Source organism: Erythrolamprus reginae, chromosome 6, assembly GCF_031021105.1.
Source record: "Erythrolamprus reginae isolate rEryReg1 chromosome 6, rEryReg1.hap1, whole genome shotgun sequence".
Taxonomy (NCBI): domain Eukaryota; kingdom Metazoa; phylum Chordata; class Lepidosauria; order Squamata; family Dipsadidae; genus Erythrolamprus; species Erythrolamprus reginae.
This window is the reverse complement of record NC_091955.1, coordinates 15724397-15825682: the sequence shown is the minus strand read 5'-3', so window position 1 is coordinate 15825682 and position 101286 is coordinate 15724397. Positions and strand designations below refer to the sequence as shown.

Genomic DNA, 101286 nt, shown 5'->3' with positions numbered 1-101286 from the left:
TTAATGTAAAGGTGCCGTGTATCCTTTTTTCCCTTGTTACCTAATGATTTTTCATCCCTTTCACCAGAAATGGGTTCGGCCTGATGCTTTATAACTGCCCGAAGTTGGTGCAGGTGTGACCTAGGGCCCTTGTCCTCTACAGCCACTCTCACCTGGGCATCAATTAGTCTCTCCGTCTTTCCTGCTAGCCTTTTCCACTGTGCCCAACACATTTCAAAATCTGTTCCGAGCTCAACATGTTTTAATGTATCCATATGAAAAAATGATGGGAGGCCATGCAGAGAAATGGGAAATCTGATTTTGCTGGGCAGCTACCCTGATATCACTGACAGGTTTGGGAAAGCAGCATAACAGTCTGAACTGGTAGAAAACGATAATTCTCCTGCATCTGAAGCTATGCTTGATTTGTCAGAGAGCAAATCTTCAGATGATCCCATACTATTTGAATAAATCCTGTTGGAAGAAGTAGGTAACACACACACACACACACAATGCAGACTGGAAAATGTGGAGAGGAAGGGATCACAAGAGTGTTGAGAATATACACTGCAATGCATTGATTCCAGAGCTGAGAGCCACAAGTACACTAGGCAGTAGTATTTTTCCTATTGTGTGCCTGCTTACTGTTCTGTAATCTCTCATCCAATTTCTCCGTTCTTGTGAAGGGGGGGGGGGAGAAATGGGTCAAACATAGCAGAGATTGGCTACCAAAATTGCTCTAAAAAAAAAAATACTTCAAAAAACAGAGAAATGACTTAATAGTATTTTATGTTATCATTTCTTTCCTTTTGATGATGAGAACAAAATATGCAACTCCGATTTTTTGTTATAGGACAAAACTTCACCTACATCTGAGTTGTTGCAATAAGATAAAGAAATGTGATGGTCGTTTTGTTTCAAAATTTTTGTATTATTCATGCTATAAGGAATTTTATGAGGCAAACTACTTTTCTAACATGAATTGCCTTGACAAGCCAGTTAGAAATGGAAGGTTTGGGTCTAACGCCCAGTTAGCAGCAGCCAGTTGCTGCTAACTACATTTTTTAGCCAGACAGGTGAATATAATTTTAAAAACTGAAACACGATTGAAGGTACTTTGGGACAGTATACTGCAGTTTTGTATTGAATTATTCAAATTAATGAATAAAATAAAATTTTGGAGAACTCATTCCTTTTTGCATACGTAGTTGTTGACTATAAAGGAAAAGTCAGACACACATTCTGTCCTGCCATAAATAGTTCTGCATTTAAGAATTTGCCATTCTTACAGATATTGAATTGTGATTGTCTTCAGAGACTCTGAATATTTTGCAGTAATTATGAAACAGTGGAATCAATATATCAACATTTCAAGTTCCCGATTTTAATGTCTTTTTTCCAGTGAACCATTTTTCACTCTTTTCCAGTGAACTATTAGTTGCTTAACTCTAGACTTTTACAAGTTTAAAAACCATTATTTAAAAATCAGAATTTCAGAAGAGGTAAATTTTCTTTATTTCCTTCAGGACTTAGTTTGATCAAAGGAGAGCTCAGATCTATTAGCTAGAAGTAGAAAATATATAATTAAAACATTGACTAAGCACAACTTTTACATTCTTGGAAATATAAAGAACCCAATCTGTTAGCAAATCTACATTAACAGTGCAGTTTTGATTACAACCAATTGCACCCAATTCAAATATTATATAGCTTATTAATGCCAGCTTTTGGCAGAATTTTGAGGTTAAATTTTCTAATATTACATGAAATATATATAACATCAGATTGGACAAAGCTTAAAATATATAGTTGAGTGCCTCTAAATGTAAAATATACGCAATTAAACTTTATCATCAACACACACTTACAAACAGTATTGAGAGTGAGATAAAAATAACCTTACCTGCCCTGTAGGTTTCAAAGGAGAGGGTTTAGTTATTTCAGGAGTGTTAAGATCAATGAGAGGTTTGTTTTCACATTCCTGGGTGGCAACTGGTGTTTTATCTGTTTCAAATTCTATCAACAAGTCCTAAAAAAGTGTTTTAATACTATCAAAAATGCAGAATGTCAGATACATATCTTGTACTCCCACCTCCCAAAATACAATACCTAAATATTTGATATTCTGCTTCTTCAAACAACCTTTAATTTTAGAGCTTGTGTGATCTAATTCAAATGTCCCCTTAAGCCATCAGTGTAAATAAGTTCCCAACCCACCTTTGCTAAAAACTGACACTCTTAACAAGAATATTTACGGTATGTCAAAGTATGGATGGCAGGCACTGATGGACTATTACTGTAACCAACATTTGAAAGAATTGCATTTATAATATTTTCAGGAGAGATGGATCTGCAAAGCACATTTAAAAGCAAAACCAATAAAACCCTTCATTTTTGAAATACCATAAAAGCCTTCCTAGTATAAAATATTACCATAATAAGTACACTAGGGGGTGATAGCATCTTTCCAATTCTGTTAAAAGCAGTACAGTAGTTGCAACATTAATTTTTACTGAAATACATGGTTTGTATTTTGACATGACAGATAAACTTACCTCCTTAGCTAGAATTACTTCTCCTGTTTCCCCCTTTTTAATAATGTCTTGTTCTATTTTGATAGAAGATTTATCTGGTGAAAATGTAAGCGCAATAGGTATAATTCTTGGTGGAGATAAGTCTCCTTCTGTTGAAGATGTGCTTGAAGACATCCGTGTCTTGTTCTTAGTCACACATTTAGAACTAGGTAGAAACAGTGAAAAAACCATCTTTATTCAGAATTCCAACCCTGCAATCATTTACAGTGGTACCTCGTCATACGAACCCCTCGTCATACGAATTTTTCGAGATACGAACCCGTGGTTTGGTATTTTTTTGCCTCTTCTTACGAACTTTTTTCACCTTATGAACCCGCCACCGCCGCTGGGATGCCTTACCTCCGGACTTCCGTTGCAAGCGAAGCGCCCGTTTTTGCAATCCTGGGATTTCCCTACAGCATCGCAAAAACATGCGCTTTGGCTTGAAAAAGGGGTAAATTTTGGGCTTGCGTGCATTAATCGGTTTTCCATTGATTCCTATGGGAAACACTGTTTCATCTTACAAATCTTTCACCTTACGAACCTCCTCCCGGAACCAATTAAGTTCGTAAGACAAGGTATCACTGTATTTCTATTCAGTACAGTGATCTCTCGGTTAGCGCGGGGGTTACGTTCCAAGACCTCCCGCGCTAACCGATTTCCGCGTTATATTGGATGCGGAAGTAAAACCACCATCTGCGCATGTGCGCCATTTTTTTCATGGCCGCACATGCGCAGATGGTGGAGTTTGCGTGTGGGCGGCGGGGAAGACCAAGGGAAGATTCCTTCAGCCGCCCAACAGCTGATCTGCTCCGCAGCGCGGAAGCAGCGAGGAGCCGAAGATGGGGTAAAGGCAAAGGGGAAACCCCATCTTCGGCTCCTCGCTGCTGCCGCGCTGCGGAGCGGATCAGGTGTTGGGCGGCTGAAGGAACCTTCCCTTGGTCTTCCCGCCAGATCACTTGCCGCTTGCCGCTTGCCAGTCCACACACGCCCCCCTGGATGAGCGGCCCCGCATGGCCCCAGCGCCGGACTCCGTTGCCGGCGGGAGGAAAGCGAATGCCACGGGGCTGGGCTCGGCTCCCCCCTCGGCTCCCCCCCCTTACCAGCCCCGCCGCGGAAGGCTCCATTCTGTTCCCTGCCGGCCCGATTGAGCGGCCGGCGGTCTCCATTCAGGGAACAAACGTCCACCCCCTCCTCGGAGTCCCCGGCACCCAGCGTCCCCACGCCGCCTCCACCTCCCGGTAATGCGCCCGACCTCTGCCTCTCTCTTTCTCTCTCATATACCACGCCTGCAACAGGGAGAGAAAGAGAGAGAGAACTAGCGTGGACTTATTTTTTATTTTTTAATATTTTATTTTTTTAATTAATATTTTTTGAAAAACCGCGTTGCAGCGTTTCGCGCTAATCGAGAACGCGCAAATCGAGGGATCACTGTATTTGCAATTGTTTCTTTACCTCAATCTCACAGGAAAACAAAATTACATGAGAAATTGACTGTCCTTAAAACTTACACTAAAATAGTTAAGATACAGTAAGATTTTTGTTTCAATAGGTAATGTATCTTTTGCAAAATCCTTAAAACTCATGGATCCATATTTTCTTTATAATACTGTACAGTAAAAAGACAGCTTCTCGTAGAAATACATTGTTGTTGTAAATAAATAGTTACATCATTTGTACAACATCAGTCACAACCAATAGAAATCATAACTGTATTGTAATACATCACAGTATACTAATTGATAAGCTGAATAATTCCAATGCATTCAGTTGATGGATACCAGTATAGCATATCATAGAAAACCCTGCACTTTTTCTGGGATGTGTTTCCTTTCCTTTTCTTTCAGAACAAGAATTGGTAAAGAGCCCAACCAAAGAATCCCTAAGACCAGGGGTAGGCAAAGTTGGCTCTATGACTTGTGGACTTCAACTCCCAGAATTCCTGAGTTGACATGACTGGTTCAGGAATTCTGGGAGTTGAAGTCCACAAGTCGTAGAAGAGCCAACTTTGCCTACCCCTGCCAAAGACCAATTGCACCCACAGAGATAGGCAAGACACCAGAATATAAACTGAGCAAACAGCACTCTTTATGACCACTGATGATGTTACCTAGATAGGGCAACGAAATATCTGCACAAAAACAGAGAAGCTCAAAAGAGCACCAAGGACCCTTCATTTCAACCCTGACCTACAAATATTCTCCTTTATTGGTACAGAGAATTCCATGCTGAAACCTTGTAGTTTTCTCTAGAAGAGCTAAACTTGCACTCAACATTCAAGTCAAGATTTGAGCCAGAATCCCCTTTGGGGGTAGATAATCAACTTTATAACTTATTTATTTTCCACCTTAATTTTTTTACAAATAAGATAGCAAACACATTCAACACATTTTTCTTCTTCTATTTTCTCCGCAACAACCCTATGAGGTGAATTGGGCTGAGAGAGGATGACTGGCTTTTATAGGCAAGACAGGATCAGAACTCATGGTGTAATTTTCTAATCTGGTCCCGCCAAGGGTATATTAATAAACAATAATTGCAAAGATAAGGAAAAATGGCAGAAGACATACCTGATTCCCGCAGTCTTTTTAAAAGATACACTGGAGACTTGTCGAAGAGCTAAACAATTAGGGGATGACATTTTTCTGGGCACTGATTTGGGGGTCAGTGTTGAAATTCCTGAGATACTTCGACCAACATAGATAGGCAATATAGAATTCCTTCTGTCAGGAGTCTGCTTCGCAGCAGAGCAGGATTTTAATACATTTCTTTCTAATTGTTTGACAGGTGTGGAAAATGGAGCATTGCTACAGAAATTAAGAAAACATAACAAATTTAGAACCCTAAAATTTCAACTAAGAGTCCTTATTTTTGGTAGCTTATTCATGTTACGTCCAAGTATTAGGAGGATAACTTATCACAATAGACATAGACAGTCCTTGTTTTATTGATAGTGATTCGGACTGGGAATTACAACAATAAATGATGCAGTTCTAAGGTATTGTGTCATGTGACCACCACGTCAACTTGTGAAGGCAGTTCCAGCATTTCCAGATGGGCAAATCCCATGCAGTCACAGTATCCCATGCTTGCCATTTGCAAACTCTTCCTGGCTTGTTTGCCTGTTAGAAACTGGCAGGAAAGTCACAAATGGTGATCAGTGATCATGGGATACTGTGACATTGTAATCATGAGCCATTTGCTGAGCGTCCAGATCACAATCATGGAGATGCTGTGATGGCCACAACTATGAGGACTAAGTAACTCTTGTTTAGCAACATTGTAAGTTTGAATGGTTGCAGCACAAAGGGTCGGTCAGCAAGGACCACCTGTATTTTATAGGGTTCCAAGTCACCTGTACTTTATAATTAAGCTTAACAATTATTTAACAGGCAAACCTAAAGCTTGCCAATTGCCTAGCCCATTTATTACCATCCTCTGAAATTTCTGACAAGCTTACAGTTCTCTCTGCAAATTGCAAGCATGGAAATTATCTAAATATATGGATATTATAACACTGCAGGATAGCTTGACAGTGTCTTCATTTGTTTTCACAGGAAATTAAACAATTTGGATTCTATGAAAGTTCACCTATTTATTATTTATTTATTGGATTTGTATGCCGCCCCTCTCCATAGACTCGGGGCGGCTAACAACAGTGGTAAAAACAACATGCGACAAACCAATACTAAAACAGCTAAAAACCCTTATTTTAAAACCAATCATACATACAAACATACCATACATAAATTGTAGAAGCCTAGGGGGAAAGAATATCTCAGTTCCCCCATGCCTGACGACAGAGGTGGGTTTTAAGAAGCTTACGAAAGGCAAGAAGGGTGGGGGCTATTCTAATCTCTGGGGGGGAGTTGGTTCCACCTATGTTATAGAACAGTTCAATGAAGACTAACAATTGAAGTGGAAAACAGTAGCTATCATCATTTAGAAATTTACCTTTTAATATTGCTACTGGATAATACTGGATTTGATTGCAATACTCTGGCGACTTCATTTTCTGAAGAAAAAAAAAATAAGCAGAAAATACAGTTGAAGTGTTCACATTAATTTTCTTCGATACATATTCAATTGCTGAATGTAATTCTAATCTCTTTTTTTGCCAGCGTGTACAATGGCATGTTAAGCGCAGAATCAACATTCTCCAAAAGTTAGCATAATTTAATGCATTAAGATTAATTTCCTTACCTCGCTTTAGGTTTGGAGCTGCTGCTTTAGAGTTAAGTTTGAAATTTGAACTTGTATTTGCATTTCCTGATATGTTTTTTGATAATACTTTCTGAAGACCAGAATCTAAACTTTTCTGCAGATTACTGCCTGCACTCTCAGATTTCAGGGTAGCTTTATATTTGGGTATATTCACAGGATTTCCTTTAGCACATTTGGTTGTGGGTTGTTTTCCAGATGCATCAGAGTGGGCAGCATTCACTGAAAATCCTCTTATAGGTTTAACTATGGAAATCTTGCTTGTTACAGAAGAGTGCCTTGTTCTGACTAGGAAATAAGACAGTACAGACTGCATTATCATAATTGTAATCAAGCTTTTTTTTTTAATATCACAAAAATAGGCACCAGTCCATTACAATAACCTTATATTCCGGATAGCAAAAAACATGTTTGTACAGTGGTACCTCTACTTACGAACTTAATTCGTTCCGTGACCAGGTTCTTAAGTAGAAAAGTTTGTAAGAAGAAGTAATTTTTCCCATAGGAATCAATGTAAAAGCAAATAATGTGTGCAATTGGGGAAACCACAGGGAGGGTGGAGGCCGTTTCCTCCCAGTTGATTCCTAGAGAGGCCCCACGGAGGCTTCTCTCCACCTTTCCCGGCCCTGTTCCCTCCCAGGCAATTCCTAGAGAGGTCCCATGGAGGCTTCTCCCTGCCTTTTCCGGTTACAGTTTCGAAGGCTCGGGTTTGTAAGTGGAAAATAGTTCTTGAGAAGAGGCAAAAAAATCCTGAACACCCAGTTCTTATCTAGAAAAGTTCGTAAATAGAGGCGTTCTTAGGTAGAGGTACCACTGTATATAAAATCACAAAAACAATGTGCGCTCCTTGTGCAAACTGTATCCCTACTAGCAGATATTTGTCATGATGCTGCATGCAAAAATGAAAAATAGATAACAGCATTCCATATGTCCCCAGACATATATTATTTTATAAGTGATCACTTTGGCTGGACTAGAGTTACTGTACCCCAATACCCTTCACCCCAACCACTGGAGCAATCCAGGAGGATGCTACTGTCACAAAGGAATCTGAAGCCATATAAGAAAATAAGATTACTTCCTTTATTTCACACGTATTATCCATCTGGGTCACCAAGTTTATTTATGTCTTAAAATAGCATCTGAACCTAGCTTTGTCTTGCTATGAACATACAAGTCATTGTTCTTACTTAATTAGAATATTAATCAACACATTTTAAAGACATCATTACCCATGAATCAAACCAGATAGGAGCAATTCAGACTCAGATCTGTATAATTCTTAGAGATATTTATTTGATAGAGCAGTACACTGGTACCTCTACTTAAGAACGCCTCTACTTAAGAACTTTTCTAGATAAGAACCGGGTGTTTAAGATTTTTTTGCCTCTTCTTAAGAACCATTTTCTACTTAAAACCCAAGGCCGGAAAAATTTCCCAGGAAACTTGAGAGCGGCACGAAGACCTGGCCAGCTTCCTGCCATTCCCCCTGGTTTTCTCTCTCTGGTGCAGTGTATGGGAGGCAGCTTTGCACCGGGTGTATGGGAGGCACGTGCTCCTCCTCGCCGCCTCAGAGTCCTTCTTTTTTTTTTAAGCCTTAAAGTTGGGATTTTTTTTATTCCCCTCACCTCACCTTCTTCCTTTGGCAGCGACTGTCCTCCTCCTCTTCTTCCTCCTCCTCCTCCCACCCAAATTCCGAGCTTTTATTTCTTTTACATTGATTCCTATGGGAAAAATTTCTTCTACTTACAAACGTTTCTACTTAAGAACCTGGTCACGGAATAAATTAGGTTCTTAAGTAGGTGTACCACTGTAATTTATTGTACTTGTCTTTTATGTTCTGATACATTTACAATCAGTTTTAACATATTTAAAAGCATTTGCTATTAAATTTCACACTTTTAAAATGCTGCTAAGATGCTTGTGCTGTTGAAGAATTTACTCAAGAGAAGCATCACTGTCATTGTACTTTAATGCAGTTTTGTCTTCTATGAATAGCTGTGGCTCCTGCCTTCCCCTTCCCCACTCAGTGTGCAACTCTGACTACTTGAACATGTTTTCATTAAGTCACAGTTCCCATTCCATGCTATGCACTAGAATCAAACTACAACTGAATAATTACCACTTCCACTTTTAGGAGAAATTGACAGACTTGAATTGAAACTTGAATTTATGCTGGAAATAGAGGAGGAAGATGAAGTATTTCTTCCCCTATGAACATTAGTAGGTTTCGGTTGTCTCGTTTTCATTTCCAACTGTAAAGACAATGATAAATTATTTGGCTGTATGCTAAAAAAATACAATCAGGTATATTATTCTGGCCATTATGCTTTGAATTTTTTTTCTCATCAAATTGCATCTCTCTACCTGAATAACTGCAATTGTAAGTACATGGCTATCTCTTCCATTCCATTATAGTAGAGGTCCCTAACCTTTGGTCTGTGACCCAGTGCCGGGTCCGTTGGGAACCAGACCAGGCAAGTAATGCATGTGCAAAACCATGCCCCTCCTTTCCCACAATGGTGGTCCACAGAGGCAGAAAGATTGGGTACTGCTTCATTAATAGCATATGGATTTTCTTCTGTTTAGTATGAAAAATAAGGTCAAATTAGACAGAACTTGCTTCTTCGCAAATTACATTTCTGTATCAATTTTCTCATCTTGATACATTGCATGGGAGAAAATCAAAACAGTTCTCAAAGATACACTAGTTAAAATGTATTTTTTAATTAACTTGTTATGTTAAAAGTTTAAATCATGGAAAAAGTACTTTCAGATAAAATACTGAAATGACATGTATTTGAACATCCAAATGGATTGATTAAAAAGTATTCACCTTGCTGGGAGTAGGGAGAGTTCTCTTGCTTGGCATGGATGAACTGGTAGAAAATGACAATTCTCCTGCATCTGAAGCTATGCTTGATTTGTCAGAGAGCAAATCTTCAGATGATCCCATACTGTTCGAGTAAATCTTGTTGGAAGAACTAGGCAATTTTCCTTGCTTGGGCTGCAAGATTTGGATTTGAAATATTTGTAAAACAAATAAATATCAGAATACAAAAATCTCATGTTATTTCTATTAAATGAAAACTATCTTGAATAGTTTTGCCATCAAACTATAATCAGCCTATTAGTTAAGGGGATCAAGTGATATGTTATTAGAATGCAAATATTAAACATTCCAATATTATGAAATCCAATTCATTTACGCTCTCCGTACTCTCCAAAGTATACAACTGTCTGAAATACAGTTGGAAGTGTAGAGTACAGTATATTGAAAAGCATTTTTCTCAAGTAATACTGAATACTTCACAATGAATCAGCATGAATTAAAACATTCATTTAAGTCTTAAGATAACGGTGTGACCTGGTCAGACTTTGGAATGACTTTGAATTTAAAAGGCAGGTCTTCTGCTTTGCAATGTCTCTTCTTATGTAGACAAAGCTCCTTTCCGCTGCTGACTCATTCAAAATGGCATACCAGTTCATAGTCATGTTTCATATCCAGGCACACCAAAAAGGTTTGAACTACAACCTTTGAAGGTCTATTTATGTTAAAGCAGAACTAACCATATTTCAAGAAATTGGGGAAACAACTGATAAACCATCTTCAAAAGCCTCAGGTTCTCTCATGTAACTCTCTTACTTGGCATCTTTAAAGTTTTGCTCTCCCCTCCTGTTCAAAGGTTCTAATTCAAATGTCAGGCTAAATGCATTTTTGCAGTAACACCATTAGCAATAACAATTAGACTTATATACCACTTCACAGTGCTTTACATCCTTCTCTAAGTGGATTAGTGTCAGCATATTGCCCCTTCCCAATCTCAGAATGATGGAAAGCTGAGTCAACCTTGAGCAGGTGAGACTCAAACTGTTGAACTGCTGGCAGCCGGCAGTCAGCAGAAGTAGCCTGCAGTACTGCATTCTATCCACTATGCTACCACGGCTCTTAAACATTAGGCACTTAAATAAGCAATAAGATTCTTAGATTAAGAGAGTTGAAAGGGATCTTGTAGGTCACCTAGTAGGCCATCACCTCCCGCCTAAGCAAACTCTACACCATTTCTTAATAAATTATCCTAGCCTCAATCTATATCTACCAATACTCATCACTTTCAACTAACATTCTGACCAATCCAGGAAATACACAAATGTTTCAGATTCAAACAATAACCTTAAAAATCAGGAGCACAGAGCTACATGCTTTCTCAAAAACAGAAACATAAAATATCAACAAACTCACAGATTTACATACCAAGTAGACAGAAAAATTCTATTCTACTTAGAATTAGATTGTAATATCATGACACAACTGAAAGCTTAGGTATAATACAAAATAAAAACCTTTACCTCGCCTGCTACTAAGTAGTTGTTATTTCTAAGTGCAGATGATGCTTTTACAGTCTGAAATTTGCTTTTTTTAAGGCTTGTGTTATTCTTTGCTTGGGGTGAGGATACAGTGTCCATTTTAGGTAACTTGTCTGTTTTAGCAGGACTTGGGGCATTTAGAGACACTTGGGGAGAACGTGGGCTGTCCATTATTGCGACAGGTTGCCGTAAACCCTTCTGAAGTTGTTTGCTTGGGCTTTCGCAAAGACAGTATGTCTCTCTTCTAGTGTTTGTTGGAATTTTATCTGCCCCTATTCCTTTTTCAAAGATTTTCAGTTTTGACTTTGATTCTTTCACAAACTTTTCAACAATCGCTGTCTTTTCCTCCTTCAGACGAATAGTAAGCTGCAGAGCTAGCAAGTGAGCTTCTTTAAATATTTCCACAAATTTATCTCCTGCAGGAGGGCTCCAAGGGAGGTCATGTGCATGTGATCGAATTTGACTTTCTCCGTGGGATTCAAGGCGCACAGCAATGCATTTTTCTTTATGGCCCACTGGTCCAATAAAAACTTCATCTTCATTTCCACTATAACGGAGAGAAATTAAGTCAGGTCCACATACTTCTCTCCATTCTTAATGCACCTTGATTTTAATGCTAATTTTACCTTGTGGGAGATAGTGAAAGGTCAAAATCAAATTTTTCTTCAGTCAGGAGGTGAAAATCTGAAATTGCAATAGTACATCATACATTACTATTGTAACATTTATAATGGTTAGTGAGATGGGTGGCATATAAATTTAATAAACAAACATACCTGGGATTCATTTTTTTTCCTACAGGAACCAAATTATTATTCAGCACCCCTTCAAATTATTGTACCATATTGCCTCAAACAGGCATTGGTTTCATGAACTTTCAGTTTACTGGATTGACTCTGCTTAACAGATATTCACAGGATAGGAACATCTCTTTATTTATTCATATTAGTCGAACGAACGCGTTACTAATTGGTGTGGAACCTATGTTAATAGCATTTATAATAGGAAAGATATTTGTTAGCAAGTCAGCTTCTTTTGAACTTATATCCTAAAAAAATTTCAATGCAGGAAGTGTCTACATATAGCAAATGGCTTGGTTAAAACATTAGCTTTAACCATAAGCAAAAGTAATGATAAGAAATAAAATTATCTTTGGTTATTTTCATTAGGGATTTTAAACATGATACTCAACTTATGACCGTAATTGAGTCCAAAATTTATGTTGTTAATTGAGAAATTTGTTGAGTTTTGCCCCATTTCAGTGTTCCCTCTAATTTTTTTTTGGGGTGGACGGAAAAGTATAGTGTCTGAGCGGCAGTCCCTTTGGGACTGGGCGGCACAGAAATAATAAATAAATAAATAAACAAACAAACAAATAAAAAACCCACCCTGTTTTGACTCAGAGAATTTCAAAATAAAATACTGTACTGTGTGTCTATAACAGTGAGCTCATAACAGGGCAACTCTATCAATATCAAAATGCCACTTAAATAGTTGAGCTAGTTTCAAACTAGATTTTTATTTTCTTTCTTTCTTCCTTACTCCCATTCTTTTTCTTTCTCTTTTCCTTCCTCTCTTTTTTCTATCTGTTTCTCTCTCTTCCTCTCTTCCTCTCTCTCTCCTTCGTCTCACTCTTTCCCTCTCGGCTTCTGGGCAGGTTTGGAAAACTCTGAGTTGATGATGATTTTTAAGTGAGCGATGGCTCACTGCTCAGCTTAGAGGGAACTATGCCCCATTTTACAATTTTTCTTGCCATATTTAAGTGAATTGTTTGTAAAATTAATATGGCTTTCCCATTGACCTTGCTTGTCAAAAGGTTGCAAAAGGTGATCACATGACCCCGGAATACTGCAACTTTCCTAAATGTGAGTCAGTTGCCAAGCATCTAAATTTTGATCATGTCACCATGGGGAAGCTGCAACAGTCATAAAGTGTGAAAAACAGTCATAGGTCACTTTCTCCAGTGTCGTTGTAACTTTTAACATGCACTAAATGAACTGTTTTAAGTCAGGGACTAGCGGACATTTTCTTTGTGTTTCTGGCAGATAGTGATGTAAGAATTTGCAAGCTGATCAATAAATGAGCTGGGGTGGTGCAGCAGGTAGAGTGCTGTACTGCAGGCCACTGAAGCTGACTGTAGATCAGCGGTTCAAATCTCATCACCGGCTCAAGGTTGACTTGGCCTTCCATCCTTCCGAAGTGGGTAAAACGAGGACCCGGATTGTGGGGGCAATATGCTGGCTCTGTTAAAAAGTGCTATTGCTAACATGTTGTAAGCTGCCCTGAGTCTAAGGAGAAGGGCGGCATAAAAATCAATCAAACAAGCAAACAAACAAACAAACAAACAAATTAATAATAGATGTAATGGGATGTCCTGGGTGCAGAAAAGGACACCCTGGAAGAAACTACCCTGTTATCATCATCATAATTATTATTATTATTAATAATAATAATAATAATTTATTATCTCCAAGGATTTGGAGCGGCTCACAGCAGCAACAAAATACAATATAATACAAATCCAATATTAAAACTAATTTAAAAACCCATTATTACTAAAAAACATTCAATTCTACACAATCACACCATTCTCAAATGCTAGGGTCAGAGAGATGGGGGAGGGGGGGAAAGAGGATTAGTCCCCCCATGCCTGGTGGCATAAATGCGTCTTTAACATCTTGCAGAAGGCAAGGAGGGTGGGGGCAATTTGAATCTCCAGGGGGGAGGTTGATTCGAGGGCCAGGGCCACCACAGAGAAGGCTCTACCCCTAGGTCCCGCCAGACGGCATTGTTTAGTCGACAGGACCTGGAGAAGGCCAACTCTGTGGGACCTAATTGGCCGCTGGGATTTATGTGGCAGAAGGCGGTAGGTATTCTGGTCCGATGCCATGTAGGATCCATGTCATGGATCTGTCAAGCTGTTTCTCTTACCTTCAAGTGGACTTAGATTGATTTTTGTATCTTTCTGTAAAGTCACAACAGAATAATTATGTCAGAAGATACCGTATGACATATTGTTTTAACACCTACCATTGGAAGGAACATCTATTGTTTTACATTCTGAATCCAATGTTTTTCTGTCTTCCATGGTATCGCTGCAAAATAGTTTCACATCTCATGTTAGATATTAAATAATTAAAACTATTACATTGTTTTTCCAAAAATTAATTGAGAGTAATAATAAAAATGGTCAAAGAGCTGTTATAATCCCAATGTTTTTCTCTATTGCACTATAAGAAACTTAAATATTCTAAACATATTATTAATGGCCCAATTGACTGAAGTTTGGTTCTTCTATTTGCCGATGACTCTAAAGTGTGCAATAGGGTTGATATTCCTGGAGGGGTCTGTAATATGGTAAATGATTTAGCGTTACTAGATAAATGGTCAAAGCAATGGAAACTGCAGTTTAATGTTTCCAAATGTAAAATAATGCACTTGGGGAAAAGGAATCCTAAATCTGAGTATTGCATTGGCAGTTCTGTGTTAGCAAAAACTTCAGAAGAGAAGGATTTAGGGGTAGTGATTTCTGACAGTCTCAAAATGGGTGAGCAGTGTGGTCGGGCGGTAGGAAAGGCAAGTAGGATGCTTGGCTGCATAGCTAGAGGTATAACAAGCAGGAAGAGGGAGATTGTGATCCCCTTATATAGCGCGCTGGTGAGACCACATTTGGAGTACTGTGTTCAGTTCTGGAGACCTCACCTACAAAAAGATATTGACAAAATTGAACGGGTCCAAAGACGGGCTACAAGAATGGTGGAAGGTCTTAAGTATAAAACGTATCAGGAAAGACTTAATGAACTCAATCTGTATAGTCTGGAAGACAGAAGGAAAAGGGGGGACATGATCGAAACATTTAAATATGTTAAAGGGTTAAATAGGGTTCAGGAGGGAAGTGTTTTTAACAGGAAAGTGAACACAAGAACAAGGGGACACAATCTGAAGTTAGTTGGGGGAAAGATCAAAGGCAACATGAGAAAGTATTATTTTACTGAAAGAGTAGTAGATCCTTGGAACAAACTTCCAGCAGACGTGGTTGGTAAATCCACAGTAACCGAATTTAAACATGCCTGGGATAAACATATATCCATTGTAAGATAAAATACAGGAAATAGTAAAAGGGCAGACTAGATGGACCATGGGGTCTTTTTCTGCCGTCAGTCTTCTATGTTTCTATGTTTCTATTTAGTATTTACATCCATCATATGTACATCCATCATCATATTTATTTCTATTGTTTAATGTGACAGCAGAGGTACAGTATAGCAAATATCCTGGTTTGATAGGAACCAGGAAACCTTTCCCTGCATTTTACAGTAGACAAACTAGAGCCTATTTATGAATTTGAAGCTTTGTATAAGTCAGATTAGAGTTAAAATTTCCTGGACGTGGTTGCAGATACTACAAGGGGGGGAAAACATCATCTCAATTTAAATCACATTAAAAGTAGTAACTTTGAAAGGAATGATAAAATAAAATGTACATGTGTTCATAAAAATTGTGAATCAGTAATTTCTCACCTCCAGAAGGAATTCTGAAAAATCCCTTTTACCAACAAAACAGAGGCCCATGCTCTAAAATAAAACACAATTGATAGTCACCCTTTAGATATTTTGAAAGTTCAAATAACAATATATTATCTCGAGCTATTCCCACCTACAAATCCACCTATCTAGAAACATGCCAGATGCACAAATAATCTTAAAGAAAATGAACTTTAAGAAAAATGAACCATAGGAAATGCTGATGGTTCAAAGAAAAATATGTGCACAGCAGCAGATTATCCTACTTTCACCTGCAATGAAAGATGGCAGAACTAATGTCTGAATTAGAAACAATCAAAACATTAAAATGGCACAATTGGTAATTTCATCTAGAAATATGATCAATGAAAAGAACAACTCTTGGTCATTCCCAGATTGCAAAGGCATCTAAACCAAGGTTTTTCAAACTTGGGTGATTGTTGGCTGGGGGGTAGGGTTGTTGTAGGCCTCACATTTTAATGGAACAGCAGCTCTTCCACATATGGACCAAGATATGAAGCATGAAGAGGGAAATGGATGTGCAAGATTGAAAAACACTGTTCTAAGTTCTGATTGTGCCCCCACCACCACATAGTGATTGAATCCTTTGAGTAGGAAATGTTACCATGCCTCTTTTTTTTTCAACACATGATAAAGCTGGTGTTCTGCAGCTATCTTCTTCACAAAGTCTTTTGTTAAGTCTCCAAGAGGAAAAATGGTTTTCTGCAAAGCTTCTTGAGAAATCTGGCTGAGAAAGAATGTTTGGTCTTTTTTGTAATCAGCTCCCTGAAGAAGTTTGACAGTTGCAAGAGGAAGAGAAAAATACAACAGATTGAATAAAGCTGATTGGCTACACTTCCTATTTCTTTCACATACTTTGTTTACCATGTTGCACTCTGAAAATTGGGCCTTCAGTGAAATTGAGGAAGATGGGATATTAGAAGGGGAAGCTATTTCCTCATTTAAAAATTGGCCATAGAGTAGGTGTCAACTCTTAGCAACCACAGAGAAATTTCCCCCCATAATTACCGTATTTTTGGAGTATAAGATGCACCTTAGTTTTTGGGGAGTAAAATAGGAAAAAGAATCTGCTACAAGATATTCACCTGGCTAACATCCTTGGTCTGGTCAGCTTCAGCATATTATTTCATCCCCTGGTTAGGGCTTTAAAAAAACCTTATTCACAGAGAGTGACAATGAAAGAGCTTGCAAGCCAGTAAGAGCCGCGAAAATCATTAGCACCTGGTTAGGGCTGGAAAGAAACATTCAGAGCAAGTGGAGCAATGAAAAAAACCTACAAGGACTTAGGGCTTGGAAAACATTTTTTGCAAAGAGTAACAATGAAAGAGCTTGCAAGTGGGTAAGACCTGGGAACATTGTTAGCACCTGGTTAGGGCTGGAAAGAAACATTCAGAGCAAGTAGAGCAATAAAAAAACCCCTGCAAAGACTTAGGGCTTGGAAAACATTTTTTGCAAAGAGTAACAATGAAAGAACCTGCAAGGTAAGAGCTGGGAAGATTGTTAGCACCTAGTTAGGACTGGGGGGGAAAAGCTTCAAAAAAAACCCCATAGAGAGTATAAGACACACCTGCATTTTCAGCTTTTTAGGGAGGAAAAAGGTGTGTCTTATACTCCAAAAAAATACAGTATCTGTTCCTAATCTGGTCTTTCAAATCTTCCAGTGGTGTTCTTACTGCCACTGAAACTGAGTCTATCAGCTCCACTATTTGGTATATAGAAAAGACACTGACTTTTATCAGTTATAATGTATCCTTGGCTCATCTCAATGGAAAAGTAGCTTCTCCAGCTATTGGCCAGACTTCAGGGGGACACCATGAAGCATGAAGTGAAGAATGCATGTGCAAAATGAGGTAGCAGAATGAGGGGCTATTGACATCAATGGGTTCAAAACCTTATTACTGCAAAGGCTGAGAAAAGACGGAACTACAGACAGCGAAGGGAAAAAAGAAGGCAAATGAATGTTCCCTCTCTCTCTCCCTCCCGCCCCCCCCTCTCTCTTTCTCTCTCTTGAAATCACAGAAAATGATAACATGGCAGAAAATCATAAAAGAAACCAAGATACTATATGCCAAGAGAACCAAAGTAATAAATAAGAAATGTGATTTTTCTTTCAAGTAATATTCAGTAAAAAGGCTCTTCATTATATGGTAATTTTGATATGATGATATGATATACAGTGATCCCTCGATTATCCCGAGGTTTCCGTTCCAAGACCCCTCACGATAATCGATTTTTCGCGATGTAGGGTTGCAGAAGTAAAAACACCATCTGCGCATGCGCGCCCTTTTTCCATGGCCGCGCATGCGCAGATGGTGGAGTTTGCGTGGGCGGCGGGGAAACCCCGATCTTCGTCTGCTCGCTGCTGCTGCGGCCGCCCAGCAGTGATCTGCTCGGCGGCAGCAGCAAGGAGCCGAATCGGGCTTTCCCCTTTGCGTGGGCGGCAGGGAAACCCCGATCTTCGTCTGCTCGCTGCTGCTGCGGCCGCCCAGCAGCTGATCTGCTCGGCAGCGCAACAGCAGCGAGCAGACGAAGATCGGGGTTTCCCCGCCGCCCACGCAAAGGGGAAACCCCGGCTCCTCGCTGATGCCCCCGCTCGCCCGCCCGCCCGCCGCCCGCCGCTCGCCAGCAAGAGGGGGAGAGATCGAGAAAGAGAGAGAAGGAAAGAAAGAGATGAGAGAGGAAGGAAGAGTGTGGGAGAGGAAGAAGCAAGATAGAGAAAGAGAGAGAGAAAGAAAGATGAGAAAGGAAGGAAGAGAGTGATGTCATCGGGTGGGAAAAATCGCGATATAGCGTTTCGCGAAGATCGAGATCGCGAAAATCGAGGGATCACTGTATGATATAATATACTTTGATATGATAATATACTATTAAGTCAAATGCAGCAGATATCTAGCTGTTTCCTTTCTGAAAAAATGTAACATCAATTAGCTGTTGTTCTTCTTCATCTTGTTTTCCAATTTTAATCTGTATTCTAAGACTTTTGGAGACAAGATGCCATTCATGTCATTATATTGATTGATGCTTCCCAAAGGTGCTTTTTCAAGAGGCAGCTGGACTTCCTAGTTTTTCTTTGAAGATGTTTCACTTCTCATCCAAGAAGCTTCTTCAGCCGACTGGGTGGTGGGGAATGGAAGAATTTATATACTTCTCAAAAAATAAAGGAACACTTAAACAACAGAATAAAACTCCAAGTAAATCAAACTTCTGTGAAGTCAAACCGTCCACTTAGGAAGCTGATTGACAATCAATTTCACATGCTGTTGTGCAAATGGGATAGTTGTGCAAATGAAATATTCAATGAGAATATTTCATTCATTCAGATCTAGGATGTGTTATTTGAGTGTTCCTTTTATTTTTTTTGGAGCATTATATTTCTTGCAGGCAACTGGACATTTTCATTCTTCTAGAGTAGTGATGGCAAACCTTTTTTGGCTCGGGTGCCAAAAGGGTATGTGTATACACGATAGTGTGTGTGTGAGTGCCCACACCTATAATGGAATGTATCCCGTCCCCCCTCCCTGCACAAGAGCACAGCCCCCACAAGTTCGTTTCAGAACTTCTGGTTGGTCCATTGGGCCGTTTTTCACCGTCACCAGATTTCAGGAGGCTTTCCTGAACCTTGGGGAGAGAAAATGGACGAAAAGGTTGAAAATCAGCTGGCCAGCATGGAACTGACAAAGGGCAACGCCTCGCGTACCCTCAGATATGGCTCCGCATGCCACCTGTGGCACTTGTGCCATACGTTCGCCATCACTGTTCTAGAGAGTCATGGAGGCCACCTGGAGGTTTATCTGTATCCTTGAGGTCATCTAAATAGTGCAAATGGGTGTGGAGCCTTCTTGACTGCAGGAGGTTTTCTCCACGGTGTCCCTTCACTGGCATAGGCTGTTGGGGAGGAGTTTGTTGTCTGCATTTTAAATGGAGGTGAAAATGGTTCCTGTAGTCCAGGGGTCCCCCAAACTTGGCAACTTTAAGACTTATGGATTTCAATTCCCAGAATTCTCCAGCCATCTACTGTAGTCCGTAATTTTTCTGGAAATCTGTTGGAAGCTTCTTGTATGGGAAGTGAAACATCTTCAAAGAAAAACAAGAAAGTCCAGTTGCCTCCTGAAAACACCTTTGGGACAACCATGATCTGGATGGCAGAGAATGGATGCTACATATCTAATCTGGATTTAAACAGGGGAGCACTTACCGTTTCTTATTTCAAATCTATTTCTGAAAAGGCCTCGTGGTTTTTCGTTGTATATTTGCTGAAAAACTTCATTATCTTCCAGGGAGGTCCTTGCATAGTGTCCAGTTGCTAGTGCATCAGCTCCTGGAATAGTTTTGGAAAAAATAAAGGCAAATTAGATACAGTGATACCTCGTCTTACAAACGCCTCGTCATACAAACTTTTCGAGTTACAAACCCGGGGTTTAAGACTTTTTTGCCTATTCTTACAAACTATTTTCACCTTACAAATCCACCGCCGCTGCTGGGATGCCCCGCCTCCGGACTTCTATTGCCAGCTAAGCACCCATTTTTGCGCTGCTGGGATTTCCCTGAGGCTCCCCTCTATTGGAAACACCACCTCTGGAGCTCTATGTTTTTGTGATGCTGCAGGGGAATCCCAGCAGTGCAAAAATGGGTGCTTCTCTGGTAATCGAAGTCTGGAGGTGGGGTTTCCCAGTGAGGGGAGCCTCAATCAAATCGCAGCATTGCAAAAACACAGAGGTCTGGAGGTGGGGTTTCAAGGACTTCGGTGTTTTTGCGATGCTGCGATTTCACTGATGCTCCCTTCGCTGGGAAACCTCACCTCCAGACTTCCGTTGCCAGCGTAGCGCTCGTTTTTCCGATGCTGGGATTCCCCTGCAGCATCGCAAAAACACGGAAGTCCAGAGGTGGGGTTTCCCATGGAGGGGAGCCTCAGGGGAATCCCAGCAGTGCAAAAACGGGAGCTTCGGCTGGCAAAAGGGGTGGATTTTGGGCTTGCACGCATTAATCGCTTTTCCATTGATTCCTATGGGAAACATTGTTTCGTCTTACAAACTTTTCACCTTAAGAACCTCGTCCCGGAACCAATTAAGTTTGTAAGACAAGGTATCACTGTACTTTTATTTTAGCAAGACTTTTAATATATTTCACGACTTTTGTTTTTTATGACTTTCTTCATCTTATACTGAACCACTTTGGTAGGAGGAAACTTCACTGAATTCAGTAATACTTTCTCTGAATACAAAAGTGTATGACTGCACCTTCAATTAAGACACAAATTGATCTGAAAAGCCAGATCTTGATAGGCTGTAAAAAGATTATATGCCAAATTAGCACTGATTTCCACACCTTAGTTTTTCAGAACAGAAAACACCACTGAAACTAGAACTTACCAATGTTATTCATAGCATAGTGTAGGAAATAATTGAATTTGATGTTTTTATTACATATAATATCAGGATTAGGTGTCCGTCCAACTTCATATTCATTTAAAAGATAGCTGTAGGTGGAAATGTAAAAAAGAAATTGGCACATATTATCATACATGGTGGACATGTCCTGAGACTAAAATATTTTGGAACAAAGTGGAGAATTGGATAAATGAAATAACAAAGGAGAAGATTAAAAAATCTCCTGAAATTTTTCTATTGGGCATTTCAAATACAAAGTATAAAAAAGAAATTTATTATTTAATAATACATATATTGGTTGCGGCCCGAATAGTATTCGCACAGAAATGGAAAGAAAAGACAATACCAAAAGATGTTGAAGTGTTTAAAAAAATTATAGAATGTGCAGAATTAGATATGATGACTAAACGTTTGAATAATCAAACTGAAACAGAATTTTACAAAATATGGGACAAAGTATATGAGTGGTGGAATTTTAAAAATACAGTAGAACCCCGACTTACGAGACTAATTGGTTCCGGAAGGAGGCTCGTAAGTCGGAACGCTCGTATGACGAAACATTGTTTCCCATAGGAAACAATGTAAAGTCAATTAATCCGTGCAACAACAAAAAAACCCGCTGCCGCCGAACGCGGAAGTTAGCGTTCGGCTTCAGGAGACAGCTGCGAAGCGGCGCGGGTGTTTTAAAACGTCGCAGCCGGCTTGGGGGGCTCGAGGGCTTGCCGTTTTAAAACACGCGCGCCGCTTCGCAGATGTCTCCTGAAGCCGAACGCTAACTTCCGCGTTCGGCTTCAGGAGACAGCTGCGAAGCGGCGCGCGAGCGCCAAGGAGCTGTCTCCTGAAGCTGAACGCGGAAGTTAGCGTTCGGCTTCAGGAGACAGCTCCTTGGCGCTCGTATCCCGAATGTGAGCTCGGGAGGCGAACAAAAATGTCGCTCCCCTCCCAGCTCTTATCTCGAGTAGCTCGTAAGCAGAGCTGCTCGTATGTCGAGGTTCCACTGTAGTATTAATAATTAAACATACAAGAATATATAACTATTTGAAGAATTATAAGATAGAATGAAATAGTATATAGTATAACCAAGTTAGAAGTGTTTATTTTATTTTTTCTGTATTACTAATATTTTCTTTTTTCTCTTTGTACAAGTATACAATATTTTAATAGATGAAGAAATTTAATTAATAGGCTTAATATTAAAAACATAGAGTTAAATTTAATAAGAATGTAATCTACACGTGTGGCATTTCTGTATTGATCTGATAACAGTTAGGGTTTTTATATTTTTGTATTAGTTAGACTTCGACGACAAGCGGAGCAATGGCAGCTCCTTAAATGTTTAATGTTGTATGTCTTTGTCTGTAGTTTGGAAAAACAATAAAAAAAATTAAAAAAAAAGATAGCTGTAGGTAAGGAAAAAAAATACATTACAATGATTATGAATTTTTGGAAATGCAGAGGCATGTTTACTGCTCCACCAAGAATCCCAATTACTTGATATAAAGCTAAAACCTGAATCATATCAAATTCATCAGAAGCAGCTAACAGAATAGAGAAATCTCTTTGCCCTGACCAGATTTTACTGAAGTTGTTTCAGTTTATAATTAGCGCCTTATTTTAAATCATTTAAAAATGAAAAAAAGGATTGGTTTATAATAGTGTTTTTCAAATGACCCTGGGATGCTGCAACCATCATAAAAATATGCAGTTGCCATGTGCCCAAATTTTAATCATGTGACCAAGTGGATGCTGCGGCAGTCATAAGTGTGAGGACTGGCTGTAAGTAATTTTTTTCCCAGTGCTGTTGTAACATTAAACAGTTACCAAATGAATGGGTGTAAGTCAAGGGCTACCATTACTTCCATATTATCCCCAGGAAAACCATGTGTCTGTATTATACACATCAGAAATTAAATTCAACTCAAGAAAGTCTGCATCTTTAGTTTATCATTGGTGGCTCTTCAAATAAACTTCCTTCAAATCCATGGTGGATTGCTTTTGCTTCCAGAGGCAAAGGAGATTTGTTATAGACTTCAGAATGTTCTAAAATTCTTCATATACACTTTTCTAACCAAAGCATAGAGCTTTGATGCTTTGCTAGATTATAAAGAGCACTAGAGGAGAGAACTAACCAAGGAAGCTTGCAAAGCCTACATAGGAAACCCATTAACTTTGTTTCTCTTATTAATCTTCCAGGTCACACAAGTTTTCCTTCAGCAATTCTCTTACCTGAACACTTCATTCCAATATTCTTTAACATAGGAAACTTGGCGAAATGGAATATTGAGTATCTGACACACTTTATACGCATCTTCACAATCTTGATTGCCTTGACAAATTCCTTTTTCATCCACCAAGTCCCAGTTGTTCATGAATACCCCAGTCACATCATACCCTGTTCAGATGTGGAAAGTAAGAAATGAGAAAGTATAAGAGACAATACTATACAAGAAAAATTAACATACGGTACTTGCAAACTTACAATACTATACAAGAAAAATGAACATGCTTACAAATAATATTAAATCTTTCACTTTAAAAAAGCGTTTTGAATCATCTATGGCAAAAACTCATATCTCCTACACTTTATCCAGTTTTGGATAACTCTTACTATGCTAATATAAAATATACTATTCCCAGAATAATACATTGTGAACATGGCAAGTAGAAAATCTTCATTGTAGCTAGATTTAGAATTAGAATTGGAAGGGACCTTATAGGTTATCTAGACCAACTCCCCCCCCCCCTCAAGCAGGAGTTCCTACAGCATTTGAGACAGATGGCAGTCCAATCTCCCCTTGAAGGTTGCAAATGTTGAGGCTCTCATGACCTCCACTGGCAAGCTGTTCTAGTGGTTGATCGCTCTCACAGTCAGAAGGTTTCTCCTCACTTCCAGGTTGAATCTCTTCTTGATCAGCTTCCATTCATTATTCCTTGTCTGGCTTCCTGGTGCCATAGATATGTCAAAACATGTAGACAATAATGGACTGAATAGACTCTGGTCATAGATTGCCCATGAAAGCATTGAATTAGCTCATGTTTAGTTTCATCATTAAAATATAGAGACTGTTTAGAGAAGGCTGTAAAGCACTATGAAGCAGTATATAAGTCTAAGTGTTATTGCTATTATTAAAATATAAAATAAATAATTAAATAAGAGTGTGTGGGTCTCAATATATATCAATATCTATCTGCAATTCTTTTAAATCAAAGGTATAAGTGACACAAAGGTGCAAGTGAAACAGGGAATTATGGGAGTTGAAGTACACAGGTCTTAAAGTTGCCAGGTTTGGGGACCCCTGCTAGGCATTTGCACTACATTGCATACCCTTCCTTTTTCCCCACAGCCTCAGCCCCCCCGCCTTTCAGCATATAGGGAATTAGGGTATCCATGTCAGCTACCATTTCATCAGATGCATAATCTGATTACAAATTTTTCTTTATGCTTGCATCAGGCAATCTATGTCAATCTATGCTAGAAAGGGGGGGCATTATTTCATCCTCACACCAACCTCAGGAAGATGGAAGGCCGAATCAACATTGAAGCTGCTGAGATTCAAACTGCCAAGTTGTAGGTAGCCGGCAGACAAGGTGGTCTTTGACTTACAACCACAACCCAGCCCAAAATTAATGCTAGACATTTGTTAACTGAGTTTTGCCCTGTTTTACCACCTTTCTTGCCACAATTGTTAAGTTAATTGCTGCAGTTAAATAAATAACCTGATTGTTAAGTCAATCTGGCTTCCCCTGTTGACTTTGCTTATCAGAAGTTCGCAAAAGGGGATAGCACAACCCCAGGACTCAATATCAGTTGCCAAACATCCTAATTTTGATCATGTGATCATGGGCAATGCCACAATGGTCGTAAGAGTGAAAAAATGATCATAACTCACTTCTCTCATTGCCATTGTAACTTTTAAAGGTCACTAAAGGAACTGTTGTAAGTCAAGGACTACCTGTATTCAAAATGCTTTGCCTTCTTTCGAAGCACATTTGTTAAAGTTGCTCCCTGCAACCCTGGGCTCTCATAGTGGTCTTCCATCCAAGCATTTAGGCTGAGGCTGCTTAGCTTTTGCAGATCAACCAAGGTCATCTATGTTGACCCTGGACTTAATGAAGCACAGTGGACCAACACCAGCAGATGACATGGAGAATTCTGGGAGTTGAAGTCCACAAGTCTTAAAATTGCCAAGTTTGAAGATCCCATGGCCTACAGCAAAGGTTTTATGTTTGCTATGCTTTAAATCCCTGGCTCCCAACGTGGAGCCCACAGGGAGCAATTTCATTTTTACTGGGGGCAATTGGAACCTTGTTTAAACCTAGTTAATGGTCTTTTAGGCTTCCTCCGTGTGAGTAGTTCACTTTTTGAATAATAAGAATTATATGTGGGGAGGGGGAGGTCTCACGATTTTAGAGATGCTTAGGTGGACATGGGCAAATAAGATTGGGAACCACTGCTTTAAATTCTAATAAAACTTCTGACTTTCAAAGTGAGACTTTTGTAGTGCACTGTCTGTTCAATTGTTATTAAGTGCAGCTATGTTAATGATTTGGGGTCCGCCCCCCCCCCCCCCCGACATGGGTAAAAAGAAGACTCAGAACATGCTGAGGGAATATGGGGGGGGGGGGATATGCTGACTCTGTAAACCGCTTAGAGAGGGCTGTAAAGCACAGGATAATGCTCTCGCCACAGTCCTCAGGAATTCCGACCGGAAGGAGCATTTAGCCGACCGGAAAAAGCATTTAGCAAGGGCAACTCTTTCCCTCAGGCTTCGCCCACCAGATGCTACTACCGGTACGAGCCCTCTCAAAGGCCTTCGCAAAGGGAATGCCGGGAGTTGTAGTCTCCATATACCGAAACGGAAGTTCTCCTGAGGGAAAGAAAGCGCGGATGGATGAGGGAGAGTTAAGAGGCCGGGTATGTGGGAGTGAAATACAGGGCTGGCTGCTCTCCGCGCCCTCCCCTCGTTCTTAGCTGGGGAAGCCTCACCTCTTCGCCTCAGCAGCAGAGCCGCCACGGCGCTGTCTACGCCGCCAGACATGGCGCACACCACATGCCGTCGAGCGGCTCCCATCATGGTCTAGTTTCGCTGCCTCAAAAGTCCGGCCGGCCGCGCTTCCTTTCCCGACCGCAGCCTCTCTGAAGGGCAGAAGTAGGACGGGGCCGCCCCTGTGGGCGGAGCTGAGCTCACAAAAGGCCGGGAAAACCGGGCTTCCCCTCGCCTCTCCTCCGGGAGGGAGAGGGCAGCTTTGGCGGGGCGTGAGGGAAGAATCCCGACAGTGGGAGGGGACTTTCCTGTCCTTTTATCTTTGGATCATGCAGCGGCTGAGGAGGAGGATGGTGGAAGCTGACGTCCTGCCTTTTTTTATTCACCCCAGGCGGAGGAATGGGAGCAACAGCTGGAGGACACCCGTGTGCATGTGCACCTGTGCGCGCATCTTGAGTCAAGGGATGGTTCCTGGCGGCCGCTTGAACCAACCCCTGCATTTTTTTCCTGAAGATGATTTTTTGAGCTGGTTTTTGTTTTTTGCCATTTCTTTGCTTTCTGGGGTTCTTTTTTATATAACTTTTTAAAATTGATTTTCATAACAATATAATCATTTAACATTCACACAACACATAACAGTGTGCTCAGTGTTAAGTGCCCTCCACCAAAATGGGGGCATAATTTCTATATACCATTTTACCTCAAGAGCAGTATATCTATTTACATATAAAGTAATTTCTGGGGGTCTGAGAGAAAAGAGACTGGCTCTCAGGTTCTCCTGGGTTTTAACCAAGAGGCTGATGTTATATATATTTAATGTAATATTAGAAAATTTAACCTCAAAATTCTACCAAAAGCTGGCATTAATAAGCTATAGAATATTTGAATTGGGTGCAATTAGTTATAATCAAAACTGCACTGTTAATGTAGATTTGCTAACAGATTGGGTTCTTTATATTTCCAAGAATGTAAAAGTTGTGCTTAGTCAATGTTTTAATTATATATTTTCTACTTCTAGCTAATAGATCTGAGCTCTCCTTTGATCAAACTAAGTCCTGAAGGAAATAAAGAAAATTCACCTTTGCTAAAAACTGACACTCTTAACAAGAATATTCACGGTATGTCAAAGTATTGATGGCAGGCACTGTTGGACTATTACTGTAACCAACATTTTGAAAGAATTGCATTTATAATATTTTCAGGAGAGATGGATCTGCAAAGCACATTTTAAAGCAAAACCAATAAAACCCTTCATTTTTGAAATACCATAAAAGCCTTCCTAGTATAAAATACTACCATAATAAGTACACTAGGAGGTGATAGCATCTTTCAAATTCTTTTAACAAGCAGCAGTTGCAACATTAATTTTTATTGAAATACATGGTTTGTATTTTGACATGACAGATAAACTAACCTCCTTAGCTAGAATTCTGTTTCCCCCTTTTTAGTAAGGTCTTGTTCTATTTCGATAGAAGATTTATCTAGTGAAAATGTAAGCGCAATAGGTATAATTCGTGGTGGAGATAAGTCTTTATTCAGAATTCCAACCCTTTATTCAGAATTCCAACATCTTTATTCAGAATTCCAACCCTGCAATCATTTACAGTGGTACCTCGTCATACGAACCCTTCATCATACAAACTTTTCGAGATACGAACCCAGGGTTCGGAATTTTTTTGCCTCTTCTTAAATGCCCTGGTACCTCCTCATGCAGCTTGGGCTAATGGTATGGCCGAGAGATTTGTTCGCGTGGCCAAAGAAGCCCTGAAAAGATCTCAACTAGGTAATATCCAGGAATGCCTGGATACCTTCCTCTTAACGCAGCACATAACACCTAGCACAGTCACGAACAAAAGCCCGGCAGAAAGCTCAGGTCACCTTTGGACAGGTTGCATCCCTCCTACTTAGATACTAAACAGTACTGCTCTGATTCCCCCGAAAGATCATTTAATGTGGGGCAATCAGTTTATGCCACAAACTTTGACTGGGTAAATCAGTGGGAGAAGGGAAGCATAGCGAAACAAACCGGCCTGAAAACCTACCACATCCTACTAGGGGATGGCCGCCTTTGGAAAAGGCACGTTGACCATCTAAGGAGGCGGCTGAAAACGACTAGCCTCCGGCAGGGGCTGTCCGAACAAACTAACGGAGCCTCTGAACCTTCACTCCCCACAGGGAGTTCAAATCGATCAACCAAACACGACCCGGACAATGGGAAATAGATTAGGACTTACCGTGCCGCCGATAGCACTCCAGCGTCCGAGAGCGGTCTCTGAAGGCGCTGCCGGGAGTCCACCGGATTCCACGCAGGAAAGATCTTCGCAGGCGGCACCTGCAACTTTCCACACGGACAGTGGGGAGCCGTCCTCCTTGGACGTCGAGGACTCGACTGAAGTGCACAGGTCAGCGAGGAGAGCAAGGAAGCCAAGCCGATTGGAGGGTGCAGTCGCTGTAGGTGAAGGATTATTAAGTGGCTTCCTCGGGCTTTCCGAAGTGTGCTTTAGAATCTCCATCTGAAGCTGCACAGCTGCGCATCCCGTCCCACCATTCTACGCACCCTGACATTGAGGCATACCTGGCGTGTGTGAATGAGACCGTTTTACGGTGGTTCTCCTCCTACCTGTCTGGTCGGGTGCAGTCGCTGTAGGTGGTTTCCTCGGGCTTTCCGAAGTGGTCTATTGGAAACACATATATGTGAGAAAAATTCATACAACTCATAGAACCATTTTGTTTATCTTTATTTTTATACAAAAAAAGAAACAAGTTCCCGATCATATTATAAAAGCTTTATTTACTGAGAACATAAAACCATTTTAATTTGTAACTTTAGCTTTTAAGAAATGGTTTGTTTGCATTTACTTAAAACTGAAATGTTTCAACAGGCATTCATATTGAGGATTGGAGTTGTTCCCATTTTTATTTATTGAAGTATAAAACTTAGCTGGAAATAAAGTGATTTTTAAAAAAACATTCACAAAATCTGATCTGATGTTAAATTTCAAATCTCTTTTCTGAAGTACCTCATACCAACTAATAATGTATCCTAAAATGAGTTGATTATAACTCTGGACCAAAAGCAAAGTGAACTAGTTTTCCAAAATTCTCAGTATCAGTTATCACTATTCTCATGTGCCAAGAGAAGCCACATTCTAGTGGCTTCTCTCATAGAAAAAAAATTATTAAACACAAAATGTATATCTTTATAACTAAAGTAGCCTTTAAGCATGAAGACAATTTCATAATGCAAAACTATAGAGCGTTAGAGCAAGCCTTCACTTATAACTATGGACTCTGTATCATATCGATTTACATTTCATATACAGTGATCCCCCGGTTATTGCGTTCCCGGCCATTGCGAATAGGCTAATTTGCGATTTTTCAACCCGGAAGTCAAAACACCATCTGCGCATGCGTGCCGTTTTTTTCTATGGGCACGCATGCGTAGATGTCGCCGGGCAGATCAGCTGCTGGGCGGCTTCCCTGGGTCTTCCCCCTCTTGCTGGCGGGAGGGCGAGCGGCGGGCATCAGCGAGGAGTTTCCCCACTGCCCACAAAACTCCTCGCTGCCGCTCGCCCGCCCTTCGCCCGCCCACGCCGTTCGCTCCCCCTCTTGCTGGCGGGAGGGCGAGAAGCCCTCCCCAGCACCCGCTCGCCCGCCCTTCGCCGCTCGCCCGCCCTTCGCCCGGCCACCCGCCGTTCGATCGCTGCTCGCCCGGCCACCCGGGTTTGGGGGGGTGCTGGCAAGCCGCCCATGCCGGCGGCGACGTTTTAAAACAGCCGCGCCGCTTTCCAATGAGTCCCGAAGACAAACGTCAAACTTCCGCGTTTGTCTTTGGGACTCATTGGAAAGCGGCGCGGCTGTTTTAAAACGTCGCCGCCGGCATGGGCGGCTTCCTAGCAGCCCCCCAAACCCGGGTTGGGGGTCCGGGGGGTGCTGGGAAGCCCCCCATGCCGGCGGCGACGTTTTAAAACAGCCGCGCGGCCCGTAATCTTCGGCTCCTCGCTAGCGCTGTGGAAGTAAAAACACCATCTGCGCATGCGCAGATGGTGTTTTTACTTCCGCAGCGCTACTTCGCTAAAACCCGCTCGTTGCGGGGGGTCCTGGAACGGAACCCTCGCAATGATCGGGGGATCACTGTACTGTATTTGTGGGAGTATAAGAAGATGTACTCCACCCCCCCTAAAAGAGTGTGGAAATGTCGGTGCGTCTTATACACCGAATGCAGCCATTTTTGCTGTCCTAAACACCCTCCACCTGCAGAGAGCTCTTGCTGCTGGAGAATGGCAAAATCATCAAATAATGGGCATTTTTCTGTCTTTCTTGCAAAAAGTGTGTAGGGAAACAGTAGAGCCGGTGCCGTTTCTCCCGCCCGACAGCTGATCTGCTGGCGGGCAGCCTTGGGGACATCCCGCCCCGACCCCATTTCATCCTGTGCTCCAAAAGCACTTTTCTCTCCACGGCTGCATCTTTTCCTGGCCGAAGATTGCGGTCAGCAGTGGCTTTCCTGTAGTCCGGTGGTGGCAAGCCGCCTCTCTGCAATCCCTTATTAGAGACCCCTGGACCCCCTTGCAGGCTCCTCTTCCCCAGGCATACAAATAAAAAAAGATCCATGCTGAATTCAGCAAGGAATTCAGCAGCGATTCCTCCCAGCGAGCTGTGGGCTAATTAGGGCTGCAGGTCAGTCTTTCACCACAAAGACTTAGGTGCCAACTCGTTCCCACACGTTTGGCACAAGGCTCCCAATCTTACAGCCGCCGCTTCCTCGGATCCTGCCTTCTGTGTAAGTGGTGTGGGCCAGCGGCAGCGGCTTTTCTGAGCATGCGAGGCTCTCATTGCAACCGCCACGCTGCTTTCTTTGGTGGGGAAGGAAAGGTGGGTGCTCTCGATCTCTACATGCGAGACAAACCTACCAAGGGAGAGAGGTGCCCATGCGATGGAGGACAGAAGCTCAGCTTTTCCCCATGCCTGCTTTTACGGCATGGGAGAAAGCCGAGCTTCTATCTTTCGTCGTGTGGGTGCCTCTCTCCCTTGGTAGGTTTGTCTCGCATGTAGAGATCGAGAGCACCCACCTTTCCTTCCCTGGCTTGCAAAATAGGAAAGCTGTTACTGCCGCTGCTGACCGCTCAGAAAAGCCGCTGCTGGCCGCCGCTGGAAAAAGTCTTTATCTGAGGAGTTGCCACCGCTTCCCCTGCCTGAAGCAAGCTGCCTGAGAGGTTTGGAGACCAACTTCCAAGTTGGAAGAGCCCCTGAGTTAGGAGTGCAAGGGTCTACAAACCTGGCAAGTTTAAGGCTTGTGGACTTCAACTCCCATTCCTGAGGTAGCATGATTGAAGGAGGAATTCTAGGAGTTGAAGTCCATAAGTCTTGAAGCTGTCAAGTTTGAAGTTTGTAAAAAGTGTACATGGTTTTAAACAGCATACTTGGTTGTAAAAAGTACAGCATTCTGCTACACTGGTATTTTATTAAATAATATAATATTGCACCATTTGGTTCAGAATACATTTTTCCTTGTTTTCCTCCTCTAAAATCTAGGTGCGCCTTATACACAGGTGTGTCTTATACACTGAAAAATACAGTATATGAATTTCAGACTTCTCCCCCACCTCCTTCTAAAAAGTACAATCCCATTTTGTTTTTTACTTTAAAATAAGGTATGTGGAGTGTGCATAGGGATTTGTTCAGTTTATTTTATAGTCCGGCCCTCCAACAGTCCGAGGGATGGTGAACTGGCCCCTGTGTAAAAAGTTTTGGGACCCCTGTTGTGGGTGCTTCATTACTGGAGGTTTCTAAGAGACTTTCTCAGCCACTTGTCTGAAATAGTATAGGGCAGGGGTCTCCAACCATGGCATCTTAGGCTTGTGGACTTCTGCTCCCAGAGTTTATTTATTTATTTATTGGATTTGTATGCCGTTCCTCTCCGTAGACTCGGGGCGGCTAACAACAATGATAAAAACAGCATGTAACAATCCAATACTAAAACAACTAAAACCCTTATTATAAAACCAAACATACACACAAACATACCATGCATAAATTGTAATGGCCTAGGGGGAAGGAATATCTCAACTCCCCCATGCCTGGCGGGATAAGTAAGTCTTGATTAGTTTACGAAAGACAGGGAGGGAAGGAGGGTGGGGGCAGTTCTAATCTCCTGGGGGAGTTGGTTCCAGAGGGCCGGCTGCGTTCTCCACGATCTGAAGTTTCCGAACACTTTCCAAAGGTAGCCCCATGTAGAGAGCGTTGCAGTAATCGAACCTCGAGGTGATGAGGGCATGAGCGACTGTGAGCAATGACTCCCTGTCCAAATAGAACCGCAACTGGTGCACTAGGCGAACCTGGGCAAACGCCCGCCTCGTCACAGCCGAAAGATGTTCCAATGTCAGCTGTGGATCGAGGAGGACGCCCAAGTTGCGAACCCTCTCTGAGAGGGTCAGTAGTTCCCCCTCCCAGGGTGGAACTACTGACCGATGGGCAGATGGAATTGTCCTTGGGAGGCAATACCCACAGCCACTCCGTCTTGTCTGGGTTGAGTTTGAGTTTGTTGACACCCATCCAGGCCCCAACAGCCTCCAGGCACCGGCACATCACTTCCACTGCTTCGTTGACTTCGTTGAGTTCCTCAGCCAGTTCTGGGAGTTGAAGTCCACAGGCCTTAAAAATTGCCAAGGTTGGAACTCCCTGGTATAGGGGGTATCCTGCTTCAATAGAGGGCTGGATTAGAACATCTTCAAGGTCCCTTCCATTCCATCCCCATTATTTCCATACTATTATATTCTATTTTACACCAAGGCAAGTTCCATACTTTTATGAACTATTATTTTCCCTGCTTAGCAATTCCAAATCCCAGAATTTCCCTAGACAGCATGTAGGCTGAAGTATTCTAGGAATTGAAATCCACACATCAAGTTGCCAAGTTTGAAAAGGACTATCATAAAGAGGTTGGGGTTTTTTTATTCTTAAGACTACACTATCTTCTGTTAGTTATGATTCCCATATTCTTGGATAACCATCTTAAGGAACTTGTGTAAAGACAGGTCACCTGACCTTTCTTAAAATGTGATAAAACACTGGATAAGAATTAAGACTTTTCCTCATTTGCAGTTAGCCTTAATGTAAAGGTGCCGTGTATCCTTTTTTCCCTTGTTACCTAATGATTTTTCATCCCTTTCACCAGAAATGGGTTCGGCCTGATGCTTTATAACTGCCTGAAGTTGGTGCAGGTGTGACCTAGGGTCCTTGTCCTCTACAGCCACTCTCACCTGGGCATCAGTTAGTCTCTCCGTCTTTCCTGCTAGCCTTTTCCACTGTGCCCAACACATTTCAAAATCTCTTCCGAGCTCAACATGTTTTAATGAATCCATATGAAAAAATTATGGGAGGCTGTTGTGGTTAGCTTTGGCCCAGCTCCTGCCCCAAGGACTGTGGATGTGGGGGAGACATCCACATGCTGCAGGCCTGTTTTGCCCCGGTGGAATCTGATGATAAAGGCTCCTCTGACCAAGAAGACATGAGTGACAGGGAGGAGATTGTGGCAGACAGCTCAGGAGATCAATTATCTAGCTCCTCCTTGGATTCAGAACAAGAGTTAATGATACAGCCACGCATGCGGAGGGCGATGCATAGGCAACAAAAACAGATTATTATCAAAGAAAATGAGGCCACCTGTGGTTGGGTGGGGCTGTGGTCATTAGTGAGGCTGCTATAAAGAGCAGCCTCTGGGTTTGGCCATTGTGGAGGATTATCTGATTGTTGTGGTTCATGACTGCGTTACCGACTTTGACTTTTTGTGTGCTGATTTTTCCCTGCTTTGAAACTAAACCAGAGCAAAGTGTGTTTCACTTTGTGAAAGAAGGACTTTGAATTGCCTCACAGCTGCAAGCTAAGTATCACAGGACTGATAAGGGACTTGTATAAATTACCAGTTTGTTTGGAGACGAGTGCTCTTTGCTATACCAAAAGAGGACTTAGTTTAAGTGAATTTTCATTATAAAGAACATTCTTTTGAATTTTCAAACGTGTGTGTGTCTGAAATTTGTACCTGTGATTTTTTGGGAGGATTCTACCAGAGAGCCCGACAGAACAGAGGCCATGCAGTGAAATGGGAAATCTGATTTTGCTGGGCAGCTACCCTGATATCACTGACAGGTGTGGGAAAGCAGCATAACAGTCTGAACTGGTAGAAAATGACAATTCTCCTGCATCTGAAGCTATGCTTGATTTGTCAGAGAGCAAATCTTCAGATCATCCCATACTATTTGAATAAATCCTGTTGGAAGAAGTAGGTAACACACACACACACACACAATGCAGACTGGAAAATGTGGAGAGGAAGGGATCACAAGAGTGTTGAGAATATACACTGCAATGCATTGATTCCAGAGCTGAGAGCCACAAGTACACTAGGCAGTAGTATATTTCCTATTGTGTGCCTGCTTACTGTTCTGTTAATCTCTCGTCCAATTTCTCAGTTCTTGTGAAGGGGGGGGGGGGAGAAAAATGGGTCAAACACAGCAGATTGGCTACCAAAATTGCTCTAAAACAAAAAAAATACTTCAAAAAACAGAGAAATGACTTAATAGTATTTTATGTTATCATTTCTTTCCTTTTGATGATGAGAACAAAATATGCAACTCCGATTTTATGTTATAGGAGAAAACGTCACCTACATCTGAGTTGTTGCAATAAGATAAAGAAATGTGATGGTCGTTTTGTTTCAAAATTTTTGTATTATTCATGCTATAAGGAATTTTATGAGGCAAACTACTTTTCTAACATGAATTGCCTTGACAAGCCAGTTAGAAATGGAAGGTTTGGGTCTAACGCCCAGTTAGCAGCAGCCAGTTGCTGCTAACTACATTTTTTAGCCAGACAGGTGAATATAATTTTAAAAACTGAAACACGATTGAAGGTAGTTTGGGACAGTATACTGCAGTTTTGTATTGAATTATTCAAATTAATGAATAAAATAAAATTTTGGAGAACTCATTCCTTTTTGCACACGTAGTTGTTGACTATAAAGGAAAAGTCAGACACACATTCTGTCCTGCCGTAAATAGTTCTGCATTTAAGAATTTGCCATTCTTACAGATATTGAATTGTGATTGTCTTCAGAGACTCTGAATATTTTGCAGTAATTATGAAAGAGTGGAATCAATATTTAAAATGCTTAACTTTATTTCAACATATTTGACAAACATCTACAATTTACTTTGTACAATTTTGAAACAAATATTTTTACCAGGAAATACATTTATTACAACCAAAATTGCTTATAATGTAAAAAAGTCCATCTATTTTCTATTTTTCTTAGCAGAAATATATCAACATTTCAAGTTCCCGATTTTAATGTCTTTTTTCCAGTGAACCATTTTTCACTCTTTTCCAGTGAACTATTAGTTGCTTAACTCTAGACTTTTTCCAAGTTTAAAAACCATTATTTAAAAATCAGAATTTCAGAAGAGGTAAATTTTCTTTATTTCCTTCAGGACTTAGTTTGATCAAAGGAGAGCTCAGATCTATTAGCTAGAAGTAGAAAATATATAATTAAAACATTGACTAAGCCCAACTTTTACATTCTTGGAAATATAAAGAACCCAATCTGTTAGCAAATCTACATTAACAGTGCAGTTTTGATTACAACCAATTGCACCCAATTCAAATATTATACAGTGGAACCTCGACATACGAGCAGCTCTACTTACGAGCTACTCGAGATAAGAGCTGGGAGGGGAGCGACATTTTTGTTCGCCTCCCGAGCTCACATTCGGGATACGAGCGCCAAGGAGCTGTCTCCTGAAGCCGAAAGCTAACTTCCGCGTTCGGCTTCAGGAGACAGCTCCTTGGCGCTCGTATCCCGCGTGTTTTAAAAGGTTGCAGCCGGCCTGGGGGGCTGGGAGGGGTGCTAGCAAGCCTTTTAAAACACGCGCGCCGCTTTGCAGCTGTCTCCTGAAGCCGGAACGCTAACTTCCGCGTTCGCTACGCTAAACAGTAAAAAAGCCGTTTGGCTACGGGGTGGATTCTCCCTTCTTAACCGGGCAGTTGCAGCTTCTTTCTGTTTAGCGCAGCGTTGGAGCGCTAAACAGCAAAAAATCGGCAACTGCCCGGTTAAGAAGGGAGAATCCACCCCGTAGCCAAACGGCTTTTTTACTGTTTAGTGCTAGAACGCTGCGCTAAATAGTAAAAAAGCCGTTTGGCTACGGGGTGGATTCTCCCTTCTTAACCGGGCAGTTGCAGCTTCTTTCTGTTTAGCGCTCGAACGCTGCGCTAAACAGAAAGAAGCTACAACTGCCCGGTTAAGAAGGGAGAATCCACCCCGTAGCCAAACAGCTTTTTTACTGTTTAGCGCAGCGTTCGAGCGCTAAACAGAAAGAAGCTGCAACTGCCCGGTTAAGAAGGGAGAATCCACCCCGTAGCCAAACAGCTTTTTTACTGTTTAGCGCAGCGTTCGAGCGCTAAACAGTAAAAAAAGCCGTTTGGCTACGGGGTGGATTCTCCCTTCTTAACCGGGCAGTTGCAGCTTCTTTCTGTTTAGCGCTCGAACGCTGCGCTAAACAGAAAGAAGCTGCAACTGCCCGGTTAAGAAGGGAGAATCCACCCCGTAGCCAAACAGCTTTTTTACTGTTTAACGCAACGTTCGAGCGCTAAACAGAAAGAAGCTGCAACTGCCCGGTTAAAAAGGGAGAATGCACCCCGTAGCCAAACGGCTTTTTTACTGTTTAGCGCAGCGTTCTAGCGCTAAACAGTAAAAAAAGCCGTTTGGCTACGGGGTGGATTCTCCCTTCTTAACCGGGCAGTTGCAGCTTCTTTCTGTTTAGCGCTCGAACGCTGCGCTAAACAGAAAGAAGCTGCAACTGCCCGGTTAAGAAGGGAGAATCCACTCCGTAGCCAAACAGCTTTTTTACTGTTTAGCGCAGCGTTCGAGCGCTAAACAGAAAGAAGCTGCAACTGCCCGGTTAAGAAGGGAGAATCCACCCTGTAGCCAAACGGCTTTTTTACTGTTTAGCGCAGCGTTCCAGGCCGGCTCTGACGTTTTAAAACACGCGCGCCACTTCGCAGCTGTCTCCTGAAGCCGGAACGCTAACTTCCGCGTTTGGTTTCAGAAGACAGCTGCAAAGCGGTGCGCGTGTTTTAAAACGTGGCATGCAAAATGAAAAATAGATAACAGCATTCCATATGTCCCCAGACATATATTATTTTATAAGTGATCACTTTGGCTGGACTAGAGTTACTGTACCCCAATATCCTTCACCCCAACCACTGGAGCAATCCAGGAGGATGCTACTGTCACAAAGGAATCTGAAGCCATATAAGAAAATAAGATTACTTCCTTTCTTTCACACGTATTATCCATCTGAGTCACCAAGTTTATTTATGTCTTAAAATAGCATCTGAACCTAGTTTTGTCTTGCTATGAACATACAAGTCATTGTACTTACTTAATTAGAATATATATCAACACATTTTAAAGACATCATTACCCATGAATCAAACCAGATAGGAGCAATTCAGACTCAGATCTGTATAATTCTTAGAGATATTTATTTGATAGAGCAGTACACTGGTACCTCTACTTAAGAACGCCTCTACTTAAGAACTTTTCTAGATAAGAACCGGGTGTTTTAAGATTTTTTTGCCTCTTCTTAAGAACCATTTTCTACTTAAAACCCAACCCCGGAAAAATTTCCCAGGAAAATTGAGAGCGGCACGAAGACCTGGCCAGCTTCCTGCCATGCCCCCTGGTTTTCTCTCTCTGGTGCAGTGTATGGGAGGCAGCTTTGCACCGGGTGTATGGGAGGCACGTGCTCCTCCTCGCCGCCTCAGAGTCCTTCTTTTTTTTTTAAGCCTTAAAGTTGGGATTTTTTTTATTCCCCTCACCTCACCTTCTTCCTTTGGCAGCGACTGTCCTCCTCCTCTTCTTCCTCCTCCTCCTCCCACCCAAATTCCGAGCTTTTATTTCTTTTACATTGATTCCTATGGGAAAAATTTCTTCTACTTACAAACGTTTCTACTTAAGAACCTGGTCACGGAATGAATTAGGTTCTTAAGTAGGTGTACTACTGTAATGTATTGTACTTGTCTTTTATGTTCTGATACATTTACAATCAGTTTTAACATATTTAAAAGCATTTGCTATTAAATTTCACACTTTTAAAATGCTGCTAAGATGCTTGTGCTGTTGAAGAATTTACTCAAGAGAAGCATCGCTGTCATTGTAGTTTAATGCAGTTTTGTCTTCTATGAATAGCTGTGGCTCCTGCCTTCCCCTTCCCCACTCAGTGTTCAACTCTGACTACTTGAACATGTTTTCATTAAGTCACAGTTCCCATTCCATGCTATGCACTAGAATCAAACTACAACTGAATAATTACCACTTCCACTTTTAGGAGAAATTGACAGACTTGAATTGAAACTTGAATTTATGCTGGAAATAGAGGAGGAAGATGAAGTATTTCTTTCTCTATGAACATTAGTAGGTTTCGGTTGTCTCGTTTTCATTTCCAACTGTAAAGACAATGATAAATTATTTGGCTGTATGGTAAAAATATACAATCAGGTATATTATTCTGACCATTATGCTTTGATTTTTTTTCCTCATCAAATTGCATCTCTCTACCTGAATAACTGCAATTGTAAGTACATGGCTATCTCTTCCATTCCATTATAGTAGAGGTCCCTAACCTTTGGTCTGTGGCCCAGTGCCGGGTCCGTTGGGAACCAGACCAGGCAAGTAATGCATGTGCAAAACCATGACCCTCCTTTCCCACAATGTTGGTCCACAGAGGCAGAAAGATTGGGTACTGCTTCATTAATAGCATATGGATTTTCTTCTGTTTAGTATAAAAAATAAGGTCAAATTAGACAGAACTTGCTTCTTCGCAAATTACATTTCTGTATCAATTTTCTCATCTTGATACATTGCATGGGAGAAAATCAAAACAGTTCTCAAAGTTACACTAGTTAAAATGTATTTTTTAATTAACTTGTTATGTTAAAAGTTTAAATCATGGAAAAAGTACTTTCAGATAAAATACTGAAATGACATGTATTTGAACATCCAAATTGATTGATTAAAAAGTATTCACCTTGCTGGGAGTAGGGAGAGTTCTCTTGCTTGGCATGGATGAACTGGTAGAAAATGACAATTCTCCTGCATCTGAAGCTACGCTTGATTTGTCAGAGAGCAAATCTTCAGATGATCCCATACTGTTCAAATAAATCTTGTTGGAAGAACTAGGCAATTTTCCTTGCTTGGGCTGCAAGATTTGGATTTGAAATATTTGTAAAACAAATAAATATCAGAATACGAAAATCTCATGTTATTTCTATTAAATGAAAACTATCTTGAATAGTTTTGCCATCAAACTATAATCAGGCTATTAGTTAAGGGGATCAAGTGATATGTTATTAGAATGCAAATATTAAACATTCCAATATTATGAAATCCAATTCATTTACGCTCTCCCTACTCTCCAAAGTATACAACTGTCTGAAATACAGTTGGAAGTGTAGAGTACAGTATATTGAAAAGCATTTTTCTCAAGTAATACTGAATACTTCACAATGAATCAGCATGAATTAAAACATTCATTTAAGTCTTAAGATAACGGTGTGGCCTGGTCAGACTTTGGAATGACTTTGAATTTAAAAGGCAGGTCTTCTGCTTTGCAATGTCTCTTCTTATGTAGACAAAGCTCCTTTCCGCTGCTGACTCATTCAAAATGGCATACCAGTTCATAGTCATGTTTCATATCCAGGCACACCAAAAAGGTTTGAACTACAACCTTTGAAGGTCTATTTATGTTACAGCAGAACTAACTATATTTCAAGAAATTGGGGAAACAACTGATAAACCATCTTCAAAAGCCTCAGGTTCTCTCATGTAACTCTCTTACTTGGCATCTTTAAAGTTTTGCTCTCCCCTCCTGTTCAAAGTTTCTAATTCAAATGTCAGGCTAAATGCATTTTTGCAGTAACACCATTAGCAATAACAATTAGACTTATGTAGCACTTCACAGTGCTTTACATCCTTCTCTAAGTGGATTAGTGTCAGCATATTGCCCCTTCCCAATCTCAGAATGATGGAAAGCTGAGTCAACCTTGAGCAGGTGAGACTCAAACTGTTGAACTGCTGGCAGCCGGCAGTCAGCAGAAGTAGCCTGCAGTACTGCATTCTATCCACTATGCTACCACGGCTCTTAAACATTAGGCACTTAAATAAGCAATAAGATTCTTAGATTAAGAGAGTTGAAAGGGATCTTGTAGGTCACCTAGTAGGCCATCACCTCCCGCCTAAGCAAACTCTACACCATGTCTTAATAAATTATCCTAGCCTCAATCTATATCTACCAATACTCATCACTTTCAACTAACATTCTGACCAATCCAGGAAATACACAAATGTTTCAGATTCAAACAATAACCTTAAAAATCAGGAGCACAGAGCTACATGCTTTCTCAAAAACAGAAACATAAAATATCAACAAACTCACAGATTTACATACCAAGTAGACAGAAAAATTCTATTCTACTTAGAATTAGATTGTAATATCATGACACAACTGAAAGCTTGGGTATAATACAAAATAAAAACCTTTACCTCGCCAGCTACTAAGTAGTTGTTATTTCTAAGTGCAGGTGATGCTTTTACAGTCTGAAATTTGCTTTTTTTAAGGCTTGTGTTATTCTTTGCTTGGGGTGAGGATACAGTGTCCATTTTAGGTAACTTGTCTGTTTTATCAGGACTTGGGGCATTTAGAGACACTTGGGGAGAACGTGGGCTGTCCATTATTGCGACAGGTTGCCGTAAACCCTTCTGAAGTTGTTTGCTTGGGCTTTCCCAAAGACAGTATGTCTCTCTTCTAGTGTTTGTTGGAATTTTATCTGCCCCTATTCCTTTTTCAAAGATTTTCAGTTTTGACTTTGATTCTTTCACAAACTTTTCAACAATCGCTGTCTTTTCCTCCTTCAGACGAATAGTATTATTTTTTTCTATTTTGTTTCCATTTTTAAGCTGCAGAGCTAGCAAGTGAGCTTCTTTAAATATTTCCACAAATTTATCTCCTGCAGGAGGGCTCCAAGGGAGGTCATGTGCATGTGATCGAATTTGACTTTCTCCGTGGGATTCAAGGCACACAGCAATGCATTTTTCTTTATGGCCCACTGGTCCAATAAAAACTTCATCTTCATTTCCACTATAACAGAGAGAAATTAAGTCAGGTCCACATACTTCTCTCCATTCTTAATGCACCTTGATTTTAATGCTAATTTTACCTTGTGGGAGATAGTGAAAGGTCAAAATCAAATTTTTCTTCAGTCAGGAGGTGAAAATCTGAAATTGCAATAGTACATCATACATTACTATTATAACATTTATAATGGTTAGTGAGATGGGTGGCATATAAATTTAATAAACAAACATACCTGGGATTCACTTTTTTTCCTACAGGAACCAAATTATTATTCAGCACCCCTTCAAATTATTGTACCATATTGCCTCAAACAGGCATTGGTTTCATGAACTTTCAGTTTACTGGATTGACTCTGCTTAACAGATATTCACAGTATAGGAACATCTCTTTATTTATTCATATTAATCGAATGAACGCGTTACTAATTGGTGTGGAACCTATGTTAATAGCATTTATAATAGGAAAGATATTTGTTAGCAAGTCAGCTTCTTTTGAACTTATATCCTAAAAAAATTTCAATGCAGGAAGTGTCTACATATAGCAAATGGCTTGGTTAAAACATTAGCTTTAACCATAAGCAAAAGTAATGATAAGAAATAAAATTATCTTTGGTTATTTTCATTAGGGATTTTAAACATGATACTCAACTTATGACCGTAATTGAGTCCAAAATTTATGTTGTTAATTGAGAAATTTGTTGAGTTTTGCCCCATTTCAGTGTTCCCTCTAATTTTTTTTTGGGGTGGACGGAAAAGTATAGTGTCTGAGCGGCAGTCCCTTCGGGACTGGGCGGCACAGAAATAATAAATAAATAAACAAATAAACAAACAAACAAATAAAAAACCCACCCTGTTTTGACTCAGAGAATTTCAAAATAAAATACTGTACTGTGTGTCTATAAGAGTGAGCTCATAATAGGGCAACTCTATCAATATCAAAATGCCACTTAAATAGTTGAGCTAGTTTCAAACTAGATTTTGATTTTCTTTCTTTCTTCCTTACTCCCATTCTTTTTCTTTCTCTTTTCCTTCCTCTCTTTTTTCTATCTGTTTCTCTCTCTTCCTCTCTTCCTCTCTCTCTCCTTCGTCTCATTCTTTCCCTCTCGGCTTCTGGGCAGGTTTGGAAAACTCTGAGTTGATGATGATTTTTAAGTGAGCGATTGCTCACTGCTCAGCTTAGAGGGAACTATGCCCCATTTTACAATTTTTCTTGCCATATTTAAGTGAATTGTTTGTAAAGTTAATATGGCTTTCCCATTGACCTTGCTTGTCAAAAGGTTGCAAAAGGTGATCACATGACCCCGGAATACTGCAACTTTCCTAAATGTGAGTCAGTTGCCAAGCATCTAAATTTTGATCATGTCACCATGGGGAAGCTGCAACAGTCATAAAGTGTGAAAAACAGTCATAGGTCACTTTCTCCAGTGTCGTTGTAACTTTTAACATGCACTAAATGAACTGTTTTAAGTCAGGGACTAACGGACATTTTCTTTGTGTTTCTGGCAGATAGTGATGTAAGAATTTGCAAGCTGATCAATAAGTGAGCTGGGGTGGTGCAGCAGGTAGAGTGCTGTACTGCAGGCCACTGAAGCTGACTGTAGATCAGCGGTTCAAATCTCATCACCGGCTCAAGGTTGACTCGGCCTTCCATCCTTCCGAAGTGGGTAAAACGAGGACCCGGATTGTGGGGGCAATATGCTGGCTCTGTTAAAAAGTGCTATTGCTAACATGTTGTAAGCTGCCCTGAGTCTAAGGAGAAGGGCGGCATAAAAATCAATCAAACAAACAAATAAATAATAGATGTAATGGGATGTCCTGGGTGCAGAAAAGGACATCCTGGAAGAAACTACCCTGTCATCATCATCATAATTAATAATAATAATAATAATAATAATAATAATAATAATAATAATAATAATTTATTATCTCCAAAGACTTGGAGCGGCTCACAACAGCAACAAAATACAATATGATACAAATCCAATATTAAAACTAATTTAAAAACCCATTATTACTAAAAAACATTCAATTCTACACAATCACACCATTCTCAAATGCTAGGGTCAGAGAGATGGGGGAGGGGGGGAAAGAGGATTAGTCCCCCCATGCCTGGTGGCATAAATGCGTCTTTAACATCTTGCAGAAGGCAAGGAGGGTGGGGGCAATTTGAATCTCCAGGGGGGAGGTTGATTCGAGGGCCAGGGCCACCACAGAGAAGGCTCTACCCCTAGGTCCCACCAGACGGCATTGTTTAGTCGACAGGACCTGGAGAAGGCCAACTCTGTGGGACCTAATTGGCCGCTGGGATTTATGTGGCAGAAGGCGGTAGGTATTCTGGTCCGATGCCATGTAGGATCCATGTCATGGATCTGTCAAGCTGTTTCTCTTACCTTCAAGTGGACTTAGATTGATTTTTGTATCTTTCTGTAAAGTCACAACAGAACTTAGAACAGTGTTTTTCAATCTTGCACATGAATATGATTGTTCCTGTAGTCCAGGGGTCCCCAAACTTGGCAACCTATGGCACCTTATGGATTTCAATTCCCAGAATTCTCCAGCCATCTACTGTAGTCTGTAATTTTTCTGGAAATCTGTTGGAAGCTTCTTGTATGTGAAGTGAAATGTCTTCAAAGAAAAACAAGAAAGTTCAGTTACCTCCTGAAAACACCTTTGGGACAACCATGATCTGGAGGGCAGAGAATGGATGCTACATATCTAATCTGGATTAAAACAGGGGAGCACTTACCGTTTCTTATTTCAAATCTATTTCTGAAAAGTCCTCGTGGTTTTTCGTTGTATATTTGCTGGAAAACGTCATTATCTTCCAGGGAGGTCCTTGCATAGTGTCCAGTTGCTATTGCATCAGCTCCTGGAATAGTTTTGGAAAAAACAAAGGCAAATTAGATACTTTTATTTCACGACTTTTGTTTTTTATGACTTTCTTCTGTACCACTTTGGTAGGAGGAAACTCCACTGAATTCAGTAATACTTTCTCTGAATACAAAAGTGTATGACTGCACCTTCAATTAAGACACAAATTGATCTGAAAAGCCAGATCTTGATAGGCTGTAAAAAGATTATATGCCAAATTAGCACTGATTTTCAGGTTTATTCCACACCTAGGTTTTTCAGAACAGAAATCACCACTGAAACGAGAACTTACCAATGTTATTCATAGCATAGTGTAGGAAATAATTGAATTTGATGTTTTTATTACATATAATATCAGGATTAGGTGTCCGTCCAACTTCATATTCATTTAAAAGATAGCTGTAGGTGGAAATATAAAAAAGAAATTGGCACATATTATCATACATGGTGGACGTGTCCTGAGACTAAAATATTTTGGAACAAAGTGGAGAATTGGATAAATGAAATAACAAAGGAGAAGATTAAAAAATCTCCTGAATTTTTTCTATTGGGCATTTCAAATACAAAGTATAAAAAAGAAATTTATTATTTAATAATACATATATTGGTTGCGGCCCGAATAGTATTTGCACAGAAATGGAAAGAAAAGACAATACCAAAAGATGTTGAAGTGTTTAAAAGAATTATAGAATGTGCAGAATTAGATATGATGACTAAACGTTTGAATAATCAAACTGAAACAGAATTTTACAAAATATGGGACAAAGTATATGAGTGGTGGAATTTTAAAAATAGTATTAATAATTAAACATATAAGAATATATAACTATTTGAAAAATTATAAGATAGAATGAAATAGTATATAGTATAACCAAGTTAGAAGTGTTTATTTTATTTTTTCTGTATTACTAATATTTTCTTTTTTCTCTTTGTACAAGTATACAATATTTTAATAGATAAAGAAATTTAATTAATAGGCTTAATATTAAAAACATAGAGTTAAATTTAATAAGAATGTAATCTACACGTGTGGCATTTCTGTATTGATCTGATAACAGTTAGGGTTTTTATATTTTTGTATTAGTTAGACTTCGACGACAAGCGGAGCAATGGCAGCTCCTTAAATGTTTAGTGTTGTATGTCTTTGTCTGTCCTTTTGAAAAACAATAAAAAAAATATTTTTTTTAAAAGATAGCTGTAGGTAAGGAAAAAAAATACATTACAATGATTACAAATTTTTGGAAATGCAGAGGCATGTTTACTGCTCCACCAAGAATCCCAGTTACTTGATATAAAGCTAAAACCTGAATCATATCAAATTCATCAGAAGCAGCTAACAGAATAGAGAAATCTCTTTGCCCTGACCAGATTTTACTGAGGTTGTTTCAGTTTATAATTAGCGCCTTATTTTAAATCATTTAAAAATGAAAAAAGGATTGGTTTATAATAGTGTTTTTCAAATGACCCTGGGATGCTGCAACCATCATAAAAATATGCAGTTGCCATGTGCCCAAATTTTAATCATGCGACCAAGTGGATGCTGCGACAGGACTGGCTGTAAGTAATTTTTTTCCAGTGCTGTTGTAACATCAAACAGTTACCAAATGAATGGGTGTAAGTCAAGGGCTACCATTACTTCCATATTATCCCCAGGAAAACCATGTGCCTGTATTATACACATCAGAAATTAAATTCAACTCAAGAAAGTCTGCATCTTTAGTTTATCATTGGTGGCTCTTCAAATAAACTTCCTTCAAATCCATGGTGGATTGCTTTTGCTTCCAGAGGCAAAGGAGATTTGTTAGACTTCAGAATGTTCTAAAATTCTTTATATACACTTTTCTAACCAAAGCATAGAGCTTTGATGCTTTGCTAGATTATAAAGAGCAGTAGAGGAGAGAACTAACCAAGGAAGCTTGCAAAGCCTACATAGGAAACCCATTAACTTTGTTTCTCTTATTAATCTTCCCGGTCACACAAGTTTTCCTTCAGCAATTCTCTTACCTAAACACTTCATTCCAATATTCTTTAACATGGGAAACTTGGCGAAATGGAATATTGAGTATCTGACACACTTTATATGCATCTTCATAATCTTGATTGCCTTGACAAATTCCTTTTTCATCCACCAAGTCCCAGTTGTTCATGAATACGCCAGTCACATCATATCCTGTTCAGATGTGGAAAGTAAGAAATGAGAAAGTATAAGAGACAATACTATACAAGAAAAATTAACATACGGTACTTACAAACTTACAATACTATACAAGAAAAATGAACATGCTTACAAATAATATTAAATCTTTCACTTTAAAAAAGTGTTTTGAATCATCTCCGGGACCGCCTTCTGCCGCACGAATCCCAGCGACCGGTTCGGTCCCACAGAGTTGGCCTTCTCCAGGTCCGGTCGACTAAACAATGCCGTCTGGCAGGACCCAGGGGAAGAGCTTTCTCTGTGGTGGCTCCGACCCTCTGGAACCAGCTACCCCGAGATTAGGATTGCCCCCACCCTCCTTGCCTTTTGCAAACTCCTTAAAACCCACCTCTGCCGTCCGGCATGGGGGAACTGAAACATCTCCCCCTTGCCCATGTTGTTTTGGTGTTAGATTGATTGTGTGCTTGTTTTTTAATATTCTGGGGTTGTTTTTTATGAATGTTTTAGCTTAAATTGTAATTGGATTGGTGGGTATTGGATTTGTTATTATGTATTGTTTTTACCTTGTTGTGAGCCGCCCCGAGTTTGCGGAGAGGGGCGGCATATAAATCCAATAAATCTAATCTAATCTAATCTAAATCTATGGCAAAAACTCATATCTCCTACACTTTATCCAGTTTTGGATAATTCTTACTATGCTAATATAAAATATACTATTCCACGAATAATACATTGTGAACATGGCAAGTAGAAAATCTTCATTCTAGCTAGATTTAGAATTAGAATTGAAAGGGACCTTGTAGGTCATCTAGTCCAACACCCCCCCCCCCCCCAAGCAGGAGTTCCTACACCATTTGAGACAGATGGCAGTCCAATCTCCCCTTGAAGGTTGCAAATGTTGGGGCTCTCATGACCTCCACTGGCAAGCTGTTCTACTGGTTGATCGCTCTCACAGTCAGAAAGTTTCTCCTCACTTCCAGGTTGAATCTCTTTTTGGTCAGCTTCCATCCATTATTCCTTGTCTGGCTTTCTGGTGCCATAGATATGTCAGAACATGTAGACAATAATGGACTGAATAGATTCTGGTCATAGATTGCCCATGAAAACATTGAATTAGCTCATCTTTAGCTTCATCATTAAAATATAGAGACTGTTTAGAGAAGGCTGTAAAGCACTATGAAGCAGTATATAAGTCTAAGTGTTATTGATATTATTAAAATATAAAATGAAAAATGAAATAAGAGTTTAGCAAAAATATCTTTCAAAGTCTGTGTGTGGGTCTCAATATATAACAATATCGATCTGCAATTCTTTTAAATCGAAGGTATAAGTAAAACAAAGGTGCAAGTGAAACAGGGAATTATGGGAGTTGAAGTCCACAGGTCTTAAAGTTGCCAGGTTTGGGGACCCCTGCTAGGCATTTGCATTACATTGCATACCCTTCCTTTCCCCCCCACAGCCTCAGCCCCCCCACCACCATTTCAGCATATAGGGAATTAGGGTATCCATGTCAGCTACCATTTCATCAGATGCACAATCTGATTACAATTTTCTCTTTATGCTTGCATCAGGCAATCTATGTCAATATTGAACACCCCCCCCCAAACTTCACTGTGCTAGAAAGGGGGGGCATTATTTCATCCTCACACCAACCTCAGGAAGATGGAAGGCCGAATCAACATTGAGTCTGCTGAGATTCGAACTGCCAAGTTGCAGGTAGACGGCAAACAAGGTGGTCTTTGATTTACGACCACAATCCAGCCCAAAATTAATGCTAGACGTTTGTTAACTGAGTTTTGCCCCGTTTTACCACCTTTCTTGCCACAATTGTTAAGTTAATCGCTGCAGTTAAGTAAGTAACCTGATTGTTAAGTCAATCTGGCTTCCCCTGTTGACTTTGGCCAAACAGAAGTTCGCAAAAGGGGATAGCACAACCCCAGGACTCTGCAAAGGGCATAAATATCAGTTGCCAAACATCCTAATTTTGATCATTACAGGCAATGCCACAATGGTCCTAAGAGTGAAAAAATGATCATAACTCACTTCTTTCATTGCCATTGTAACTTTTAAAGGTCACTAAAGGAACTGAGACTGCCTTCTGCTGCACGAATCCCAGCGACCGATTAGGTCCCACAGAGTGGGCCTTCTCCGGGTCCCGTCAACTAAACAATGCCGCTTAGCGGGACCCAGGGGAAGAGCCTTCTCTGTGGTGGCCCCGACTCTCTGGAACCAGCTCCCCGCAGAGATTAGAACTGCCCCTACCCTCTTTGCCTTTCGTAAACACCTCAAAACACACCTTTGTTGTCAGGCATGGGGGAATTGAGACATCTCCCCCGGGCCTATACAATTTATGTATGGTATGTTTGTATGTATGTTTGCTTAATAATGAGTTTTTTAAAATATTTTAAATTGTAAATTATTAGATTTGTTATGAATTGTTTTATTGTGCTGTGAGCCGCCCCGAGTCTACGGAGAGGGGCAGCATACAAATCTAATAAATAATAATAATAATAATAATAATAATAATAATAATAATAATAATAACTGTTGTAAGTCAAGGACTACCTGTATTCAAAATGCTTTGCCTTCTTTCAAAGCACATTTTTTAAAGCTGCTCCCTGCAACCCTGGGCTCTCATAGTGGTCTTCCATCCAAGCATTTAGGCTGAGGCTGCTTAGCTTTTGCAGATCAACCACGGTCATCTATGTTGACCCTGGACTTAATGAAGCACAGTGGACCAACACCAGCAGATGACATGGAGAATTCTGGGAGTTGAAGTCCGCAAGTCTTAAAATTGCCAAGTTTGAAGAGCTCTTGGCCTACAGCAAAGGTTTTATGTTTGCTATGCTTTAAATCCCTGGTTCCCAACGTGGAGCCCACAGGGAGCAATTTCATTTTTAATGGGGGCAATTGGAACCTTGTTTAAACCTAGTTAATGGCCTTTTAGGCTTCCTCCGTGTGAGTAGTTCACTTTTTGAATAATAAGAATTATATGTGGGGAGGGGGAGGTCTCGCGATTTTAGAGATGCTTAGGTGGACATGGGCAAATAAGATTGGGAACCACTGCTTTAAATTCTAATAAACTTCTGACTTTCAAAGTGAGACTTTTGTGGTGCACTGTCTGTTCAATTGTTATTAAGTGCAGATATGTTAATGATTTGGGGTGTCCCCCCCCCCCCGACATGGGTAAAAAGAAGACTCAGAATATGCTGAGGGAATATGGGGGTGGGGGGATATGCTGACTCTGTAAACCGCTTAGAGAGGGCTGTAAAGCACAGTGACGCTGTATATAAGTCTAAACGTTATTGCTCTCGCCACAGTCCTCAGGAATCCGACCGGAAGGAGCATTTAGCCGACCGGAAGGAGCATTTAGCCGACCGGAAGGAGCATTTAGCAAGGGCAACTCTTTCCCTCAGGCTTCGCCCACCAGATGCTACGAGCCCTCTCAAAGGCCTTCGCAAAGGGAATGCCGGGAGTTGTAGTCTCCATATACCGGAACGGAAATTCTCCTGAGGGAAAGAAAGCGCGAGTGGATGAGGGAGAGTTAAGAGGCCGGGTATGTGGGGGTGAAATACAGGGCTGGCTGCTCTCCGCGCCCTCCCCTTGTTCTTCGCTGGGGAAGCCTCACCTCTTCTCCTCAGTAGCAGAGCCGCCACGGCGCTGTCCACGCCGCCAGACATGGCGCACACCACATGCCGTCGAGCGGCTCCCATCATGGTCTAGCTTTGCTGCCTCAAAAGGCCGGCCGGCCGCGCTTCCTTTCCCGACCGCAGCCTCTCTGAAGGGCAGAAGCAGGACGGGGCCGCCCCTGTGGGCGGAGCTGAGCTCACAGAAGGCCGGGGAAACCGGGCTTCCCCTCGGCTCTCCTCCGGGAGGAAGAGGGCAGCTTTGGCGGGGCGTGAGGGAAGAATCCCGACAGTGGGAGGGGACTTTCCTGTCCTTTTATCTTTGGGTCATGCAGCGGCTGAGGAGGAGGATGGTGGAAGCTGACGTCCTGCCTTTTTTTATTCACCCCAGGCGGAGGAATGGGAGCAACAGCTGGAGGACACCCGTGTGCATGTGCACCTGTGCGCGCATCTTGAGTCAAGGGATGGTTCCTGGCGGCCGCTTGAACCAACCCCTGCATTTTTTTCCTGAAGATGATTTTTTGAGCTGGTTTTTGTTTTTTGCCATTTCTTTGCTTTCTGGGGTTCTTTTTTATATAACCTTTTAAAATTGGTTTTCATAACAATATAATCATTTAACATTCACACAACACATAACAGTGTGCTCAGTGTTAAGTGCCCTCCACCAAAATGGGGGCATAATTTCTATATACCATTTTAACTCAAGAGCAGTATATCTATTTACATATAAAGTAATTTCTGGGGGTCTGAGAGAAAAGAGACTGGCTCTCAGGTTCTCCTGGGTTTTAACCAAGAGGCTGATGTTATATATATTTCATGTAATATTAGAAAATTTAACCTCAAAATTCTGCCAAAAGCTGGCATTAATAAGCTATATAATATTTGAATTGGGTGCAATTGGTTGTAATCAAAACTGCACTGTTAATGTAGATTTGCCTGGATACCTTCCTCTTAACGCAGCACATAACACCTAGCACAGTCACGAACAAAAGCCCGGCAGAAAGCTCAGGTCACCTTTGGACAGGTTGCATCCCTCCTACTTAGATACTAAACAGTACTGCTCTGATTCCCCCGAAAGATCATTTAATGTGGGGCAATCAGTTTATGCCAGAAACTTTGACTGGGTAAATCAGTGGGAGAAGGGAAGCATAGCGGAACAAACCGGCCTGAAAACCTACCACATCCTACTAGGGGATGGCCGCCTTTGGAAAAGGCACGTTGACCATCTAAGGAGGCGGCTGAAAACGACTGGCCTCCGGCAGGGGCTGTCCGAACAAACTAACGGAGCCTCTGAACCTTCACTCCCCACAGGGAGTTCAAATCGATCAAGCAAACACGACCCGGACAATGGGAAATAGATTAGGACTTACCGTGCCGCCGAGAGCACTCCAGCGTCCGACAGTGGGGAGCCGTCCTCCTTCGATGTCGTGGACTCGACTGAACTGCACAGGTCAGCGAGGAGGGCAAGGAAGCCAAGCCGATTGGAGGGTGCAGTCGCTGTAGGTGGCTTCCTCGGGCTTTCCGAAGTGGTCTATTGGAAACACATATATGTGAGAAAAATTCATACAACTCATAGAACCATTTTGTTTATCTTTATTTTTATACAAAAAAAGAAACAAGTTCCCGATCATATTATAAAAGCTTTATTTACTGAGAACATAAAACCATTTTAATTTGTAACTTTAGCTTTTAAGAAATGGTTGGTTTGCATTTACTTAAAACTGAAATGTTTCAACAGGCATTCATATTGAGGATTGGAGTTGTTCCCATTTTTATTTATTGAAGTATAAAACTTAGCTGGAAATAAAGTGATTTTAAAAAAAACATTCACAAAATCTGATCTGATGTTAAATTTCAAATCTCTTTTCTGAAGTACCTCACACCAACTAATAATGTATCCTAAAATGAGTTGATTATAACTCTGGACCAAAAGCAAAGTGAACTAGTTTTCCAAAATTCTCAGTATCAGTTATCACTATTCTCATGTGCCAATAGAAGCCACATTCTAGTGGCTTCTCTCATAGAAAAAAAATTATTAAACACAAAATGTATATCTTTATAACTAAAGTAGCCTTTAAGCATGAAGACAATTTCATAATGCAAAACTATAGAGCGTTAGAGCAAGCCTTCACTTATAACTATGGACTCTGTATCATATCGATTTACATTTCATATACTGTATTTGTGGGACTATAAGAAGATGTACTCCACCCCCCCTAAAAGAGTGTGGAAATGTCGGTGCGTCTTATACACCGAATGCAGCCATTTTTGCTGTCCTAAACACCCTCCACCTGCAGAGAGCTCTTGCTGCTGGAGAATGGCAAAATCATCAAATAATGGGCATTTTTCTCTCTTTTTCTTGCAAAAAGTGTGTAGGGAAACGGACTGGGAAGCCTGCAGATAGCTCCTGGGGAATGGGGCAAGGCCAAAAAAGATGTCTCCAATTTTGTGAAAAAACAGGCAAAAATGGCTCATTTTTCACTTAAAAATGGGGGCATCTTTGCCTTCTAAATACCCCATCTAGTACGACTGGAAGAGGAATTCTGGCAGTTGAAATCCACTAGTTTTAGAGCTGTGAAGTTTGAAAACTTTTGGATTAGGGAAGAGGTGTGCAAGTGTCTTCAAACATGGCAAGTTTAAGATGTGTGGACTTCAACTCCCATTCCTGAGCAACCATGACTGGGGCTGGAATTGTGGGAGTTGAAGTCCACAAGTCTTAAAGCTGTCAAGTTTGCAGTTTGTAAAAAGTGTACATGATTGTAAAAAGTATTCTGCTATACTGGTATTTTATTAAATAATATATTACTACACCATTTGGTTCAGAATACTTTTTTCCTTGTTTTCCACATGTAAACTATAGGTGCGTCTTATACTCCAGTGTGTCTTATAGTCTGAAGCATACAGTTATTATAAAATTAGTCCTTTATATAAGTCTAATTTCCTCAAATATCACTTATTTCAAAAAAGTGGCTTAATTCTCATTATCTATACTAAATTATATTATCATAATGATGATGATGATGATGGTTATTATTATTATTATTATTATTATTATTATTATTATATTTCTCTCTCCCCCTCCCTCTCTGTGTTGATACAGAAGGAGGTCAATGATATGGAAAATATTATCTATATAATGTAGAACATTATCTAAATAGGCAGATGAATTCCTAAAATTCTGTATACCAATAAATTGTTTGACATTAAAAAAATATTTTCCCTGAGAAAATATTTTTCTCACTGGCCACTTTGAGAATACAAAATGAGTAAAGCTTATAAGTAATTGTGTGGAAAACAATTCAAATTAAATTCCTTTAAGCTTTTTTTACTTTAAAAACCTACTTCCGAATCCCACGGAGAGCTGTCTTCGTCTTTCTCTTCCTTCATTGATTTAGCTATAAAATAAAATAGTAAATTGTGCCAATTCAGAGTATTGCTAGACACTATTTATTCCTGGTGTACGATCGAAAGGTCAGGGTTAATGGCTCAAGCCAGCAACAAATGTCTCTCGCACGAGTTTCTGCAAATTACTCTTGACTGGGTTTCAGAGCTCTTATGTTCTCCAAATCAAATGCAAAACAACGAGGCTTTAAATGTCCCCAGATTCAAAAGTCCATTGAGGAATTCCTGTATCTTTGTTCCTGTTAACTGCCGAACGATAATTCCCACACCGCTTTTTGCAAGCCCTCCCCTTTTGAAGCCTGCTGCAGCTTTCCAAATTGCTTCCAGCTGTGCTTTAGAATCTCCATCTGAAGCTGCACCTCCCGTCCCACCATTCTACGCACCATGACATTGAGGCATACCTGGCGTGTGTGAATGAGACCTGGCTGGGCCCAGAGGGGGGGGGGGAGCTCCTGTCTCGGAAATGGGCCCAACAGAGTTTCAGATGTGGCACCAGCCGTGATCCCAGGGAAGGGGGGGAGGAGTGGCAATTATAGCCAAGAAGAAGACCTTCAAGCTGCATAGGGTCACTGCTCCCGAGATTGCAGGTTGTGAGTCCCTTCTTATGAGGCCGGACCTACGGGTACACGTGGACTTGTTACCTGCCTCTCAGCTGCGTATCAACAGCCCTGCCTGCACTGCTCGAGGAGGTAGCCAGGCTGGCGGTGGAGTCCCCCAGACTTATTGTCTTGGGGGAGTTTAATCTGCCATCGCTCAGTGAACCCTCTGGGTTGGCGCAGGAGTTCATGGCCACCGTGGACCTGACCCAAGTAGTTCAGAGCCTAACCCATGAGAGGGGGCACACTCTCGACATGGTTTTCCTCGCAGGACAGTTGAGTAATGATCAGATATTAAGGGGCTTAGAAACGTTGCCTTTGTCATGGTCAGATCTAATTTATTTATCAGCTCTTTATGTGGAACCGTATCAAAGGCTTTGCTGAAGTCCAGGTAGGCAATATCCACGGCACCACCTTCATCCAACACCTTTGTGACATAGTCAAAGAAATCGATGAAATTAGTCTGACGTGATTTGCCTTCAGTAAAGCCATGCTGATTTGGCTCCAATAAGTTATTGTTTTTTAGGTGCTGATTTATCCTCTTTTTGAGTAGAGTCTACATCATTTTAACTACAACTGATGTCAAGCTAACTGGCCTGTAGTTACCAGCTTCTTCTCTACTGCCCTTCTTGTGGATAGGCACAACACTGGCCATTCTCCAATCCTCAGGAACTTCTCCTGTTAACAAGGATTGGTTAAACAAATGGTATCCTTCTGCGCTGACTGGAGGGGTTGGTAGTGGCAGGCACCGTTTTACGGTGGTTCTCCTCCTACCTGTCTGGTCCGGTGCAGTCGCTGGATGTGGTTTCCTCGGGCTTTCCGACGTGGTCTATTGGAAACACATATATGTGAGAAAAATTCATACAACTCATAGAACCATTTTGTTTATCTTTATTTTTATACAAAAAAAGAAACAAGTTCCCGATCATATTATAAAAGCTTTATTTACTGAGAACATAAAACCATTTTAATTTGTAACTTTAGCTTTTAAGAAATGGTTGGTTTGCATTTACAGTACTTAAAACTGAAATGTTTCAACAGGCATTCATATTGAGGATTGGAGTTGTTCCCATTTTTATTTATTGAAGTATAAAACTTAGCTGGAAATAAAGTGATTTAAAAAAAAACATTTACAAAATCTGATCTGATGTTAAATTTCAAATCTCTTTTCTGAAGTACCTCACACCAACTAATAATGTATCCTAAAATGAGTTGATTATAACTCTGGACCAAAAGCAAAGTGAACTAGTTTTCCAAAATTCTCAGTATCAGTTATCACTATTCTCATGTGCCAAGAGAAGCCACATTCTAGTGGCTTCTCTCATAGAAAAAAAATTATTAAACACAAAATGTATATCTTTATAACTAAAGTAGCCTTTAAGCATGAAGACAATTTCATAATGCAAAACTATAGAGCGTTAGAGCAAGCCTTCACTTATAACTATGGACTCTGTATCATATCGATTTACATTTCATATACTGTATTTGTGGGACTATAAGAAGATGTACTCCACCCCCCCCTAAAAGAGTGTGGAAATGTCGGTGCGTCTTATACACCGAATGCAGCCATTTTTGCTGTCCTAAACACCCTCCACCTGCAGAGAGCTCTTGCTGCTGGAGAATGGCAAAATCATCAAATAATGGGCATTTTTCTCTCTTTTTCTTGCAAAAAGTGTGTAGGGAAACGGACTGGGAAGCCTGCAGATAGCTCCTGGGGAATGGGGCAAGGCCAAAAAAGATGTCTCCAATTTTGTGAAAAAACAGGCAAAAATGGCTCATTTTTCACTTAAAAATGGGGGCATCTTTGCCTTCTAAACACCCCATCTAGTACGACTGGAAGAGGAATTCTGGCAGTTGAAATCCACTAGTTTTAGAGCTGTGAAGTTTGAAAACTTTTGGATTAGGGAAGAGGTGTGCAAGTGTCTTCAAACATGGCAAGTTTAAGATGTGTGGACTTCAACTCCCATTCCTGAGCAACCATGACTGGGGCTGGAATTGTGTGAGTTGAAGTCCACAAGTCTTAAAGCTGTCAAGTTTGCAGTTTGTAAAAAGTGTACATGATTGTAAAAAGTATTCTGCTATACTGGTATTTTATTAAATAATATATTACTACACCATTTGGTTCAGAATACTTTTTTCCTTGTTTTCCACATGTAAACTATAGGTGCGTCTTATACTCCAGTGTGTCTTATAGTCTGAAGCATACAGTTATTATAAAATTAGTCCTTTATATAATTCTAATTTCCTCAAATATCACTTATTTCAAAAAAGTGGCTTAATTCTCATTATCTATACTAAATTATATTATGATAATGATGATGATGATGATGGTTATTATTATTATTATTATTATTATTATTATTATTATTATTATTATTATTATATTTCTCTCTCCCCCTCCCTCTCTGTGTTGATACAGAAGGAGGTCAATGATATGGAAAATATTATCTATATAATGTAGAACATTATCTAAATAGGCAGATGAATTCCTAAAATTCTGTATACCAATAAATTGTTTGACATTAAAAAAATATTTTCCCTGAGAAAATATTTTTCTCACTGGCCACTTTGAGAATACAAAATGAGTAAAGCTTATAAGTAATTGTGTGGAAAACAATTCAAATTAAATTCCTTTAAGCTTTTTTTACTTTAAAAACCTACTTCCGAATCCCACGGAGAGCTGTCTTCGTCTTTCTCTTCCTTCATTGATTTAGCTATAAAATAAAATAGTAAATTGTGCCAATTCAGAGTATTGCTAGACACTATTTATTCCTGGTGTACGATCGAAAGGTCAGGGTTAATGGCTCAAGCCAGCAACAAATGTCTCTCGCACGAGTTTCTGCAAATTACTCTTGACTGGGTTTCAGAGCTCTAATGTTCTCCAAATCAAATGCAAAACAACGAGGCTTTAAATGTCCCCAGATTCAAAAGTCCATTGAGGAATTCCTGTATCTTTGTTCCTGTTAACTGCCGAACGATAATTCCCACACCGCTTTTTGCAAGCCCTCCCCTTTTGAAGCCTGCTGCAGCTTTCCAAATTGCTTCCAGCTGTGCTTTAGAATCTCCATCTGAAGCTGCACCTCCCGTCCCACCATTCTACGCACCATGACATTGAGGCATACCTGGCGTGTGTGAATGAGACCTGGCTGGGCCCAGAGGGGGGGGGGAGCTCCTGTCTCGGAAATGGGCCCAACAGAGTTTCAGATGTGGCACCAGCCGTGATCCCAGGGAAGGGGGGGAGGAGTGGCAATTATAGCCAAGAAGAAGACCTTCAAGCTGCATAGGGTCACTGCTCCCGAGATTGCAGGTTGTGAGTCCCTTCTTATGAGGCCGGACCTACGGGTACACGTGGACTTGTTACCTGCCTCTCAGCTGCGTATCAACAGCCCTGCCTGCACTGCTCGAGGAGGTAGCCAGGCTGGCGGTGGAGTCCCCCAGACTTATTGTCTTGGGGGAGTTTAATCTGCCATCGCTCAGTGAACCCTCTGGGTTGGCGCAGGAGTTCATGGCCACCATGGACCTGACCCAAGTAGTTCAGAGCCTAACCCATGAGAGGGGGCACACTCTCGACATGGTTTTCCTCGCAGGACAGTTGAGTAATGATCAGATATTAAGGGGCTTAGAAACGTTGCCTTTGTCATGGTCAGATCTAATTTATTTATCAGCTCTTTATGTGGAACCGTATCAAAGGCTTTGCTGAAGTCCAGGTAGGCAATATCCACGGCACCACCTTCATCCAACACCTTTGTGACATAGTCAAAGAAATCGATGAAATTAGTCTGACATGATTTGCCTTCAGTAAAGCCATGCTGATTTGGCTCCAATAAGTTATTGTTTTTTAGGTGCTGATTTATCCTCTTTTTGAGTAGAGTCTCCATCATTTTAACTACAACTGATGTCAAGCTAACTGGCCTGTAGTTACCAGCTTCTTCTCTACTGCCCTTCTTGTGGATAGGCACAACACTGGCCATTCTCCAATCCTCAGGAACTTCTCCTGTTAACAAGGATTGGTTAAACAAATGGTATCCTTCTGCGCTGACTGGAGGGGTTGGTAGTGGCAGGCACCGTTTTACGGTGGTTCTCCTCCTACCTGTCTGGCCCGGTGCAGTCGCTGGAGGTGGTTTCCTCGGGCTTTCCGACGTGGTCTATTGGAAACACATATATGTGAGAAAAATTCATACAACTCATAGAACCATTTTGTTTATCTTTATTTTTATACAAAAAAAGAAACAAGTTCCCGATCATATTATAAAAGCTTTATTTACTGAGAACATAAAACCATTTTAATTTGTAACTTTAGCTTTTAAGAAATGGTTGGTTTGCATTTACTTAAAACTGAAATGTTTCAACAGGCATTCATATTGAGGATTGGAGTTGTTCCCATTTTTATTTATTGAAGTATAAAACTTAGCTGGAAATAAAGTGATTTAAAAAAAAACATTTACAAAATCTGATCTGATGTTAAATTTCAAATCTCTTTTCTGAAGTACCTCACACCAACTAATAATGTATCCTAAAATGAGTTGATTATAACTCTGGACCAAAAGCAAAGTGAACTAGTTTTCCAAAATTCTCAGTATCAGTTATCACTATTCTCATGTGCCAATAGAAGCCACATTCTAGTGGCTTCTCTCATAGAAAAAAAATTATTAAACACAAAATGTATATCTTTATAACTAAAGTAGCCTTTAAGCATGAAGACAATTTCATAATGCAAAACTATAGAGCGTTAGAGCAAGCCTTCACTTATAACTATGGACTCTGTATCATATCGATTTACATTTCATATACTGTATTTGTGGGACTATAAGAAGATGTACTCCACCCCCCCTAAAAGAGTGTGGAAATGTCGGTGCGTCTTATACACCGAATGCAGCCATTTTTGCTGTCCTAAACACCCTCCACCTGCAGAGAGCTCTTGCTGCTGGAGAATGGCAAAATCATCAAATAATGGGCATTTTTCTCTCTTTTTCTTGCAAAAAGTGTGTAGGGAAACGGACTGGGAAGCCTGCAGATAGCTCCTGGGGAATGGGGCAAGGCCAAAAAAGATGTCTCCAATTTTGTGAAAAAACAGGCAAAAATGGCTCATTTTTCACTTAAAAATGGGGGCATCTTTGCCTTCTAAACACCCCATCTAGTACGACTGGAAGAGGAATTCTGGCAGTTGAAATCCACTAGTTTTAGAGCTGTGAAGTTTGAAAACTTTTGGATTAGGGAAGAGGTGTGCAAGTGTCTTCAAACATGGCAAGTTTAAGATGTGTGGACTTCAACTCCCATTCCTGAGCAACCATGACTGGGGCTGGAATTGTGTGAGTTGAAGTCCACAAGTCTTAAAGCTGTCAAGTTTGCAGTTTGTAAAAAGTGTACATGATTGTAAAAAGTATTCTGCTATACTGGTATTTTATTAAATAATATATTACTACACCATTTGGTTCAGAATACTTTTTTCCTTGTTTTCCACATGTAAACTATAGGTGCGTCTTATACTCCAGTGTGTCTTATAGTCTGAAGCATACAGTTATTATAAAATTAGTCCTTTATATAATTCTAATTTCCTCAAATATCACTTATTTCAAAAAAGTGGCTTAATTCTCATTATCTATACTAAATTATATTATGATAATGATGATGATGATGATGGTTATTATTATTATTATTATTATTATTATTATTATTATTATTATATTTCTCTCTCCCCCTCCCTCTCTGTGTTGATACAGAAGGAGGTCAATGATATGGAAAATATTATCTATATAATGTAGAACATTATCTAAATAGGCAGATGAATTCCTAAAATTCTGTATACCAATAAATTGTTTGACATTAAAAAAATATTTTCCCTGAGAAAATATTTTTCTCACTGGCCACTTTGAGAATACAAAATGAGTAAAGCTTATAAGTAATTGTGTGGAAAACAATTCAAATTAAATTCCTTTAAGCTTTTTTTACTTTAAAAACCTACTTCCGAATCCCACGGAGAGCTGTCTTCGTCTTTCTCTTCCTTCATTGATTTAGCTATAAAATAAAATAGTAAATTGTGCCAATTCAGAGTATTGCTAGACACTATTTATTCCTGGTGTACGATCGAAAGGTCAGGGTTAATGGCTCAAGCCAGCAACAAATGTCTCTCGCACGAGTTTCTGCAAATTACTCTTGACTGGGTTTCAGAGCTCTAATGTTCTCCAAATCAAATGCAAAACAACGAGGCTTTAAATGTCCCCAGATTCAAAAGTCCATTGAGGAATTCCCGTATCTTTGTTCCTGTTAACTGCCGAACGATAATTCCCACACCGCTTTTTGCAAGCCCTCCCCTTTTGAAGCCTGCTGCAGCTTTCCAAATTGCTTCCAGCTGTGCTTTAGAATCTCCATCTGAAGCTGCACAGCTGCGCCTCCCGTCCCACCATTCTACGCACCATGACATTGAGGCATACCTGGCGTGTGTGAATGAGACCTGGCTGGGCCCAGAGGGGGGGGGGAGCTCCTGTCTCGGAAATGGGCCCAACAGAGTTTCAGATGTGGCACCAGCCGTGATCCCAGGGAAGGGGGGGAGGAGTGGCAATTATAGCCAAGAAGAAGACCTTCAAGCTGCATAGGGTCACTGCTCCCGAGATTGCAGGTTGTGAGTCCCTTCTTATGAGGCCGGACCTACGGGTACACGTGGACTTGTTACCTGCCTCTCAGCTGCGTATCAACAGCCCTGCCTGCACTGCTCGAGGAGGTAGCCAGGCTGGCGGTGGAGTCCCCCAGACTTATTGTCTTGGGGGAGTTTAATCTGCCATCGCTCAGTGAACCCTCTGGGTTGGCGCAGGAGTTCATGGCCACCATGGACCTGACCCAAGTAGTTCAGAGCCTAACCCATGAGAGGGGGCACACTCTCGACATGGTTTTCCTCGCAGGACAGTTGAGTAATGATCAGATATTAAGGGGCTTAGAAACGTTGCCTTTGTCATGGTCAGATCTAATTTATTTATCAGCTCTTTATGTGGAACCGTATCAAAGGCTTTTCTGAAGTCCAGGTAGGCAATATCCACGGCACCACCTTCATCCAACACCTTTGTGACATAGTCAAAGAAATCGATGAAATTAGTCTGACATGATTTGCCTTCAGTAAAGCCATGCTGATTTGGCTCCAATAAGTTATTGTTTTTTAGGTGCTGATTTATCCTCTTTTTGAGTAGAGTCTCCATCATTTTAACTACAACTGATGTCAAGCTAACTGGCCTGTAGTTACCAGCTTCTTCTCTACTGCCCTTCTTGTGGATAGGCACAACACTGGCCATTCTCCAATCCTCAGGAACTTCTCCTGTTAACAAGGATTGGTTAAACAAATGGTATCCTTCTGCGCTGACTGGAGGGGTTGGTAGTGGCAGGCACCGTTTTACGGTGGTTCTCCTCCTACCTGTCTGGTCCGGTGCAGTCGCTGGATGTGGTTTCCTCGGGCTTTCCGACGTGGTCTATTGGAAACACATATATGTGAGAAAAATTCATACAACTCATAGAACCATTTTGTTTATCTTTATTTTTATACAAAAAAAGAAACAAGTTCCCGATCATATTATAAAAGCTTTATTTACTGAGAACATAAAACCATTTTAATTTGTAACTTTAGCTTTTAAGAAATGGTTGGTTTGCATTTACAGTACTTAAAACTGAAATGTTTCAACAGGCATTCATATTGAGGATTGGAGTTGTTCCCATTTTTATTTATTGAAGTATAAAACTTAGCTGGAAATAAAGTGATTTAAAAAAAAACATTTACAAAATCTGATCTGATGTTAAATTTCAAATCTCTTTTCTGAAGTACCTCACACCAACTAATAATGTATCCTAAAATGAGTTGATTATAACTCTGGACCAAAAGCAAAGTGAACTAGTTTTCCAAAATTCTCAGTATCAGTTATCACTATTCTCATGTGCCAATAGAAGCCACATTCTAGTGGCTTCTCTCATAGAAAAAAAATTATTAAACACAAAATGTATATCTTTCTAACTAAAGTAGCCTTTAAGCATGAAGACAATTTCATAATGCAAAACTATAGAGCATTAGAGCAAGCCTTCACTTATAACTATGGACTCTGTATCATATCGATTTACATTTCATATACTGTATTTGTGGGACTATAAGAAGATGTACTCCACCCCCCCTAAAAGAGTGTGGAAATGTCGGTGCGTCTTATACACCGAATGCAGCCATTTTTGCTGTCCTAAACACCCTCCACCTGCAGAGAGCTCTTGCTGCTGGAGAATGGCAAAATCATCAAATAATGGGCATTTTTCTCTCTTTTTCTTGCAAAAAGTGTGTAGGGAAACGGACTGGGAAGCCTGCAGATAGCTCCTGGGGAATGGGGCAAGGCCAAAAAAGATGTCTCCAATTTTGTGAAAAAACAGGCAAAAATGGCTCATTTTTCACTTAAAAATGGGGGCATCTTTGCCTTCTAAACACCCCATCTAGTACGACTGGAAGAGGAATTCTGGCAGTTGAAATCCACTAGTTTTAGAGCTGTGAAGTTTGAAAACTTTTGGATTAGGGAAGAGGTGTGCAAGTGTCTTCAAACATGGCAAGTTTAAGATGTGTGGACTTCAACTCCCATTCCTGAGCAACCATGACTGGGGCTGGAATTGTGTGAGTTGAAGTCCACAAGTCTTAAAGCTGTCAAGTTTGCAGTTTGTAAAAAGTGTACATGATTGTAAAAAGTATTCTGCTATACTGGTATTTTATTAAATAATATATTACTACACCATTTGGTTCAGAATACTTTTTTCCTTGTTTTCCACATGTAAACTATAGGTGCGTCTTATACTCCAGTGTGTCTTATAGTCTGAAGCATACAGTTATTATAAAATTAGTCCTTTATATAATTCTAATTTCCTCAAATATCACTTATTTCAAAAAAGTGGCTTAATTCTCATTATCTATACTAAATTATATTATGATAATGATGATGATGATGATGGTTATTATTATTATTATTATTATTATTATTATTATTATTATTATTATTATATTTCTCTCTCCCCCTCCCTCTCTGTGTTGATACAGAAGGAGGTCAATGATATGGAAAATATTATCTATATAATGTAGAACATTATCTAAATAGGCAGATGAATTCCTAAAATTCTGTATACCAATAAATTGTTTGACATTAAAAAAATATTTTCCCTGAGAAAATATTTTTCTCACTGGCCACTTTGAGAATACAAAATGAGTAAAGCTTATAAGTAATTGTGTGGAAAACAATTCAAATTAAATTCCTTTAAGCTTTTTTTACTTTAAAAACCTACTTCCGAATCCCACGGAGAGCTGTCTTCGTCTTTCTCTTCCTTCATTGATTTAGCTATAAAATAAAATAGTAAATTGTGCCAATTCAGAGTATTGCTAGACACTATTTATTCCTGGTGTACGATCGAAAGGTCAGGGTTAATGGCTCAAGCCAGCAACAAATGTCTCTCGCACGAGTTTCTGCAAATTACTCTTGACTGGGTTTCAGAGCTCTAATGTTCTCCAAATCAAATGCAAAACAACGAGGCTTTAAATGTCCCCAGATTCAAAAGTCCATTGAGGAATTCCCGTATCTTTGTTCCTGTTAACTGCCGAACGATAATTCCCACACCGCTTTTTGCAAGCCCTCCCCTTTTGAAGCCTGCTGCAGCTTTCCAAATTGCTTCCAGCTGTGCTTTAGAATCTCCATCTGAAGCTGCACAGCTGCGCCTCCCGTCCCACCATTCTACGCACCATGACATTGAGGCATACCTGGCGTGTGTGAATGAGACCTGGCTGGGCCCAGAGGGGGGGGGGAGCTCCTGTCTCGGAAATGGGCCCAACAGAGTTTCAGATGTGGCACCAGCCGTGATCCCAGGGAAGGGGGGGAGGAGTGGCAATTATAGCCAAGAAGAAGACCTTCAAGCTGCATAGGGTCACTGCTCCCGAGATTGCAGGTTGTGAGTCCCTTCTTATGAGGCCGGACCTACGGGTACACGTGGACTTGTTACCTGCCTCTCAGCTGCGTATCAACAGCCCTGCCTGCACTGCTCGAGGAGGTAGCCAGGCTGGCGGTGGAGTCCCCCAGACTTATTGTCTTGGGGGAGTTTAATCTGCCATCGCTCAGTGAACCCTCTGGGTTGGCGCAGGAGTTCATGGCCACCATGGACCTGACCCAAGTAGTTCAGAGCCTAACCCATGAGAGGGGGCACACTCTCGACATGGTTTTCCTCGCAGGACAGTTGAGTAATGATCAGATATTAAGGGGCTTAGAAACGTTGCCTTTGTCATGGTCAGATCTAATTTATTTATCAGCTCTTTATGTGGAACCGTATCAAAGGCTTTGCTGAAGTCCAGGTAGGCAATATCCACGGCACCACCTTCATCCAACACCTTTGTGACATAGTCAAAGAAATCGATGAAATTAGTCTGACATGATTTGCCTTCAGTAAAGCCATGCTGATTTGGCTCCAATAAGTTATTGTTTTTTAGGTGCTGATTTATCCTCTTTTTGAGTAGAGTCTCCATCATTTTAACTACAACTGATGTCAAGCTAACTGGCCTGTAGTTACCAGCTTCTTCTCTACTGCCCTTCTTGTGGATAGGCACAACACTGGCCATTCTCCAATCCTCAGGAACTTCTCCTGTTAACAAGGATTGGTTAAACAAATGGTATCCTTCTGCGCTGACTGGAGGGGTTGGTAGTGGCAGGCACCGTTTTACGGTGGTTCTCCTCCTACCTGTCTGGTCCGGTGCAGTCGCTGGATGTGGTTTCCTCGGGCTTTCCGACGTGGTCTATTGGAAACACATATATGTGAGAAAAATTCATACAACTCATAGAACCATTTTGTTTATCTTTATTTTTATACAAAAAAAGAAACAAGTTCCCGATCATATTATAAAAGCTTTATTTACTGAGAACATAAAACCATTTTAATTTGTAACTTTAGCTTTTAAGAAATGGTTGGTTTGCATTTACAGTACTTAAAACTGAAATGTTTCAACAGGCATTCATATTGAGGATTGGAGTTGTTCCCATTTTTATTTATTGAAGTATAAAACTTAGCTGGAAATAAAGTGATTTAAAAAAAAACATTTACAAAATCTGATCTGATGTTAAATTTCAAATCTCTTTTCTGAAGTACCTCACACCAACTAATAATGTATCCTAAAATGAGTTGATTATAACTCTGGACCAAAAGCAAAGTGAACTAGTTTTCCAAAATTCTCAGTATCAGTTATCACTATTCTCATGTGCCAATAGAAGCCACATTCTAGTGGCTTCTCTCATAGAAAAAAAATTATTAAACACAAAATGTATATCTTTATAACTAAAGTAGCCTTTAAGCATGAAGACAATTTCATAATGCAAAACTATAGAGCGTTAGAGCAAGCCTTCACTTATAACTATGGACTCTGTATCATATCGATTTACATTTCATATACTGTATTTGTGGGACTATAAGAAGATGTACTCCACCCCCCCTAAAAGAGTGTGGAAATGTCGGTGCGTCTTATACACCGAATGCAGCCATTTTTGCTGTCCTAAACACCCTCCACCTGCAGAGAGCTCTTGCTGCTGGAGAATGGCAAAATCATCAAATAATGGGCATTTTTCTCTCTTTTTCTTGCAAAAAGTGTGTAGGGAAACGGACTGGGAAGCCTGCAGATAGCTCCTGGGGAATGGGGCAAGGCCAAAAAAGATGTCTCCAATTTTGTGAAAAAACAGGCAAAAATGGCTCATTTTTCACTTAAAAATGGGGGCATCTTTGCCTTCTAAACACCCCATCTAGTACGACTGGAAGAGGAATTCTGGCAGTTGAAATCCACTAGTTTTAGAGCTGTGAAGTTTGAAAACTTTTGGATTAGGGAAGAGGTGTGCAAGTGTCTTCAAACATGGCAAGTTTAAGATGTGTGGACTTCAACTCCCATTCCTGAGCAACCATGACTGGGGCTGGAATTGTGTGAGTTGAAGTCCACAAGTCTTAAAGCTGTCAAGTTTGCAGTTTGTAAAAAGTGTACATGATTGTAAAAAGTATTCTGCTATACTGGTATTTTATTAAATAATATATTACTACACCATTTGGTTCAGAATACTTTTTTCCTTGTTTTCCACATGTAAACTATAGGTGCGTCTTATACTCCAGTGTGTCTTATAGTCTGAAGCATACAGTTATTATAAAATTAGTCCTTTATATAATTCTAATTTCCTCAAATATCACTTATTTCAAAAAAGTGGCTTAATTCTCATTATCTATACTAAATTATATTATGATAATGATGATGATGATGATGGTTATTATTATTATTATTATTATTATTATTATTATTATTATATTTCTCTCTCCCTCTCCCTCTCTGTGTTGATACAGAAGGAGGTCAATGATATGGAAAATATTATCTATATAATGTAGAACATTATCTAAATAGGCAGATGAATTCCTAAAATTCTGTATACCAATAAATTGTTTGACATTAAAAAAATATTTTCCCTGAGAAAATATTTTTCTCACTGGCCACTTTGAGAATACAAAATGAGTAAAGCTTATAAGTAATTGTGTGGAAAACAATTCAAATTAAATTCCTTTAAGCTTTTTTTACTTTAAAAACCTACTTCCGAATCCCACGGAGAGCTGTCTTCGTCTTTCTCTTCCTTCATTGATTTAGCTATAAAATAAAATAGTAAATTGTGCCAATTCAGAGTATTGCTAGACACTATTTATTCCTGGTGTACGATCGAAAGGTCAGGGTTAATGGCTCAAGCCAGCAACAAATGTCTCTCGCACGAGTTTCTGCAAATTACTCTTGACTGGGTTTCAGAGCTCTTATGTTCTCCAAATCAAATGCAAAACAACGAGGCTTTAAATGTCCCCAGATTCAAAAGTCCATTGAGGAATTCCTGTATCTTTGTTCCTGTTAACTGCCGAACGATAATTCCCACACCGCTTTTTGCAAGCCCTCCCCTTTTGAAGCCTGCTGCAGCTTTCCAAATTGCTTCCAGCTGTGCTTTAGAATCTCCATCTGAAGCTGCACCTCCCGTCCCACCATTCTACGCACCATGACATTGAGGCATACCTGGCGTGTGTGAATGAGACCTGGCTGGGCCCAGAGGGGGGGGGAGCTCCTGTCTCGGAAATGGGCCCAACAGAGTTTCAGATGTGGCACCAGCCGTGATCCCAGGGAAGGGGGGGAGGAGTGGCAATTATAGCCAAGAAGAAGACCTTCAAGCTGCATAGGGTCACTGCTCCCGAGATTGCAGGTTGTGAGTCCCTTCTTATGAGGCCGGACCTACGGGTACACGTGGACTTGTTACCTGCCTCTCAGCTACGTATCAACAGCCCTGCCTGCACTGCTCGAGGAGGTAGCCAGGCTGGCGGTGGAGTCCCCCAGACTTATTGTCTTGGGGGAGTTTAATCTGCCATCGCTCAGTGAACCCTCTGGGTTGGCGCAGGAGTTCATGGCCACCATGGACCTGACCCAAGTAGTTCAGAGCCTAACCCATGAGAGGGGGCACACTCTCGACATGGTTTTCCTCGCAGGACAGTTGAGTAATGATCAGATATTAAGGGGCTTAGAAACGTTGCCTTTGTCATGGTCAGATCTAATTTATTTATCAGCTCTTTATGTGGAACCGTATCAAAGGCTTTTCTGAAGTCCAGGTAGGCAATATCCACGGCACCACCTTCATCCAACACCTTTGTGACATAGTCAAAGAAATCGATGAAATTAGTCTGACATGATTTGCCTTCAGTAAAGCCATGCTGATTTGGCTCCAATAAGTTATTGTTTTTTAGGTGCTGATTTATCCTCTTTTTGAGTAGAGTCTCCATCATTTTAACTACAACTGATGTCAAGCTAACTGGCCTGTAGTTACCAGCTTCTTCTCTACTGCCCTTCTTGTGGATAGGCACAACACTGGCCATTCTCCAATCCTCAGGAACTTCTCCTGTTAACAAGGATTGGTTAAACAAATGGTATCCTTCTGCGCTGACTGGAGGGGTTGGTAGTGGCAGGCACCGTTTTACGGTGGTTCTCCTCCTACCTGTCTGGTCCGGTGCAGTCGCTGGATGTGGTTTCCTCGGGCTTTCCGACGTGGTCTATTGGAAACACATATATGTGAGAAAAATTCATACAACTCATAGAACCATTTTGTTTATCTTTATTTTTATACAAAAAAAGAAACAAGTTCCCGATCATATTATAAAAGCTTTATTTACTGAGAACATAAAACCATTTTAATTTGTAACTTTAGCTTTTAAGAAATGGTTGGTTTGCATTTACAGTACTTAAAACTGAAATGTTTCAACAGGCATTCATATTGAGGATTGGAGTTGTTCCCATTTTTATTTATTGAAGTATAAAACTTAGATGGAAATAAAGTGATTTTAAAAAAAACATTTACAAAATCTGATCTGATGTTAAATTTCAAATCTCTTTTCTGAAGTACCTCACACCAACTAATAATGTATCCTAAAATGAGTTGATTATAACTCTGGACCAAAAGCAAAGTGAACTAGTTTTCCAAAATTCTCAGTATCAGTTATCACTATTCTCATGTGCCAATAGAAGCCACATTCTAGTGGCTTCTCTCATAGAAAAAAAATTATTAAACACAAAATGTATATCTTTATAACTAAAGTAGCCTTTAAGCATGAAGACAATTTCATAATGCAAAACTATAGAGCGTTAGAGCAAGCCTTCACTTATAACTATGGACTCTGTATCATATCGATTTACATTTCATATACTGTATTTGTGGGACTATAAGAAGATGTACTCCACCCCCCCTAAAAGAGTGTGGAAATGTCGGTGCGTCTTATACACCAAATGCAGCCATTTTTGCTGTCCTAAACACCCTCCACCTGCAGAGAGCTCTTGCTGCTGGAGAATGGCAAAATCATCAAATAATGGGCATTTCTCTCTCTTTTTCTTGCAAAAAGTGTGTAGGGAAACGGACTGGGAAGCCTGCAGATAGCTCCTGGGGAATGGGGCAAGGCCAAAAAAGATGTCTCCAATTTTGTGAAAAAACAGGCAAAAATGGCTCATTTTTCACTTAAAAATGGGGGCATCTTTGCCTTCTAAATACCCCATCTAGTACGACTGGAAGAGGAATTCTGGCAGTTGAAATCCACTAGTTTTAGAGCTGTGAAGTTTGAAAACTTTTGGATTAGGGAAGAGGTGTGCAAGTGTCTTCAAACTTGGCAAGTTTAAGATGTGTGGACTTCAACTCCCATTCCTGAGCAACCATGACTGGGGCTGGAATTGTGGGAGTTGAAGTCCACAAGTCTTAAAGCTGTCAAGTTTGCAGTTTGTAAAAAGTGTACATGATTGTAAAAAGTATTCTGCTATACTGGTATTTTATTAAATAATATATTACTACACCATTTGGTTCAAAATACTTTTTTCCTTGTTTTCCACATGTAAACTATAGGTGCGTCTTATACTCCAGTGTGTCTTATAGTCTGAAGCATACAGTTATTATAAAATTAGTCCTTTATATAATTCTAATTTCCTCAAATATCACTTATTTCAAAAAAGTGGCTTAATTCTCATTATCTATACTAAATTATATTATGATAATGATGATGATGATGATGGTTATTATTATTATTATTATTATTATTATTATTATTATTATTATATTTCTCTCTCCCTCTCCCTCTCTGTGTTGATACAGAAGGAGGTCAATGATATGGAAAATATTATCTATATAATGTAGAACATTATCTAAATAGGCAGATGAATTCCTAAAATTTTGTATACCAATAAATTGTTTGACATTAAAAAAATATTTTCCCTGAGAAAATATTTTTCTCACTGGCCACTTTGAGAATACAAAATGAGTAAAGCTTATAAGTAATTGTGTGGAAAACAATTCAAATTAAATCCCTTTAAGCTTTTTTTACTTTAAAAACCTACTTCTGAAGAGCACGGATAGTCTGTGTCGCTCTCTTCACCTTTGTCTTCCTTCATTGATTTATCTATAAAATAAAATAGTAAATTGTGCCAATTCAAAGTATTGCTAGACACTATTCATTCCTGGTGTACGATCGAAAGGTCAGGGTTAATGGGTGAAGCCAGCAACAAATGTCTCTCGCACGAGTTTCTGCAAATTACTCTTGACTGGGTTTCAGAGCTCTAATGTTCTCCAAATCAAATACAAAACAACGAGGCTTTAAATGTCTCCAGATTCAAAAGTCCATTGAGGAATCCCTGTATGTTTGTTCCTGTTAACTGCCGAACGATAATTCCCACACTGCTTTTTGCAAGCCCTCCCCTTTTGAAGCCTGCTGCAGCTTTCCAAATTGTTTCCAGCTGTGCTTTAGAATCTCCATCTGAACCTGCACAGCTGTTCCTCCCGTCCCAACATTCTACGCACCCTGACATTGAGGCAGACCTGGCGTGTGTGAATGAGACCTGGCTGGGCTCAGAGGGGGGGGAGCTCCTGTCTCGGAAATGGGCCCAACGGGGTTTCAGGTGTGGCACCAGCCGCGATCCCAGGGAAGGAGGGGGAGGAGTGGCAATTATAGCCAAGAAGAAGACCTTCAAGCTGCATAGGATCACTGCTCCCGAGATTGCAGGTTGTGAGTCCCTTCTTATGAGGCTGGACCTAGGGGTACACATGGACTTGTTACCTGCCTCTCAGCTGCGTATCAACAGCCCTGCCTGCACTGCTCGAGGAGGTAGCCAGGCTGACGGTGGAGTCCCCCAGATACCCCCCGGACCAGGGTATCTACGAGATCGCCTTCTGCCGCACGAATCCCAGCGACCGGTCAGGTCCCACAGAGTTGGTCTCCTCCGGGACCCGTCAACAAAACAATGTCGCTTGGCGGGGACCAGGGGAAAAGCCTTCTTTGTGGTGGCCCCGGCCCTCTGGAACCAACTCCCTCCCGGAGATTAGAATTTTCCCCACCCTCCTTGCCTTTCGTAAGCTCCTTAAAACCCACCTCTGCCGTCAGGCATGGGGGAACTGAGATATTCTTTTCCCCCAGGCCTTTACAATTTATGCATGGTATGTTTGTTTGTATAGATGTTTAGTTTTACAATAAGGGTTTTTTAGTTGTTTTTACTATTGGATTTACATGATGTTTTTTATTACTGTTGTTAGCCACCCCGAGTCTACGGAGAGGGGCGGCATACAAATCCAATAAATAAATGAATGAATGAATGAAATAAATAAATAAATAAATAAATAATCATAATTTGTTTTGTTCAAACAACTTACATCTTTTCAGGAACTTCTTTCGAAGTTTCTTCATTGCAGCCGAATCTGGGTTTTTTGGTTTCTATGAATAAAAGTTGAAGCGGACAGAAGTTTTCACGGCAACCAGCATTGCGATACCATCTTTACATTTTGCTCTTCTTTCAAAAAACCTGGACTTATAAATGTATCATCCCTCCCATTTCCTATTTTATTCTGCAATTTAAAACAGCGTGGAACTTCTATCTTCCTGATCTAGTCCAAACTTTATCCATAGTATAATACCACATTGATAAACACATAGCCACTAGGGTGCTTTAGCTTGGAATATTGCATTAAGCAGGAGATTGAATTTATGAATAAATAGCCCCTTTCAATTCTAATTCTATGCATATTATTCAAATGACAAAAAGTGATCCAAATACTAGTAGGAAGTCATACTCAATCCTGAGCTCAGCACAGCTTTTTCAAATGGCTTCAGCTTAGAAAATCCTTCCTGTCGCAAACTTTTTGTTCTAACCTTGGGGTATTTTATTCTATGTGATTTTATGTTTAGTTACTGGTTAGTTTTCAATACTTACATACCATGAAGACTTGCAGAATTATCAATCAATAAAATAGCAAGTAATTAGTTAAAGGGCTGGAGTGCAGAAAAGCAAGTAAAAGCACATATTTAGAGAATGGAAACAATTTCAGAATTATTGGTGATAGAGCAGTTTTATACCATAATATTTAAATGACAATTTTATGTAATCTACATCATATGCTTGGGTGCTTATTAGTATGACAGTGAATAAAGAGGCATTTGCTATTGAACCATCTGTTGCCCATTTCTTCTCTGGGCTCAGCTCTGTGGCTGCGTGAATAGGTTTTGCTAGGGTGCAAAATATGGGCTTAACTGCTGTTTACATTGTTTACTATATGAATTCTTTTTAATGTTTTAATCTCTTTTCCTGTATAGTGGGTATTGATGGAGCTTGAATAACCTGCTCTCCCTCCTATCTTTTGTGAAACTAGAATAAAAAGCAAAGCATTTGTTTTAAATTCTCATCATTGTCCACAGTGAAATATTATGAATTATTTTCTTTCATATGAAGTAGTTAATAGTATTTTGAATGTTGCTGTATTAGAAACAAGACCTGAATTTTACTATTTTGTTCTGGTTGCAGGTCACAATATGTCTTCTGATTAGGGCATTTTTCTGGTAGTATCCACATTCTTAAAACTAGGATAGGATATTTAAACTGCTCTACTTGTATCCTTATTCCATGGTTGCACTCAAATCTCAGATTAAAATATTTCGCTTTAGTTTTCCAGTAATTTCATTTAGAATCTCATCTGTTAAGTCTGAATACTGATTAACTATAACAATCGACAGCAGTAGCACTTAGACTTTTATATCACTTCACAGTGCCTTACAGCCATCTAAGAGGTTTACAAAGTCGGCATATTGTCCCCAACAATCTGGGTCCTTATTTTACTGACCTCGGAAAGATGGAAGGTTCAGTCCCCCTTGAGCCAGTGAGACTCGAACTTCCAAAGTGCAGCCAATTGGCCATCAGCAGAATTAACCTACAATACTGCATTCTAACCGCTGTGCCACCACGGATCAAGCTGTATATATTACATTAAACTTAAGATCTAAATTGAAGTTTCCTTTGACACAAACAAGTATTAATTAGTATCATAAGAAGTCTCTCATTATTAGAGATTTTCAGTGTTCATTGTAGAAAATCCTACCTTGGGACTGGTGAAAAGTACCATATCCTCCTCTGAAGGCCAAGAATCATTGACAATAATGTCAGAAGAGCTTAAACAGAGATGCATATATATATATAAGTAAATAAGAATCTATCTTTTCCCCAAATTTTCTAAATTTAAATCAAAATTTAAATCTTACCTTACACTATAGTCAGAAATAGTATCATCCAAACCTAAACACAAATAAAAATGCAGACCATCCAGTGACAAAAAATTACAAAGATTTTTTTTACACAATGGTAAATCAAATTGCAAAAGTTTAAATGAAAAAAAACCCTTAAAAATAAAGCACCTTAGTAACTATATAAAATTGGCAAACATTTAACTGGATTTTTATATTTATTGCAAGCTTTTCCAATTTTTAAACTGGAAGTTATATTTGGTATAAATATTTGCAGTCAATTGCATCTTAGATTGCACGGAAGTTCATGATTTAACACTTTTACTGCTTGTTTTACAGAATTTCCATTTACATAGTAGCAATTTTCTATTTGTTCAAGCCCTTATACTATTTTCTGTATTTTATCTTAGGATGGATATATGTTTATCCCAGGCATGTTTAAATTCAGTTACTGTGGATTTACCAACCACGTCTGCTAGAAGTTTATTCCAAATATCTACTACTCCTTCAGTAAAGTAATATTTTCTCACATTGCTTCTGATCTTTCCCCCAACTAAGCTCAAATTGTGCCCCCTTGTTCTTCTGTTCACTTTCCTATTAAAAACACTTCCCTGCTGAACCTTATTTAACCCTTTTACATATTTAAATATTTCCATCATGTCCCCCCCTTTCCCTTCAGTCTTCTAGACTATACAGATTGAGTTCATCCTGATAGGTTTTAGGCTTAAGACCTTCCACTATTTTTGTAGCCCATCTTTCGACCCGTTCAATTTTATCAATATCTTGTAATAGGTGAGATCTGCAGAACTGAACACAGTATTCCAAATGTGGTCTCACCAGCGCTCCACACAGTGGGATCACAATCTCCCTCTTCTTGCTTGTTATACCTCTAGCTATGCAGCTAAGCATTCTACTTGCTTTCCCTACTACCTCACTGCACTGTTCACCCATTATGAGACTCTCAGGGGTATCACTACCCCTAAATCCTTCACTTCTGAAGTTTTTCCTAACACAGAACTGCCAACACAATACTTAGATTGAGGATTCCTTTTCCCCAAGTGCATTATTTTACATTTGGAAATATTAAACTGCAGTTTCCATTGTTTTGACCACTTATCTAGTACAGATAAATCATTTGCCATATTACAGACACCTCCAGGAATATCAACCCTATTGTACACTTTAGAGTCATCGGCAAATAGGCAAACCTTCCCTACCAAACTTTCCCCCATATCACCCTGTGGGGCATGGGCCCCATGTTGGGTACTAGGGCCTTACACTGTCTCCTGTTGACCTCTGTAAGGATCGTGCATCAGCGCACTAATGTGTGTACTGTCCCTGTCCTAACAATTTGTAACCATCTCATGTATTCATAATCATGTTTATACATTTCATGTATTCACAATCATGTTTATAATTGTATTTGTAATCTTATATATGCTTGACAAATTAAATAAATAAACAAACATTTTTGCAAACAATAGCAGTAATATCTTCTTCCATTTGGGAAGGGGCAGAATTGTATTAACTGACTAGCCCTTAAACTTTACCTGGATGTCTTGTTTCTTTGGTCATAAAACTAAAAGGAAAAAAAATATGTTATTCAATTTTGACACATTTTAATGAAGCAAAATTAATACAGAAGAACAAATGTTAAATAAAAAGCACTAACTTAGTTGTTTGCCTGCTACTTTAACACCCTGCTAATATGTTATCTAATCTTAATCCATGTCAGTAAGGGGTGAGTACAAGTGCACTAGAGTGCCTTCCGTCCCCTGTCCTGTTGCTCTCCTATATCTCCTATACCTTTCTTCTATTCCTATATCTCATCTTCTATTCTTTCATTGATATGTTCTATTACTATATCTTCTTTTCTATTCTTTCATAGATATATTTTACTATGAGTATCTCCTCTATAACTTTCATCATGCATTTTACTCTGTGTGTGTGTGTGTGTGTGTGTATATATATACAGAATATATATATATACACACACACACACATATACATACAGTGATGCCTCATCTTACAAACCCCTCGTCATACAAACTTTTCGAGATACAAACCCGGGATTTAAGATTTTTTTGCCTCTTCTTACAAACTATTTTCACCTTACAAACCCACCGCCGCAGCTGGGATGCCCCGCCTCCAGACTTCCGTTGCCAGCGAAGCACCCGTTTTTGTGCTGCTGGGATTCCCCTGAGGCTCCCTTCCATGGGAAACCCTATCTCCGGACTTCCGTGTTTTTGTGATGCCGCAGGAGAATCACAGCAGGGGAATCCCAGCAGCGCAAAAATGGGCGCTTCGCTGGCAATGGAAGTCCGGAGGTGGGGTTTCCCAGCGAGGGGAGCCTCAGTGAAATCGCAGCATTGCAAAAACACGGAGGTCCGGAGGTGGGGTTTCCCATGGAGGGGAGCCTCAGGGGAATCCCAGCAGCACAAAAATGGGCGCTTCGGCTGGCAAAAGGGGTGAATTTTGGGCTTGCACGCATTAATTGCTTTTCCATTGATTCCTATGGGAAATATTGTTTCGTCTTACAAACTTTTCACCTTAAGAACCTTGTCGCGGAACCGATTAAGTTTGTAAGACAAGGTATCACTCTCTCTATATATATATACCCACTAAAATCCTCATTGTGTATTGGACAAAATAAATAAATAAAATAAATAAAATATGACAATGAAAAGACAAATGTTTCAACTTACATGTCTTCATTTTTTGGGCATTCTACTTTGTCATTTGGGTTCCACTCTCTGTGTTGAACTTCCTCCTTCTGCAAGCAAGTATGGAAAGAGAAAAATTAACAAACAAAAACCAATGTGTTAAAATTTGTTTTAAATGTGAAAAAGGGTTTGATTTATTTGTTTTTTAAACAAATATATTTGGTTTACAAAATCTTTTTTTCAATGATATCTTTTTATTAAATACAAAAGTTCAATGTTTGGAGGATAATTTCATGGCAGTAAAATATAGCCCTTTTTTCATTCAACATTAATAGCTTGTCAATCCTATCTAGCAGGGTCCCTCTAATTGGGCAGTTGGGAAAAAAAGATTCTTCTCTACCTACAGAGGTAATAACCTTCAAATCAATAAGCATTCTATGTATATGGCATCCCCTTGGGGATAGGAATGTCCAATAATATGTAACCTCTTCTCACCTTGGTCAATATCTCACTGATGACTCTCCCAAATTGAACCTAATCATGTGCAAAATGTCTAGAAGTGGCACCAACTGCTAGAATTTAATGAAAGTCATATTTGGCACTGCTGAACATATCCCTCACATAAATTTTATGACATTTATGTTTGAATGTTTTTTTGATATTACCTATCAAGTATGTGTTATTAATTTTTGCTAGTGTATAACAAAACTGTTATCACCAATATAGATTATAAATACCAAGCATAGTCATGTGCCATAAAAAGTGTTGGTTATGACCTATAAAGCCCTTCATGGCACCGGACCAGATTACCTCAGGGACCGCCTTCTGCTGCACAAATCCCAGCGACCAGTTAGGTCCCACAGAGTGGATCTTCTCCGGGTCCCGTCAACTAAACAATGTCGCCTGGCGGGACCCAAGGGAAGAGCCTTCTCTGTGGCGGCCCCGGCCCTCTGGAACCAACTCTCCCCAGAGATTAGAACTGCCCCCACCCTCCTTGCCTTTCGTAAGCAACTTAAAACCCACCTCTGCTGCCAGGCATGGGGGAATTGAGATCCTCTTTCCCCCTAGGCCTTTACATGCATGGTATGTATGTATGTATGTTTGGTTTTTACATTAATGGATTTTTAATCATTTCTAATATCAGATTACTATTGTACACTGTTTTATTGTTGCTGTTAGCCGCCCCGAGTCTCCGGAAATGGGCAGCATTCAAATCAAATCAAATCAAATTATCAGCCTTGCTGATTAAAAGGACCCCAATCCTACCAAATGTTTAAATACATACGCAAATAAAAATTATAATCTGAGACTGAACAAGGTACAGCACATGTGAGATGCTGTAAAATGAGACTCCAGAGAATGGGTGACACACACAAACAAAGATTTTTCAAAGCTGATTTCAAATGAATGTCCACAGTATGACACAATCAAGCAGGAGCAATGACGGTGTATATGCCGGGCAGGTCTTTGTGAGAGAAAATTTTCTCTCAAGTACCACTGCACCTAAGTTATTTAAATTCTTGAATTTGAAATGTTCAATTCCAATTCTAGCCTAGTATCAAATTGATATCTACAGTGTACTTCTTTTAGCAGCACAACAAAGCACAACACAATCTAATTGTGTTTTACTATTACTAAGCTAAAACCCTCACAATATGTCAATTTCACAATTCCGTTCTTCTGCTGCTGGAAGAATTTGTTCAGTTGAGTTGCACAGAAAAGTAACTCCATGGAAACAGCTCCAGTGGAAACTCATAAAATTTAATCTGCAACCTAGAATCTGCCAAGTTTAAGCAGGGTAGCTTTAGGACAAGTAACTTACTGGTTCTCTCCAGGAACATCTTTATGAATAAAGCTCCCAGAGGTAGCTGTTAGCTCGAGAATAGATGTCTATGATTACAAACAATTCTTTGGTTCTAATAGTTTGTATAATTTCTGAGAAGGTAACACTTCATCAGAGTTTTTCCTAATTTGAATACATTTTAGGTGTACAGACATCCACTCTCACGCTTCTCACAAATTACACATTGCTGAGGAGCCCAAGAATTATCCTATTTTTCAGAGTATAAGACGTATTGGATTATAAGACACACCTTAGTTTTTGGGGAGAAAAATAGGGAAAAGAATTTGCTTAACAGATATTCATCTGGCTAGTGTCCTTAGTCTGGTCACCTTCAGGACATTATTTTATCCCATGGTTAAGGGCTTAAAATAACCTTTATTCTGACAGAATAACAATGAAAGACCTTACGAGCCAGTAAGAGCTGGGAATATCATTAGCACCCGGAAAGAAATAGTCGGAACAAATAGAGCAATAGAGAAAACCTTGCAAAGACTTAGGGCTTGGAAAACATTATTCTTTGCAGAGAGTTAACAATGAAAGAGCTTGCAAACGGGTAAGAGCTGGGAACATCATTAGTTAGATCAATGGGGGAAAAAACCTGGAAAGACTTAGGGTTTGGAAAACATTCTTCTCGTACTATAACAATGAAAGTGCTTGCTAACATTAATAGCACCTGGTTAGGGGTGCAAAGTAACATCTGGAGCAAGTAAAGCAATGAAATCCCCCCCCCCCCAAAAGATAGGGTTTGGAAAACATTCTTGGCCGAGAGTAACAATGAAAGAGCTTGCAAACCATAAGAGCTGGGAACATCGTTAGCACTGGCTAAGGATGGAAAGAAACTTACTCGGAGCAAGTTACAGCAATGGAAAAGTCCTGGAAAGACTTATGGCTTGGAAAACATTTTTCACAGAGAGAAACTATGAAAGAGATTGCAAGGTAAGAGCTAGTTAGGGCTGGGGGGGGGGGGAGCTACATTCAGAGTATATGATGCACCCTAATTATCAGTCTCCTTTAGGGAGAAAAAAGGTGTGTCTTATACACCAAAAAATACACTGAGTCCATGAATTTGGAATACAAAGACTGATGAAGGCCACCTATCATGCCAAGAAGCAATCTTTAATATTAAAATTGGGTGTAGACAGACAAGGACGCAAGTATCATCTTATACTTATTTATATAATAAATGTTATTATTTTGGTTTTATATAAAGAATCATAGATTGGGAAAAACATTAGCAAATAAAATCCTGTGCTTTGGTGATAAGATGTCAGGAAACATATAAGAAAGTAGTATGTCTTGATGGTTTAATAAACAAGGAATCATATAAATAAAGGTGAAAGCTCTATTACTCTATCTATAAATTTAATTACTACACAGAAGCAGATACCCCTTTCGATACCATTTTTGTCCCAAAAGCAGAACTTAGTTTTCCTTTACATATACATTGTTGAACGTTCCATAATCCACAACAGAATAAAAATTTAAAGGTACAGTATTAGTATTCTTTCATTTCATTTTAATAATAACTAGGATTAAATGTGTCGTTAGTTTCAGAAATGTTGAAATTTGTTTCAGCCACATAATACAAAGAAACACCAATATTTAAAGAAATTTTGCATACATACCTTGCTTGTGCAAGCTATTTCTGTCCTATAACATAGTGAAGAAGCGCTGAGGGAAACCTCAGGAACAGATGTTTCTGCTACCCAGCTCCCAGTGACATCCACAGAGTCTGCCACGTGGACATGTTTTGGACCGGGGAGGGGCCTCACTGGCGGAAATGCCATCCTCAGAAACCTGTTGAAGGGAGAGTGGGTGGCAAACCAAAGAGAGATGAAGAGGAGAGCTGGTGTTTGTGTGAAGACGAGGCAAGAATTGAGGCCAGGCCTGCTCCTTCTCACCTGCGAGGTTTATCCGCGGTCTTCGGCGGTGGGGACTGCTGCTCCCGTACACACCATGGCATCCCCATCAATTTCATCATTCGCGTTCTGACAATGGATACAAACAGGTAAAAAATTAACACCATGGAAGCCAAATCAGTATATCAAGATATAAGTAAATCCCCAAAAGACCTAGAATAAAAAATTGTCCCATTTTACAAATACATTTTGTATTTTTTTTAATGAAAGTCTTTCTCTGTAATTCCTTCAAAGTTCTCCAATATTTTAAGCAGTCTCTTCTAATTAAGTAAAAGGTAATTATTCCAATTGTTCACTGGAATTGTCATTTTTATTTCCTTAAGATATAAAATTTGTAAAAAAAAAATTTCATCTCATGGGGCATTCTTATTCAGAGTTTATTAACATTCTCAAAAAGATTTTGTTGCACATCTTGTTCTGAAAAAATGTCTGGAGATAGGCTGTTTCCAAAAAATGGCATAATTGCCATGATTGATTCAAAGTCTCAACTCATTTTCTGATGGACTTCTTCTAAACATCATATTAATCATGCTTATTTCCCACATGCATTTAAACTTTCTTGTTCTTTGTAATGTAAATGCCAAATCAAAGTTAATTCGGGGCTAGAAAGATGTAGATAATTCATTATATTATTTCTACGATGTTTTAATTCAGAAATCTGTCCTGAAGTTGCCTATGGTGCTAGACTTTAGAAACTTATTAATTACAGAGCCAGATCTCTGTGAGGCATTGCCTTTGACCCTTAATGTCTAACCCAGTGATGGTGAACCTTTTTTCACTAGGGTGCCGAAAGAGCGTGCATGTGTGTTATCGTGCATGCACAAGTGCCCATACCCATAATTCAATGCCTGGGGAGGGCGAAAACATCTTACGCACACAAACCCTCGAAGGCCCTCTGGAGGCCAGAAGCAGCCTGTTCCCCAAATTCTGGTGGGCCCAGTAGGTTCTTGTTTTGCCCTCCCCAGACTCCAAAGGCTTCCCTTGAGCTGGGGAAGGGTAAAAAAGCCCTCCCCGCCCCCTGGGAGGCTCTCTGGAAGCCGAAAACACCCTCCCAGAGCCACAGTGCAAGCCAAAAATCAACGGGCCGGCGCACACATGAACATTGGAGCTGATAGGGCAACGGCTCGCATGCCAGCATATACAGAAAATAGTATAAGGGCAGGCTAGATGGACCATGAGGTCTTTTTCTGCCATCCATCTTCGTTGTTTCTATGTATGAAAAAGGATACTTGAACAGTAGCGTTAATAGGAAGAATGTCATTTTGTTAGGCAAATACTATAAAAAGGATATTTGAAGTATTAAGCATAATATGGTTCTAGTTACAGGTAGTCTTCTACTTACCACCACAACTGAGCATAACATTAATTTTGCTAAATGAGACATTTGTTAAGAAAGTTTTGCTCCATTTTATGACCTTTCTTGCCACAGTCAAGGGGATATCTGCAGTTTTGATTAGTATCACAGTTGTTAATTGAATCTGGTTTTCCCCACTGATTTTTGTTGTCAGGTTTCAAAAGGTGATCTAAGGATTTCAGGACACTGCAATCATCATAAATAAGAGTCAGTTGCCAAGTGTCTGAATTCTGATCACATGACCACGGGGATGCTGCAATGGTCCTAAGCAGGGCCGCCATCAGGAATTTTGGGGCCCCATACAGCCTAAGTGTCTGGGGCCCCCCTCCCTTCTTCCTTCCTTCCTTCCTTCCTTCCTTCCGTTTTTCTTTCTTTTTTCTCTTTTGGTTTTTTTTCCCTTCCTTCCTTCCTTCCTTCCTTCCTTCCTTCCTTCCTTCCTTCCTTCCTTCCTTCCTCTTTCTTTCTTTCTTCTTTTTCTTTCTTTCCTTTTTTCTCTTCTTTTTCTTTTCCCTCCCTCCTTCCTTCCCTCCCTCCCTCCCTCCCTCCCTCCCTCCTTCCTTCCTTCCCTTTTAAATTTTCAAACTGTCTTCTTCATATTCCTGGCTGAGGAATTCTGAAACTGCAGTCAACTGTCTTCAGCCATTGTCCAGCCCTGTGCTACGGACCCCTCCCTCCACCTCCTGAAGAAGCCGGGGGCTTCTTTCCAAAGCCAGTGGCAGTGATGCCAGAACCCCCTTCCCTGGGGATGGGAGCGGGGGGGGGGGGGCTCCACTGGTCTCCCGCGACAAGACCTTCCGCAACACATCAGCCCTGCTGGGCAGGCCTCTTAGCCCCACCAAAGAAATGGGGGTTAAGGAAGACCCCCACCCCCCACCTTGCCCCAAACACTGGCACTCTGCATAGCCCATGCGGGGGCTTTGGCTTCCCCTCTGCAGAACAGGAGCTGGGGACCTCTCCCTCCACATACACCGGATCCCTATGGCCCATCCGAGAGCTGGCAAAATAGGTGTGCCCCCCCCACCTGCTTTTCTATCTCTCTCTCTCTCTTTCTCTCCCTCTCTTTTTGTCTCTCTTTCTCTCTCTACTTTTCTTTCTTTTTCTCTTTTTCTCTCCCTTTCTCTCTCTTTCTCTTTATATCTCTTTCTCTCTTTTTTCTCTCTCCCAACCTCTCTCTTTCTCTTTCTATCTCTTTCTCTCCCTCCCTCTCTCTTTCACTTTCTCTACCTCTTTCTCTCCCTCTCTCCCCTTCTCTCTTTCTTTCTCTTTCTCTCCCTCCCGCTCTCTCTTTCTCTTCCTCTTTTTATCTCTCTTTCTCTCTTTTTTCTCTTTTCTCTCCCTTTCTCTCTTTCTCTCTCTTTCTCTCCCCCTCTCTTTCTCTCTTTCTATCTCTTTCTCTCCCTCCCTCTATCTTTCTCTTTTTATCTCTCTTTTTCTCTTTCTCTCTCTCTCTTTCTCCCCCTTCTCTCTGAAGTGGGGAGGGCCGGGTTGGCACCAAGGGAGCTCGAGACGGGGTGCAAAAGCAAACTACTCTGCCGGCCCGGGCCCACATCGGAAGGAAGGAAGGAAGGAATGGTAAAAGGGGCGATCAAGAGAGGAATGGGTGAATGAATGGACGGAGGGTGGGAAGGAAGGAAGGAAAGAGGGAAGGGACAGGAACAGAGGAAGGGTGCAAAGAAAGCAAGGAAAGGTGTGAAAGGGGAGAGTAAGAGAAGAAGGAGTGAAAGAAGGGAATGAGGGAGGAAACAAGGGAGGAAGGAGAAGGAAAGCAAGAAATGGAGGGAGGGAGGGAAGGAAGGAAAGAAAGAGAGAGAGAGAGAGAGAGAGAGAAAGAAAGAAAGAAAGAAAGAAAGAAAGAAAGGGGGAAGGGACAGGAACAGAGGAAGGAAGCAAGGAAACTTATGAAAGGGGAGAGTAAGAGAGGAAGGACTGAAGGAAGGGAGGGAGGGAAGAAGGTAGGAAGGACAAAGAAAAGAAGAAATAGAGGAAGGGAAGGGAAAAGAGAGAAAGAAGAAGAGCAAGAAAGAGAGAAAGAAAGAGAGAAAGAAAGAATGAAAGAGAAATAAAAATAGAGAGGGGGAATGAAAGAAATGGAAGGAGGGAAGGAAGGAGAGAAAGCAAGAGAAAGAAAGAAAGCAAGAGAAAGAAAAAAGAATGAAAGAGCAAGAGAGCAAGAGAGAAAGAGAGAAAGAGAAAGAAAGAAAGAAAGGCAACTTCAAAGAAAGGCTCACTGAGCATCTCTCACTCTCTCTCTCTTTCTATCCCTCTTTCTTTCTCTTCCTTTCTATCTCTCATCTTCCTTTCTCTCTCCTCTCTCTCTCCCTCTCTTTCTACACTCCTTTCTCTTCCTTCCTTCTCTCCCTCCCTCCCCTCCCTCCTTCCTTCCTCTCCATTTCTCTTTCCCTCCCTCTCTTTCCCTTTTCTTTCTTTTGCTCCACTTCTCTCTCTCTCCGCTTCTCCACTTGCCTCCCCCTCGCGCCTCGCCCTTCCCACCCGGCCACCCGCGCGCGCTTACCAGCAGCAGGAATTCAAGTAAGCCCAAAAGAAGCCATTGGCTCCGGGCGGCGTTCATGGCCCCCCCGAACCCCCGGCCCAGCACTTCCGGAAGCCGAAAGGCGCGGCTCTCTTGCCCTTGCAATCCTCGGGGGGACACAAGGCCGGCGGAGAAGCCGGCCGGGCTCAGCCCTCTCCCGGCTTCCCCAATTCCGCTTCCCCAGCAGCGCGGCTTGGCTTCCAGAGGGCTGAGCCAACCCCGCGGTCTTTCCTCCTTCCGCGGCTGCCATCGGGGCTCCCTGCCTGTCTGCCGGCCTCCCTGCCTTCTTTCCTCGTGGGGGTGGGAAGGAGGTGCGGGCCACAGAGGCAGAGTTTGTCTCAATCGGAGTTGGGGAGTTTTTGGCGGGCACCGGGCCCGGGCCCCCCCCCATTTTCCAATTTGGCCGGGGCCCGGGACGCCGCTACCAGTAATACCCGTCTATCGGCGGCCCTGGTCCTAAGTGTGAAAAATGGTCATATGTCCGTTTTTCACTGACGTTACTTTGAATGGCCACTAAATGAGCTGTTGTCAGTCGCACTATACAGTGTGTCCTAGTTACACTGTGCCTGGTATAAGTGGGAAAAGAAACTTAATTATTTCCAGAAACCTATTCCCATTTATTATTACAAGCTTCCAAACATGGGATGGTATTTATTCTTTAAGGCAGGGGTAGGCAAAGTTGGCTCTTCTATGACTTCTGGAACTTCCACTCCCAGAATTCCTCAGTCAATCACGCTACCTCAGGAATTCTGAGAGTTGAAGTCCACATGTCATAGAACAGCCAACTTTACCTACTCCTGCTTTAAGGGGTTCTTTTAAAGACACAATCCAGTTTAGCGCCTCATGCCATCAAGAGATCATAAAGTCCCCTTCCCACATAGTGAAGAAGCGTTGAGGGAAACCTCAGGAGCAGATGTTTCTGCTACCCAGCTCCCAGTGACATCCACAGAGTCTGCCACGTGGACATGTTTTGGACCGGTGAGGGGCCTCACTGGCAGAAATGCCATCCTCAGAAACCTGTTGAAGGGAGAGTGGGTGGCCCAAGGAACCAAAGAGAGATGAAGAGGAGAGCTGGTGTTTGTGTGAAGACGAGGCAAGAATCGAGGCCAGGCCTGCTCCTTCTCACCTGCGAGGTTTATCCGCGGTCTTCGGCGGTGGGGACTGCTGCTCCTGTACACACCATAGCATCCCCATCAATTCCATCATTCGCGTTCTGACAATGGATACAAACAGGTAAAAAATTAACACCATGGAAGCCAAATCTGTATATCAAGATATAAGTAAATCCCCAAAACACCTAGAATAAAAAATTGTCCCATTTTACAAATAAATTTTGTATTTTTTTTAATGAAAGTCTTTCTCTGTAATTCCTTCAAAGTTCTCCAATATTTTAAGCAGTCTCTTCTAATTCAGTAAAAGGTAATTATTCCAATTGTTCACTGGAATTGTCATTTTTATTTCCTTAAGTTATAAAATTTGTAGAATTTTTTTTTCATCTCATGGAGAATTATTTCTTATTCAGAGTTTATTAACATTCCCAAAAACATTTTGTTGCATATCTTGTTCTGAAAAAACGTCTGGAGATAGGCTGTTTCCAAAACAATGGCATAATTGTCATGATTGATTCAAAGTCTCAACTCATTTTCTGATGGACTTCTTCTAAACATCATATTAATCATGCTTATTTCCCACATGCATTTAAACTTTCTTGTTCTTTGTAATGTAAATGCCAAATGAAAGTTAATTCGGGGCTGGAAAGATGTAGATAATTCATTATATTATTTCTACGATGTTTTAATTCAGAAATCTGTCCTGAAGTTGCCTATGGTGCTAGACTTTAGAAACTTAATAATTACAGAGCCAGATCTCTGTGAGGCATTGCCTTTGACCCTTAATGTCTAACCCAGTGATGGTGAACCTTTTTTCACTAGGGTGCCGAAAGAGCGTGCATGTGTGTTATCGTGCATGCACAAGTGCCCATACCCATAATTCAATGCCTGGGGAGGGCGAAAACATCTTACGCACACAAACCCTCGAAGGCCCTCTGGAGGCCAGAAGCAGCCTGTTCCCCAAATTCTGGTGGGCCCAGTAGGTTCTTGTTTTGCCCTCCCCAGACTCCAAAGGCTTCCCTGGAGCTGGGGAAGGGTAAAAATGCCCTCCCCGCCCCCTGGGAGGCTCTCTGGAAGCCGAAAACACCCTCCCAGAGCCTCTGTGCAAGCCAAAAATCAACGGGCTGGCGCACACATGAACATTGGAGCTGATAGGGCAACGGCTCGCATGCCAGCATATACAGAAAATAGTATAAGGGCAGGCTAGATGGACCATGAGGTCTTTTTCTGCCATCCATCTTCTTTGTTTCTATGTATGAAAAAGGATACTTGAACAGTAGCGTTAATAGGAAGAATGTCATTTGGCAAATAGTATAAAAAGGGTATTTGAAGTATTAAGCATAATATGGTTCTAGTTATAGGTAGTCTTCTACTTACCACCACAACTGAGCATAACATTAATTTTGCTAAATGAGACATTTGTTAAGAAAGTTTTGCTCCATTTTATGACCTTCCTTGCCACAGTCAAGGGGATATTTGCAGTTTTGATTAGTATCACAGTTGTTAATTGAATCTGGTTTCCGCCACTGATTTTTGTTGTCAGGTTTCAAAAGGTGATCTAAGGATTTCAGGACACTGCAATCATCATAAATAAGAGTCAGTTGCCAAGTGTCTGAATTCTGATCACATGACCACGGGATGCTGCAATGGTCCTAAGTGTGAAAAATGGTCATATGTCCATTTTTCACTGATGTGACTTTGAATGGCCACTAAATGAGCTGTTGTTAGTCACACTATACAGTGTGTCCTAGTTACACTGTGCCTGGTATAAGTGGGAAAAGAAACTTAATTATTTCCAGAAACCTATTCCCATTTATTATTACAAGCTTCCAAACATGGGATGGTATTTATTCTTTAAGGCAGGGGTAGGCAAAGTTGGCTCTTCTATGACTTCTGGAACTTCCACTCCCAGAATTCCTCAGTCAATCACGCGACCTCCGGAATTCTGAGAGTTGAAGTCCACATGTCATAGAAGAGCCAACTTTACCTACTCTTGCTTTAAGGGGTTCTTTTAAAGACACAATCCAGTTTAGCGCCTTATGCCATCAAGAAATCATAAAGTCCCCTTCCCACATAGTGAAGAAGCGTTGAGGGAAACCTCAGGAGCAGATGTTTCTGCTACCCAGCTCCCAGTGACATCCACAGAGTCTGCCACGTGGACATGTTTTGGACCGGTGAGGGGCCTCACTGGGGGAAATGCCATCCTCAGAAACCCGTTGAAGGGAGAGTGGGTGGCCCAAGGAACCAAAGAGAGATGAAGAGGAGAGCTGGTGTTTGTGTGAAGATGAGGCAAGAATTGAGGCCAGGCCTGCTCCTTCTCACCTGCGAGGTTTATCCGCGGTCTTCGGCGGTGGGGACTGCTGCTCCTGTACACACCATGGCATCCCCATCAATTCCATCATTCGCGTTCTGACAATGGATACAAACAGGTAAAAAAATTAACACAATGTAAGCCAAATCAGTATATCAAGATATAAGTAAATCCCCAAAACACCTAGAATAAAAAATTGTCCCATTTTACAAATAAATTTTGTATTTTTTTTAATGAAAGTCTTTCTCTGTAATTCCTTCAAATTTCTCCAATATTTTAAGCAGTCTCTTCTAATTCAGTAAAAGGTAATTATTCCAATTGTTCACTGGAATTGTCATTTTTATTTCCTTAAGTTATAAAATTTGTAGAATTTTCTTTTTTCATGTCATGGGGAATTCTTATTCAGAGTTTATTAACATTCTCAAAAAGATTTTGTTGCATATCTTGTTCTGAAAAAACGTCTGGAGATAGGCTGTTTCCAAAACAATGGCATAATTGCCATGATTGATTCAAAGTCTCAACTCATTTTCTGATGGACTTCTTCTAAACATCATATTAATCATGCTTATTTCCCACATGCATTTAAACTTTCTTGTTCTTTGTAATGTAAATGCCAAATCAAAGTTAATTCGGGGCTAGAAAGATGTAGATAATTCATTATATTATTTCTACGATGTTTTAATTCAGAAATCTGTCCTGAAGTTGCCTATGGTGCTAGACTTTAGAAACTTAATAATTACAGAGCCAGATCTCTGTGAGGCATTGCCTTTGACCCTTAATGTCTAACCCAGTGATGGTGAACCTTTTTTCACTAGGGTGCCGAAAGAGCGTGCATGTGTGTTATCGTGCATGCACAAGTGCCCATACCCATAATTCAATGCCTGGGGAGGGCGAAAACATCTTACGCACACAAACCCTCGAAGGCCCTCTGGAGGCCAGAAGCAGCCTGTTCCCCAAATTCTGGTGGGCCCAGTAGGTTCTTGTTTTGCCCTCCCCAGACTCCAAAGGCTTCCCTGGAGCTGGGGAAGGGTAAAAATGCCCTCCCCGCCCCCTGGGAGGCTCTCTGGAAGCCGAAAACACCCTCCCAGAGCCTCTGTGCAAGCCAAAAATCAACGGGCTGGCGCACACATGAACATTGGAGCTGATAGGGCAACGGCTCGCATGCCAGCATATACAGAAAATAGTATAAGGGCAGGCTAGATGGACCATGAGGTCTTTTTCTGCCATCCATCTTCTTTGTTTCTATGTATGAAAAAGGATACTTGAACAGTAGCGTTAATAGGAAGAATGTCATTTTGTTAGGCAAATAGTATAAAAAGGGTATTTGAAGTATTAAGCATAATATGGTTCTAGTTATAGGTAGTCTTCTACTTACCACCACAACTGAGCATAACATTAATTTTGCTAAATGAGACATTTGTTAAGAAAGTTTTGCTCCATTTTATGACCTTTCTTGCCACAGTCAAGGGGATATCTGCAGTTTTGATTAGTATCACAGTTGTTAATTGAATCTGGTTTCCCCCACTGATTTTTGTTGTCAGGTTTCAAAAGGTGATCTAAGGATTTCAGGACACTGCAATCATCATAAATAAGAGTCAGTTGCCAAGTGTCTGAATTCTGATCACATGACCACGGGGATGCTGCAATGGTCCTAAGTGTGAAAAATGGTCATATGTCAGTTTTTCACTGACGTTACTTTGAATGGCCACTAAATGAGCTATTGTTAGTCACACTATACAGTGTGTCCTAGTTACACTGTGCCTGGTATAAGTGGGAAAAGAAACTTAATTATTTCCAGAAACCTATTCCCATTTATTATTACAAGCTTCCAAACATGGGGTGGTATTTATTCTTTAAGGCAGGGGTAGGCAAAGTTGGCTCTTCTATGACTTCTGGAACTTCCACTCCCAGAATTCCTCAGTCAATCACGCTACCTCAGGAATTCTGAGAGTTGAAGTCCACATGTCATAGAACAGCCAACTTTACCTACTCTTGCTTTAAGGGGTTCTTTTAAAGACACAATCCAGTTTAGCGCCTCATGCCATCAAGAGATCATAAAGTCCCCTTCCCACATAGTGGAGAAGCGTTGAGGGAAACCTCAGGAGATGTTTCTGCTACCCAGCTCCCAGTGACATCCACAGAGTCTGCCACATGGACATGTTTTGGACCGGTGAGGGGCCTCACTGGCGGAAATGCCATCCTCAGAAACCTGTTGAAGGGAGAGTGGGTGGCCCAAGGAACCAAAGAGAGATGAAGAGGAGAGCTGGTGTTTGTGTGAAGACGAGGCAGGAATCGAGGCCAGGCCTGCTCCTTCTCACCTGCGAGGTTTATGCGCGGTCTTCGGCGGTGGAGACTGCTGCTCCTGTACACACCATGGCATCCCCATCAATTTCATCATTCGCGTTCTGATAATGGATACAAACAGGTAAAAAATTAACACCATGGAAGCCAAATCAGTATATCAAGATATAAGTAAATCCCCAAAACACCTGGAATAAAAAATTGTCCCATTTTACAAATAAATTTTGTATTTTTTTTAGTGAAAGTCTTTCTCTGTAATTCCTTCAAAGTTCTCCAATATTTTAAGCAGTCTCTTCTAATTCAGTAAAAGGTAATTATTCCAATTGTTCACTGGAATTGTCATTTTTATTTCCTTAAGTTATAAAATTTGTAGAATTTTCTTTTTTCATCTCATGGGGAATTCTTATTCAGAGTTTATTAACATTCTCAAAAAGATTTTGTTGCATATCTTGTTCTGAAAAAATGTCTGGAGATAGGCTGTTTCCAAAACAATGGCATAATTGCCATGATTGATTCAAAGTCTCAACTCATTTTCTGATGGACTTCTTCTAAACATCATATTAATCATGCTTATTTCCCACATGCATTTAAACTTTCTTGTTCTTTGTAATGTAAATGCCAAATCAAAGTTAATTCGGGGCTAGAAAGATGTAGATAATTCATTATATTATTTCTACGATGTTTTAATTCAGAAATCTGTCCTGAAGTTGCCTATGGTGCTAGACTTTAGAAACTTAATAATTACAGAGCCAGATCTCTGTGAGGCATTGCCTTTGACCCTTAATGTCTAACCCAGTGATGGTGAACCTTTTTTCACTAGGGTGCCGAAAGAGCGTGCATGTGTGTTATCGTGCATGCACAAATGCCCATACCCATAATTCAATGCCTGGGGAGGGCGAAAACATCTTACGCACACAAACCCTCGAAGGCCCTCTGGAGGCCAGAAGCAGCCTGTTCCCCAAATTCTGGTGGGCCCAGTAGGTTCTTGTTTTGCCCTCCCCAGACTCCAAAGGCTTCCCTGGAGCAGGGGAAGGGTAAAAATGCCCTCCCCGCCCCCTGGGAGGCTCTCTGAAAGCCGAAAACACCCTCCCAGAGCCTCTGTGCAAGCCAAAAATCAACGGGCCGGCGCACACATGAACATTGGAGCTGATAGGGCAACAGCTCGCATGCCAGCATATACAGAAAATAGTATAAGGGCAGGCTAGATGGACCATGAGGTCTTTTTCTGCCATCCATCTTCTTTGTTTCTATATATGAAAAAGGATACTTGAACAGTAGAGTTAATAGGAAGAATGTCATTTTGTTAGGCAAATACTATAAAAAGGGTATTTGATGTATTAAGCATAATATGGTTCTAGTTATAGGTAGTCTTCTACTTACCACCACAACTGAGCATAACATTAATTTTGCTAAATGAGACATTTGTTAAGAAAGTTTTGCTCCATTTTATGACCTTTCTTGCCACAGTCAAGGGGATATCTGCAGTTTTGATTAGTATCACAGTTGTTAATTGAATCTGGTTTCCCCCACTGATTTTTGTTGTCAGGTTTCAAAAGGTGATCTAAGGATTTCAGGACACTGCAATCATCATAAATAAGAGTCAGTTGCCAAGTGTCTGAATTCTGATCACATGACCACGGGGATGCTGCAATGGTCCTAAGTGTGAAAAATGGTCATATGTCAGTTTTTCACTGACGTTACTTTGAATGGCCACTAAATGAGCTATTGTTAGTCACACTATACAGTGTGTCCTAGTTACACTGTGCCTGGTATAAGTGGGAAAAGAAACTTAATTATTTCCAGAAACCTATTCCCATTTATTATTACAAGCTTCCAAACATGGGGTGGTATTTATTCTTTAAGGCAGGGGTAGGCAAAGTTGGCTCTTCTATGACTTCTGGAACTTCCACTCCCAGAATTCCTCAGTCAATCACGCTACCTCAGGAATTCTGAGAGTTGAAGTCCACATGTCATAGAAGAGCCAACTTTACCTACTCTTGCTTTAAGGGGTTCTTTTAAAGACACAATCCAGTTTAGCGCCTCATGCCATCAAGAGATCATAAAGTCCCCTTCCCACATAGTGGAGAAGCGTTGAGGGAAACCTCAGGAGATGTTTCTGCTACCCAGCTCCCAGTGACATCCACAGAGTCTGCCACATGGACATGTTTTGGACCGGTGAGGGGCCTCACTGGCGGAAATGCCATCCTCAGAAACCTGTTGAAGGGAGAGTGGGTGGCCCAAGGAACCAAAGAGAGATGAAGAGGAGAGCTGGTGTTTGTGTGAAGACGAGGCAGGAATCGAGGCCAGGCCTGCTCCTTCTCACCTGCGAGGTTTATGCGCGGTCTTCGGCGGTGGAGACTGCTGCTCCTGTACACACCATGACATCCCCATCAATTTCATCATTCGCGTTCTGATAATGGATACAAACAGGTAAAAAATTAACACCATGGAAGCCAAATCAGTATATCAAGATATAAGTAAATCCCCAAAACACCTGGAATAAAAAATTGTCCCATTTTACAAATAAATTTTGTATTTTTTTTAGTGAAAGTCTTTCTCTGTAATTCCTTCAAAGTTCTCCAATATTTTAAGCAGTCTCTTCTAATTCAGTAAAAGGTAATTATTCCAATTGTTCACTGGAATTGTCATTTTTATTTCCTTAAGTTATAAAATTTGTAGAATTTTCTTTTTTCATCTCATGGGGAATTCTTATTCAGAGATTATTAACATTCTCAAAAAGATTTTGTTGCATATCTTGTTCTGAAAAAATGTCTGGAGATAGGCTGTTTCCAAAACAATGGCATAATTGCCATGATTGATTCAAAGTCTCAACTCATTTTCTGATGGACTTCTTCTAAACATCATATTAATCATGCTTATTTCCCACATGCATTTAAACTTTCTTGTTCTTTGTAATGTAAATGCCAAATCAAAGTTAATTCGGGGCTAGAAAGATGTAGATAATTCATTATATTATTTCTACGATGTTTTAATTCAGAAATCTGTCCTGAATTTGCCTATGGTGCTAGACTTTAGAAACTTAATAATTACAGAGCCAGATCTCTGTGAGGCATTGCCTTTGACCCTTAATGTCTAACCCAGTGATGGTGAACCTTTTTTCACTAGGTGCCGAAAGAGCGTGCATGTGTGTTATCGTGCATGCACAAGTGCCCATACCCATAATTCAATGCCTGGGGAGGGCGAAAACATCTTACGCACACAAACCCTCGAAGGCCCTCTGGAGGCCAGAAGCAGCCTGTTCCCCAAATTCTGGTGGGCCCAGTAGGTTCTTGTTTTGCCCTCCCCAGACTCCAAAGGCTTCCCTGGAGCTGGGGAAGGGTAAAAATGCCCTCCCCGCCCCCTGGGAGGCTCTCCGGAAGCCGAAAACACCCTCCCAGAGCCTCTGTGCAAGCCAAAAATCAACAGGCCGGCGCACACATGAACATTGGAGCTGATACGGCAACGGCTCGCATGCCAGCATATACAGAAAATAGTATAAGGGCAGGCTAGATGGACGATGAGGTCTTTTTTTGCCATCAATCTTCTTTGTTTCTATATATGAAAAAGGATACTTGAACAGTAGAGTTAATAGGAAGAATGTCATTTTGTTAGGCAAATACTATAAAAAGGGTATTTGATGTATTAAGCATAATATGGTTCTAGTTATAGGTAGTCTTCTACTTACCACCACAACTGAGCATAACATTAATTTTGCTAAATGAGACATTTGTTAAGAAAGTTTTGCTCCATTTTATGACCTTTCTTGCCACAGTCAAGGGGATATCTGCAGTTTTGATTAGTATCACAGTTGTTAATTGAATCTGGTTTCCCCCACTGATTTTTGTTGTCAGGTTTCAAAAGGTGATCTAAGGATTTCAGGACACTGCAATCATCATAAATAAGAGTCAGTTGCCAAGTGTCTGAATTCTGATCACATGACCACGGGGATGCTGCAATGGTCCTAAGTGTGAAAAATGGTCATATGTCCATTTTTCACTGACGTTACTTTGAATGGCCACTAAATGAGCTGTTGTTAGTCACACTATACAGTGTGTCCTAGTTACACTGTGCCTGGTATAAGTGGGAAAAGAAACTTAATTATTTCCAGAAACCTATTCCCATTTATTATTACAAGCTTCCAAACATGGGATGGTATTTATTCTTTAAGGCAGGGGTAGGCAAAGTTGGCTCTTCTATGACTTCTGGAACTTCCACTCCCAGAATTCCTCAGTCAATCACGCGACCTCCGGAATTCTGAGAGTTGAAGTCCATATGTCATAGAAGAGCCAACTTTACCTACTCTTGCTTTAAGGGGTTCTTTTAAAGACACAATCCAGTTTAGCGCCTCATGCCATCAAGAGATCATAAAGTCCCCTTCCCACATAGTGAAGAAGCGTTGAGGGAAACCTCAGGAGCAGATGTTTCTGCTACCCAGCTCCCACTGACATCCACAGAGTCTGCCACGTGGACATGTTTTGGACCGGTGAGGGGCCTCAATGGCGGAAATGCCATCCTCAGAAACCTGTTGAAGGGAGAGTGGGTGGCCCAAGGAACCAAAGAGAGATGAAGAGGAGAGCTGGTGTTTGTGTGAAGACGAGGCAAGAATCGAGGCCAGGCCTGCTCCTTCTCACCTGCGAGGTTTATCCGCGGTCTTCGGCGGTGGGGACTGCTGCTCCTGTACACACCATAGCATCCCCATCAATTCCATCATTCGCGTTCTGACAATGGATACAAACAAGTAAAAAATTAACACCATGGAAGCCAAATCAGTATATCAAGATACAGTATAAGTAAATCCCCAAAACACCTAGAATAAAAAATTGTCCCATTTTACAAATAAATTTTGTATTTTTTTTAATGAAAGTCTTTCTCTGTAATTCCTTCAAAGTTCTCCAATATTTTAAGCAGTCTCTTCTAATTCAGTAAAAGGTAATTATTCCAATTGTTCACTGGAATTGTCATTTTTATTTCCTTAAGTTATAAAATTTGTAAAAAAAAAAATTCATCTCATGGAGAATTCTTATTCAGAGTTTATTAACATTCTCAAAAAGATTTTGTTGCATATCTTGTTCTGAAAGAACGTCTGGAGATAGGCTGTTTCCAAAACAATGGCATAATTGCCATGATTGATTCAAAGTCTCAACTCATTTTCTGATGGACTTCTTCTAAACATCATATTAATCATGCTTATTTCCCACATGCATTTAAACTTTCTTGTTCTTTGTAATGTAAATGCCAAATCAAAGTTAATTCGGGGCTAGAAAGATGTAGATAATTCATTATATTATTTCTACGATGTTTTAATTCAGAAATCTGTCCTGAAGTTGCCTATGGTGCTAGACTTTAGAAACTTAATAATTACAGAGCCAGATCTCTGTGAGGCATTGCCTTTGACCCTTAATGTCTAACCCAGTGATGGTGAACCTTTTTTCACTAGGGTGCCGAAAGAGCGTGCATGTGTGTTATCGTGCATGCACAAGTGCCCATACCCATAATTCAATGCCTGGGGAGGGCGAAAACATCTTACGCACACAAACCCTCGAAGGCCCTCTGGAGGCCAGAAGCAGCCTGTTCCCCAAATTCTGGTGGGCCCAGTAGGTTCTTGTTTTGCCCTCCCCAGACTCCAAAGGCTTCTCTGGAGCTGGGGAAGGGTAAAAATGCCCTCCCCGCCCCCTGGGAGGCTCTCTGGAAGCCGAAAACACCCTCCCAGAGCCTCTGTGCAAGCCAAAAATCAACGGGCCGGCACACACATGAACATTGGAGCTGATAGGGCAACGGCTCGCATGCCAGCATATACAGAAAATAGTATAAGGGCAGGCTAGATGGACCATGAGGTCTTTTTCTGCCATCCATTTTCTTTGTTTCTATATATGAAAAAGGATACTTGAACAGTAGAGTTAATAGGAAGAATGTCATTTTGTTAGGCAAATAGTATAAAAAGGGTATTTGAAGTATTAAGCATAATATGGTTCTAGTTATAGGTAGTCTTCTACTTACCACCACAACTGAGCATAACATTAATTTTGCTAAATGAGACATTTGTTAAGAAAGTTTTGCTCCATTTTATGACCTTTCTTGCCACAGTCAAGGGGATATCTGCAGTTTTGATTAGTATCACAGTTGTTAATTGAATCTGGTTTCCCCCACTGATTTTTGTTGTCAGGTTTCAAAAGGTGATCTAAGGATTTCAGGACACTGCAATCATCATAAATAAGAGTCAGTTGCCAAGTGTCTGAATTCTGATCACATGACCACGGGGATGCTGCAATGGTCCTAAGTGTGAAAAATGGTCATATGTCAGTTTTTCACTGACGTTACTTTGAATGGCCACTAAATGAGCTGTTGTTAGTCACACTATACAGTGTGTCCTAGTTACACTGTGCCTGGTATAAGTGGGAAAAGAAACTTAATTATTTCCAGAAACCTATTCCCATTTATTATTACAAGCTTCCAAACATGGGGTGGTATTTATTCTTTAAGGCAGGGGTAGGCAAAGTTGGCTCTTCTATGACTTCTGGAACTTCCACTCCCAGAATTCCTCAGTCAATCACGCTACCTCAGGAATTCTGAGAGTTGAAGTCCACATGTCATAGAACAGCCAACTTTACCTACTCTTGCTTTAAGGGGTTCTTTTAAAGACACAATCCAGTTTAGCGCCTCATGCCATCAAGAGATCATAAAGTCCCCTTCCCACATAGTGGAGAAGCGTTGAGGGAAACCTCAGGAGCAGATGTTTCTGCTACCCGGCTCCCAGTGACATCCAGAGCGTCTGCCACGTGGACATGTTTTGGACCGGTGAGGGGCCTCACTGGCGGAAATGCCATCCTCAGAAACCTGTTGAAGGGAGAGTGGGTGGCCCAAGGAACCAAAGAGAGATGAAGAGGAGAGCTGGTGTTTGTGTGAAGACGAGGCAAGAATTGAGGCCAGGCCTGCTCCTTCTCACCTGCGAGGTTTATGCGCGGTCTTCGGCGGTGGGGACTGCTGCTCCTGTACACACCATAGCATCCCCATCAATTCCATCATTCGCGTTCTGACAGTGGATACAAACAAGTAAAAAATTAACACCATGGAAGCCAAATCAGTATATCAAGATATAAGTAAATCCCCAAAACACCTAGAATAAAAAATTGTCCCATTTTACAAATAAATTTTGTATTTTTTTAAATGAAAGTCTTTCTCTGTAATTCCTTCAAAGTTCTCCAATATTTTAAGCAGCCTCTTCTAATTCAGTAAAAGGTAATTATTCCAATTGTTCACTGGAATTGTCATTTTTATTTCCTTAAGTTATAAAATTTGTTAAAAAAAAAATTTCATCTCATGGAGAATTATTTCTTATTCAGAGTTTATTAACATTCCCAAAAAGATTTTGTTGCATATCTTGTTCTGAAAAAACATCTGGAGATGAAGAGGAGAGTTGGTGGCCCAAGGAACGAAAGAGAGATGAAGAGGAGAGCTGGTGTTTGTGTGAACACGAGGCAAGAATTGAGGCCAGGCCTGCTCCTTCTCACCTGCGAGGTGTATGCGCGGTCTTCGGCGGTGGGGACTGCTGCTCCTGTACATTCTGTCGCAGCCCCAGGAATTTCCTCAGTGTCTTCATCGTTCTGACAATGGATACAAACAGGTAAAAAAATTAACACCATGTAAGCCAAATCAGTATATCAAGATATAAGTAAATCCCCAAAACACCTAGAATAAAAAGTTGTCCCATTTTACAAATAAACTTTGTATTTTTTTAAAAATGAAGGTCTTTCTCTGTACTTCCTTCAAAGTTCTCCAATATTTTAAGCAGTCTGTTGTAATTCAGTAAAAGGTAATTATTCCAATTGTTCGCTGGAATTGTCATTTTTATTTCCTTAAGTTATAAAATTTGTAGAATTTTCTTTTTTCATCTCATGGGGAATTCTTATTCAGAGTTTATTAACATTCTCAAAAAGATTTTGTTGCATATCTTGTTCTTAAAAACGTCTGGAGATAGGCTGTTTCCAAAACAATGGCACAATTGTCATGATTGATTCAAAGTCTCAACTCATTTTCTGATGTACTTCTTCTAAACATCATATTAATCATGCTTATTTCCCACACACATTTAAACTTTCTTGTTCTTTGTAATGTACATGCCAAATCAAAGTTAATTTGGAGTTAATTTGGAAAGATGTAGCTAATTCATTATATTATTTCTACAATGTATTAATTCAGAAATCTGTCCTGAAGTTGCCTATGGTGCTAGACTTTAGAAACTTAATAATTACAGAGCCAGATCTTTGACCCTTAATGTCTAACCCAGTGAACCTTTTTCCCCTTGGGTGCCGAAAGAGCGTGCATGTGTGTTATCGTGCATACACAAGTGCCCATCCCCATAATTCAATGCCTGGGGAGGGCGAAAACATCTTACACACACAAACCCTCGAAGGCCCTCTGGAGGCCAGAAGCAGCCTGTTTCCCAAATTCTGGTGGGCCCAGTAGGTTCTTGTTTTGCCCTCCCCAGACTCCAAAGGCTTCCCTGGAGCTGGGGAAGGGTAAAAACACCCTCCCCCAACCCCTGGGAGGCTCTCTGGAAGCCGAAAACACCCTCCCAGAGCCTCTATGCAAGCCAAAAATCAATTGGCCGGCACAGACATGAACGTTGGAGCTGATAAGGCAACGGCTCGCGTGCCAGCATATATGTCTCCGCGTGCTACCCATGCCATAGGTTCATCATCACTGGTTTAAGCATTCAGTATCTCAAGTCTAAAAGAAGATAGCAATGAGATTTCCTGAAATAACACCAGTTTTCATGTAAATTAACAAAGGCTTTGATTCTACATACAAAAGGTGGACTGTTTTTCACCCTCATGACCATTTTACAACTTCCATCGTCATGTAATGAAAACTGAAATGCTTGGCAACAAGATCATAGGGTCATATGATCACCTTTTCCAAGCTCTGAAAAGTTAAGGGGGAAGCCCAATTCACTTAAGAACAGTGATACTAACTTAATTGTGTAACTAACTTGTCAATTGAAGTGATTCACTTAACAACTTTGGAAGAAAACAGCAAAACTGATTTAACATCTGTTTTACTTAGCAATAGAAATTTTAGGCTTAATTGTGGTCATAAATCGAGGACTACCAGTATACCAGTTTCCAAATTATGGACTGTAGATGTACAAATTATATGTAGAACAACAAGAAAAAAAGAACAACAAGCAACAATTGATAATCATAGCTATCAATGCTTTAAATGCAATGACATTATGAATGATCATGATGGTTTCGTAAAATGCCAGACTTGCAATCAATCTGCTCACAAAAGCTGCCTCAATATTTCTAAACATATTGCCACTTTTCTAAAAGCAAACTCTTCATTTCTTTATATGTGCTCATCCTGCACCCCCAAGCTAAATATACTTAACAGTTTGGCGGGACCCAGGGGAAGAGCCTTCTCTGTGGCAGCCCCGACCCTTTGGAACCAACTCCCCCTGGATATAAGAGTTGCCCCCACCCTCCTAGCCTTTCGCAAGCTCCTTAAAACCCATCTCTGTCGTCAGGCATGGGGGAATTGATACTTTCTCTCCCCCTAGGCTTATAAAATTTATGCATGGTATGCTAGTATGTATGATTGGTTTTTAAATTGGGGTTTTAAATTAACTTAAATATTAGATTTGTTTACATTGTATTATTATTGCTGTGAGCCGCCCGGAGTCTGCGGAGAGGGGCGGCATACAAATCTGATTAATAAAATAAATAAATAAATAAATAAATAAATAAATAAATAAATAAATAAATAAATAAATAAATAAACCGCTGACCTACAGATCTACAGCACTCTACCTGCTGTGCCACCCCGTCTCTCTCTCTCTCTCTCTCTCTCTCTCTCTCTCCCCGTGGAGGCAGGATCACATTTTAAAACACTGCCACAGCAGCCAAGGGGAGCATCCCAGTGCCGCTTTGTGTGCACGTAGCAACCTCTTGCTTACTCTCTCTCTCTCCTGGCCAAAAGAGTGTCCGCTGCAGAAGGACCAGCTCCTGGCCAGGAGAGCAAGAGCAAGCCACTTTGCCTCTGTCTCCTTCGCTCGGCTCCCCCCTCCTCCCCGCTTTTAAAGGGAGGCAGGAAGCCGCTTTTTCTGTGCCTTCCCAGCTCAGCTCCTGGATCTTTGTGGGCTGGGAAGCGTCAGGGCAGGAACCTATGGAGCTGTGCCGGTCTCCGGGATGGTGGGGGCCATGGGGGGGTGGGAGGGAGAGAGAGTCTCCCTTAGACTCTCCACGATTGACCTCTCCAGGTTCCTAAGAGGCCAGTAAGGGGCGTACATAAGTGAACTGGAGTGCCTTTCGTCCCCTGTCCAATTGCCTTTCCTTTCTTTCACCTATCATATATATTCTCTTCCTTTCATATATCCTCTCCTCTAAGTTCACTTTTACCCTTATATATATTACCACATGTCTATTTTTCTTCCTATGTATTTGTGTATTGGACAAATGAATGAATAAATGAATAAATGAATAAATGAATAAATAAATAAATAAATAAATAAATAAATAAATGCATGCAACCTCCTTTTTGGCATGCGGATCAAAAAAGATTCGCCATCACTGAACTAGGTATTTGCCCCAAAGAATCAGAGCATCACCCACCAGAAGCTGCTCAGAGAGACCAATAAAGGAAAAAAGCATTCCAGAAACCATGACTCTGTGTCTGTGATTTCTACACTATTCGCTAACGGTAAATATTTTACAGACATTCAAGTTGAAATCAGAATAGTATTGTTTCTGTAAACCATGCAGAAATAAAGGATACCACAAGGTACCCTATTCCATTCATCAATTAGTTTCTTCTGTAATCCTAGAGATTAGATTAGTGATTAGTGTAATCACTAAAGATTACATTGATGGTCCAAATGAACGTTGGTGGCTGCAAACTTCCCGGGCATATTTGCCAGTACCTTTGGGGAAGAGATTCTTGGCCATGAATTGCATATGCAACTATTATCTCAACAGTAGTAACTGTGAGAGGGATCTAGTGGGCAACCATTTAAATAGGAGCCAGCAGTGTGCAGCAGCTGCCAAAAAAGCCAACACAGTTCTAGGCTGCATTAACAGAGGGATGGAATCAAGATTACATGAAGTGTCAATACCACTTTATAAGGCCTTGGTAAGGCCACACTTGGAATATTGCATTCTGTATTGGTTGCCACGATGCAAAAAGGATATTGAGGCTGTAGAAAAAGTGCCCAGAAGAGTGACATAAATGATTAGGGGACTGGAGGCTAAAACATATGAAGAACGGTTTCAGGAACTGGGCATGGCTAATTCCATTAAAAGAAGGACCAGGGGAGACATGATAGCAGTGTTCCAATACCTCAGGGGTTGCCACAAAGAAGAGGGGGGAGTCAATCTATTCTATAAAGCACCTGAGGGTAGGACAAGAAGCAATGGGTGGAAACTAAACAAGGAGAGAAGCAACTTAGAACTGAGGAGAAATTTCGAGTCAGAACAATTAATCAGGGGAACAGCCTGCCTCCAGAAATTGTGAATCTCCCAACACTGGGAGTTTTTTAGCAGATGTTGGGCAACCATCTCTCTGAAGCAACGCAGGGTTTCATGCCTAGGCAGGGGGTGGGACTGGAAGACCTCCAAGGTGCCTTCCAACTCTGCTATTATTATTATTATTATTATTATTATTATTATTATTATTATTATTATTATTATTATTATTATTATTATTATTATTATTATTATTATTAAATAGTTTCTTTGATGACTTCTAGTGGAAATGTACTTAGCCCGTAATACCAGTTTTATTCCAAGTCGACGAAGGAGACGGCAAACCACCCTCTCAATATACGTCTCTTCGTTCAACTGAAAAATGGGCCACCCCCACATCTCTTCTAAACGTCACCATGGAATTCTGAGTCGCGCGGTCCACCCCCTCACGCGTCCAATCGCGAGAAAGGGCGAGACTATCCGGCCACCATACATTCACCCGATGCCCAAGCCTCTTTTGATCTCTATACCTGTAACTCATGGATAGGCAAAGTTGGCTCTTCTATGACATGTGGACTTCAACTCCCAGAATTCCTGAGCTAGCATGATTAGCTCAGGAATTCTGGGAATTGAAGTCCAGAAGTCATAGAAGAGCCAACTTTGCCTACCCCTGCTGTAACTGAACGCAGAGCCCAGAAGGAGTTGATCTAGGTAAGTATGGGGGGGGGGGGTTTCCTCCGTGGCTGATACTTCCTGTCGCAAAGGGGCGGGGCTGACTGTTCTCGGCATCACTCACTCCCCCGCCGCTGCCTTAAAACGGGTTTTCTTTAAAAAAAAAAAA

The 101286-nt window shown here is 40.6% G+C and overlaps 4 protein-coding genes across 8 annotated transcripts; all 4 read right to left on the bottom strand.

Moving 5' to 3' along the window:
• Window positions 1–1357: 1357 nt before the first annotated feature.
• Window positions 1358–16531, bottom strand: LOC139169336 (G2 and S phase-expressed protein 1-like). 2 transcript variants are annotated; one of them, XM_070755335.1, is made up of 13 exons: window positions 16295–16531; window positions 15662–15715; window positions 14172–14236; window positions 11768–11825; window positions 11124–11688; window positions 9610–9780; window positions 8896–9028; window positions 6756–7061; window positions 6507–6567; window positions 5123–5359; window positions 2535–2718; window positions 1883–2008; window positions 1358–1542 (listed from the first exon to the last, which is right to left on the bottom strand). In XM_070755335.1, the coding sequence occupies exons 3-13, from the start codon at window positions 14227–14229 to the stop codon at window positions 1465–1467; spliced, it is 1977 nt and encodes a 658-aa protein (XP_070611436.1). In that variant the 5' UTR covers window positions 14230–14236; window positions 15662–15715; window positions 16295–16531; the 3' UTR covers window positions 1358–1464. The 2 variants fall into 2 exon arrangements, with proteins under 2 accessions (XP_070611436.1, XP_070611437.1); XM_070755336.1 differs by having other exon boundaries at window positions 16290–16480.
• Window positions 16532–19274: 2743 nt separating this feature from the next.
• Window positions 19275–26207, bottom strand: LOC139168941 (mitochondrial tRNA-specific 2-thiouridylase 1-like). The gene is made up of 5 exons (XM_070754723.1): window positions 26060–26207; window positions 23299–23464; window positions 21055–21161; window positions 19881–20003; window positions 19275–19303 (listed from the first exon to the last, which is right to left on the bottom strand). The coding sequence occupies exons 1-5, from the start codon at window positions 26145–26147 to the stop codon at window positions 19275–19277; spliced, it is 513 nt and encodes a 170-aa protein (XP_070610824.1). The 5' UTR covers window positions 26148–26207.
• Window positions 26208–35213: 9006 nt separating this feature from the next.
• Window positions 35214–51349, bottom strand: LOC139169339 (mitochondrial tRNA-specific 2-thiouridylase 1-like). Of its 4 annotated transcripts, XM_070755345.1 has the most exons (10): window positions 51267–51349; window positions 46120–46285; window positions 44408–44514; window positions 43991–44113; window positions 43635–43869; window positions 41328–41385; window positions 40654–41248; window positions 39140–39310; window positions 38426–38558; window positions 35214–35579 (listed from the first exon to the last, which is right to left on the bottom strand). In XM_070755345.1, the coding sequence occupies exons 2-5, from the start codon at window positions 46260–46262 to the stop codon at window positions 43763–43765; spliced, it is 480 nt and encodes a 159-aa protein (XP_070611446.1). In that variant the 5' UTR covers window positions 46263–46285; window positions 51267–51349; the 3' UTR covers window positions 35214–35579; window positions 38426–38558; window positions 39140–39310; window positions 40654–41248; window positions 41328–41385; window positions 43635–43762. The 4 variants fall into 4 exon arrangements, with proteins under 4 accessions (XP_070611446.1, XP_070611444.1, XP_070611443.1 ...); XM_070755343.1 differs by lacking the exons at window positions 44408–44514; window positions 46120–46285; window positions 51267–51349 and having other exon boundaries at window positions 43991–44079; XM_070755342.1 differs by lacking the exons at window positions 35214–35579; window positions 44408–44514; window positions 46120–46285; window positions 51267–51349 and adding an exon at window positions 37179–38027 and having other exon boundaries at window positions 43991–44079.
• On the bottom strand, window positions 50848–100821 carry LOC139168940 (uncharacterized). The gene is made up of 25 exons (XM_070754722.1): window positions 100755–100821; window positions 96495–96587; window positions 95930–96016; window positions 93618–93704; window positions 91310–91396; window positions 89004–89090; window positions 86697–86783; window positions 84392–84478; window positions 79364–79450; window positions 79088–79259; window positions 75662–75729; window positions 74507–74535; window positions 72975–73008; window positions 72815–72884; window positions 71099–71159; window positions 69793–69854; window positions 67916–67970; window positions 66488–66540; window positions 64614–64668; window positions 61294–61348; window positions 58800–58915; window positions 57985–58039; window positions 54669–54723; window positions 51267–51427; window positions 50848–50866 (listed from the first exon to the last, which is right to left on the bottom strand). Exons 2-25 carry the CDS (start codon window positions 96581–96583, stop codon window positions 50848–50850), a joined length of 1818 nt encoding a protein of 605 aa, XP_070610823.1. The 5' UTR covers window positions 96584–96587; window positions 100755–100821.
• Window positions 100822–101286: the final 465 nt, after the last annotated feature.

Coding starts and splice junctions, on each gene's coding strand:
- LOC139169336 (XM_070755335.1), bottom strand. CDS start 14,229: ATGGAAGACAGAAAAACATTGGATTCAGAATGTAAAACAATAGATGTT. Junction 9,781..11,123: donor ACTACTTAGTAGCAGGCGAG/GTAAAGGTTTTT, acceptor CAAATCTTGCAG/CCCAAGCAAGGAAAATTGCC. Junction 2,009..2,534: donor AAGTAATTCTAGCTAAGGAG/GTAAGTTTATCT, acceptor ACACTTTTTTAG/GACTTGTTGATAGAATTTGA.
- LOC139168941 (XM_070754723.1), bottom strand. CDS start 26,147: ATGATGGGAGCCGCTCGACGGCATGTGGTGTGCGCCATGTCTGGCGGC. Junction 23,465..26,059: donor TCTGCTGCTGAGGCGAAGAG/GTGAGGCTTCCC, acceptor ACATCTGAACAG/GGTATGATGTGACTGGGGTA. Junction 21,162..23,298: donor TATTGGAATGAAGTGTTCAG/GTAAGAGAATTG, acceptor TTCCACCTACAG/CTATCTTTTAAATGAATATG.
- LOC139169339 (XM_070755342.1), bottom strand. CDS start 43,806: ATGGCTGGAGAATTCTGGGAATTGAAATCCATAAGGTGCCATAGGTTG. Junction 38,559..39,139: donor CTCTCCCTACTCCCAGCAAG/GTGAATACTTTT, acceptor TTGTCTTTACAG/TTGGAAATGAAAACGAGACA. Junction 38,028..38,425: donor TTCTCCTAAAAGTGGAAGTG/GTAATTATTCAG, acceptor TTTTTCCCATAG/GAATCAATGTAAAAGAAATA.
- LOC139168940 (XM_070754722.1), bottom strand. CDS start 96,583: ATGAAGACACTGAGGAAATTCCTGGGGCTGCGACAGAATGTACAGGAG. Junction 84,479..86,696: donor ACCGCGGATAAACCTCGCAG/GTGAGAAGGAGC, acceptor ATCCATTGTCAG/AACGCGAATGATGGAATTGA. Junction 71,160..72,814: donor TACTTTTCACCAGTCCCAAG/GTAGGATTTTCT, acceptor TTTTATTCATAG/AAACCAAAAAACCCAGATTC.